General features: G+C 36.1%; 1 non-coding gene across 1 annotated transcript; it reads right to left on the reverse strand.

The window, feature by feature from the left end:
- Positions 1 to 6,702: 6,702 nt before the first annotated feature.
- On the reverse strand, positions 6,703 to 6,806 carry LOC124897322. Its single transcript, XR_007054044.1, has one exon. It is a non-coding gene; the product is annotated as a small nucleolar RNA R71 (small nucleolar RNA).
- Positions 6,807 to 144,179: the final 137,373 nt, after the last annotated feature.

Genomic DNA, 144,179 nt, shown 5'->3' on the forward strand with positions numbered 1-144,179 from the left:
CGTCCAGCTATACCAAACCAAACCATAGACCATAAACCCAAGAGAATACCAAAACATAACATGAAAATTAAACCCAAATATAATAGGATGAAACATTAAGAAATCATGTCTGATGATGCCAGCCTTAATATCAATACCAATGCAAAGGTTGACACCTCTATCAATCCTACCCATACTAACCCCCAGAAGTACCACAAAGCCTCTATTCAAACGAGTAAACAAATCTAGTAGGGACATATCCCCAACCATGGCCAAAACCAATATCCAAAATAAAATAAAAGTGTCTAAATAAATCCATAGCATGAAATGATGCCTTCCAAAAGGATAGAAGCTCACTACTTAAGTCCAAATGCTGACACTGAATTTGTGTGCTAAACAGAAAGAGTAAAATAGTCAGTTCCTGTATAGAGTGGGTATACAACCTCTAGTAGATAGGGTTAGAGAGTGACCACTAGCATGAATCTTAAGATAAGGATAAAATAATGCCAGTCATAAAATCAAGTAAAACTATCCATAATGTATATAACCATACATATATAAGTGCTGGAAAAGGGAACTGAGTTTAGCATGCACTTAAAACCTTTACCTGGGCTGTGTAGCTTTGCCATCCTAACTACCTACGGGCCATATAGGTTTAACTCTAGCTACTGAAAGGGCACTAGTGTATATAGCCGCACGACCAGAGAACGTCTCATAGGATGACTAAAATATCCCCCAAAATAAAATATGAAACACGCACATAGTCATCAAGACCCCTCATATTGACAAATATGATTTTTCAATTTTGTTCCCCTTGGGACCACCATCTTCCATGGCTTAGTGATGTTGGGTGTATTTATGTATTATAGCGCTACTATTCTAGCCTATTTAGCCTTATTTTGAGGATGATTCATGTGATTAATAGTTTGAGAATGATATAAATAAGCATTTATTTGTCCAATAATGTGTTTACAATGTTTAATGGTGGTTTCACATGATTTTTGATTCAATTTGAGCATTTAGAGTTCAACCGAGAAAACTAGTGCAAGTAGCTTGAGCTAGGTCTTTTTCTAGTATATTGTGTTGGGTTATAATGTGTTTTAATGAGTTAATAAGGTTGTTATTATGTATTTATATGTGAAAAAGCATATTTATAATGTTTAAGGGTCAATTGTATCAAGAAAAGAGTCAAAACAATAAGTTAAAGCTCAATATGAATTTAGCCTATGCTTAGCTCGTGTTTCTAGTTTATCATTGAGGATGTTGTGTTGTTTTGAGCTCTAAATTATTATTTTTAATGCTATATAATGCTTGTTTAATGGACTATGATGATATATGAAGGATTTAGAAGCTTCAAATCAAGTGGAAACAACTCAAAAAGTCTTGGAATGGATCACAGAAGCAAAACACACAACTGATGCCAATTTGGACACCTGAAAAGTATTGGGAGAGTGAGGGCATGTGCGATCGTATATGGATGCATGATACATATCAATGGATTCAGAAGGCACCCAAAATAGGGAGCCAACATGATTTATACTTTTGGACGTCTTGGGACAAGAGGAGTTTCTCTACACATTATTTAGGTTTTATCATTCTTTAATTTAGTTTCTTTAGGGTTTTTATCATCAATCCAAGGGAATGGATGATGAATATTTCCATTAAAGGCTTAAACTCCTTTTTCACGGTTAAGGTAAAGATCATGACTAATTTTATTTTGAATTAAGTTTATTGATTTGCTTATCATTATTGGTTGATTGTTTATTCTTATTTTAACTATTTTAAGGATTATCTACCCTTAGAATACATTAATTGTTGACCTTATGATCTTGTAAGAGAGAATAGGAAGATAGAACAAGGTAATAAAAAAGGTAAGGTTCGTAGTCTTTTATAAAATAAGGATTTCAAATTAGCATCTAGGACAGAGATGTACCTAGAAGCCTTACTTGAATCATATGTAGGATAATATTTGTAAAGAACTTAAGTGAACTATTACATCCCCGGTCAATAATATAGTTGTAAGGTTCAACTTAGGCAAATGATTAGATGTTGGGAAATCGTGATAATGCAATCAACCCTATGAATCAACAACCAAGATAAGCAAGTTAATAAATGAAGTTCCACAATGTAGTATGATCGTTCGTAAGCATTATCCCTAGACTACTGTCCATAGATTGTCCTAAGTCATTACTTTTTTGCATTAGTTTAGTTTAGTTTTAATGTACAACTTTAAAACTCTATTTTCTCCTCTCCTCAAATGGTTAAACTAGAATTGGATAGGCGGCGAACACAACTCCCTAAGAGATCGATACTTAGGATTTCTTGAAGCCACTTTACTACTTGATAAGACTATGTACACTTGCGTGTACGCTTACGCACTGTCAAGTTTTTGGCATCGTTGCTGGGGACATGTAATTAGGCAACTTTCTTATTTTTAGTTTTTCTATATTGAGTTGTAAATAGTTTTTCTTTAGTTTTTTAATTTTATTTTGTTTCTCTTTTTATCATATTTCTTGATATGGAAGCCTGGGATAGATAGTTTTCAAGTGATGACGAATCCATATGGTGTATGGTTTATGGTCAAAGTGGTCCTTCTGAAGATATGTGTGTTGTTAACCTCGATTTAATAATATTTGTGGGCTATGCTGAAAGGCAAAATTACATAAACTGCTGTAATCAGTCATAAATTCAATCATGGAATAACCAACAACAGTTTCAGTACCAGCAACTAAACATATAGGCCACAACTCAAATGAGTAAAATAAAAAAGATGCTAAAACAAAATTTAGCATCTCAAGTATAGCTCTTGGTAGACATGAAGCACTATCGGGAGACTTTAGAGAAATTGGATAATAAGATGGAGGTAGATGAAGAGCTGACTTCTCAACCTATTGTAGATGAAGTTGCGGATAATTCAAGGAAGTATGAGTACTTGGAAACTAAAATTGTTGAACATATTGAGAAGATACCACTGCCATCATGTGTACAATGGCTAAGCAAAGAAAAATAAAAGGAGGATATTAGCTAAATTATGGATCAAACAAAAGAATCACAACTACTCGATTGTCATCTTTATCTTGAGACTGAAATTGAGAAGGTGAATAAAAGTGAGTATGTAGTAGATAGTGTAAATTTTAAAATAGGATTGGTTGGGCCTCACTCGAAGTATTTTTCTGCATTATGTTTAGATGATATCTTGTTTGTGGAATCATTTGAAATAGTGAAAGAGTGTGAAGATGAGGAACAAGAATCCTATATTCTTGATTTTACACCAGATAGGCAATATAAAAACACACCTCACGTCAAGGCCGAGTGGTTTACCATGCATATTCAATTACTCGGTTCCTTAATCTTTGTACCACCTTCTTATGAGCGAAGCAAAAATATGGATGTGAAGTTGGGGGTGAAATTCATATCCTCAAGGTGGAGGAAAAAGTTGAATTGGGTCATGTTGAGACACTAAATTAGGCGCTTCTTGGGAGGCAACCCAAGCTAAGGTATGTCTTTTTTAGTTTTTTTTTTTTTTTTGATTTCATGTAGTTTTTGTTTTTGGTTGAGTCACAGGTTAATGAGAAGTCTGAGTACCATAAACTTGATCTTGAAGCATGGCAAAGAACGAGTATGGGCTTCCTGCAGATATCCTTTATGTGTTAAGATGATACTAGCTAGGATTAGAGGCCTTAGGGAGTATTTCTATCTCTTACTTTTAAAATCACTTTAGGGACAAAGTAGAGTTTTAAGTGTGGGGTGGGAAAATTCCTAAATTTTGGCTCAATTTTTAAAAAAATTATGTAAGATATTCTTGTTGGTGCTATTTTTTATTACATAATGCAAGTGTTTTGTTTGGTAAAAGTATGTTGATTACGAGAATTTCTACTTTTTAGACTCCTAGGCTCATGTTTGTGACTCTTGTATTTGTGGCTTAAATGTGAATTCATGCTATTATTCGTTGGGAGTCTATGATGGTCCTATTGAGTTAAGCATATGCCATTTGTGTGTAAGGTTTTTTGTATATTCCTTATTGCATATGATGTCTAGAACTTACCCAGTGTGTGTGTGAAGTGAGATAAAGAATGTGAGTTTAGGAGATGATATAGGCATTTTTTGATAGCCTTGTTTTATACCTTCTATTTGTTCTACCCTTTATACATTATCCTAGTTAACCCCATTGAACTTTTATCTTATTTTTTTTAGTAGCCTCATATCTAGCCTAATTCCCTTCTTTGATAGACCATAATTTGATCCAAAAAGCTCTTAAGTGCTTTAATAAAAAAACAAATTGAGTTAGTATGGAGTTTGAGAAATAAGAAGAAAAAGGTGAATTTAATGCCCCAAGGTAATAGTTATTGGTGTTGATAATTGATGTGTGGTGTGTGGGTGTGACATAATTGATTCTAGAATAATTGCCATGGTTGAGAAAAAAGAAAAAAATTGATTCTTGTGGTAATAAACTATATGATCTTGGGCATATTTATATGTTCAAAGCACCAATATGCACCCAAATTTGGACTTGTTTCGAGAACTTTGATGTAAATTCTTAAGTCTATTTCATCTTCAATTTTGTTTCATGCCTAATGAATATGATTAATGCTTTTAGGAAAAAATCTTGAAGAATTGGACGCGATAGGATATAGCGATGATATGGAATGATTGAAGGAATAAAAGGTATTGGAATATAGCTCAAAAAGGCAAGCTGGAAGTTAGAAATTCCCATTTGTAGAAACTCCGTGTCATGCTGACAAATAAAATGGCATTGGTTGAATTCCAATGAAGAAGCGCAATTATGGCGCATCGCGGAGAGGTTAAAATTCCCATTTGGAAAAATCCAATGTTGGTTCGTAATTATGGCGTATTGCAGAGAACAGGAAAGTCACAGTTGTCACTTTCCAGTATAGGTTTCCGATTTCACCGCGTTGTGGTGTAGGTCCAATTGGTAAATTATGTGACCTAGAAGTTTAGTTCATTACGGAGAAGGATATTTCACAATTGTCTAAATCCAATGTCTTACCGTGATAGTGGCGTATCGCGGTGAGGGTGTATTTCACAATTTCACTGAATAGTTGAATTCCGCGATTGCCTAGAGTTTGATAAGAAATCGCATTGGAGGGCATGGCGCGATGTGCCAACTGTTAAAATCGAAATGATTTTTTATATTTTATCCCAGCTATAAAAGAAAAAATCTAGGATAATTTGGTGAACTTTTGGCAAGCATAGGAGTGGCAGAAAAGCACAAAGTTCTCTCTTTTAGGGTTCTTAGACATTCTTTTCAACTTCTTTACTTGAAGATTTATTCTTGGTATGATTAATTACTTATTTTGGATGTTGAATTCAAACATGAGTGGCTAAATACCCTTGTTCTGCGGTTGAGGCCAAGAACATGATTACTCTTTCATATTCTTTAGAGTAGTTTCATTTTTATTATCATCTGGGTTGTTGTTAATTTCTTAAGGTTACTATTTTGATGAGTGGCCACAATTAGAATAAATTTCTATTTCTATGTGAATTCAGGAGGAGAATCATAGGATTGAATAAAGAAATTAAGGAGCAAGGTTCTTACCCTTTTTATGGAATAAGGGGTTTGAATTAGCATCTAGGGTAGGGATATACCTAGAAGCCTTGTTTGGTTCAATTGCAAGAAGATAACTTTATGAATCTAGAAGAATAGTTGTATATCTACGGGAGTTGTAGCAGTAATATTCAATAGATAGAAGATTTAAGGTCGGGAGACCATGATTGTAGCATAAACCTTGCGAATCAACAACCCGATAACCAATTAGACTTCTATAAGATTAGAGATTTATAAGATTGTTCTAAAAGCCTCAACCCTAGAATTTTCATCATTACTGTTTACAACCGTTGTTTGCTTCGCTCAAGTCACTAATTGTTATTTTTTGTTTAATAATTTACATTTTCATTCTCAATTTCACAATCATCTTGACACGCTACAACACTTAATACTCATTGTCTAAAACTAAAAGTTAGTTGAATTTCTAATTTCTTAGTCCTCGTGGGAACGATATCTAATTGTATAAATTACTATATTACTTGTAAGTTAAAGTGCACTTTCGTGTGCGTTTGAGTCACAATAATTGTTTGGCGTCATTGTCGGGGACTAGTATAATTAGTAAATTGCTAAATTTTTGGTTTTTGATATTAAGTTTAAGTGTTAACAACTTGATCTTAGCGGCTAAATTTTTGCAGGTTTAGCTGAATAAAGGACTAGAGAGATAAAGAATTGGTAGAGTCTTTTGCAGAACCAGAATAGATCTTTCAACAAAGGCGAAGAATGGCTGAAAAAAGAAATGAACCAATCGATCCAAATGCCGAAAATGTCCCACCACTAGTTTTTCCAGTTGTTCCTGCTCAACCAGCTGCTAGACTTGTTCGTGAAGTGGCAATCCCACTCACGAACCATGTGACAAACAGTATTAGCAAGCTCAAACCAGGTGGTTAATTTGAATTGAAGAAGACTATGGTGGAATTGTTGAATTCAGCGGGGCAATTCCATGGCTTTTCAAACAAAGATCCGTAGAAGCACATGCAGACCTTCCTGGAAATAAGCGATACTTACATTCATGAAGAGGTTAGTTCTGATTATGTCAGATTTACACTCTTTCTTTTCTCTTTAATGGGGGATATGCTGAGCCACCACTCTCCATCACTTCATGGGAATATCTAGCACGGAAGTTTTTTATTCTATTCTTTCCATCCAAGAAGATCGCACGCTTGAGGAGTGAGATCTTGAGTTTTAGACAGAAAGGAGAGAATCTCTACCAAGCTTGGGAGAGATTTAAGGTTATGCTCAGAAATTTCCCTCACCATCATCAGTCCAATGATGTTCTTGTTCATATTTTCATTGAGGGATTGGAGCCACACACGAAGATTCTCCTGGATTCAACAGTAGGGGGACAGGCTCTTAAGAAGACATATGAAAAATTGTACACACTGCTGAATCAGATTTCACAAGGGAATCCTGACTAGTATGTTGTTTAAATAAGTACACCTATGAAGGTTGCAGGGGTATTGGAGGTAGACTAGTTCACTACATTACAAGCACAAACTATAGCCATGCAAAATCATATGATTACTCAGCTTAATAACATAAAGTTGGAAGTTACACAAATAGTAGCCACAGCTAATGTAGTCCAAATGGTGAATTCTTAGTGTGAGGTTTATAGAAGTGGTGAGCATGTAGCAAACACTTGTATGGCTAATCCAGATTCTATCAACTACATGGAAAATGCAAATTATCAACGACAGCAGAATTTTGGTAACACATATAATCCCAATTGGTGATACTATCCTAATTTTTCATGGGGTGGAAATCAGGCGTAAAATGAAAACTAGTTCAAGGGATCAGTGCAACCAAATTAATAGCTAGCTCAGAATAATTAGGTAACTACTCAAGCTAGCAATATGGAGGAGTTAATGAAGCAGTTTATGGATCAACAAGCACAGTTTTCAGCAAAAATAAAGACTCTATAGGCACAGTTTACAGCAAAGTTAAAGAGTCAACAATTGCTTACTAGAAATCTAGAGTTGAAACTAGGTCAAATTGTAGGAGCACAGAATACAAGACCTGGAGGATCATTACCTAGCGATACAGAGGTAAATCTTAAGTAGGTAAATGCGATTACAATAAGGAGTGGGTTGCAAACCAAGGAGATAGTGTAGGAGCAAGTTAGTCCAATAGTCACTGATGATGGTTCTAAAGACCATACAGAGAAAGAAGTTAAGGAAAAAATGTCAATTTATGAAATTTATGTGGATAAGAAGACTCTCCCCTTACCCTTTCCTCAAAGTACAAGAAAGCATCAAGAGGAGGCAAGTTACAAGAAGTTCTTATATATTTTAAAGCAAGTTCATGTAAATTTACCAATTGTTGACATTCTGTAGAGTGTACCACAATATGTGAAATACTGAAAGGACATAGTTGCAAATAAGAACCGGTTGACTAAATATGCTATAGTTTCACTTACTGAGGAGTGCACTTCTAACATTCTAAATAAATTTCCCATGAAGCTAAAGGATCCAGGTAGTTTTATTTTATAGATTACTATTAGACAGACCATTAGTGCACGTGGATTGCGTGATTTAGGGGCTAGCATCAAGCTTATGCCCATATCATGGTACCGGAAGATAGGTTTTGGGAGTCCCAAACCCACTACTATTGTTTTGTAATTGGCAGATAGGTCCCTTGCTAGGCCTGATGGTAGTATAAAAAATGTCTTGGTGCAAGTGAGATCCTTAATCTTTTTGGTAGATTTTGTAATTCTTGACTTCGAAGTTGGTCCTGTTGTTCCATTTATTTTGGGACAACCTTTCTTAGAAATAGGAAAATCATTAATTAATGTGGTGGCAGGGAAAATGATAATGAGAGTGCATGATAAAGTGGAGGTTTTTGATGTGTACAAAATGCTAAAATTGCCAGCTATATATGAGGATTTGTTAGCTATATCATTTATTAATCTTGAGTCTAATCATATGCTATTATTGACAGATGATCCCTTAGATATGTAGAAGCATTGGTATTAGTCCAAGTCATGAATTTAGCACTCATTAAAACAAGAAAATTTACTTTTGAGCCATTGAATAGACCGATTGGTCCATCCCTAAACGCTTCAATTCATGAAGCTCCAAAATTAGAGCTTAAGGTTCTTCCCCCTCACTTGAAATATGTTTACCTTGGTGATAATGATACCTTGCCTATTATTTTATCTACAGGATTATCTGGTATACAGGTACAGAAAGCAATGATAGTGTTGAAAAGGAGGAAGAATGTGATCAGGTGGCAAATGTCTGACATTACAGGAATAAATCCAACTTTTTGCATGCACAAAATACACATGGAGAAAGTTTTCAAGCCAAGAGTGTAGCAACAACGCAGGTTAAATCCGGTGATGAAAGATGTAGTGTAGAAAGAGGTCTTTAAGTGGCTTGATAATGCGATTATTTATCTAATTTCAGATAGCAAATGGGTGAGCCCAATACATTGTGTCCCAAAGAAAGGTGGGATGACCGTGGTTACTACTGAAGCAAATAAGTTAATACCCACTTGTATGGTGATTGGATGGAGAATTTGTATCAACTATCAGATGCTAAATGAAGCCATAAGGAAGGATCACTATCCTATTTCTTTCATTGATCAGATGCAGGATAGGTTGGCAGGGTAGGAGTATTACTATTTTCTTGATGGATACTCAGGCTATAATCAAATAACCATTGATCCTGAGGATTAATAGAAGATGAATTTTACTTACCTATATGGTACCTATGCCCTTAGATGTATGCCCTTTTACCTCTGCAATGCGCCTGCGACATTTCAGAGATGTATGATGTCCATCTTCTACGACATGATGGAAGAATTTGTCGAGGTATTCATGAATGATTTCTCTGTTTATGGTGATTCTTTTAATAAATGATTGTAAAATTTAGATCGAGTCCTAGCTCGATATAAAGAGACAAATTTGGTGCTGAACTGGGAAAAGTGCCACTTTTAGGTAAAGGAAGGAATCATCCTAGGAAACAAAGTGTCATGCAAAGGACTTGAGGTACATCAGGCTAAAATTGAAGTGATTGAAAAGTTGCCATATCCAGTCACAGTGAAACAAGTATGAAGCTTCTTGAAGCACAATGTGCAAACTGTTAAAAAAAAGAGGCCAAGTTCTATTTTGGTGCAGATTGTAAAAAAGCATTTAAGAAGATTAAAAAGAAACTGATTAAATCTCCTATTCTGATCTCTCCAAATTGGGAGTTGCCATTTGAATTGATGTGTGATGCTAGTGATGTGGTTTTAGAAACTATTTTATGGCTTGATGTGTGAGCAGATGCTAATATATTTGAGGCTTTTAACTGAGAATAATTGCAAGTTCTTAAGCAACTTTTGTCATTTTTGATTATTTTATCTTTGATTTTACAGTAGAAGCTAAGATGCTAGAGAACCAATAAGGATGGAAGCAAAAAAGTTGAAATATGAAGCAAAAAGAAGAGAAGTATGGATGTCGACATTCCTAATAAGTTGTCAACCCTATGATAAGTTATCAGCTTTATCATCAGCCTTAGATAGAGAATGGACCTCATCTAAAAGTTATGACACCATTTTGTGATAGGCCATCATAATGGTGATAATTTATCAGGAATGTCGTCATACTTAGGCAGGACATGAGAATTGGAGAAAAAGTATGATGACATTTATGATAAGACATCGCAGTCCTAATAAGCCTTCAGAAGTTGCCGTCAACCTAAGACAGGACTAGTGCAGTTTTAAATAAGACCTGACGACATTCTTGATAAGTGGTCAGGATCCTGATAAGGCGTCACCAAAAGTCATTGTCTATTCTGAGAAAAAGCTGTAATCTTGATTTTGTTTCCATAATTAGGGTGAACTATTTAAAGACTTGTTTAGGGTTTTTCTAGGGGGATTAGTGACATTAGTCGACACATTGAGTTTTGACAATACTTTTGATATTTTCTCTCTAAATTTCTTGGCTTGAAAAAGCAAATCCTTTGAAGAGATTATTATCATTATTCTGGGATTTTACTTTGTAATTTAATCAGAGAATCTCTAGTTTCTATTCATCTTGTGGTAAATATATCTTTCAAAGCATAAATTTATCTAGTTGCTTCGATTATTACATCATGAGCAGCTAAATTCCTTTAACCTGAATTATGGGATCTAGGGTTAGGTCTTGATAAGGTGCTGAGTGTTCAGGATTTGAAAGGCGGTAGGACTTCTTGATAATTCTGATGTTTTAATTATTGTCTGTTGGTTGCAAATAGTAGACACACCTACTTTGATTTTCTAGAGAAAGAAATGAAATATAGTAGGAAGTGAATTATCAACAGGGACTCAGAAATACTTCATTTCATAATCAACATTGTAATAAGGTTGGTTAACTTGAGGTAAAATCTGGGCAATGAATAGAAATTTCCTAACTCCGAGAGGATTAGGTAATTAAATACTTAAGTATGTCGAGAGACATTTAAGCATAACTTCGATAAAGATAACTTGTTGTCCTACCTACCATGAGAATCTTGAACCACTAGTAGCATCTGTCAAGTACCAAAACCCCTAGTGAACATAATTCTAGTTTTTCATAAACTCTTGATTATGAACACTATAACTAAAGTGACCAACAATTATTGGCTAATCTCCAAAACCCTCATTTTATCTTTTCATGCCAGTTGTTTGAATTCAACTTGTAGCTATAGTTTTAAATTAGTTTAATCGCCACTTATATTGTTCGCTATGGATTCGACCCCGACTCCAAAAGTTGGGTAAATATATTGACAATGACCACCTTGTACTAAATTGACATGTGAGTTGATTGTTATAAAAAATATCTCCTTTGTTGGGGAATAATTTATCGTATTGAGTTTGTTTGAAATTTTAGCCTACTTGTTTGAATTCAAACTTGTAAATATTTGTCTTTAGTTTTCTTTTATTTCTTGTGTTAGGTAGATTTTTATCTTGGTTTACTTATTACTATAGCATCGTGGTTTGAAATCTTATCTTTATGATCCATGTCCATATTGTGATGGACCTCACTTTTGGCAAGATTATAGATATGTTCCCCGAAAAGAGATATGTGCACCATCTCCGTCCTACTGGGAGTATTATTGTTCTTTATGTGGTGGTCAAGATGGAAATTATTGTGATTGCCCAAATGCCGCCTCCCCCAGGTATGCTAACCTAAATTGTAGTTCTTCTTATGATTTTGATAGGTCTTATGGTCAAGAACAGGAAGAACGAAGCACCGAAAAGAGTGGCATTGAAGATGTACTTCAACTAATGTTGGAGTGTGTGGACATAACAAATGATATCATACGTGATACACATTAAGACATAAGGGTAAATAATGAGGAAAGAAGAATGATAGAGGATATAAATATAGAGGTCAATCATTCAAAGCACTTTTCCACATTATGTTTAGATGATATCTTATATGTGGAATCATTTAACGTAATGGACGAGTGTAAAGATGAGGAGCAAGAATACGATGTTGATGATGAGCTTGATGTTGAGCAACCCTTGATGATTCCCAACTAACCAAACCATTTATGAATGAAGATGCAAAAGACGAGGAAATGGTACTAGAGTCAAAAGAAGAAATCAAGCACAATCCTTATGAAGACTCTAGTCCAATTTGAGGTAAAAATACTAATAGGGATGCTACTCTAAAATTAAGAGTTAGTCCTCATTCGAACCACTTTTCAACATTATGATTGGTGGATGTGATTAAAGTCGAATCACCCAATCAAATAATGAATTTTGAAAATAAGGATGAAGATTCTTACATTTTGGAGTTTGTCCTTCCAAAAGGGTATACTACAACCCCAATCTTGAAAGCCAAGAAGCTTAAAGATCGATGTCCATTTAGTGGCTGTTTAAGATTCTCACCGTTGCCAAATAAGCCCATATGAAAGTTCAATAAAAAATTGGGCAAGTCATTCAAGTCTTCAAAATGGCGCGATAGAACATTCTTTATTATGCCCTCATGTTTGCCCAATGCGCCTAGAAGATGTATTGATAAAAAGTTGGGTCGATGTTTCAAATCCTTCAAGTGGAGACATAAATAATTATCAACAAGGTATCTTGATGAAGTCTGAGTAGTCAAGATAACTGAGTCGTGCCGCGACACTAAATTAGGCGATTATTTGGAGGCAACCTAAGGTATTTTGTTATTTGTATTCGTATTATATGATTGACATCCGATCTTCTCACCCGTGGTGCCATAGGTATGTTTCTAACTCTCTTGTTTTGGTTTGATGCATTGGGGACATTGCATGATTTTAAGTTGACTGTGAGGCTAGTTGTGGGTGTTGATGTCCTCTATGGGTTTTTGTTGTCATGCTTTTTTTCCCCAGAGTCTTGTTTATAGTAGAGACGATATGTTTAGGCGTATTGTGTTTTATTTTGTGATGTGTTGTAGTTAACTGGGAGAAAAATAAGTATCTATGGTAGTTGACATATTTTTATTGATTTTGAAACACCTCTCCAATGGTCTATTTTATAACAGTGTGATATGAATTTATGTATGATCACTGTGTATCTTGTTATGGTATTAGTACTAGGGACATCATAATCACTACTAACAATTATATGAACCGAATGGGTAGTAGCTTGTGATGTACCTTTGTGTCGTATGTGTGAGATACTACCTAGTTCTCATTGTGTATTAAAGCCAGAACTTGCCTGGTTGGTCTTGCCTTGGTTGTAGGATAGCGGTTAGGAAAGGATCATAGGCCATTGTTGATATTAGTCCACTTTTTGCCTAAATGACCTTCCATGTGTGCATACTATCCCTTGATCCTGATTTTGAGCCTCAACGCCTATTTTTTTATCATACCTATCATCTTACCATTTGTATCACAATGAACCTGTTTGGGCCTTGGTCCTTCTTGGATACTGTGCACCTTGACTTATGTAAATGGCCTAAGTTGAGGGCGGCTATCATAGGGGTGTTGATGTAAAATGAGTAGGAAGAAAGGTAGAGTAAAAGAAAAGGATAAAAAGTTGGGTATTGTAGAAAAGAGCAAGAAAAAGAAAAGTTGAGAAAAAGGAAAAGAAAGTGATTGCAGAAAAGAACGCACCCATCCTGAATAAGTGAGATAAAAAAGAGAGAAAAGCAGAAAAGGCTAATGAGTGAAACCCCAAAAATCTAGTGTAGTGTCAAGGAGGCTTAGTCGCTTTAAATACCATCGAGTATCATACTAGTGCCTAGCCTACATACAAGCCTAAGAGAAGTCCTATAGTGATCCTAGATGACCTATCTGAAGATCTGGGTAATGAAAATAAGGGCAAGCCTATGGTACTTGGCATACACTGATTGGAACTTCGTTCTGAGAGTGAGTGTTTTGATTGTCCCCATGATTATATATATAATTCCTGATATGAGATGAGGGGGATTTCTTTGCTATGAGGATACACGGGTTACATTGCTAGTTACTAACTTGTTCGAGTAGTGTAATACTGGTCTATGCATGGTTGTTATAACTGAATTAATGTCATATCTTGATTTATTTGAGTCACATTATTGATCTTCACTGATATACACAGTTGAGGTTAAAGTGATTGAACTTGGAGAAGGTAATGTGTTTTGAGCTAAAATTAATGGTTGACCGCCATAGGTATCTTATATTTCTTTTGGCTAAGCATTATAGTAAGTGTTGTGTAGTTTCTTGAGGAAAAGCAATTGTTTTAAGTTGAGGGTGTTGATGTGTGAGCAGATGCTAACACATTTGAAGCTTTTAACTAAGAATAATTGCAAGGTCTTACGCAACTTTTATCATTTTTGATTGTTTTATCTTTGATTTCACAGTAGAAGCTAAGATGCTAGAGAACCAACAAGGATGGAAGGAAAAGAGTTAAAATCTGAAGCAAAAAGAAGAGAAGTGTGCCTAAAGACATTCCTAATAAGTCGTCATCCCTGTGATAAGCTATCAGCTTCATCATCAGCCTTGGACAAAGAATGGACCTCAGCTAAAAGTTGTGACGACATTTTATGATAGGCCGTCATAATGGTGATAAGTTGTCAGGAATGCTGTCACACTTAGACAGGAAATGAGAATTAGAACAAAGGTCTGACGACATTTTTGATAAGTCGTCACAGTCCTGATAAGCCGTCAGAAGTTTTCGTCAACCTAAGACAGGACTAGTGCAAATTTGTAAAAGACCTGATAACATTTTTGATAAGTCGCCAGGATCTTGATAAGGCATTACCAATAGTCAACGTCTATTCTGAGAAAAAGCTGTAACCTTGATTTTGTTTCCATAATTGGGGTGAACTATTTAAAGCCTTCTTTGGGGTTTTTCTAGGGGGATTGGAGACATTGGTCGACACATTGAGTTTTGACAATACTTTTGATATTTTCTCTCTAAATTTCTTGGCTTGAAAAAGAAATTCCTTTGAAGAGATTATCATCATTATTTTGGGATTTTCCTTTGTGATTTAATCGGAGAATCTCTAGTTTCTATTCATCTTGTGGTAAGTATATCTTTCAAAGCATGAATTTATCTAGTTGCTTCGATTATTACGTTATGAGCGGCTAAATTCCTTTAACCTAAATTATGGGATCTAGGGTTAGATCTTGATAAGGTATTGAGTGTTCAAGATTCAAAATGCGGTAGGACTTCTTGATAATTCTGATGTTTTAATTTTTGTCTGTTGGTTGCAAATAATAGACACACCTACTTTGATTTGCTAGAGAAAGAAATCAAATATAGTAGGAAGTGAATTATTAACAGGGACTTAGAAATACTTTATTTCATAATCAGCGTTGTAACAAGGTTGGTTAACTTGAGGTAAAATCTAGGCAATGAATAAAAATTTCCTAAGTCCGAGAGGATTAGGTAATTAAATACTTAAGTGTGTCGAGAGACATTTAAGCATAACTTCGATAAATATAACTTGTTGTCCTACCTTCCGTGAGAATCTTGAACCACTAGTAGCATCTGTCAAGTACCAAAACCCCTAGTGAACATAATTCTGGTTTTTCATAAACTCTTGGTTACGAACACTGTAACTAAAGTGACCAACAATTATTGGCTAATCTCCAAAACCCCCCATTTTATCTTTTCTTGCCAGTTGTTTGAATTCAACTCTTAGATATAGTTTCAAATTAGTTTAATTGCCACTTATATTGTTCCCTGTGGATTCGATCCCGACTCCAAAAATTGGGTAAATATATTGATGATGACCGCCTTGCACTAAATTAACGTGTAAGTTGAGCGTTATCACGAAAAAGAAAAAATAAGGTATTTTGCTCTATTTATTATGCTAGTAAAGTCTTGAATGATGCCCAAATTAATTATATAGTCACTAAAAAGAAGATGCTAGCGGAGGTGTATGCATTTGATAAATCAGAGCGTATTTGGTGGGCACAAAAGTTATTGTTCACACTGACCATGCATCCATCAAATATCTCTTCAATAAAAAGGATGCAAAGCTTAGATTAATTCTGTAGATTTTACTATTGCAAGAGTTTGACTTAGAGGTTCGTGATTGTAAAGGAGCAGAAAATCAAGTAGCAGACTATTTGTCAAGGTTAGAAACTCATGATCATGTTGTTGATGATTGTCTCTGCATTTGGGAAGAGTTATCAGATGAAAAATTATCGTCTACAAAAGAGTGTGAAGTTCCTTGGTATGCAGACATTGTAAATTTGTTTGCAAGTAGAATTTATCCTTATGAAAGTACAATTCAACATAGGAAGAAACTACTTCATGATTCTCGTGCTTTTATTTGGGAAGAGCCCAATCTTTTCAAGTAGGGTCCGGATGGTATTATACGAAGATGTGTTCCGAAAGCTGAATTTGGACAAGTACTACAAAAGTGTCACCCATCCCCTTATGGTGGCCATCATGGGGGTGAAATAACTGGAAGTGTTACAATCTAATTTTGCTGGCCTAAGTTGTTTAGGGATGCAATTGCTTTCATTAAGAATTGTGATCAATGTCAAAGGTTGGGTACCATATCAAGACGTCATGAGATGCCCCTCAACAATATTGTAGAAGTGAAGTATTTGATGTTTGGGGGATTGATTTCATAGGACCATTCCCACCCTCCAATGGTAATTTATACATCCTTGTGGCAGTTGATTATGTCTCTAAATAGGTGGAAGCTATAGCTTGTCCAACTAATGATGCGAGATTAGTACTGAACTTTGTGAAAAAGAACATATTTTCCAAATTTGGCACTACAAGAGCTATAATTAGTGATGAAGGTATGTACTTTATTAACACTTGGTTCAAGAATCTTTTAGCTAAATATGGTGTTAGGCATAAGGTGGCCATTGCGTATCATCCATAAATAAGTGGACAATTTGAGGTCTCTAACCAAGAGATTAAGCAAATACTACAGAAGACAGTTAATGGGCAATGAAATGATTGGGCCGAGAAGTTAGATAATGCATTATGGGCATACCAAACAACGTATAAGATGCCTATTGGTACATCCCCATATTTTTTAGTTTACGGGAAAGCATGTCATTTACTTGTTGAGCTTAAGCATCAAGCTTATTGGGCTGTTAAAAAGTTAAATCTTAAGATAAAAGCTGCAGGAGAAAAGAGTTTGTTAGAGCTCAATAAACTAGATGAATTTTGCCTCAATACTTACGAGAATGCAAAGCTTTACAAGGAGAAAACCAAGAGATGGCACGATAGACAGATTTAAGATAGAGTGTTTGAACCCGGACAACTTGTTTTGCTATTTAATTCCAAATTAAAGTTGTTTTCGAGAAAATTGTGGTCTAAGTGGTCTGGACCTTTTCCAGTGGTGCGAATAACACCTCATGGAGTTGTGGAGTTGTAGAATAAATAGAAGACAGAGAAGTTTCTGGTGAATGGACAGCGTGTAAAGCATTATTGGGTGGATTATCCAAATAAGCACAATGAATCTATCACCTTTGCTGATGAGTAGAACTGAGCTCAGTCGTGCCACGATGTAAACTAAGGTTCTATGTGGGAGGCAACCCATAATTGTAATATAATAGGTAGTTTATTTTTAGTTGTAAAATAAAAATATAAAAAAAATACAAAAAGGATGAGTTGTGCCACAACCAAAACTAAGGCGCTGAGTGAGAGGCAACCCACTTTTTTTACAATATTTGGTGTTTTTGTTTGAGATGTTGGGATTTGCAGAGCAAAAATAAGAAGATGACCACATTTAAGGAAAGCAATCAGGTTTGCAAAATGATGTGTGTAACTTAGAATCCCCTTCAGGTAAGAAAAGAGCTGAAAAATAAACTGGAAATTTGAGTTGTGAAAGTGGCGCGTCGTGGAGCTGAGTGGATTAACAATTGTCAAATTCCAGTCAGGGTCCTCAATTCTTTCATGGCGCGGAGATAGGTAATTTGACAATTATCAAATTCTAATGGATTAGCGTGATATCCATGCATCGCGCCATCTGGCAAATTGACAATTATTCAATTCCAGTGACTTGACACGATACCACAGTGTTGCGGTGGATGGTAAATTGGCAATTAGCATATTCTAGTGACTCGATGCGATACCACCGTGTGGCGGTGGGGCGAAAATTGTACATAAACTTTTTAAGTTTCCCTAACCCAACCTGCCTCCTCTATAAATATAACCTAAACCCTAATTCTCTCACTTTCCCCCTTCCCCGCCGCCTCTGAACCCTTTAACTAAATTCGCTCAAAATTAACCTAAAGATTTCCATTTTTGTCCTCAACAACTAAGGTATGTGCTTCACTTACTTAAATTTTTCTTTCGTTATATTGAGATTTTGTATATTTTTGAGAATTATTTGGTTTTGGGTGTCTTTGTACACTATAGAATCGTGTGCTCTAATTTTTCTTAAGATTCTTGTGATTCTTTCATCATATTCTTTACAATCTGATGCTGATTCAATAAATTGGTGAGATGATACCTGAATAATCAATTACTGGGTATATTCATGTGTTGATTGGGATATGTTAGTGCTTTGGTGCGTAAGTTGTGAAAAATATATATCTGCATGGGTGTTACCAATAATAAGTATGAATTAATGAGGTTTAGGAAATAGCGGTAGCTCGATTTTGAGTTCTTAGGGTGAAATTTGGTTGATTACACTTGATGTTTTGATTACGGATATACATTTTCTAATTTTGCTAATCATGTGATTCACATTATTGTGTAATGGGGGGCTGGTTCTTGTGTTTTCAAATTTTTTTCTGATTTCTCTTGCATTGGAGCACCTTAACTTTGGAAATGTCGGTAATGTTCGTTGATTCAGTCAAATTTTATGTGAACACCCCTATACATGCAATGCTTCGTCAAATCAGTAATGTTCATAGTATTTTCCTTAGTAAGTTAATTTGAATAGCTGTGAAAATATTTTATGTCGAGGTATTGACTATTGACTTAAGTTTATAGGTGTTAATTCCGCTGTTTGTCCCATCCTTGCTTAGACTTAATTAGATCTCGACGTCATGTTTGGGCTGCAACTGATTTTATTACCTTGTAGTAGGTACAAAGGTGGGACTAGGGCATAAGTTATGTGTGAAGAGGCCAGGATTATGGTAAGCTATGATGTATTTCCATAGGGACTATAGGGTAATGGTTTCAGATTAGGTGGTACCATAACACTAATCCAGGTTCATTTACATGTAAATGAAATAGTAGGTGTAAAGTGTATATGTATCATCTTGGTTTGCTTTTGCTTATCTGATAGTTATAATTAAGAGCAATATGACATGCTTAAATGTGCTAATGATGTTACAAAATGGGAAGTCTGAGTACCTTGTATTTTGATGCATGTGCCCCAGCTATTGACTAAGTGTGGGGTTGTTATTTACCCCTATTCCATACTTAGTTTAAGCTAGTCCTATTTATATATCACCTACTTAATTATTTGTTGCATCTGTTTTTTGATACAGGTATTATGGAGCCCCAAACAATCAAAGAAAAGGAAAAGGCCAGTACTTCTGCACCGACAAGGAATAAGAGTAGGCCATCTGAAAGTCAACTCACTAGGATACCCCAGTCTCCACTACTTCAGCATGGGTAGGTCCAAAAATTTGGATCCAAAGCTGTTAACAAGGCTGGGAAGCAGTTGTACTCCAAGCATACGGAGTCCAAGTATATTTATAAGGTGTTTATTGATCGTGCAAGTTTACTGAGGGAATGCCCATCCATGGTGTGAAAGATTGAGGCAATAAATATGAATTTCATCTTCCATCAGCCTACTGAGTGCAATTTGCACTTAGTTCATGAGTTTTACGCCAACTGGGACCCAAGTGACCCTGATTATGAGTTAAAGATTCATGGTAAGGTAATTCGTTTCACTGCTGCAGATATTAATTAGTTGTTGGGTATACCAGAGGCAAACCTAAAATTCTTGAGGCAGTTTATTATCACTCCCCTGTATGCTCACATCAGGCATCTGTTGTGTGGGGTACGTTCCTCAGCTCGTTCGACTAGCGTGTCACTATCTTAGATTCTTTTTTCTTTATGCTCAGATGAACAAGGAGGCAAGGATGTGGGGTCGTATTATCTATTCTTTCTTGATTCAAGGCGAGCATATGAAGAAGGTTACTAGGGATCGATTATGTTTGATTTATGTGACCTCGAAGTTTAGTGCATCGCGGAGGAAGGATATTTCAAAATTGTATAAATCCAGTGGCTCACCGCGATATCGTGGTGAGAGAGTATTTCACAATTTCACTAAATAGTTGAATTTTGCGATTGCGCAGATTTTGATAGGAAATAGCATTGGAGGGAATGGCACGACGTGCCGTCTGGTAAAATTGGGAAGATTTTCTATATTTTATCCCAACTATAAAAGGAAAAATCCATGATAATTTGGGGAACTTTTAGAAAGCATAGGAGAGGTGGAAAAGCACAAAGTTCTCTCTTTTAGGGTTCTTAGACATTCTTTTCAACTTCTTTACTTGAAGATTTATTCTTGGTATGATTAATTACTTATTTTGGATGTTGAATTCAAACATGAGTGGCTAAATACCCATGTTCTGAGGTTGAGGCCAAGAACATAATTACTTTTTGATATTCTTTATAGTAGTTTCTTCTTTATTATCATCAGGGTTGTTCTTAATTTCTTGAGCTTACTATTTTGATGAGTGGCCACCATTAGAATAAATTTATATTTCTATGTGAATCTAGGAGGAGCATCAAAGGATAGAACGAACAAATTAAGGAGCAAGGTTCTTACTCTTTTTATGGAATAAAAGGTTCGAATTAGCATCTAGGATAGGGATATACCTAGAAGCTTTGTTTGGTTCAATTGCAAGAAGATAACTTTATGAATCTAGTAGAATAGTTATATCTTTACGGGAGTTGTAGCTGCAATATTCAATAGATAGAAGATTTGAGGTCGGTAGACCACGATTGTAGCGCAAACCTTCTGAATCAACAACCCGATAACCAATTAGACTGCTATAAGAATAGAGATTTGTAAGATTGTTTGAAGAGCCTCAACCCTAGAATTCTCATCATTACTGTTTACAACCGTTTCTTGCTTTGCTCTTGTCACTAATTGTTATTTTCTCTTTAATAATTTTCATTCTTAATTTCACAAACATCTTGACATGCTACAACACTTATTACTCATTGTCTAAAACTAAAAGTTTTTTGAATTTCTAATTGCTTAGTCCTCTTGGGAACTATATCTAATTGTCTATATCACTATATTACTTGTACGATCATGTGTACTTGCGTGTGCATCTGAGTCGCAACACTATATGCCTACCAAGTGTTTGTGAAAATACTTAAAAGATATGGGCAAAAACAAAAGATATGGGTGGATGAAAAAGTGTAATTTGGTTGTTAGAGATTTGTTTTAAATGTATGATGTAGTGTATTAAAGCGCTTAGAGAGGTTAGTCACTATTCCTGGCCAAAATAGTTCTTACCCGTCCCTTAGCCTACATTACAACCTGAAAAAGACCTATTTGATCCTAGGTTCATCATTCGAATATTAGTAGAGCATGACACTAAAGACAAGCCTAGGGTTCATTATGTGTAATTTGTGAATTCTTTGTGAGAGTAAGTGTAACTTGATTTGTATGCCCATTATGACAATTGCTTCATTGTGAGTGTTTATGGGTAACTCTCTTATTGTGAGGGCACATGTTTGATGAATGTGGGTGATTTGTATGATGTCTTATATTGAGCAATATGCATGAGTTTTCCATGAATTGAGTAAATTCTTGAGGCTAGGATGTTTTGGAAGTAGGATTCTTGAGCTTTTAATTGTGTATAACATGCTTAGTGTTGTAAATATGCATTTCATGTAGTCATTGTAGTGCTAGCTTGAATTTTTTTCATGCATTAGAAGTGTGGAATCTTTCCATCTCATGATGCTTTTAGTTAATATTTGTTCAAGGAAGAATAAGGCTTTAAGTGTGGGGTGGTGATGTTGGGTGTATTTATGCATTCTAGCGCTACTATTCTAGCCTATTTAGCCTTGTTTTGAGGATGATGCATGTGAATAATGGTTTCAGAATGATATAAATGAGCATTTATGTGTCCAAGAATGTGTTTACAATGTTTAATGGTGGTTTCACATAAGTTTTGATTCAATTTGAGCATTTAGAGTTCTACCGAGAAAACTAGTGTAACTAGCTTGAGCTAAGTGTTTTTCTAGTCTATTGTGTTGGGTTAATAGGAAGATCAAACACTAACCACCATATGAGTTCCTGCAATGACTCATACCAAACCCTTACAACCCACACCTCCAAGTCGTACCTATTCCAGTGACCAAAACCATTCAACTAACTATTACTGATATGCATACAACAGAACCATACCATTCATACCCCAGCATACTGCTCATACCCATGAGTCATATTTAGTCCAAAGAAGGGATTTCCAATAAATTTTCTAAGGGTCAAAGCCCAGGATGTTTCACAGATAGATAAAAAGATCAACAATCATCCCAAGACTCAGTAATGCTGATACAAAAGCTACTATAAATGAACCATAATATCTGAATAGTCAAATACAATCTATCTTAAAAATGAAAGACTGAGCATAGATAAGTATAAGAAAAAAGGATAAATCTGACTCTAAGAGCTCACCCAATCTTTGAAATCAACCCTGTGCGAGCATCACGTCAACGGCAACAACTAGTACTTGGATGTGCACCAAAAAGGTAGAGAAGTGTAGTATAAGTACCAAAACCATGGGTATTCAGTAGGCATCATCATCATCTTACTGAGCTAAATCATGATATAAGTATAATATGATAAAAGATAAAATAAGCTAAGTCAAGGTAAAAGGGGAAACCCTAGAAATACTCTCCAGCACTGCTGAGCATAAGTAAATAAATATGGAAAAGTAACAAAAAGATCACACTATTATAACTACTAAATTGGCTCCCATAGGCCAATAAGTGCAAAACAATAAATAACCCAATGCAGGCCCCCATAAACTTGGGGGTACAATCAAGGAATATAAATAACCCAATAACCATAAGTTACCAATTATCATACCATAACCAAGAATCCATCCAAACCATAGCATCCAAGTAAATAACTCCTAATGTTGGACTTGAATCAAAATTCAATAGCATCATCATCATTAACTTCAACTGTCGGACTTGAATCGAAGCTCATATATCAATATTATTATCAATTGCCGGACTTGAATTGGAAATCATATATCAATATCATCATTAATTTTTGGACTTGAACCAGAACTCTATATTATTTTCATCATCAGTAGACCATATAAATAAACCATAATGATAAGCCATACCACTAAATTACAATAATTACCCACCGAGCCTTACTTGAGATTGGCACTAACTCTTAACTACAAAACTAGCATCATCAATAAGCATTGAATCTCCTTAAGGTCCTAATAAAGTCATTAATAAGGGTATATCATACGTAAATAAGTCTATAAAAGCTAACATAAGAATTGGCCTAAGGTGGGTTAGAGGGGCCCACTTCTAATCCTAAATATCTATTTTAGGTAAATTGTACCTCGAACTAGGCTAATGTATCTAAATTCTTTTCTAGATGTTAAATAAGTCATAATTTGCTCTAAGATAACAATTCTCCCTAAAACATGAGCAACTAACTCAATTACGCCTAAATTATGGTTTTAAGATATCCTAAATAGTCCAATAAACCCAAATATTTTCAATCATACATCAAACACCTAAATCTCATCCCATATCTAGCATAATATCATAATCATTCTATGAAATAAATCAATCTATGAAGAGGGTAAACCTAGCCTACTTGGATGCCAAATAAAAGTAAAAAGAATCCATTAAACCACTGATTTCCCTTTCTGAGAAGTGTCCATAAGATGCCACGCCATCAAAATCATTATCTACTCATCATAACAAGAACAATGATATCCATATTACACTATTGTGCTTTGGATCCAAAATTATGTAAAAATCTCACATAGGGACCATATATGAAATCGCACTTTCAAAGCCAACAGAATGTCCCTCTATGTTCAAGGAACATTAATCCTTAAAAATGGGTGAATTCCAAGCTCTAATGGTGATACAAAAAAACCATTAAGATTCTAGGAATTTTAGAAAAAAAAGAAAGATTCTATCAAGAAATTAATAGAAGCTCACCATAAATTTGATGAAGAAACACGTAAATTAACTTTACCTAAGCTCCAAAATCACCCACAAAGGATTCTCTCAAGTTTTTCAACTTTTAAGGGTTCAATTTTTAAGGAATGGATGAAAAAGGGAAAAATTAGGCTAAGTGGGGTATTTATACCCCTCCAGGTATGCGGATGCCACTTAAGAGGATGCTGGGCCGCTTTAGCGGTAGGCCTAAAGTGGTACCTTTCTGATATGGTAGGCTTCTATGGTGTTCGGTTAGTGCTAAAGATACTAGCAATTTAGAGACCAACTAGACACTAAAGCGGCACTTGCCGAATTGGTCAGGGCCACTAAAGCACCCAAAAGGCTGCTAAAATGCCCTCCGCTAAAGCGCCAAAGGCCGTTTTAATAGTCACACCAGTTTTTATTGCATTAGTTGGAGACTTGAAATATTTTTGAGTTTTTGTCAATACCTTTGAATTCATCCAAAATCACGTATACGCAAATAAATATTCTACTATCATGGCCCAAATTCTGAGTCATGATGGAACTTACCATATCCCATTGTAGGTAAGCCGATACCGTAACCCAAAGCTAATGCAATAGGCTACCTCAGTAGAAATATCTAAAATGGACCCTATATATGAATACAATATAAACAATAGCATTTCAGAACTAAAGACAACAGATATTCAATGCCAATAACACGACCTAATAGTATTAGTATAATAGCGTCTAGACTTAATGATAGAATTTACAACTCCAAGTCTTAAATATCTTAAATAATCTCCTACATTTGTTTTGGAAATAAAAGACAAATAAAGATAAAGGGGCAAAAGTGCAACTCAAACTCCAAGAGCTTACTCTATCTCCAGATAAACAACACAGCAGGAACCAGTTCAATGACAGCAACTAGAACCTGTGTATTCACCAAAAAGATACAGAAGTGTAGTATGAGTACCAAAGTTGGTACTCAGTAAGCATCATCAGCCGACTGAGATGAATTATAATATAAGGAAAATATAAGGTAAGACAATAACCTTAAAACAAAGTATAGGATTAAACCTAAATCTTCTTTGATATCACTATAACAATAACTATACTAATAAGGCAATAGCGCGACACACTATATCAATATACCCCAGCATCACCATACCAACTAAGTATCATTTCAGAAGCGTAAAGTCATATGGATGATAACAAGGCATTTATGAATCATAAACAACATCAACTATTCTTAGAATAGAAGCAAAAGAACTTACCTCGATGTCCTATACTGTTGGGAAGTACACAAAAGAATGCAACACAAATAACTAATCAGGGCATCCCATACGACCAGAGAGTGCACCAAAAGATCAACCAATAACACAATAAAGCACAACTACTCCACAAATACTGAAGATGAGAGTAGCACAACCCCGCCATGGCTTATTACCGAGATCCACGTCTAATATCCATATCGTAATGTAATCATAACGAAACCAATATGGTTATAGCATAATCATATAATTATGCATCCTCTAAATTGCCAATAAACTCCATGTGAGTTCTAAACTAGTTAACCTTTATTTTTGTAAGCCACTACTTACAAGTCTTATAGTTACTAGCCGTTCAATAGATAAAAGCTAAAAGTTACCACTACTATCAATTATGCGTCTATCACAATGCCATTTTCTAGGTATTCATCATGCAATACTAAGCCCATCATTAAGGACTAGTTTCCATATTTTAGGAAAGTAAGGTACACCAACTAATTTACTAGACTTCTAGTATTCAAGTCATAGTCATTTATTAGAAATAACTGGTTGTCATATAAGCCACTTTACTAGGCAAAATTCCATAACATAACTATTATTCCAAATCGAATCGATTTGCTAGGTAAGACATTTGTCCTACACAAGGTTTGATATACCAATTAGCCTTAACTCATTAATAGACATAAGTTACTTTTAGTTACCAATTAGGGTCAACAAGGATCACATCTCTTATTTAGTGAATAGGGATAAGGAATAAATAACCATTTACCAAAGAAGACATCATGTCCCAAGTACATAAGCGGTTTGGCCCCACACGGCCTAACCGCACAAGTATCAATGCATTTACATAAATTTGCCCCACACGGCATCATAACATCTTTACCTCTTCCAGATTCACCAGGTATCAACATAACATCAATAAATCCTCTAGGTTCACCAGGTATCATTATAACATCATTACCTCTTTTGGATTTACTAGACATCAATAATACATCAACATATCCTCTGGATTCACCAGGCAACATTGTAACATCAACATATCCTCTGAATTTACCGGAAAGCATCACACATCAACATATCCTCCGGATTTACCAAAAAACATCATACATCATTACCTCTTAAAGATTCACCAAGTATTATCATCACATTAACACATCTTTCGGATTCACTGGGCATGACCATGCCATTTCATATTTCTCAAGGAAACAACATAGATAAACGTACATAGCCAAATCAATAAGCAAATACAAGCCCATAATAATAGGGTAATAAGGATGTAAGATAACATGTATCACCCTACCTAACTATTAAGCATTACCAGATAACATGAGCATGAGTATTCATATGGTATATACATAATCATCACTTTCATAAATCTATCCATATCATGACTACAAGATAATCTATAAAGTATACATATTAACTAACCATTAGACACATGTATAATCCAAAAATTAGGGTTTAACCATTAATAGTCTCCACGACATAATTTAGACACTCACCTAGTATCTAGGCCTCTAAAGAATTTCATAGTTCAAGCTTAAGGTTGGTTAAGTCCCACTCCTATATTCCAAGAATTCCAAAGTCCACCATCACAAGGCTACATCTACTCGGATTAGGCTAAGTTATCTAAATCACATCATAAGGGCTTATCAATCTTTGCTAAGCCTGTCGGGGAAAACTTCTTTAAGTATTCCTTCAAAGTAAATCCAACATCAAGGTCATTTCCTAACTAAGCACAAGCAAGGTCAACATAATCCTAAGGTTAGGGAGTAACACCATTCTCATCGATTAGAGCAACTAGAGTATTATCATACTATTCATGAAACTACAAGTAGACTATCCAAGGTTCTAAGATAAGGGTCAAGCATATCACCTTGCAAATTCAATAACTTATACGAACCAACTAATCCCAATTATCACCATTCAATAATTTCTTATATAAACCCCGCCCAATCTCACAAGATATCAATAATTATACTACAATCAAGCTCAATCTAACTTCAAGTAAGCCTAACCTACCTTGAGTCCAAGCAACTCACAAACTAATAAGTGTTTTCTTTCCTTTTGTTGAAGCTCCTTTCTCCACGAGCAAAGCTATCAATAATATAATCTAAGCATTACAACAAGATTAACAATAACCATTATGGAACCATTGTGTTTTGGGTTCAAGATAACACAAAAACCCCAAGTGGGTTTCACCTTTGGAAAATGAGTTTCCAAAACCAACCCATTGTTCAACTACCTTTAGAGAGACATAACTCTCAAGCAATTTGAGTCAATTAATAAAATTTTAGGCTACACTTAAGCCTCAATGATTTAGGGGCTTTGAGTCAAGAAGTCATGAAATCAATACTAAACGAGAAGAGATTTTACCTTAGATTGTAGAAAGAGTCAATTTCACAAGTTGTTTAAGCTCCAATTAACCCACAAGACTCACTTAGAAAGTTTTACAATCCATTAAGGTTTAAGGTTTAAGAAGGAGGAACAAAACACCAAAATCTCATCCAAAACAACACTTAAATAGGCTTTGCTCAGACCTCAGGTAGCACAATCACGCCCTCTGCCTAGCCACGATCGCAGCACCATGGTTGTACCTTTACCATCACAGTCACGATATCTTGGTCAACACTAGGTTCGACTAAAGCTTGGAACTTGGTTTTAACCTTCGGTCAATGCCTCGAGATTCATCCGAGGTCCGTTTCAAACAAATAAGATACGCAACCCTATACCTTTTTACATTCTGGATGCATTGGCAAAGTTGAATTTTGTATATAAGGCTGTTTTAGCAAATTTTTAGTGTAGTGTTCAATTAGGACCAACAAAGACTTCCTATTGATAAAGTGGTTTGAGGAACCAAATAAACCACTAGGTAATCAAACTATCGATCCCCGCAAGTCACTAATGACTTGGGACGGCTATATAAAAGCTCTATCAGCGGAAATAGGCAAGAAGATGGATAACGACCTGAAGGGTCATTATATCTACCCAATCAAATTAGATATTTTAGACCTAATGGTATAGTTAAAGTTCTTATCCGAGGTTGTTTCAATGAAAAGTGGGTCCCACACCTACTTGCCATTTTACTCTACTTTTGGTTAATAGTTCAAAATGAGTTTAGGAGCCTCAGGACCCCAACCAAGGGTCCTCCTAACCTAAAATTGATGTTTCAAAGCTGTTGGAACTGTCAAAATTGGCATATGAGGTCATTTGACTGAAGTTTTTGTCCAGTAGCCAATTTGAACCACCAAAGGCTTTAAATGGGGAATTGTCTCTAAACACCAAACAAAATGCCGGTAATCAAACTATTAGTTCCATCAAGTAATTAACGACTTGGGAAAGCTATATAAAAGATCTAAATGGCAAAAATGAGTGGCAATACAGAAATTACATGAAGGGTCAATACACTATGTTTCTTTATATGTCCTAAATCATACTAACATTCCACATTTCAAAACTACTCACACTCTTATATTGTCTATTCGTGCTATCCTTTTTATAATTTTTCATTCGTCAATGTTCTTTAGGAATCTTATTCTTTTCTAAATCTAGAACTACAAATGGATGGATTCTTATAAAACCAGAGATATGTAGTCTACTTAAAACTAAAGTCTCGGCCATACAATTTTTAAACCACTTTTTATTGCTTCAATTCTAATAAAATATTCTCTTGGTCGGAAAAAATTATTTTGTTGCTTCAATTCCAATAAAACATTCTCTTGGTCGGAAAAAATTAACTTCTATGTCAACTTTTGTTGCTGGATAATTCATTATCATTACTGAGCAACAAAGGAGCAACTATTGACACCCAATGTTGACCTCCAAATATTGTTCCCAGGCTGCTATTTTATAAAATATATTAGTATTGGATATTAATATTTCTTACTTATTATTTTAGCATCAGATAAGCTTTGACATGTCACATTCATGATTATGAAGAATGTAATTTGATTTCAACATTTAACTTTATATCTTTATTTAGTATATATAATTTATTAATTAAAATATATCATTTTTTACATTATTTTATCAACATTTATTAAATTATTATATTTTATTTTCTTTTGTAAATACACTCTTAATTTACAAATATATTGTCTACTATTATTTTTTATTATTATTATTTTCATATTATTTTTACTATTATTATTTGACTTTTTCATATAAATAATACATATTTTAATTTATTTCGATGATATTTTACACGAGTTTAGTATTGACTATTGTCGTATATTAATTGTACATTATGTATTAGATTACTATCTAAATCAATTTAATTTCTCAATCTATAAAATGCTAGTCATTTTTGTTCTTAACCTATGTCAATTTTAGCTAAGGTTAATCTTATTTGACCCACCAAATAGATGTGCTATGATTTCATAGCACTTTCACTGCTTAAAACAAGAAAATATGCATGTACTCAAGGCTATTTTGTTGGTTTTGATCTAGTTTTGAAGTGATTTTGTAGGGAAATAGGTTTTGGGAGCTAATCAAATAAAGAAGAAATTGAAAGTTGAAAAATTACTTAGGGTACCTATGCCCAATAGGTGCCACCTAAGGGGCATAGGTAGAGGCGCAGGTCATATATAGTTGAGTTCCAGAGAGTTTGAAGCCCTAGAAGTGGTCTTCTACCTACGTGGAGCCACCTACGGCCCATAAGTGGCAACATAGGTGGCCACTGACTGATGTTTTCCTCTTTTATTTAAGATTTAATTTCTACTATTTCCTCATAATTTATAAATACCATTTTGACATTTTTTTTAGTTAGTTTAAATTAAGGAATGCCCTTGGGGGCAAGTTTACGCTCTCTTATTACTTGCAAACATATATTCAATTATGAGATCAAATTTTGATCTTGAAATTATTGTGTTCTTGGTTTTTGGTTGCTTATTCAATTTGATACTCTAGGTTTTATTCTTCTATTATTACAATATTAATTCTATATTTTCTTTATCGAATTTCATGATTGTGTGGAAACATTGTACGACTAAATGTCTTAGCTAGGGTTGTGAAAACCTTGGTGGATTTACAAAGTAGGGGAAGTGCAACATTATCTCAAACCGATATTCTTGCATGTATTATGATCATCTTCAGTTTAACAAATTTCTTAACAGTTGCAAGAGTTAGGATCTCACCTTATATTCACTACTTGCTTCACAAGAGGGTTGAGATTAGGAAAAAAATGACTAAAGTAATTTGAAGTTAATTATCAATATAGGCTAATCATCTTCATCTACTTAAACTTATTATCTTCATCTAATTAACTAGAGAATCAAAAAGTAATAGTTAATCTGGGATCTAGGATAAGGGTTAGTAAAGAGACACTCTGAGACTCAAAAGGTAAAGAGTGAGATTTACTAAGACATTCACAAGACGGTTCAATAAAGCATGATAAACCTATGGAGTTGAGAAACCAGGGGGAACACAGTCATACTGTTCATTTCAGACTGATTACAACCAAAGCATTCCATATCTTGCTACTTTTCACACATTACAACTACAATCCCCCTATTTAATTTTCTGTACTTCCTGTTGATTTTAGCAAACTTGAGAGGTAGTTCCACATATTCCCTGTGGGTTTGACCCAAACCTAGTTGTGTTACTATAATTTCTATCTATCACTTTATCTTTAATTAGAGGTGTAGATTTGGGTAATATCAAAATTTTTGCACCTCTATCAAGGAATACGATCGTGGATATCGATTATAGTTGTTAAATTTTTTGGATTTTATTTTTTTCATATTTGTCTACTCTTTTGGATGTGACATTTTTACAATAAGAAGTGTGAGTGATGATGACTTCTTATTTACTGATCCTTATCCTTTTGATATAATGCAACATTGTATGAGTGTGATAAATATATTGTGGTAGCATAGTGAGAGCATGCTAGACATGTTGATGCTTCTAGAAAAAGAAAAAAAAGTTCAATAAAATAGTTGATTGGTTTGTCTTTGAGATTCACAACTTAAAAACAGACTTAGGTGCAAAGGTTGACGTATGTAACACCCAACAATTTAGGTATAAGTTGTGTGAGGATAAAAAATATCTTATCAAATTGAGGAGCTCTAATTGGAGGAGTCAACACTTGATCACACTTTTATGGATGTTGTCATTATTTAGAAGAGCACGCTAGAGTTATATGAGGATGTAAATAAAATGTAATTCATGAGTTGGGATGTATTTGACCTCATTCTAAGAATTTTTCCACATTATGTTTGGATAGTGAGATGTTAATCGAGCCATCTGAGCCTATGGATAAGTGTTAAAAAGAGGAAGATTATGTCAATATTCTTGAATTTGTCGTGCCGAAACCAAAAAACTACACTCCTCACTTAAGGGCCAAGACTTGCAACATGCCACATTTATTGCATGATTCCTTTATTTTTATACCACCTCCCCTTGGGAATAGTAGAAAATTATATAAACACACTTAGGGGTGCAATTAATATGTTCAAAGTGGAAATGAAAATTGAAGACCACTTCATTGGATACCCTAATGAAGTTTGAATAATCAAGGTACCTGCGTTATGCTACGACATTAACTTTGGTGTTGCATGGGAGGAAACCCATGGGATTTTTTTTAAAGACTGAGTAACCAACATAGCCACATCCTTCCGTGATGCTAAATCAACCGCTGATTGGGAGGCAACCTAAGGTATTGTTTATTTTTGCATTTGTGTTTGTGCTAGAGTGATTGACGTCAGATTCTTCCACTCATAGTGTTGCGGGTATATTCCTAACTCTTTTTTTTTGTAACGATCTAATACATTGGGGACAATGCGTGTTTATAAGTTGGGGGGGGGGGGGGCTACTTGAGGGTCTAGATATCCTCTTGGGGTTTTTGTTGCCATGTCTCTTTTCCCCAGAGTTTTTTTCCTAGTAAAGCCGACATGTTTAGGTCATATTATGTTTTATTTCATGTTGTTTTGTGTTGTTTATATTTAACAAGGAGAAAAATAAATATCTAAGGCAGTTGATGGGTTTTGATTGGGCTTAAAGTGCTTTTGAGAAAAAATAATTCCTCTTTGAAAAATTAGTTTTAGAACTATGTGATGTATATATATATGTGACCATTGTGAAAATTGTTATGTAATTAGAATTAGGGACATAACAATCATAGCTAACAATTATATGAACCAGATAGGGAGTAGCTTGTGATGCAATCCTGTGCCATATGTGTGTGTAATAATACTTAGTTCCCCTTGTGTGTTGAATCCAAAATTTGACCGATTAGTCTTTTCTAGGTTGTAGGATCGTCGGTTAGGAAAGGATCATAGGTAATTTTTGAAATAAGTCCACTTTTATCCTAAATGACCTTTAAAATATGAATAAGTATCCCTTGATCCCTATTTTGAGCCTGTATTGACTATTTTTCTTGTTTTACTATTCACCTTCCCATTTTTGTTATAATGAATATGTTTTGTTCCTGGTCCTCCTTCAACATTGTGCACATCAACTCAGGAAAATTGCCTAAGTTAAGGATGGCTATCATAGTGGTTCATAATGTGAAGTGGGTATAAAGAAGGGTAAATAAGATAAAAAAAAGTAGGGCTGGGTGTGATAAAAAAGAAAAAAAATGAATAAAAGAAACCACACCCAACCTGAATGAGCAATAAAAGAATAAGAAGGGAGAAATAAGGGTGGAATAAAAGAAAATTGGTTAATAAGTGAACCCCATATGTAAGTGTAGTGCCAAGGAGGCATAGTCACTAAATTCCCATATATACCATTATAGCCCCCAAGCCTACACTACAAGCCAAGTAAATTCCTATAGTGATCCTAACCTGACTGTCTGAAAGCTAAGGTAAAAAAATAAGGGCAAGCCTATGGTATTATGTGTATATTGATTGGAACATTTTTGTGAGTATGAGTGTCTCTTGATCATCCCTTTGTTGACTTGCATGATTTCATATGATTTATTAGGATTTCTTTGATGTGAGGATGCATGGGTTGTGTTTCTAGATGCTTACTTCTTTAGGTAGTGTAACTTGTACATATGAATGGTTGTCTGTTTCTAATGTAATATGATATCCTGTTTCCTTTGTGTCACATTGTTGTGCTTCATAGATACAAACAGTTGGTTTTAAAGTGCTAAAATAGGAGGGAGTAATGTTTGAACTTAAAGTTGATGATTAACTGTTGTAGATAGCTTAGATTTCTCCTGGTTAAGCGTCATTGTGTTGTTTTGTTGTGCTTTGTTACGTAAGGACATGCAAACATTCTAAGATTAGGGTATTGATGTGCTATGATTTCATAGCACTTTCGACGCTTAAAACTAGAAAATATGCATGTACTTAAGGCTATTTTGTTGGGTTTGATGTGTTTTTGAAATAATTTTATAGGAAAATAGGTTCTGAGAGCTAATCGAAAGAAAAAAAAGTCAAAAGCTAAAATGTCACTACCTACTTAGGGTACCTACACCTCATAGGCACCACCTAAGGGGTGTAGGTAGGGGCGTAGGTGACGGAAATTTTACTATCTAGAGAGTTTGAAGCCCCAAAAGTTGTCTGCTACCTACGTGGGGCAACCTATGACCCGTAAGTAGCATCGTAGGTGGCCATCGACTTAGGTTTTCCTTTTTTATTTAGGATTTGGTTTCTAGGGTTTCCATGTAATCTATAAGTACCCTTTTGACATTCTTAGTTAGTGTAAGCTAAGGAATTCCCTTTGAGGAAAGTTTACGCACTCTTATTTCTTACAAATATATATTTGATTTCGAGATTCAATATTGGTCTTGGGATTCTTATGTTCTTAGTTTTTGGTTGATTATTCAATTTGAGACTCTGGTTTTTATTCACCTATTATTGTAATATTGATTCTAAGGTTTCTTTATCGAATTCCATGGATTTTCATTCAACAATGAGCAGTTAAATCCCTTAGCAAGGGTTGTGGGAACTCTGGCGGATTAACAAAGTAAGAAAAGTGAAACATTATCTCAAACTGATATTCTTACATATATTGTGATCATCTTTAGTTTAATAGATTTCATAATGGTTGAAAACATTAGGATCCCGCCTTATATTCACTACTTGCTTCAAAAGAGAGGTAAAGATTAGGAAAAGAATATCAGAACAGTAATTTAAAGTTAATTATCAATATAGGCTAATCATCTTCATCTGCTTTAGCTAATTATCTTCATCTAATTAACTAGAGAATCAAAAGGTAATAGTTAATCTGGGATCTAGGATAAGGGTTAGTAAAGCAACACCCTGAGATTCAAATGGTAAAGTGTGAGATTCACTAAGATGTTCACAAGACAGTTAGTGATACATAACTTATCAAAATCTGTATGCAAGATATTGGGTTATCTCAATAGAGCCCGATAAACCTACGGAGTTGAGAAGCAAGGGGGAACACAGTCCTTGTATTCATTTCAGATTGATTACAACCAAAGCATTCCACTTTTTGTTACTTTTCACAAACTGTAACTATTATCCCCCCATTTACTTTTTTGTACTACCTATTGATTTTAGCAAACTTGAGAGATCATTCCACGTATTTCATGTGGGTTTGACCTTAACCTAGTTGGGTTACTATATTTTGTATCGACCGCTTTATCTTCAGTTGAAGGTGTAGCTTTGGGCGATATCAAAAATTTTGTTCCCCCTGGCTTTTCAACTCCATAAATTTATCTTGCTTCATAGAACTAACCCAATATCTTACATGTAAAATCTGATAAGGTATGTATCACCAACCTATCTCTTAATTTTAATCTCGTTCATCTATTATTTTAATCTACCAATCCAAAGCCAAACTAGATACTAACTTTCTTTTCTTTTAACTACATACAACACAAAAATAAAACCCTATTCCCATTTTCTCTATAAATTTGCCGTCTCTCCCTATTTTTTTCTTTTTCCCAGCTTCCCTCTCAACAGCCATAGCCACTGCACCACTCAAACCAGCCAATGCAGTTGGTCATCATCGACCAGTGATTCTTCTAAATCCCCTTACCAGTTTGTTTCTGCCAACTCTGACCATAGAAAAATTGCCATTTCTAAAATCGTGCCGCCAGCCACAACTATCTAATGAAGCTTCTCCTATCGCTGCTCCACTTGCCTTACATAGGCCCTTCTCAGACAGTGAGCACAACATCGCTATCTCAGAATATCCAGTAGTCTCGCCTTCACGAAGAAATCCATCGCCACCTCTCATCAGCCAAAATCCAGCCACTATCCGCCCAACACCATGCTGCCTCCCATCAACTGAGCCAGTACCATCAACTAGAAATTTCTTCTTCCTTAATCATAGTTTGATCATTTTGAAATTGCTCAATAATTCTAGCATGTCTTCATTTTCTTTAATTGTCTTCATTGTGGTACTTGACTAATTATTATACATTTTGATTAAATAGTTAGTTGTGAGATTATGGTAATTAATAGGATTACATGTTTTCAAATTATGTGTTATTTTCATATTTGTAATAAATTTCATGATCTTATAGTCCCTTTACCTTATTTGACCTAGGCAGATCTTTTTTTAGTTATGGTATATTGTAATTTGGCCATTTTTGGTTAATATTTTAACCCTCTTTAATTTAAATATCTTACTTTCTTATTTATGGAAAACCCAATACTCCATGTCAATATATTTTGATTTGGGCAGATTTATTTATGTATTTTTTGTAAAAATTGGATTTCTTTCATTTTGAAAAGGTTCGGCCATCTATTTAAGGAACAAGAATAATTCTAATTGATTTTGAGAATATTATATTTTTCTTTATTTTTGTGAACCCTTTACTACATAAATCAACCTTCTCTTCTCTTAACACTCATCTTCATCATCCTCTCCTACTCTCTATACAAAAGAATGGAATACTCTTCTCTATACATAAAATATCTCTTTGGCTTTTGGTCTTAAGACTCAGCTCCTACTATTATCATAGGTTTTCACTTTGGAATGTAGGTGTTCTTGTTTTTGTTTTATTACTTTCACTTATAACCAGTTAGTTCCCTTTAACGATACATTAGCTTTTTTTATATTATTCTATGTGATTGAGATTTTGTTTCAATTTGCGTACTTTCAATGCTTGATGACATCAGCCTTCTACTTATTTTTGTGCATTCATGTGACTTATTGGGTGTTCATTCTATTTTCTTTTGGCGGTGGGACATGTTTTCTTCCTCTATTTGCAATTAAATATTTTTCTCTACGTAAATGTTGTTGTATGTGAATTCAAAATGACCTTTGCACATCTCATAACCTCTTTGACATTATCTTTCCTGGGATCCTTGAAACCCTTAGGATCTTGACAACACCAAGGGCTAGTTATTGGTTGTCAATGGTAAGTCATGGATTTGGAAAATATTTTGGTGTATTTGCTCATGTTCATAGGTGGGAGGTAAAGAAAAGTTGCCAAGGAATTTATTTAAGGGTTGTCCCACTAGTGTGCCATGGTTTTATGGAACTTACGATGCTTAAACTTGGAGAATATGTACGTACTTAAGGCTAAATTGTTGGATTTAATGTGTTTTGGATTGATTTGCTGGAAACTAGGTGTTGGAAGCTAACCGAAAGAAAAGGAATGAAAAGCTGAAAAGTGACCACCTACCTAGGAACTTACGCCCGTAGGTACCACCTACTGGGCGTAGGTAGTGGCATAGGTGTCAAAAATTGAAATTCAGAGAGAAATTTTGAGGCACCACCTACGACCACCCACCTTCTGGCTGTAAGTACCATCTACGCCCCGTAGGTGGCTGTCCGCTCATTTTTCTTGGATCATTTTGGATTAATTTCCTAGGGTTTCCGTGCAACCTATATATATTCCTATAATGCTTTTGCCATTATTATGTACATTTACTCAAGTTTTTTTCTTTTGCTTAGGATTTGATTTCTAGGGTTTCCATAAAATCTATAACTACCTTTTTGACACTTTTTAGTTAGTTTTAGACAAGGATTGACGTTGGGGACAAGTTTACGCACTCTTATTACTTACAAACATATATTTGATTTTAAAATTCGATTTTGATCTTGGGACTCTTGTGTTCTTAGTTTTTGGTTGATTATTCAATTTGAGACTCTGGGTTTTATTCATCTATTATTCCAGTATTGATTTTATGTTTTCTTCATTGAATTTCGTGGATTATCTTACAGCAATGAGCGGATAAATCTCTTAGCTAGGGTTGTGCGAACCCTAGAAGATTAACAAAGTAAGGGAAGTGCAACGTTGTCTCGAATCAGTATTCTTGTATGTATAGTGATCATCTTTAGTTTATTAGATTTATTAACGGTTCCCAACGTTAGGATCCCACCTTATATTCTTTACTTGCTTCACAAGAGAGGTAAATATTAGGAAAAGAAAATCACAACAGTAATTTGAATTTAATTATCGATATATGATAATCATCTTCATCTACTGAAGCTAATTATCTTCATCTAATTCACTAGAGACTCAAAAGGTAATGGTTAACCTAGGATCGAGGATAAGGGTTAGTAAAGCAACACTTTGAGATTCAAAAGGTAAAGAGTGAGATTCACTAAGATATTCACAAGACGGTTAGTGATACATAACTTATCAAATTTTTCATGAAACATATTGGGTTATTTCAACAGAGCACGATAAACCTACGGAGTTGAGAAACCAGGGGGAACATAGTCCTAGTGTTCATTTCATGTTAATTCAAGATAGGGGAAACCTATTATTTCACTATGATGAGTGGCTAAATCCCTTAGCTAGGGTTGTAGGAACCCTAGCAGATTAACAAAGTAGGGGAAGAGTAACATTATCTCAAACTAATATTCTTTCATAAATTGTGCTCATATTCAGTTTAATAGACATCTTAGTTGTTGCAAATGTTAGGATCCCACCTATATTCACTACTTGTTTAACAAAAGAGCTCTAAATAAGGAAAAAAAGATCATAATAGTAATTTAGAGTTAATTGTCAAAATAAGCTAATCATATTCATCCACTTAAGACAATTGACTTCATCTAATTACTTAGAGTCTCAAAAGGTAATAGTTACACTAGTATCCAGGGCAAGCATTAGTAATGCGACACTCTGTGACTCATAAGGTAAAAATTCATACTTTCCAATGAGACCACAAGACAGTTGGTGATACATAAATTGTTAGATTCTGAATGTAAGGTATTAGAATATTTCGACAGTGCACAATAAATCTATGGAGTTTGAAGCTAATAGGAACATTAGCCTAGTATTCATATTAGATTTCTTATAACCAAAATCATTCCACAGCTAGTTACTTTTCAAAATTTACTACTATAATCTCTTCATTTACTTTTCTACACATCCCTGTGATTTCATGAAAGCTCAAGAGATATATTTTGCCTATTCCCTGTGGTATCGACCCCAACCTAGTTGGGTTACTATATTTTGACATTGATATCTTTATCCTTCTAAGGAGGTGTACTTTTGGGAGACATCAAAATTTTGGCATTATTGCCAGGGAAAAAGATTGCGGATTGATTGATTGAAGTTGTTGAGGTTTTTGGGTTTTATAATCTTATATTTTGATAATCTTTTAGATATGACATATTTATAATAAAAAGGATGGAGTAATTATGAATCTTTATTTATTGATCCTTAGCCTTTTTGATAGAATGCATTATTGTAGGAGCGTGACTGATATATTGCTGGAGCATAATGAGAGAATTCTAGGCATGCTAATGCTCCTGGCAAAAGAAAAAAAGGATTTCAGTCAAAAGGTTGATAGGTTTGGCTTTGATATTCACAACATATAAGTAGAATTGAATACAAAGGTTGATGCATGTAATGCCCAATAATTTAGTTATGAGTTGTGTGAGGCTGAAAAATTCTCATAAGCCAAATTGATAAGCTAAAATTGGATGAGTCAACACTTGATCATACTTTTGTAGATGTTGTCACTATTGAGATGAGCACACTTGAGTTATGTGAGGATGAAAAGGATAGTGAAATTCATTAGTTGAGACTTATTGGACCTCATTTGAATCACTTTTCTACATTAAATTTTGATAGTACTATATTAGTCGAGTCATCCGAGCCCATGGAAAAGTTGAAGAAGGAGGAAAAAGATGTCCATATTCTTGAATTTAGTGATCTAGAATCAAAGAATTACATTTCTCACTCAAGATCCAAGAGTTGTAACATGCCACATCTATTTCTTGGTTTCTTTATTTTTACACCACACCTCTAGAGAACAATAGGAAATCAAAGGAAAAATTAGGGGTGCAATTTATAAGTTCAAAGTAGAAAGAGAAAATTGGAAGCCAAATCTTTGGGCTACCTTGATGAAGTTTGAGTAATAAAGGTACCCGTGGGCTTGTTGGTGAAGTCTGAGTAACCAATATAGCTCCATCATGTTGCGATGCTAAATCAGGTGTTACTTAGGAGGCAATCCAAGGTATTCTGCTATTTGTACATTTATTTGGATTATTGTGATTGACGTCAGATTTGCATACCTAAGGTGCCACATGTATATCTAGATGCCCAATGAAATGGGGACAATGCATATGTATTTGATGGGGGTAAGGCTGCTTGTGGGTCTAGATGACCTCTTGGGGTTTTTGTTGCCATATCTCTTTACCTCGAAGTCTTGTTCTTAGTAGAGACAACATTTTTAAGACGTATTGTGCTTTGTTTCAAATTGTGTTGTGTTTTTGTGTTTAACTAGGAGAAAAATAAGTATATAAGGTAGTTGATGTACTTTGTTTTTTAATTTTGAGAAAAATAATGCCCCTCCAAAAATTTATTTGAACTATGTGATGTGTATATATGTGTGACCATTGTGAATCTCGTTATGGCATTAGAGTTAGGGACATAATAATTATAGCTAACATTTGTATGAACCGAATAGGTAGTAGTTTGTGATGCAGCCATATTTTATGTATATGTGAGATACTACTTTGTTCCCTTTGAGCATTGAATTCAAAACTTCCTTGGTTAGTCTCGCCTAGCTTGTAGAATTGTTGGTTAGGAAAGGATCAAATGTCATTCTTGAAATAACTCAACTTTTAGCATAAATGACCTTCCAAATATGACTAAGTATCCCTTGATCCCTGTTTTTAGCCAGTATAGCCTATTTTTCTTATTTCACCTTACACCTTCCCATTTGTGTTACAATGAACCTTTTTTAGCCCTGGTCCTCCATGGACATTGTGCACCTCAACTAAGGCAAATTTCCTAATTTGAGGGTGGCTATGTCACGACCCAATTTACGAGTCATGATGGCACCTAATAAGTCCCGCTAGTAGGTAAGTCGAGTCATAACCCAGAGCTAATTGCAATAGGTTAACTTGGTGGGAAAATGCCAAGATAGGCAGAATTCAACAACATATCATGTATTCTAACCAGTAAATATAGATAGATAAGGGTAAATCTACAATACAGAATCTATCCCATGACCTGGTAGAGCTAGTACAAGAGCATCTAGTAATGATAAAACAACCCAAGTGTCTAAAATAGTCAACAACCTTTGTCTCAAAATAAAAGACTGAACATAAAAGATAGAAGAAAATGGGCAACTCTGACTCCAAGAGCTCACCCTATCTCCGAAAAATCAATAGAGCACGAATGTCGATCAACGATGGCAACTAGTACTCGGATCTGCCCTAAAAAGGTACAAAAGTATAGTATGAGTACCAAAACCATGGGTACTCAGTAGGCATCATCGGCCAACTGAGCTAATTCATGATATAATTATGATAAAATGTGAGTTAACATATCTAAGTCAAGGTAGAGACGAACCTCAATCAAGTGTAATACTATTGGGCATTAATAGGTAAATAAACCAAAATAATAGCGTAACATAAGGCATCAATACACGCAATTATAACTACAAATATACACCAACTAATGCGGAAAAGTAAATAACCCATCGCAAGCTACCATAAGCCTAGAAGATACACACAAGATAGTATAAACCACAGCCGTCATTTACCAATTTTCTATATTCCACTAAAATACCCTCACATCATGCCACATTATAGCCATTTCCTCATTTTTAGACTAAGTCAAATTACTATTTCCAATCTCACACCCTGATATTGTCATATAATAATAAGTATATCATCATAGCATAATATGCATATCCAGACTCGAACTGGTATATATAATCAATAGCTGGACTTGAACCGGTATTTATAATCAATAGATGGACTTGAACTAGCAAATAAAATCAATAGCTGGACTTGAACTAGTAAATAAAATGAATGTCATAATCATCATCCAGACTCGAACTGGTGAATATCATCAATATCATAACCATCCTCCAGACTCAAACCGGTAAATATAAATATATATTAATATAATCAATAGCATAAGTAATAGCAAAATAAATAGTCATAAACCTTCAGATCAACCAACATAACTATCAAGTGTCAAAGTTTCTCAATATTACCTCAATAAGCCTATCCAAGAATCTAACAAGTATATAAAGTTATATAAACTAACATGTGTCATAGCCTAAGGTGGGTCAAGGGCCCACTCCTAATCCCTAAAGTTTCATTTTAAGCAAATTCTACCGAACTAGGCTTAAGGTATCAAAATTCACTTTTAGATGTGAAACAAGCCTCAATTATCCCTAAGCTAGTAAATTCACCTAAAATATGAACAACTAGGTCGATTATGCCTAAATTATGATTTTAGATTAGCCTAAATGATCCTACTAACCTAAGCATTTCAAATCATCATACCAACACCTAATACCCATCCCGAATCTAACATAATATCATCAAAACACTATGAACTAGCTCCTAAAAAGGGGTAAAACGTAGCCTACCTAGACGCCGAAGAAAGCTCAAAGATCCACTAAATCACCACGTTTCCCTTTTAAGAAGCTTCCTCTAGATGCCAAGCTCAAATTCGAATGAAAATTGCATAATCAATCAATGTCTAAGTTTCCAAATCACCCACGAGCTTTAATTTTAAGCTACCTTACTATTTAAGGTTTTAGCTCTATTAGAATGGATGAAGAATGGGCATAATTGTGCAAAGTTGGACTATTTATACCCATACCAGGCGATTGAGTCTTGATATCATGACCTAATATTCGCGATCATGATATATTGGTTTGTCCAAGTGAATCATAATCGTGATACTTAGCCCTACGATCGTGGCTCTGATACCCTACTGTAGGAAGTTGTAATCACGACCCAAAATGTCGCTATTGTGATTCAACAAAAACAACTAAGCCTTGGTAAGTTTCTAAGTCTCCGCCAACCCTTCAAGATTCATCCGAAAGCCCCATATAAACAAACTATGTAACCATACCAAATTTGATATTTCAAAATCAATGGTGCAGTTGAAATTTCCATCTGAGGTTATTTTGATTTATGGATCCCACGCCCTAGTGCGCAACAACCTAACATATCTAGCAAAAATGAGCATCGACTCCTTCACAAAGGTCAACCGCTCATCTAACTGGACTGAGTCCCATATAAGCATATGAGGTGGATCATGGATGTAGCACCATAACATAGAAAGATAGAAAACTGAATGGACAACAACAAAATCTGGAGATAAAGCTAACTCGTAATCCACCTCACCAACTGTGTGGAGAATCTCAAAAGGTCTAATATATCTGGGACTGAGATTTCCCTTTCTCTCAAATCTCTTTACACCCTTCATGGAAGACTCACGGAGGAATACCCAATTACCAACTCCAAATCTCAAGGCACGAATACAACAGTTTGCATAGGCCTTATGCTTAATCTGAGCTACTCTCAACTTATCCTAAATCACCCTGACTCTATCTAACGGCTCATAAAGCAAATTACTACCACGGGGTCGAACCTTGAAAGTCTCAAACCACCCAATAGAGAACGATATCTCCTACCATACAAAGCCTCAAATGGCACCATCTCAGTACTTAAATGATAACTGTTTTTATATACAAACTCTGCCAAGGCCAAGTGTTTCTCCCAATGGCCTCCGAAATCCATAACACAGACTCGGAGCATATCCACAAGCACATGACTAGTCCACTCAAACTAGCCATCTATTTGAGGATTGAAGGTTGTACTAAGATCCACCGAAGTACCCAAATCTTCCTAACAAGATCTCCAAAATCTAGAAGTGAACACTAATCCTCAATCCAAAATAATCGATATGGGAACACTATGCAAGAAAACTATCTCACGCACATAGATGCAAGCTAAGCTCTCAGCACTGAAGGATATCTGAATAGGAATGAAATGCAGTGACTTGGTGAACTACTCCAAGATGACCCAAATACCATCAGACCCACGGAAGGTATGAGGCAAACCACTAACAAAGTCCATAGTAATTGATAACGCTCAACTTACACGTCAAATTAAGTGTAAGGCGATTATTGTCAATATAATTACCCAACTTTGAGTCGGGGTTGAATCCATGAGGAACAATATGAGTGGTGATTAAATAAGTTCAAAATTAAGGTTACTTGCTAAATTCAAATATATTATACAAATATTTTGGGGGATTTTGAATGTTTCCAAAAGTGTAAGGCAATTCTTGGGCTTCTAAAAGACTAATTCGAGACTAAGACTAATTAGAGCATAATCAATTAGGAACATATATTAGAGCTATGATTTACTATAGGCAACTAGTGTATGGGTGCATGAAAATCAACTTCAAATCTTAGATAAGACATGCTTGGATAGGCTCAGTTAGGGATTTCGATACTATTCTTTCAACAAAGCATAAAACTATCACCCGCGAATTATTTTAAATGCCTCATGGGTGTGATCAACCAATCATCACAAAGCCTCTATTGGGCACCCCTATTTCTAGGATGATGCCCAAGATATAGCAATTCCACAATTTAAACTTATTTCAAAGACAATAAAAAGGGAACTATTTTCTATTTTATTGTTCATAAATGCTCATGTCACCTACATCCCTCTTTCAAGGATGATTTAGGATCTAGACTACCCACATCCCTCTTTTAAGAATGATATGGGGTTTAGGGAAATTGAGGCTTTCACTAACAAATTCTATTTTATAATCAAATATTTGTGAAACCTAATAACATTAACTAAGAATTAAAGATAATAATCACAACTCTTACACACTTGCATCTATTCAAACATAACCCAAAGAGGAAGAACTAGCAACTCATAAAGATAATAAACAAAAATATACCAAAATCTCCATCAGTTTGATTCATGAAAAATAAAGAGAATGCAAACCACACTTAAAATTCTAATGAATCTTCAATGGAAATTTGCTAATCCTTCGCTTAGGAGTTACTCTAATGTAATCTTAGCTCTAGGTTAGTAAAAATTTTTGCTCCAAGCTGCCAAGAGATGAGATAAAAAGTATAGATTAAAGATAGGATCAAGATGGTGAAAAATGAGCTAAAAACCCTTATTTAAGCCCAAATTCCATATTTTTCAAATATGACAAAAATACCCTTAAAACTTTTTTGCTCTACTGCGATCGCCACCTCTTTACCGCGTTCTCAATCCCACTATCATGATAGTCTTATCGCAATCACCCTCCGATTGACTTATTGACTAGTCGCGATTGCGACCCTCAGGATGCGATAGCGGTAACTGATGGTCGATTATCAGGCTTGATTTTTAGCACTTGGATCTTTTCTTTCACATTTAACCTCTTTTTGACTTGAATTACTTGATCATCTTCCCTTTTCATCTTTTGATACACAAATAAGCATTAAGTAAGAGATTAACATAAAATTAATGGAAAAGCATGGTAATTTAGGATTAAAAGATGCTAGAAAATCCTCAAATTGACGACTTATCAATAACCCCAAACTTAAACTAATGCTTGTCCTCAAGCAACTAAGAACAATTCAATGAGATAGGATATTCAACTCAAATTCACCCAAAAGAAAGCTATAGTAAAAGAACAAGCTAACAAAGCTCTATAAAGACTTTCAAACATGTCATGGCAACAAGTGAACCAAAATTTTTCAATAAGCACATCTTTATGAAGCAAGGATGCAAGTTTGTATCACATGAACCTTCCAAATCAACAAAGCATCTTAAGTGAAGACACAAAATCTTCAAAGATTCTCTCAATCTTCACAATGCAACTTACTTAACATATTTACCCAAATCAAGAGTAATACTTCACCTTCTACCCCAAAGTATCAATGTCGCACGCAAGAAAGAGTTAGCTCCACACATAAAAAAGACATTGAAATTTCTAAAGAATCTCAAATAATGAAAGAATTCACACTTACTCTCGCAAAGAAAATCAAGTTCAATGAGTACTACCATAGGCTTACCTTTTGTGTTTTTTGCCACTAATGTAGACTTACCTAGTTTGGAATCACCAAGGTATTGCAGGTCAAGATGAAGGCTTAAGGTGTGGAAAGGAATATACATGGATAAAGTGACTAAAATACCTCCTTCAATACAATTCCTCAACCCCTTATACCCCAAATTTTCAAACTATCCATCTTATTCTCCTTCAAATTATTTCTCATATTTCCCTACCTTTTTTATTATCATTTACAAAACAATTCAAAGCCACTATTTTCTTTCTTTATTTTTTTCAAGAGACTTTCTAACTTTAAGCACTTCTTAGCCCCCGTATTTGCCTCTTTTCTCTTCATATTCTATGGTATAGGCTATACAACTTTACCATTAAGTATGTCTCTTGTCTCTTAAGAACATGAATTGTGGCTAATCTTAGCACATCACATTAATCCCCCCAAAACTTATAGTTTTAACCACCATTATATTATTCTCCCAACTACACAAACCCCCAAACTTAGGCTTTCTCCTATATTTTATTATTTTGAATCATTTGATGCATCAAAGGAGATTAAGTGCCAAAAGGAATATTTTAAAAAGGGTTAGGTGTTTTAGAAAGGTTATCGTTACAAAAAGAAAGAAAAATGGACAAAATAGCTTAAAGGGGCTAACTACGGAACGATGTTAAGGTGGGAATTTGGCTACGTGAAGGATCAAAAATGGACTCGGGTCATTCTCCAAACCAAGCTTGTCTAGAATTTCACTTTGAACACACTCAGGGCAAGTTCTACACTACACTTATGTACAAGAATTATTCAAAAATCTCACCACACATGGCATTGTACTCATAGAGCAAAAGGTTACTCATAGAGCAAAAGGTTAATCTCCCAATCAATTTGAGCAATATGAGCTTAATAAGTTACTCCAAGTCAACGGCTCATCCTTGCAAAGAGATCCAAAATTTGAATTTAATAGTCTCATTCAAAAAAAAACATCCTTGATCAATTTCAAAAACAAAATTTTATATTTTTTGTTTTTTTCTCAAAATTATTTCATTTCTTGAATTATTTTTGAACTTTTTCCTCCACCTAAACAATTAAAGAAAAACTCAGCTGAATGAAAGACAACATTATCATTACACTTCATCTGATTCTTTCCTCGCAACTTCACATATTGTCCATTTCTCTAAAAAATACTCATGGCACCAATAGAAACACAAATGACCCTATACCTATAAGAATGGCGGCACCCAATATATCATAGGGCAAGGCAAGCATCATGTCTCTCAAGTTACTTAGACTTCACCCGGAGATGCTATGATAAGCACACAAATTGATCACACCATGGACACAACATTCATCAATAACTTCAACCAAAAACTACCCGTTATTCCACTTTTAAGACCAATTGGATTCAAAGCTATACTCTAAAAATGATCACAAAAAGACCCAATAAAGCTTACATTAACCTTTACAAGCATATAAGGTATTTCTCTCTTATTGGCATTTTAACAAACATGTGATGTGCATGAAAACTAAGAGCTTGAATAGATAAAATAACAACACATATGAGAAAGCCCAATGCACCAATTTATCACTAAACATACCACTTATAATCATACTAACCAAATTAAATCACCAACCACTCAATTAACCAAACAAACCTCAAGTGGGTGTTTTATCAATCACACGGTGTGCACTAGTGTATGGAACAAGAATTTTGCAATTTAGCATTTGAGACAAGGCACACATTCAAAATTATTCATCGCAACATCCACATTCTTCCAAATTAAGATCAAATGAATTAAATTCAAACCAAAAGAAGCCATGGAATACGATCATCATTTGTATTTTAAAGATCATACCTTGTAAGCTTACTAAAGAGAGGAAAGTGATGAAAAAAGTCCAATATACTTATCCGGGGTTTCATTCTTGAGGTACCCATCCCAAATTGTTCTATCACCTACAAACACCCAAAAATAAGCTAAAAATTGAACTAAAAATATTAGAATACATCAAAAAAAAAATCCCTGATTTGCCTCCCAAGATGTGCCTTAGTTAAAGTTGTGGCACAACATCTTTTGACTATCATTTATGTCTCCATTTAGAAGATTTCAATCAACAACCCAACTTTAGATTAATACATCTTTGAGGTACTTTGGGCAAAGGTGGGGCCACAATGAAATACTATTTTCCCACTTTGAAAACCTGAACCTTTTACGCAACTTCACATCAAACTTCCTAATAGGCTCATTGGGTATTGATAAGAACATCAAGAATTCACTTGTTATAAATCGCATTTTGCATTTATTATTCTTCAAGTGACGGGCTTGATTTCGGCCTTTTTGAATGACAAACTCCAAACTATAGAGATTTTCCTCCTCCTCTCAAAAATTCATCATTTTATTAGGTGGTTCGACTTTCATCACGTACACCAAGAATAATGTTGAAAAGTGGTTTGAGTGAGGTCTTTTTCCTAATTTTGGAGTTTCTTTCTTCTCGACATTCTTAATCCAAAATGTACTAGATCCTTCACAAATGATTTGTTTGGCTTTTTTCGGCTTTAGTGCCATTTCCTCAATCTTGGCATCAGCTATCATATTTGGTTTGGTTGGTTGGGAAACTATTGAGGGTTATTCACTATCAAAGATCACCATTCATGGCATAGCTTGACATCTTTTACTTATTCTCCTCATTTTGAAGATTGGGTGTATTCATGGTACTTCAAAGATTGGCGCTCCTACCCACTTCTTCTTTTTTTTAACTCTTATTTCCAAAAGCCTCCATGTATTGATACATGTCATGCACGTCCTCCTCTAATATAGTTGCCCAATCCAACAGAGTTAAAAGCCTTGCTTTAAAACTATTTTACCCGATATGTTGTTCTTCCTTTATCACATCATGAGACCTATAAAACTAATAAGAAGAACTAGCATTTAGGTTAGTATAACAAGGTGAGGGGGCATTTTGACAATCACTCCAATGTCCATACCGACCACCTCACAAAGAAAAATTATACTCCTAATAGGATCGAGATGGTGTACACATCTCTTCTCGGGAAGTATATCTATAATCTCTCCAAAAGTGGGGTCCTACACAATATGGACATGGATCATCAAGATAGGATTTCCAACTACCAAAATCATATTTTTCCCAAGATGCCATAGTGATACAAAAACAAAAATAAAAATCTACCTAACACAAGAAACAAAAGAAAATCACAACCAAATATTTACAAGTTTGAATCCAAGCATGTAAGCTAAAATTCCAAACTAACTCAATACGTCAAATTGTTCCCCGGCAATGGTGCCATTTTTTATAAGGCTCGACTTACACGTCAATTTAAGTGCAGCGCAGTCATTGTCAATATAATTACCCAACTTTGAGTTGGGATCGAATCCACAAGGAACAATGTGAGTAGAAATAAGTTCAAAATTAAGGTTACTTGCTGAATTCAAATATATTATACAAATCTTTTGGGGGGTTTTAAATGTTTACAAAAGTGTAAGACAATTCTTGGGCCTCTAAAGGACTAATTTGAGACTAAGAATAATTAGAGCGTAATCAATTAGGAATGGATCTTGGGTCTATGCTTTACTAGAGGCAACTAGTGTGTGGGTACATGAAAATCAACTTCAAAGCTTAGCTAAGGCATGCTTGGGTAGGCTCGGTTAGGGATTACGATACTAGTCTTTCAACAAAGCATCAAACTGTCACCCACGGATTCTTTTGAATACCTCTTGGGTGTGACCAACTAATCATCACAAAGCCTCAATTGGGCATCCCTATTTCTAGGATGATGCCCAAGATATAACAATTCCACAATTTATCCTTATTTCTAAGACAATAAAAAGGGAATAACTATTACCTATCTTATTATTCAGAAATGCTCATGTCACCTACATCTCTCTTTCAATGATGATGTAGGATCTAGACTACCCACATCCCTCTTTCAAGGATGATGTAAGGTTTAGAGAACTTTCACCAACAAATTCTATTTTATAATCAAACCTCTGTGAAACCCAACAACATTAGCTAAGAATTAAAGATAATAATCACAACCCATACACACTTGCACCCTATTCAAACATAACCCCAAGAGGAAGAACTAGCAACTCATAAAGATAATAAACAAAAATATACCAAAATCTTCATCAATTTGATTCATGAAAAATAAAGAGAATTCAAACTACACTTTAAATTCCAATAAATCTTCAATGAAAATTTGCTAATCCTTCACTTAGGAGTTACTCTAATATAATCTTAACTCAAGGTTAGTACAAATTTTTTCTCCAAGCTCCAAGATATGAGATAAAAAGTAAAGATGAAAGATAGGATCAAGACAGTGAAAAATGAGCTAAAAACCCTTATTTGAGCCCCAATTACATATTTTCCAAATATTACAAAAAGGCCCTTGAAACTTTTCTGTTGTACCGCGATTGCCACCTCTTCACTACGTTCGCGACTCCTTTGATCGCGATAGTCATATCATAATCACCCTTTGGTTGACTTATTGACTTGTAGCAATCGTGACCATCAGGACACGATTGTGGTAACTGAGGGTTGGTTATTAGGCTTGATTTCTAGTATATGGCTCTTTTCTTTCACATTTAACCTCTTATTAACTTGAATGTCTAGATCATCTTCCCTTTTGATAATGCTCAACTCACTTCCATGATTAAGGAGTGAGGTGGTCATTGTCAAACAACCCAACTAGAGTTGGACTCAAATCCACAAGGAGTGAATTATAGGCTTCAAAAATTATGGGTGTCCTAGTTACTACAAGTTTACCTGAAATGATAATAAATAAGGCATGTAAAATAAAATGGGTTAATTTTGATTTAGAGATGGTTCATCAACTAACAAAGCACGGATATAACACTTTCGATTTAAGATTGAGAATAGAGAGTGTTTTGGGATAATGTCTACCTAAAGGTAATATATATGGGTAAATAATGGTTTGGCATGAGTTTTAGTTATTGATCAAAGGATAGGCTAGGTCGAAAGTCACTGTTGTCAATCTTTCAATAAAACTACAATGATTTGACCCATTGTCTCTTTCGAGCAACTAACAAGTGTGCAATTTATAATAACCTAACACCTCAATCAAGCATACCTATTTCCAGGATGATGCTCTTGACATGGCTTACACTCCCATCACACTTATTTCTAAGATTACAAAAGTTAGTAAACCATAGACTCAATTGTCCACTATTACTTTGTCTCTCTATAACCCTCTTTCAAGGATGTTATGGGTTACCTCAAGTTCACCTTAGTCCCTCTTTCAAGGATGGCAAATGGCTTCTGGAGTTTGGGGTTTTCACCTATCAAACCCATTTGGAGATTTTGGATTTTTACCCATCAAATTCAAACTAATAAGCTCAAGTAATTGTAGAATCCATAGTCAACAACTAAAAATCATGAAAAGACAAATACATCCACACACAATTATACTTTATTTCAACATAATCCCAAGACTAAATAACTTAGCTACTCATGGAGAAAGTAAAGATAAGTACACCACGAGGATTACCCAAAACATTCATTCTTCACAAAATTACTAAGAAATTAAGCCTCCAAGAGTAGTTACACACTTTCCCAATTAGGGTTTCTTCTTCTCAAATCAAAATTAGTTATGAGGTAAGCAATACCCAAAGAAGAAAGGGTTTTTGCTTCTATATGATTTGAGATTCGTCTAAGTGCTTTTACAGATCTTTCCCTGGGCATATTCCCATTGAACCGTGATCGCGCATAACTATCTGTGATCACGTTGTGCTGACTGACCGCAACCACAGATTGAGGACCGCGATCACGATAACTTTGGTTGATGTAGTCCAGGTCTTCAGTTGCACTCTTCTTTGCTCCCTTTTTATCATTTTCAGCTCCAATCCACATCTTTTGATCTCCTCAACTCTATGCCTGCAAAGAGTGGATATTAGAGCATTTTATCACCAATATGTCTCGTTCATTTATTCAAAACAAGGTAATGTTCACAAATGTTTAGTAAGAATGAATGGAAAAATTACCTCTCATCAACACCCCCCAACTTAAGACCTTTCTTGTCCTCAAGAAACACTACCCCTTATTACGAGTCAATTTCATATGTATGCCTTTATTCTATCACTCAATGATCATGATAACTCAAACTTGATTACTACCACCAAAAGCTTTTCACACATGGGTAAATAGGCATTTGACGACTCCTCTCATCATAAAATAAAATAGCGAAGGATGCAATAGACTTTAGGGAGCAACCATGTTACAACTACTAATACTCTAAAAATGACTCACATGTTGACTGCAATCATGTTATACCTCCATTTACCTTATTGTATGAAAGATGATAAAATTACCCACCTCAACTAGTTCACATGCCTCTTCACGAGAAAGGAAAAAAATTCGCATACCTAGTTATCAATCATGCAACAAGGAATTTTAAGTGCAACTACTCACTCTCTCTCAAGAAATCTCCATGTTAACAAGTACCATGTCATAAGCTTGCCCCTATTTTTAATCACCACTACAATGACTACACTTGATTAGGAATCATAAAAGAAATTTATGAGCTTGTAATATAGGTTTAAGGTAGGGTAGGACATTATCTTTGGACAATAAGGCTAAACCCTTTGTAATACCCCGTAAGAACCTAAAAATTTAGCTAAGTATTGGAGACTTAGTTTTATTTTTGGCCTCTTAAATTTGATGATTTTTAAATTGACCTTTCTGACCCCGAGACATAAATTTTTGAGTTGATTCTTGTTCAAGGGTGTAAGTAGCATGTCTCGGGTGAGTTTAAGATTTTTCGGACGAAGTTTGGACCATGTTTGGAATTCCAAAATAGCAGCTCACCGCGATTGCACCACGTCATGGTAGCTATAGCAGTGGAAGCCTTGGGCATCGCAATGAGAGCCCAAACGGCGTTCCAGCTGTGAATTTTAATTTCCAAATGCAATTTAGTCTTTTTCTACTGCCCTCATATCATGAAAACATGAGATTAAACAGCTAAAAGGGTATATTTTGCCCATATTCTGTAATGCCCCAAAATCGGATCCCGAGACATCATACGGTGCCTAATATCACAAGCGACCCCAAGCTAACCCTTCATCTGGCATAACCCAAAGCAACTGAATAAAATACATAAAATAGAAGGAATAATGCAGAAAAAATCCATAACTTAGTCTGACCAACATGAAAGTAAATTTACATGGTCACAATTCTACTCATATATATATACAAATCTGAAAATGAATACATTGACTACTAGTGACTGTCTATGAAGCCTCTACTAGTATTGACCAAAGATAGTCAGGTCATGACTCCCAACTACCCCTACTCAATACGACTGAATACAGAAATACAATACACCTTAAATCTGAACAACTCCAGTCCCTGAATCAAAAGGACTAATCACCTGCCGATCGAGAGTTACGACCCAGCTAAACATGATATGTGCGCTACAGCTTGTACCTATATTTTGGTAAGAATGTAGCCCATGGAAATATGTGGGTCAGGACTTTGAAATGTACTGAGTATGTGGGGGTGCATGCAACAATATAAATAGTATAATTAATTTCATGAAAACATGCATACGAACAATGATGACTCACTTGGCTTAAGTTATATCAAATCATACTTTTCGTAATTTCATATTAAACAGTTCATATGATAAAATCTCGTAATCCATGTAAATCATTATAAATAATAAATTATGATAATTCATCCTAAATCATCATAAATTATCATATCGTAAAAAATCATCATATGTAATTATAAATCATCATAAATGACCATAAAACATCATAAACATCTCAACTATTGACTCAAATCTCGAAGTGACTTGGTAATTCAAGAAAGTTAATCTTATAGACACGGGAGTTTCCTATAACCGACAACCCCACATGAGCTACGTAGAATACCAACGTTTGAAACCCCCGTTGGCGAGAGCTTCATACTCTTTGCCAGGGAGTACGACCTTAAAACTGCAATAATCACAATCGTGCTCTCTGGCCAATAATATCATTATCAAACTACCCTATGGTGGCACATAGGTTTGGGAAAATACCAAATTTCCCTCTCGGTGCTAAGTACTACTCCCTGAAAAGCTTAGAACACATTAGGAAATCCACCACAACATCACAAAGGTCTATCATAAAGACCAAATCAAATCACTTTCTCATTTATCAAATCATATCAATTTGTGGATTCCTAACTCAACACATTTTAGCTCAAAACATTTTAATCTTCCTCAACATCAAAAGGGTATCAATGCATTGCACCATAACCGACTCGACATTTGGACAAGGATATGAAGACTCAATACGTAATATTTTCAACAATTTAACTCATCATAACCATCCAGAAAATACCCAGACTCATCGTAACTTCGATATCAATATACCCAATAATTCAAATCGTCATAAATAAGGTCAAAATTTGGCACATGGCTCGAAAACACTTGGAAATACCAATAATTCATTCTTGAACTTAAAACGTGGATACATGTTCAAAATATATCAATTCTTAATAGAAACACCAAGAATCCCAATATTAAATCTCAATTCATAGAACGAAAATAGTCAAATACTCATGTGATTCAAAACTTACAATTTAAATCTTTATAAGTTCATAATCAAATTATTTAGACATAATTCAACTTACAGAACCATAAGAATCCATTAAATAATCATAATTGGCAAGCTTGAACAATTTACATATATACATAATCAAAATCTCATGGTAGGATATCTTGGAAATAAATTCATTTGCCAAACTCATAATAATCCATAATAAAAATTAAAGATACGGGCACAAGAACGGAAGAATTATTCTTATTCAAACCCCACATACCTTAACATTAAAGATTTGAATAAATTCTTGCCTCGAAACACTATTCACGAAATTGATTGGTGCATCTCGAAGAGCTCGGAACGGGGACTTCATTTTTTGAAAATAATAGACTTTGATGCCCAAAATCAGTTTTTATGCTTATTTCCACGAAATGGGGCAAGGGTGAAATAATTGAATTGCCCCTAAGGAAATTGAAAAATGGCAGAAAAATTCTGCGTACCTTGGCCACGAAAAACTGAATAACTCCTCGTTCGGGTATTGGATTTTTGCAAAATTTATATCATTGGAAATCTAACTCAAAGATCTTTAATTTTATGTATGGTAGGCCACTCAGTTCATCATATATAAGGAGTTATGATCGACCAAACTTTACCCAAATCAAATTCGTCCCTCAGTTACTGATTTGACATGCTGAAATAAATTGATCATAACTTATTACTCTGATGTTGGAATGGGGTGAAAACAATTGCATTGAAAAGAAGACTCAAAGAGCTTTCGTTTGATATAGAGAAGATCTCCCAGTTCCTTATATTCAGGAAGTTATGATCGTTTGAAGTTGGCCCTGAAATGCTGAAAATTTCTGGAGCATGCTAATCGCATGGTACCACTGTTTTGGGCACCCAAACGTGCCCTTATGCTACTCCAAAAATTCTGAAACTCACTCGGGATGTATTACAACCTTTCCCCATAGCAATGCAACTTGAAAATCAAAAAACGGATGTCGGAAAGGTCGTTGAATAAATAACCGAAGATCAGAGGTCTAAATGAGAAAGTTTCAATGCTTAGCAAATTTATTTTTTTGAGTGCTAAGCTTCTCTTGGCAAGATAAAAAGGCTTTAACGACTCGACACATTTGGGAGCGAAGTATTTAATGGAAAAAACTCGGGGTATCACATCATCTCCCCCTTGGAAACATTCATCCCTGAATGTCGCTCGTTAGGTTAGGAAGGCAAGGAAAATTGAGGATACGCAACTAAAATAGCTTGATGACCAAGTTTATAATTTTCTAAGCTTTGGAGTACTTTCCGATGCATAAGCTCATGATAATCACAACGACATAGTTGAGTCTATTACTAAAAGAGTTGGATGAAGGAAAAATTGTTAACTTCGATTTAAATCTGCATTCATAAAGAAAGAGATGAAAGATCTAGGATATGAAAACTCAGAATATCACAATATCTCCCTCTTGGGATCGGTTCTCCCCGAATATTACTAATTGATACACGGGACACTTTAAGATCGACCTATGGCTTAATACTTGGGTCGGGAACAAAAGCAAAGGCTAAATAGAATTTGGTAACTCGCTTCGACGAAAATAAATCATTCTTGAAATGGTTATGCTCAAGAAACTTCATGTAGTGAGATTGGACTACATCGGAAGATGGAAGAAATATATGAAACCATCGGAATAACTATCAAGTTGAATTTCTAGGTGTACGGACCGAATCAAGACATGCTCTCATTCAATTAGGACATGATTCAAAATCTTTCCAAGGAACTTTCAACGCTACTAGGAAGCAATTGGGTTTGGGATATGGTCCGAACAATATATATATATATATATATATATATATATATATATATATTGAAATAAGGATTTATAACTCGACCCCAAATTTAAGTACGGAGCATAGGTCGATCAGTCTTACATCAAAATAAAAGTACTAGACCCCATGCAGTACAACTTACTTTCAAGCATATCAATACGCTTCGCACACCCTTTCTCCGCAATACTATTTTCCCCAAATACCAAACTTACTTGATTCAATTCATAATTCTCACAAGGCATTTGCAATCTTGTCTATTCAAATCTAACTAAGCCAAACTCTCCCTCCTCATTTTCAAGCTTAATTTGGAGTCACCGATTCCTCCACCTAACACCATAACATAGCACCATTTTGAATTATAAATTTACACACATTCATATTGTTACAATCCCTCATCTAACAAACAATTCTTATTGCCACTCAATCAACTCTAATCCACTTAATTCTCACCATTTTCAACCATCATATTCATATCAACAAGTCTTGAAGCTTAGGGAACTATTCATAGGCATATACGCAATTCAACTTATACCAAGGCCAAGGCTTGCAACTAATATCCTCAGACAGGAGATATATTCACAATACATGAGTGCTATGCAAGATCAATTTACAAGAGCTTTTAGCTTAGACTTCTAAATCAACATAGACACCAAAACTTATCGATAATATAAACTTTAATCTCCGTCCATATACACATATGATGTTCAAGCCTATCTTTATAATTACGTATACACCCCTAATCAACACCCATAAACCACCTTTTTCAAATTCTACAATCCTTTATTAAGACTACTTCCAGGCACTATTCTTAAGAAAACACTCATTAACTTTCCAATTAACTAAGCCATGCACAAGACTTCACTTCAATAATTCCCCACCTACAAACCTAGATAAACCATCACACAACCACTTTCACAAACACGAAATGCTTCAAATAACCATGACATCCGTAAAAAGCCTAGCCTCAAGCTTACTCCACACTTCTGACCTTAGCTAAAATGAACATGCCACAATCTTTATCAACAAAAATCCGCTCACTCTCTCCCATCGTCACCACTGTTCATCCACACTCCCTCAACAAATGAAAAGTTATGAAAGGGTAGAATATGAAGGGATATTGTGTATGACTTGGTACGGTTATTGAGGGTAGAGAAGTAGGGCATCAAATGTATGAATTCAACCAGAATCAAAATTAAAGATTAAGGACACCCAGGACATAAATTGAATCTTATTGGTCACTAGGGGTGTTGCCGGTGGACTGAACTTAAACATACAATAAAACTTAAGCACATGCATTATGAACCGCGCAACTTGAGTTTGGAGTTTATAGCTTATGGAATGTCAATTTCGCCTGCTAGAAAAATTGGGGCTCCATATTTCGATAGTTAAGAGAATACATGATTTCCCATGATATGCATGAACATGTATTATGATCGGGGGAATGAAACATAAGGCATGAGAAAATATCGAAGTCATTGAAATGGCTGGGGTAAAATAGGATCAACACCACTACTTCTCACCACCAACTTGCAACCCACTGATACACCTACCTGAATCCCGCAATCTTAACTTAGTTAATTTTTTTTCTACTATCTTCCCCTTAGACTTAAGACAACAGTCCGAGTCAACGAATTACCATACAAGATCTAGTCCACGACATTCGCTTTACTCCAGGTCCCCAGATATACCCATATACAAGATCCATAACTTAACCCGCATAACTACACCCGCAAGCGCAAAACCCATTCTTAACATAACTCTCAAATACCCACCAACTTAGATAATTTCAAAAGTTATCATACAATAATTTATGCACTCCGCAGCTTAGATTCTAGCACTTACCATGGATACATCAAACCTTCGCTAAACCATACTAACTTCTTCGTGCTTTACTAATATCACATCTCAAACTAACACCCTCGTCAACCTCTAATGCCCAAGTTAACTCACAATTACATCGTATACCACATATCCTCATTCATACTTACTCGATCAAGGATAACACTAACCGTTTAACATTTAATAACTTAAAAAAAAATCCCCATAACACCTTGAGCATACTACTACCTCAACACATTATATCGTACTTGATCACAAACAAATAGACTTAAGCTCCCGTACATACGGTTCAAACCTACTAAATCTCCTCTCTATTACTAACGTCATAGCAATTCAATCATTAAATTCATTTTTCTCATTACCCGCTATACAAACTTAACAACTCGCTCTGACTATAATTAACAACAATCTCAACAACCATTTCCATCTATCAAACACCCCAAACATACTAGTCCATCAAAACCTCATAACGACAATAATTATCCATAATTCCATGGCCTATACCATAATAATTTATTAACACCGCCTTCCACCATATTTCTAACCAATGTAAGAACAACAGAGTAAACAGCCAGCTACGAGTGAATTGAAATAGACCTCACACGGCTTCACTAGACTTTGGTTTTGTATTTTGAAAAAGGAAATAAATATCAAAACAATTATGCTAGTGAATCGAACTAATCCCTATACGGCTTCACTAGACTTCAAGTTTTCATCAAAAGATGATCAGAAAATATTTTTAAGAAATAAAAGCCTGGTACACCATAATCAAGGATCCGAGAATATGCATCTCGCTTTACCTCAACTGAATGACTCAAGAGGGATGAGGGTACATCTTGAAAGCTATGGAACCTTTGCTAGTAAGCCCAGGAATATAATTAAGAGAGGAAATTGGAACTAGATAATCACCCTGTCTCAATATTAGTACACGGATAAGCAAAATATGAAATCATATTAGGAATTCTAGGGAGAAATTCAAAAACACTTCCGATATAGGCTTAATACACAACCTTTAAGAACGTACATATGACACCTCAATTTTTCGAAACTCAAGAGTACTAATGAAATCATTTTTTTTCTAGCTCACTTACAAGCCCGTAATATCAGAGGAGATTATCTAAGAAAGCACCATCTATAAGGATTTATGCTTGACAATATCCAGTATTTTAGAACAAGGATAAAGGGCCCAATTTATGCAATATATGAACCCGTATGAATTTCTTAAGGAACCTTTCCACAGCACAATCTATGACTTGAAAGAAAGGGAATATTTTCCTAAAAGCCTCGTAGCCTCTCAAAGAAAAGTACAGACATCTCCGTACCGGTCCGCAAGACTCTACTAGACATGGCTTCATAGACACCCTAGGACACTTGAACTCTGTACTCTGATACCAAGCTTGTAATGCCCCAAAATCAGATCCCGAGACGTCACACGATGCTTAAGGTCACAAGTGACCCCAAGCTAACCCTTCATCTAGCATAACCCAAAGTAACTGAATAAAATACATAAAATAGAAGGAATAATGCAGAAACAACCCATAACTTAGTCTGACCAACATGAAAGTAAATTTACACAATCATAATTCTACTCATATATATACAAATCTAAAACTGAATACACTGTCTATGAAGCCTCTACTAGCATTAACCAAAGATAGCCGAGTCATGACTCCCAACTACCCCTACTCAATACGACTGAATACAAAAAATACAATATACCTCAAATCTGAACAACTCAAGTCCCTGAATCAAAAGAACTAATCACCTGTCGATCGAGAGCTGCGACCCAGCTGAACATGATATGTGCGCTGTAGCTTGTACCTACATTTTGGTAAGAATATAGCCCATTGAAATATGTGGGTTAGCACTTTGAAATATACTGAGTATATAGGGGTGCATGCAACAATATAAATAGTATAATCAATTTCATGAAAACATGCATAAGAACAATGATGACTCACTTGGCTTGAGTTATATGAAATCATATTTTTTGTAATTTCATATTAAATAGTTCATATGATAAAATCTCGTAATCCACGTAAGTCATTATAAATCATAAATTATGATAAATCATCCTAAATCATCATAAATTATCATATCGCAAAAAATCATCATATGTAATTATAAATCATCATAAATGACCATAAAACATCATAAACATCTTAAATCTTTGACTCAAATCTCGGAGTGACTCGGTAATTCAAGAAACTTAATCTTAGGAACACGGGAGTTTCCTATAACTGACAACCCCGCGTGAGCTACGTGGAATACCAACGTTTGAAACCCCCGTTGGTGGGAGCGTCATACTCTTTGCCAGGGAGTACGACCTTAAAACTGCAATAATCACAATTGGGCTCTCTGGCCAATAATATCATCATCAAACAACCCTACGGTAGCACATAGGTCTGGAGAAATACCAAATTTCACTCTCGGTGCTAAGTAATACTCCCCGACAAGCTCAGAACGTGTTAGGAAATCCACCACAACATCACAAGGGTCTATCATAAAGACCAAATCATATCTCTTTCTCATTTATCAAATCATATCAATTTGTGGATTCCTAACTCAACATATTTTAGCTTAAAATATTTTAATCTTCCTCAACATCAACAAGGTATCATTGCATTGAACCATAACTGACTCGACATTTGGACAAGGATATGAAGACTCAATACGTAATATTTTCAATAATTTAACTCATCAAAACCATCCGAAAAATACCCAGACTCATTGCAACTTCGATATCAGTATACCCAATAACTCAAATCGTTATAAGGAAGCTCAAAATTTGACACATGGCTCGAAAACACTTAGAAATACCAATAATTCATTCTTAAACTTAAAACGTGGATACATGTTCAAAATATATCAATTATTGATAGAAACACCAAGAATCTCAATATTAAATCTCAATTCATAGAACGAAAATAGTCAAATACTCATGTGATTCAAAACTTACAATTCAAATCTTTATAAGTTCATAATCGAATTATTTAGACATAATTCAACTTACAGAACCATATGAATCCATTTAATAATCATAATTGGCAAGCCTAAACAATTTACATATATACATAATCAAAATCTCATGGTATGATATCTTGGAAATAAATTCATTTACCAAACTCATAATAATCCATAACAAAAATTAAAGATACGAGCACAAGAACGGAAGAATTATTCTTGTTCAAATCCCACATACCTTAAAATTAAAGATTGGAATGAATTCTTGCCTCAGAACACTATTCACAAAATTGATTGGTGCATCTCGAAGAGCTCGGAACGGGGACTTCATTTATCGGATTAATTTGGAATTTCCATGGTGGAATTGGAAGATTTAGGAAGGGGAATTTAGAGGTTTAGGGTTTCTTTCTTGGAATTTCTTTTTGAAAATAACAAACTTTGATGCCCAAAATCATTTTTTATGTATTTCCACGAAATGGTGCAAGGGTGAAATGACTGGATTACCCCTAAGGAAATTGAAAAATGGCAGAAAATCCTGCATACCTTGGCCACGAAAAACTAAATAACTCCTCGTTCGGGTATTGGATTTTTGCGAAATGTATATCATTGGAAAGATAACTCAAAGATATTTAATTTTATATATGGTAGTCCAACCATTTCATCATATATAAGGATTTATGGTCGACCGAAGTTGACCCAAATTAAATCCATCCCTCTGTTACTGATTTGACATGCTGAAATAAATTGATTGTAACTTATTACTCTGATGTTGGAATGGGGTGAAACCAATTGCATTGGAAAGAAGACTCAAAGAGATTTTGTTTGATATATAGCAAATCTCCCAGTTCCTTATATTCAGGAAGTGATGATCATTTGAAGTTGGCCCTGAAATGCTGAAAATTTCTGAAGCATGCTAATCGCATGGTGCCACTGTTTTGGGCACCCAAACGTGCCCTTATGGTACTCCACAAATTCTGAAACTCACTCGGGATGTATTACGACCTTTCTCCATTTCAACACAACTTGAAAATTAAAAAACAGATGTCGTAAAGGTCCTCAAATAAATACCCAAAGATCAAAGATCTAAATGAGAAAGTTTCAACACTTAGCAAATTTATTTTTTTGAGTGCCAAGCTTCTCTTGGCAAGATAAAAAGGCTTTAACGACTCGACACTTTTGGGAGCAAAATATTTAACGGTAAAAACTCGGGGTATCACACATTCCCCAATTTCATTCGACAAAAAACCCTAAACTCTCTAACTATTTATCAGGCTAAACCTTTTCCCCATAAAACAAAGATCAAGAATTGGCGTTTTCAAGCTAAGAAAATTCAAGCTTGTGATATTCTTTAGGATTTAACCCTTAGAGGTATGTTAGATGTTCATCCATGGGCCTTTTTCACCCATGGAGTTCAAGAATCCATCGTTTATATTTTAAATTATGAAATTACATGTTTATAATGATTTATCTCCATGAAGCTTTTATGAATTTTGATTATACATGATGTTTACAATCTATTTTCGTTAAAAGCAGCCCATACATGTTTGAAGTAAGAAATTTCATTGTTAAATACCTAAGTATGGTTTTAGTATTGGAATTATGTTATTCCCACATATTTCACTCATTCCCATGCTTAAGTCCTTGAATTTCTTACCATATAAATTTCAAGTTAAGATTATAAATTCTTTTAAGTGGAATACATTATAGAATGTTTTAAATATGGTGGTTTCGTATCATGTTCATGAGAATTAAGAATAAATCATTAGTTTATGATCTTGTCATGTGATCGTGCTATCTCATCATGTTTAAAGGTATTCCCATGATTAATTTCTTGTCTCCTATGTGTTTGATGAAATGCTTAAGTGAATAATTGTGAAAAATGATTTCTCTTCCATGGTTTCAAAGCTTTCATGTGTCCCTATTGTTATACTGATCGAGTCTAGGGGATTATGAATACCCAAAATTTAGCTGTTTACCTAGTTTTTAGTATCTCCAGAATGATTCCAGTCATACCATGAGCAATATCATTCAGTTAGTTAATATGGTCAGTTGTGGGTTTAGTTAAGCTTAGTTCTGTCCAACACTCAGTGTCAATTTAGTTGGGAGTAGGATTTAGCACCGAGCGAACCTTGGGATGAGGACTCACCATTTAGTTGGGACTGGGTCCTTAGACGGAATCCTTAAGTTCTAGAACTACGTAAGCATCGTAGGTTATGAGATGTCACACGCCCGTTTAGGACTGACACTCTCACGGATCACCCGCCAATTTAGGATTGATCTCAGGGGTCACCGCTAGATTAGGACTGACTCTACAGCCATTGTTTGTACTCATGGAATGACACTAGCACCTTTCCAACTGGAGTCATAGGTTGGACCTCAATCAGTTTAGTCTGGGGAATGTCAGTCAGATGATACCTCCCATAGTTTCAGTTTTAGTATTCAGATCAAAACTCAATTCAAGTTTGCTAGACCATAGCATATATTTTATCAGTTATTCAATTATCAGATTTTAGTATTTTAGCTTACAAAGTATTTTAGAATCATATTATATGCTTGGTCATGCATTCTTAGATTTTACAGCATTCACGCATGCATATCCAATTATCTTATGTTATTCAGTCAGATGATATTCATACACATGAGCTCATGTATATTAGCCTAACCTCATATAGAATACCAGTACATTCAAAGTAATGACTACACACTTAATTCTTGAGCTATGATGTATCATATCATAGGTTCGGACACTCAGGTTACCGACCACACTTAGATATTTCAGTGCACCAACAACAGCTGTAGTGGTTAGTCCTTATATTTTGAGGGATGATTATGTTTATTTTAGTACTTCAGTAAAGTAGTCAGTCAGAGTTAGTTGGGGACATGGCCCATCAACTCTATAGTTATTCAGTTAGAGGTTTTCAGTCACTTTCAGATAGTTATCCAACTTTCAGTTGATTCTTAGTCTTTACGTTATTACTTTTAGACAGATGTTTCAGATTTAAGAGTCATTAATGTATTAGTATTATAAAACCTTATGGTATATTCAGTTATTTTGCATATATGTATCTTTTATTAGCAATGCCGTTCAATACTCATAGCAGGTCCCAGCTCAAGGGTCAGCTTGTGGTCACTTGTAACTATAAGCACCGTGTGGCGTCTAGGGTGTACTTGTAACGACCCAATTTTTTCTGGAACCAAAATGTCACACGGTGCTCATGATCCCAAAGAACCACAAGCTAGCCCTCTATTGATATCAATACCTGAGCACTGCATAATATAAATAATAAATGTTGAAACTAGCCATAAGGTTCAAAATATCTATAAATACTCAAAACAAAAAACTGAATACTGATACATCTGTTCGAAAATCCTCTAAACTGTCTGAACTGTGGAGTTGATGGGACATGCCCCCAAATAACTCCGTCTACTAAAAATAAACTAAGCCTAATGCGATAATCAAAAAAAATAAGGATCATCCTCGAATGAAGAGGACTCACTGCTACGTCTACTGCTGCTGACAAGGACTAAGCTACTAGGGATACTCTAGATCTTGTGCCTCTGAACCTATGGTGTCAAATAAAACACCATAGCATAAATACGTCAGTACAGGAATGTACCAAGTATGAAAATGAGGTAAGGCTAAATGCAAGGGCTTATGCTTGAACAATTACTTAACTGAATAACCATGAGAGTATTGAATGATTCATGAATACATAAATCATAACTGAAATCATCGTGACTCAAAATACTACAACTCAAGTACTGCTTTACTAACATCTGAACTCACTACTAATACTGAGATACTGAACAACTAAATCTTCTACTATTGATAACTGAGTACTGAAGTTGAGATCAATTTTATCAGCGAGTGATCTCAAAAACTGATGATACTGAAATTGATTAACTGAATCTACTCATATCAATGACTGAAATCTGAACTTACTACTCTTGACTGACTGAATCTGAGATCAAACCTCTCTAATGAATGATCCCTGAATCTACTATCAATGATAAGAAATTATTATGTCTGGGATCAAACCTATCTAGCAGAAGATCTCTAAATCTGATAATGAGAATACCCGATGGAATATGAGATTAAGATTAAGCCTATCTAACGAGTGATCTCTGGATCTGATAATGAGATTACTCAACTAAATCTGAGACTTAGATCAAGCCTATCTAACAGGTGATCTATGGATATGATAATGAGATTACTCAACTGAATCTGAGACTGAGATCAAGCCTATCTAATGGGTGATCTCTGGATCTGAGAATAAGATTACTCAACTGAATCTGAGACTGAGATCAAGCCTATCTAATGGGTGATATATGGATCTGATAATGATATTACTCAACTAAATCTGAGACTGAGATTAAGTCTATCTAATGGGCGGTCTCTAGATCTTATAATGAGATTACTCAACTAAATCTGAGACTGAGATCAAGCCTATCTAATGGGTGATCTCTAGATCTGATAATATTGATACTAAATAACTTTATGTAAGACCATGTCTATCTAGTGGATGGTCCATGAATCAATGGAACTATCTGAGTTTCTTACTGGTATAGGTGACTGTATCTAACAGTCCTAATTTCTGAGTTCTACTCTAAAGACTAATACTGAAACTGCAACTGTAGGAGTGCTTACTTAACCGACATACCTCGAATTTGAATTATTTGGGTCTAACCAATAACCCCAGCTAGAAGGGTATCAATACCGTGGAATGGGTAAAGACCTTTCTGGTCAAGCCTCTATAACGGGTGACCCTCACAAGAAGTCAAGCCTAAGATAATATAATAGTCAAGCCTTTTTCTAATGGGTGACTCCTGCATCCTGCGCTGGCTATACTGTTCTGGAGTTCAGGGATTTCTCCTAACGACTCTGGCTCTCTAACAGGGAGCCTCCATCCCTGCACTCACTCGGTTCTAGCTCTTACTTCCAACTAAAAGACTCTGAACTGATTCTCAACTAAACTTAAACTGAGTCTAATACTGATCATGTTTCTCGACTGATCTGACTGAGTTATGCTAAATTGACATGAACACATCACTAAGCAAGCAACTTGAAGAGGATTTATCATGAACATCACATGAATATCACATACTAGGGTCAAAGCTTGAAAACCTTGTAAACAAATATAAATCAAAACTCAATAATAGCATGGACATCAATTTCAACTCATATAAATCATGAAAACTCATAAACATAAGATTTTTGAAATTTAGAAAAGGATTCTTGAGCTTCTTGGATGAAAAGGACCTAAGAATCAACATCTTCATACCTTAGGAAACTCTTTCTTGAAGACTCTTAGAGAGATTCTTGATTTCTTAATTTCTCTTGATTTTTCTTGAAAAATAAAGAAGGGTTTTAGTTTTATAGAAACACTAGTTTTTGATGTTAAAGATGAAGAATGAAATTGTGAGCCTTGATCGAATATAAATAGGGTTGAAAAGAGTGGAAAAAGGACCAAAAAGCCCTTTTAAAATTAAGTTAAAAAAAATGCTGAACGGGAGCTCGACGGTCGAAGCGACGATCCGTCGCTTAGTCTGATAGTCTATCGGATCGTCTGTCGCACATCGGTCAGCAAAATAATATACTGCCTCGATGCGACAATCTCAGCAATGGTCTTTTGCAGCCTTGATGGTCTATCGAATCATCCGTCGCACGTTGGCCAGGATGAGGTCACACTACCTCAGTGGCTATGTTCCCAGCGACGGTTCGTCGTCCTTGCCATTGCACTTGGGACAAGAAAGGGATTCACTACCTTGGTTGTGATGGGATGGGTGATGGTTTATCACAAGCTCGACGGTCTGTCAACCCGGCCGTCGTACCTGGGCGGTTCCAATTACTTTCAGTAAAACGGTCATAACTTCCTCGTTCGATGTCGGATTTTGACAAAATTAGTATCGATTGAAAGCTTATTCAATGCTCTACATGAAAAAAGTCGATATTAGGGAAATTCTACACAATTCAAAATATTTATCACTTGGAAAGACACTTCTCAGTCTTTTAGGATCGGACTTAAATTGACACGCTCTAAGTCTCAGACTATGAGAGAATTTTGCGGGGTCTTACAATATATCCCCCTTGGAAATATTCGTCCTCAAATTTTTCTTTATAGGCTAGGAATACTGATCAACTAAACTTACTTAAGGAACAAGAACATCTCTAAACATGACTATGCAACTGGAACCACTGATACTCTAAGTTCTCATACTGGACATGCATATTGATGCGTGGGATACTCAACTGAAGCTACTCATAAACTGAATTCTCATAATAGACATGCATATCTGATGCATGGACTTATAACTGAGTTGATCTCATGAATGCATGACTGAATACACTAAAAAACTAAACTCTCTCTACTGAACATACACATCTAATGCATGAATGTCTGACTGAACTGACTTTCGAAAGCATGATTGGCTATGCAATAACAACTGATGTTAACTTCTTAAGGAGAGTCTGAACATGCAACTGAATGAGTGTAAGGACATGATAGCATCACAATATCATAGGGTATATCCCCATTGGGACTCTATGTCCCTCTAAACACACTTCACTGAAATACTGGGGCGGTGCATGGGGCACCTACAAACTGGGTCATGATTGACCGACTGAGATCTAAAACTAATGCATGACTCATGCTGACATATAAGCTTAAAATGGGAGTAAGGGATCTAACAAAGCATATCATAAAGATGAAGGACTCATAACATACCCGAATCTATATAGGGAACTTTTTCGGATCATGGTGGGTCTGAAGCACATAGAGTCTATTCTGACGCTGACCACTATTGGCACCTGAAGGGGCACTCTGCTGTTGAAACTCTCTACCCCTCTGATCTAGAAATATACATTCTCATATTCTATGGCCTAGATTACCATACCCAAAGCAGATATCACTACGGGCTCTACACATACCTAGGTGGCTCTTGCCACACTTTCCAAAAAGCGGATAGGTACGAACACCACTAGCACTACTCTAGGCTTTGGGGTCTGGCGCCCCACTATTACTAACACCTCCGAACTCTGGTGTGGGTACACTAGCTGAGGATGGAGCTGGCACTAAAAATCTCTGGCTATGATGAGGACGACTACCACCTTGGGATCCTGCCTGAGAGAAACTATAACTACCCGTTCTGGTTTTCTTACTCACTCTCTCTCTTTCTTTTGTCTTATCTGCCTCAATATACTGCACATGCATTATCAGTCTAGCAAGGTCCATATCTCTATTGAGCATAGCAGCTATACACTCTTTCAATACCAACCCAGACATACCAGTCATAAACTTATGCATAGTCGATCTAGGGTCAGCTATCAAGTTAGGGGCATACTTAGCTAACTGGTTAAACTTAAGACAATACTCTTTCACTATCACGAAGCCTTGCTTTAGGTTCATGAACTCTTCTACATTTGCTTCCCAAAACTCTAGCGGGAAAAACTTATATAGAAAGGCATCCTAAAACTCCTTCCAAGTTATGGGAGATGCATCCTCCCCTCTACTCTTCTTCCATATCACTACCCAATCATAAGCAAAATCCTTCAGCCCATAGGATGCTAACTCTACACTCTCTTCCTCAGAAATATGCATAATTTGGGTGATCTTCCTTACCTCCTCTAGATAAAGCTGCGGGTCCTCACCTGCTACTGACCCAAGGAATTTTAGCGGGCTCATTCTTATAAACTCTCTAATTCTAGCTGTGGTTGAACCCCCATCTTGATGAGGTGGGGCCACATCCTGATGGTTACCCTGAAGATTAGTCACAGCTTGGGCTAGCGCCTAAAAAACTACCTGAAACTCTGTATGTGACACATTCTCATTCTCAGGATCTACTAGGCTAGGGTGGCTGGTCAGCAACCCTAAAGGCATTATCTCTGTGAGAAGGAACACTCTATAGAAGGAAGAAAGAAGTGTATTAGAATAATGATCAACTTGAGTTGACACTCACTCACACAATATGAATACTGAAAAAAGGGAAACTGCTCCTAAAATATCTTATAGCCTCTTGTATATAAATGTTGCACGCAACATACCCATGCATAACTCTACTAGATACAGCTTTTCAGACTCCCTAGGACACTATTGAACCTTAGGCTCTGATACTAAGTTTGTAACAACCTAATTTTATTTTGGAATCGGAATGTCACACAGTGCTCAAGATCTCGAAGAACCACAAGCTAACCCTTTACTAATATCTATACCTTAGAACTGCATAATATAAATAATAAATGAAGAAACTGGCCATAAGGTTCAAAACATCTAAAAATACTCAAAACTGAATATTGTTACATCTGTCTAAAAAGACTCTAAACTGTTTGAACTGTGGAGTTGATGGGACATGCCCCCAACTAACTCCCTCTACTGAAAATAAACTAAGTGTGATATGATAATAAAAAAAATAAGGATCATCCTCGAATAAAGAAGACTCACTACTACGTCTACTATTGCTGACAGGGACTGAGCTGCTAGCGGTACTCTAGATCTCATGCCTTTGAACCTATGGTGTCAAATAAAACACCATAGAGCAAATGCATCAGAATAGGAATGTACCCAGTATGAAGATGACGTAAGGCTAAATGCAAGGGCTTATGCATGAACAACTACTTAACTGAATAACCATGAGAGTACTGAATAAGAACACATGCATGAATGCATAAATCATAACTAAAATCATCGTGACTCAAAAAACTGCAACTCGAGTACTACATTACTAACATCTGAACTCACTACTAATACTTATATACTTAACAACTGAATCTTCTGATATTGATAACTAAATACTTAAGTTGAGATCAGTCTTATCTAGCGAGTGATCTTAAAAACTGAAGATACTGAAACTGATAAACTGAATCTACTCATATCAATGATTGAAAGCTGAGCTTACAACTCTCGACTGACTGAATCTGAGATCAAACTCTCCAATGGATGATCCTTGAATCTTCTATCAATGATAAGAAATGATTATGTCCGAGATCAAACCTATATAGCATAAGATCTCTAAATCTGATAATGAGAATACCCAACTGATTATGAGACTGATATCAAGCCTATCTAAGGGATGATCTCTAGATTTGATAATGAGATTACACAACTAAATCTAAAACTGATATCAATCCTATATAATAGGTGATCTCTGGATCTGATAATAAGATTACTCAACTAAATATAAGATTGAGATCAAGCCTATCTAACAGGTGCTCTCTAGATCTGATAATGAGATTACTCAACTGAATCTGAGACTGATATCAAGCCTATCTAATGGGTGATATATGGATCTAATAATGATATTACTCAACTAAATCTGAGACAAAGATCAAGATGATCTAACGGGCGGTCTCTAGATCTTATAATGAGATTACTCAACTAAATCTGAGACTGAGATCAAGCCTACCTAACGGGTGATCTCTAGATCTGATAATGAGATTGCTCAACTGAATTTAAGACTGAGATCAAGCCTATCTAATGGGTGATCTCTGGATATGATAATGAGATTACTCAACTGAATCTGAGACTGAGATCAAGCCTATCTAATGGGTGATCTCTAGATTTGATAATGAGATAACTCAACTGAATTTGATACTGAGATCAAGCCTATCTAACGGGTGATCTCTGGATCTAATAATACAGATACTAAATAACTTTATGTAAGACTATGTCTATATAGTAGGTGGTCCATGAATCAATGGAACTATCTGAGTTCCTTACAATTATAGGTGACTGTATCTAACAGTCCTAATTTTTGAGTTCTACTCTGATGACTGATACTGAAACTATAACTGTGGGAGTGCTCACCTAACCGACATACACCAAATCTGAACTGGTGGGGTTCAAACTATAATCCTAACTGGAAGGGTTTCAATACCGTGCCATGGGTAAAGACCTCTCTGGTCAATCCTCTCTATTGGGTGACCCTCACAGGAAGTAAAGCCTAAGGCAATATAATAGTCAAGCCTTTTTATAATGGGTGGCAAGCCTTTTTCTAATGGGTGACTCCTGCATATTGCGCTGGCTACGCAGTTCTAGAGTTCAGGTATTGCTCCTAATGACTCTGCCTCTTTAATGGGGAGCCGCCATCCCTACACTCGCTCGATGCTTGCTCCTACTCCCAACTAAAAGACTCTGAACTGATTCTCAATTGAACTTAAACTGAGTCAAATCTGATACTGATCATATTTCTGAACTGATCTGACTGAGTGATGCTCAATTTACTAGGTTTCGTTTCTGATGGAATACTACTGAAATTCATCATCTGACTAAATGATACTGAGCTAAGGATAGATTACTCGAATACTACTAAGGACTAAACTAAACACTTGATTACTACTAAATTTGAGCTAAGTACTGAACTGAGGCTAGAATACTAGTGACACTGAGATTACTGAGATTACTTGGATTTCTTATGTTATGTATCTATCTTACAGTACGGAGTTCTATAATCACTGAGTTCTGAGAATTGTGGCTTCACTGAGATTATCGAGAAAACTGACACTGGCTCTCGACTATAGCTAATTTTTCGGGTATAAATACCTCTAGGACTCGATGACATAAAAGTAAAACATATCCATTCTTGAATAATCAATATCATGCACATTCATTCACCATCACCATCACTAAAGTATCTCTTCAAGTATTTAGAAATCATAAACATGTGATAGTATAGGCAGACATGCTATTGGCTCATATTCCATTCAACAAGGTCTTACATCAAACACTCAGTATGTATTAAAGTCTTAGCATTTATTGAAGAGAATATAATTGGGGAATTTCATGAAATCATATCACAATTCATTCATTAAGGCTTTTCAATAAACACTTGGCATGCATGGGCTTGCATACAATTGGGGATTTCTAGTAACCATGCTATAATGGCTCTAATTTCTTCATATAAGCATTTTATCAAACATATGGGGAGCATGCTCTATCTATTCAGCAATTTCTACACTTAATTGACATGAACACATCACTTAGCAAGAAACTTGAAGTAGATTTATCATGAATGTCACATGAATATCACATACTAGGGTCAAAGCTTGAAAACCTTGTAAACAAACATAAAGCAAAACTCAATAAAAGCATGGACATCAATTTCAACTCACATGAATCATGAAAACTCATAAACACAAGATCTTTAAAATTTAAAAAAGGATTCTTGAGCTTCTTGGATGAAAGTAACCCAAGAATCAACATCTGCATACCTTAGGAAATGTTTTCTTGAAGGCTCTTGGAGAGATTCTTGATTTCTTGATTTTTCTTGAAGAAGAAAAAAGGTTTTTAATTTTATAGAAACCCTAGTTTTTTTATGTTAAAGATGAATAATGAAATTATAAACCTTGATCGGATATAAATAGGGGCTCAAAAGAGTGGGAAAAGGACCAAAAATCCCTTTTAAAATTGAGTTAAAAAAATGCTGAACAGGGGCTGCGATGGTCGAAGCGATGGTCCATCGCTTAGTCTGATGGTCTATCGGATTGTCCATGCACATAGGTCAAAAAATAATATACTTCCTCGATGCAACGGTCTTAGCGATGGTCTGTCGCAGCCTTGATGGTCCATCAGATCATCCGTCGTATGTTAGCTAGGATGAAATCACACTACCTCAGCGGCGATGGTCCATTGTAGACTTGACAGTCCATCATCTTAGCCATCGCACTTAGGCCAAGAAAGGGATTCACTTTCTTAGTTATGATGGGCTAGGATATGATCCATCGCAAGCTCAACGGTCCATCAACCCGGCCATTGTACCTGGGCAGTTCCGACTGCTTTCAGTAAAACGGCCATAACTTCCTCATTCGATGTTGGATTTTGACGAAATTGGTATTGATAGAAAGATTATTCAATGATATACATGAAAAAGAGTTGATATTAGGAAAATTTTACATGGTTCATAATATTTCTCACTTGTGAAGACACTTCTCACCCTTTTAAGATCGGATTGACACTTCACTTGACACACCCTAAGGCTCAGACTACGAGAGAATTTTGCGGGGTCTTACAGTACTCTCAGGTCATTAAAAATTTTGTATCAAAGCCTAAGGTTTTAAAGTATCCTATAGAGTTTGAAAGACCTATTAAGTAGAGTCTTGTGCATGAAAGTGAAGTGCGCCACACTTATGGGCAGGAGGCTACAAGACATTTTAGGAAAAGTTTTGCTTTTTTTAGTATTCATGTCATACAAATGAGCATGAGCTTAATTTAAACTCTCTTTCTAATTCAATCTTATTCCCATTTACAGAATATGCCTCCCAGAAAAACTAATGAAAGGAGAAATGGGAATCAGCCCATACCTCTACCTGCTCAGGAAGATCCCCTGAATGACCATGTTTGTCATGCTAAATTTAGAGTTGCTTTCACTACTCTAGCTCACTCAGTAACAGCTTAAAATAATCAGCAGGCTGCTATCCCAGCCAATCCAATGGTTGATACCACAGTAGTTAGTACTCAGGATTTTACTTGAATGAACCCTCCATTGTTTTCGAAATCCAAGTCTTATGAGGATCTACAGAATTTCCTCGACATGGTTCAGAAAGTACCTAACATTATGGGTGTGACTTCTAGTAAGAGTGAAGGAGATTTTTACTAATTTGAAGCAGGGTAACATGAGTGTGAGGGAGTATTCCCTTAAGTTTACCTAGTTGGCTAGGTATGCTCCTAATGTGGTGTCTGATAACAGGTATCTAATGAGTAAGTTTATTTCTGGTGTACCTAATAGTGTAGTCAAGGAGTGTAGGACTGCTATGTTGATTAAGAAGATGGACTTGTTGAGGCTCATGGTTCATGCTCAAAAGATTGAGGAGGAGAAATCTAAGGGGAAGGAAAGAGAAAAGAAGAGGTCTAGGATAGGTAGCTTTAATTTTTTTCTCAGCCAAGGTCAGAGGGTGGTAGTCATTTTTAGTTCAGTCAAAAGTTTTCAGCCTCAGCTTTATCTTTAGGTAGTGCGCCAGTACCAAAGTTTAGAATGATAGTCGAGATGAGACATCAGGATCCAAGACCCAGAATAGTGGGAACAGTAATTGTGCCCATACACTTTGTGGAGAATGTGGTAAAAATCACCTAGGTATGTGTAGAGCTGGAAGTGATGTGTGTTTTAGGTGTGGTAAGCCAGGCTACAAATTTTAGGAGTGTCCAGTAATAGATCAAAGGGGAAAGGATTTGCGTCAGTAGGGTTAGTCCAACCATCCTCCAGTTCCATTCGATTACCTAACTTAGCAGGGCGCCACTAGTGGTCAACATCAGAATAGACTTTATGCACTCCAGTCCTGACATGATCTAGAAAGTTCTCTTAATTCGATTCAAGGTATGTCATAGGCCTATCATATTCTGGTGTATGTTTTAGTTGACCCTAAAACTTCACCTCTTCTTCGTAACCCCTATTTAGCTATCGAGTTTAGTGTTAGTCCTGAAACCCTAGTAGAGCCCTTTTCAGTGTCTACCTTAGTGGGTAAATCTATCCTGACCAGACGAGTATGGAAAAACTATCTGATTTCAGTATCCTAGAAAATCACTTCAATTGATTTCATAAAAAGAGTCATTCAGTTTCAATTTCTGAATGAATCAATCATTGAATGAAGAGGTAGTACCTCATTATTTGGGATTCAGACGTGTTTTAAAATTCTTTCTCAGAATCCTATGATAGCATATGATCTATAATTAGAGGTATGAAACCCAGAGTTTAGTAACAGTAGTAGAGTTGGGATGGTGTTATCTGAATTTGAGCAGATTATATTTCATTGGGCTAGTTGGTTGAAAGGTGAATTAGTAGGCTTGAAGTAGTGTATCCAAGAATTAAGGTTTGTTGATTCGAAAAATATGTTATAGATGTGATATTTGTAGGCTATAATAAAAGTAGTATGTTTATTAAAGATTTAGAGATATCCATGTTATGTGTTAAAATATAAGTTTGTATCTTTGAAGGTTGAGCTAATAGAAAGAGGAGTTGAAAATTCTAAGTTAGTCAATTTTAAGTTGTTACATGATGATCGTTAGGGCTATATATGGCTAGGAGTTGTATCTCAGAAGAAATTACCAGCAATAAGTTTTACGTTATCGGGCATAATTATTTAGGGTGAGTTTACCAGTTATGCATAGTATTATTCCCCAAATTCCAGAGAAAAGTGGTGGCATATCAGTTTAGAGATGTTGATTAAGTGGTTCCCAGATTTAGAGTGATGACTTTAAGCTAAGGGGGGATGATAGAACAAGTAACCAAGTTAGGCTCTTTGGTTCTAATAGTGATGCCATCGTGTTGTGGAACAACACTTGAGGGGAAAATGCCCAATCCATTCTTATCTTAGTGCAAGGTTTTCAGTCATCATGATATCTATTCATGCCTTACATGTTAGCTCTATGATCATAGTTCATGTTCATGCACATCAAAGAAAATTTTGTATACTTCCAGTCCCGAGTAGAAGGAGTTCCAGTTTACCCAGTAGTAAGAACCATGTTCCAAAAATTTATGAACTCCAAAATCATTTCACGCAGCTCATGACTCAAGTACTTATACTTTACAATATGTTCAGTTCCAGTACTCAGGCTACACTCTCAATGATCAGCGAAATTTAGATTTTTGTTATGTATATCCTCATATTTGATTTCTTGATGAATTCATATCATTGATACTCTATTCCTAGGCCTCAGTTTTAGATTCCAAATATTTAGTCGTGATTCAGTTCATAAGATTCATGAGCATCATATCATTTTTTTCTTAGTATTTCAGTCAAGCCAGTATCATTCGGGGGACGAACTATCCCAAGGGGGAGATGTTGTAACACCTTCGAGTTTTCATGTACTAAATCTCTTGACTGTTCTTCACGAAACCAGATCTATCCTAAGGCAGTGGTTACTCATAAGTTGACCCTCTCATTTCTATCTTAGTCATATACTAACCTTCATGTCATTGCATGCATTCACGAATCAGTTCTCAGACTCAATCATCTCATGTAATTATGTTTACAGTTATGCATGTTCAGTATGTAATCTCAATACCTTCGGTACTCTCAGCTTAGTCAGTCTCATTCGAAGACAAATGTTCCCAAAGAGGATATATTTTAATACCCCCATACTTTTCTTAGTTCAATTTAGCTTTTAGTATATGCGCAAGAGGCTTAGAACCTGAAAAATTAGATAAGTGTTGGAGACTTAGTTTTATTTTTGGCCTCTTAACTTTGATGATTTTTAAAATTGAACTTCCCAACCCCGAGACATATGTTTTTAAGTTAATTCTTGTTCAAGGGTGTAAGTACCATGTCTCGGGTGAGTTTCAAATTTTATGGATGAGGTTTGGACCATATTTGGGTTTCAAAAATAGACGCTCACCGCGATTACAACATGCTACGGGGGTTATAGTGGTGGAAGCCTTGGCGCATTGCGGCGAGAGCCCAAATGTCATTCCAATTGTGAATTTTAATTTACAGGGGTAATTTAGTCTTTTTCTACCATCCCCAAATCGTGAAAGCACGGGATTAAACAGTTGAAGGGCATATTTTGCCCACATTCCCCAATTTCATTCAACAAGAAACCCTAAACTCTCTAATTATTCATCAAGCTAAACCTTCTCCCCATCCAAAAAAGATCAAGAATTGGGGTTTCCAAGCCAAGAACATTCAAGCTTATGATATTCTTTAGGATTTAACCCTTAGAGGTATGTTAGAAGTTCATCCATGGGCCCTTTTCACCCATGGAGTCCAAGAATCCATCTTTTATGCTTTAAAATACAAAATAACATGTTTATAATGATTTATCTCCATGAAGTTTTTAGGAATTTTTATTATACATGATGTTTACAATCTATTTTCATTGAAAGTAGCTTTTACACGTTTGAAGCATGAAATTTCATTGTTAAAGCCCTAAGTATGGCTTTAGTATTGCAATTATCCTATTCCCACATGTTTCACTCATTCCCATGATTAAGACCACGAATTTCTTACCATTTAAATTTCAAGTAAAGATTATAAATAGTTTCAAGTGGAATGTATTATAGAATATTTTAAATATGGTGGTTTCCATTCATATTCATTAGAATTCAGAATAAATCCTTAGTGTATGATCTTGTCATGTGATCATTCTATTTCATCATGTTTAAAGGTATTCCCATGTTTAAATTAATGTCTCTTATGTGTTTGATGAAATGCGTATGTGAATAATTATGAATAATGATTTCCCTTCCCTGGTTTCGAGGATTTCATGTGTCCCTATTGTTATAGTGATCGAGTCCTGGGGGTTATGAATACCCAAAATTTAATTATTTACCTAGTTTTTAGTATCTATAGAATGCTTTCAGTCATACCATGAGCAATATCATTCAGTTAGTTAAGACGGTCAGTTGTGGGTTCAGTTAAACTTAGTTCCATATAGTAATCAGTGTCAGTTCAGTTAGGAGTAGGATTCAGCATCGAGCAAACCTAGGGATGGGGCTCACCCAAAAGTTAGGACTAGGTCCTTATAATCAATCCGTAAGTTCCAGAAATACGTAGCCAAAGTTGGTTATGAGATGTTACCCTTCAGTTTAGGAATGACACTCTCAGGGATCACCCGCCAGTTTAGAACTGATCTTAGGGGTCACCCGCTAGATAAGGTCTGACTCCGTAGCCATTGTTAGTACCCGTGGCACAGTACTAGAACCCCTCCAATAGGGGTCACAGGTTGGACCTCGATCAGGGCAATTTGGGGTATGTCGGTTAGATGATACCTTCAATAATTTTAGTATTCAGTTCAGAACTCAGTTCAATTATTCTAGACCATAGCATACAGTTTATCAGTTATTTAGTTATCAAATTTCAGTATTTCAGTTTATAGACTATTTTAGAATCATGTTACATTTTTGGTCATGCATTATCAGATTTTACAGCATTCATGTATGCATATCCAGTTATCTTATGCTATTCATTCAGTCATTTCTTATTCATACACATGAGCCCATGTATATCAGCCTAACCTAATCTAGCATACCAGTACATTAAAAATACTAACCGCATATTTATTTCTTGTGCTATGATGTATCATTCATAGGTTCGGATGTTCAGGTTCTCGACCGCACTTAGATATTTCAGCATATTAGTAGCAGTAGCAATGATGAGTGCTCATATTTCTAGGGAAGATTATGTTTATTTTTGTACTTTAGTACGTTAGTTAGTCAGAGTTAGTTGGGTACATGTCCCATCAACTCCACAGTCATTCAGTTAGAGGCTTTCAGACACTTTCATATAGTTATCCATCTTTCAATTGATTGTCAGTCTTTACGTTATTACTTTCAGATAGTTGTTTCAGATTTAAGATTTTAGTAATGTCTTAGTATTATAAAACCTTATGGTACATTCAGTTATTCCGCATATGGGTATCTTCTATTAGCAGTTTTGCTTAGTGCTCACAGCAGGTACCAGCTCATGGGTTAGTTTGTGGTCACTTGTGACTGTAAGTACCGTGTGGCATCCTGGGTGTACTCCCAAGGCATTAGACCCTCATCCAACTTCTACATCATAATCCATTTATGTATTGCTCTTTGGGCCACTTCTTATTCCTTTACTAATTTGCCTACTTTTTCCCTTTTTCTTTACGTACATGCTCTTCGCCTCTTTTTGCATGCATTTAAAATTTATGCATTTCATTCTTTCAATGGATTTTCTCTTTCTTCAAAGCAAAATTCTTACTTGCTTAAGCTTGTATGCACCTTCTAAAGACTTTATGGCTCAATTATACTTATTTTTATTTCCATTACCCCCAACATAGGCCTTTAGCCTCAATTTGTATTCTTAAGTTCAAAAGAGGATGAATACAAAGGTCACGGCTTCTAATGCATTTGCCAAAGAAAATTCCAAAGGCTCAAAGAGGGTCAGTAAGGGTAACGCCTCTGTATTGGTAGGCTCTTTAGGTTAAAGTGGGCTTCCAAAATCACAAGATGGCCTATGGTCATTTTACCAACTAAGCATAATCAAAATTTATCTTTGAAAGACTAATGGGGTAAGTTCTAGATAGTACAAGTACACATGAGGTGAAGACAATTAACCTTACACACATGGCATGCAAATGTCATCAAGGGGGTTCAATTATTCTACCCGTTCTATACATAGATGGAGTATCCACTATTTTTCCAAAGTTAACTTTCAGAGTCATAGAAAGAGGGAAAAATTTCATCACAAATTTGCTCAGGTCCATGCCTTTGAATTTTTGCAAAATTTTTGGAGGGGGAGGGGAGCGGGGGTTGTTTGTTTTTGTATCCACACCACACATAATTTGATAATCATGGAAAACATCCAAGATATTGTCTCACATTACAACTTATAGTACGGTTAACCCACCATATGGTTACTCAGACTTCACCAATGGATATTAATGCAATCTCAATCATCAATGCTCCAGGTACTCAGTCTTCCCTTGCATCCTATGGCCTCGGTGCCAAGGGTACTCAGACTTTCTTGCACCCATGGTTCGAAACCCTATCATAACATAAAATTTCATCTACTAAAACTAAAATAAAGTGACAAATTCAGAACAAAATAGCTAATCCATGCAAATGTGGGCACCATCAGAGTGCCCGAATATTATAACCTAAATAAAAATAAAGATAAAAATTATCCAAAAGAGTAGAAAATTATGTAGAAATATCAATAATACAGGCCCAAATTAGACAAATAAAAATAAGGAGACACCCCTAACTGATAAGGTAGCAGTGTCCCCATTGCATAAATAATCAAAAGTAAAAGAGATAAGGGTGTTCCCTGAAACCACATCAAGGGCTGCTATCACTGTCGGGCTCTACATCATCACCATCTTTCTTAAGATTAGACCACTCAGCTGAGGCCTCATTATCATTGTCTATCCAAGAATATGGAAGTCTATCTCAGGGGCCTTAGGACCTTCCATAGGCCCTTCACGCCCTTCCACATCCTGATAAAGAATTCGTCCCTCTTTTTTTCCCTTGTAACCATTTTTTAATGCACGATCTAGAGTTCTAAATGTGACTTCTCCAAAGAAGAGTAGGACTTTTAAATTTTATCAATAGTAGCTTCTTGCTTCTTTTTATCCTCCTTGTACTTCTCATAATTGGTACATGACATATAAGAATGATGAGTTGTGGAAGGCTCTCCCGGTCCTTGGGGCAAACTAAACACAATCTCATTGATGGTTGTAATATTTACTCCAATCTCCTCAAGAGGTCCTGTGGTACAAGTCGATCTTTATTTTCTTGCTTTTGCCAGGTGTGCGCTCACCTCTAATCTCTAAGGGTTAAATGGGGGCATTAGGGAGAACCCATGTATCACTAGCATATTCTTCCACCCCAACTCTTTTGCAAAGCTTTGTAATCAAGGAAGGGAAGAATAGATGCATACCGCGTTGGTTGTTAAAATGATCTATTTCATTAACCACGAGTTGACAAAAATTAAGAGGGATGGATTTTAGGACCATACTAGTACGCAATTAAAGGTCTACTGTTATGTGGGTGCAAGAAGAAACTAAGCTACAAATGATATGCAACCATATTTGAGCCTCGAAAGTGAAGTCATTCATGAAAATATTGCTTTTAATCTTGGTCCATGAGACATCCTTTTTGGGGCATAGTCGTTGTGCCAACCTACTCCCTAATTTAAACCCCTTCACTTTAAATTCACTTATGTCAGCATGCTTGAGCCCATAAACATCATTGATTTGTTTAGCCCCAACTTTAACCGGATTTCCCTGAATCTTGACAATCACATTGAGTGAGTTCAAAAAAGAGACTTCACTGATGTTTGCATTAAATTTACGGACCCATTGCTCATTTGCAATGCATGGATTTAGAGCAAAGAACCGCTACCCTATGGCTTCAAATTTGTCATGAAGTGCCGATAATTTCTCTGACACATTTTCCAAGCAAATTCCTCTCTCAGAGAGTAGCTTCATCCTTAAAAGATCACTGGAGTAATGAGTATAGCACTCGGGTGCCATGAATAGGATGTGATCATACTTATTCGTGAAGGCATCCTGAAATTACTAAGCACACATTATATCTTTTGATGACATTTTAGTCATGCAAGTTGTGTTATATTGATCACTAGAGTTCATTGGACTAGGTGTTTGGTATTTCTTGACTAAAAATTAGAAGTGCAAGATTTTTGGCATGGCAAGAAACTATTCTCAGTTATCGTGATTGCAAGTTAGGACCGTATTCGAGTTTCCGTGATCACAGTCTATGACCGAGATTGCAATACCTGAGGGTGGTTTCGATGTCAGCGCTGCATATTCAGATTTCTTTCAATTTTAGGTTACTAGCATATTCTACAATATGGGTGCATATGAAGATCATTTGAACAATGCTAACATGTGGATGGATATGCCCTTTAGAAAACAAATATCATTAGTGAAAGTTAATTTGGGAAAATTATCAAACACTTGGTGTGCACATTTCATTTGTTTACATTTTCCAAACATACTTGGGTACTCAAGGGTTCCCACTTGTATGCATACCTTGTTCAAGTAGCCAACATCTCACCAATATCAAATAAGACAACACAGAAATCATAACAATCAAAATTTTAGGCCATGTTTTAATTTTGCATTCTAGGTCCTATTCTCATAAATAAAAGCACAGATTCATGACCCTTACTGGAGTTGTGATGCAGGAAGGATGCAAGAATGCTATTTGAGAGTGCACAAACATGGCCAGAAAACAGCCCAAATTATAGAGTACAATATTGAAAGGGAGTGCGAGGGAAATAAGGGAAACTAGGGGTTAAATGACTGAAGTGTCCACAACCGCGGCCAAAGGACTGTGATCGCAGACACCCGCACGACCGTGATCGTGCTTGGGAATCACGATCGTGGTAACTGAGAGCAATTTTGCTCCCCTGTTTTCCCTTGTTCAGCATTTTAGTCACTTTTGACACATTTCTTCCCTGTTCAATTTTTCCAATGCAATCCATAGTGCCACAAATGCATGGGTTATTCATATGCAAAATATAACATCTACCCTAAAAAAATAACAAAAAGGATACGAGCCACTCTTGTGGAATTTGTGTGTTGCCTCCCACTTAGCGCCTTAGTTATCGTCGTGGCACGACATTATTCTTCCTTCTTTCTCATGGTGAAACTTCAAACCCTTCAATATTTATCTTTCTATCTTCAGCATCTACCACGGATACTACTTGAAGTTCCACAGTTTGTTTTTTTTACTTGTAAATTTTGAAAGAGACTTCATCCTCTTGCACCCTAAACTTTATCTCCCCCATCTCTAGATCAACAATAGCTCTCCCAGTGGCTAAGAAAGGGCGGCCAAGGATAATAGGTACCTCTTTATCTATTTCACAATCTAATACCATAAAGTTCGCTGGGAGTGTATAAACTTGTCCACTTTGACAACAACATCAAACAAAATTCCCACGGGTCTTTTGATAGACTGGTCCACCATGAGAAGTCTTATAGAGGTAAGGTATGGGTATCCAATCCGATCTTCTTGTAGATGAAAAAAGGCATTAGGTTGATGCTTGCACCAAGGTTACATAGAGCTCTTGGAAATTCATGTGTCTCAATTGTGCAAGGGATGGTGAATGCTCCAAGGTCATCCTTCTTTTTTGCAACCTTGCTATCCATGATAGAACTACACCCATGGGTCACCACAATGATTTCAACTTCAATAATCTTCTTTTTAGCCATCAACTTTTCATTAACTTAGAGTATCCCGAGATCTCTTGGATTGCCTCAAGCAAAGGGATATTTATCGATAGGTTGCTAAGTTTTTCCATGCATTTCCTAAATTTTTCACCTTTCTCTATTTTATGCAATCATTGAGGGAATGGGGGAGGAAATTGGATGGTTGGCCCTGCATTACTATGTGGATTTCTAACATCTACCACTTCTTTATCACTTTTCTCAATTTCTTTCTCATCATTTTCTTCTTTTCTTTGGGGCATCACTTTCTTTGCTTTATCCTTGAGTAACTTCTTACTCACTTCTCCTCTAAAGGGCTAATCAATTACATTCCCACTCCTTGTGAAAATTTCTAGAAATTGGGCATCATTTTTTAGATTAGCAATCGTGTCACTAGGGAGTCCATCTTTAGGCCTAGAATTTAGTTGCATGGATATTTTCCCGACTTTGGTTTCTAGTTTCTTAATAGAAGCTGAGTGGGACATCACGGTTAAAGAAATTTGAGAAAAATCACCTTCCAACTCACGGACCATTTTGTCTGTTCCTTCTACTCAATTTAAGATCTTTATCAATACATCCTCTATCTTGAATTTTTCAAGGTCATCGATATATGAATCTTTGGCTTTGTCCCAATCATGAGGAAGAACATAATAGTCAGAGGCACATCCCCGATCCCTCCAATTTCTATCCCTCTTATGTTCCATCCAAACTTGATTCCCACCTTACCTTTGATAGGCGAAGTGGGAACCCCCCGAGTAGTTAGCCAAATAGCAAATTTTCACATCCAACTTTTTTTCCTCTTCATCATCTTCATAAGATTTTTATGCTATGGCGTTGACCTCTTTCACGGGTGCGCCCATAACATGCTTTGTCAAGAGTTTGAGTTGGGTTATCATTTTCACCATGTTCTTCTTTTTTTCTTCATTTCGCTTTCTTTGTTCATTATCGACCATGGAAGTGGTAGAAGGAATCATGGGAGCTTCGGTTTCTCAGGTATGCCAACCCCGATTTTGCTTAGACACTTCTCCAATCAATAGAAAGGCCATGTGGTGGTGCAACTTCACTAGGGAACCACCTTCCGCATTATCTATCACTATTTTGTTTAATGGATTAAGGGAATAGTAGAAGATCTCGAGAAGCATTTTCTCTGGGACTTCATGTTTTGGGCATTAAGAAAGCTTACCGTTAAACCACTCTCAAGCTTCAAACAACAGTTCTTCATTCATTTGCCAAAAATTTACAATCTTATCCCGATTTCTAAGCATTTTTTATGGCAGTAATTATCTATGAAGAAACACCTTAGTAAGCTCAACCCAAGATGTAATTGAGTCGGGTGGAAGTGAGCAGATCCATGAAACCTCCTCGCCCGTTAATAAGAATGGGGAAAGGGAAAACCAAATGGACACTTGAGTAATGTGTGCTATATTAAACGGTGCACACACTTCTACAAAATTCTTGAAATGGTCATTTAACTCCTCAAAGGATTGACTTCTTTACAATCCTTTTATTTGTAACATGTAAAGCATGACACTAATCACATAGAAGACTCTGTTCCTATTAGTCGGTGGGATGTGGATCGCGCTTTTTTCCCCGCTTCATTTAGTAGGACCTCATCATCTAAAGGGGAATCAAAGGGGCCCATGTTGCCTGCACTATCACTCATTTTTCCGTTAACATTCTAATCACCTAAAATAGAAATTAAAAATAAGAAATAAAGTAAATGATATCACTCTGGGTATTCCCAAGTAAGAATCACACCGCACAAGTAAAATCTATATATCACTCCTCAAGTTCTGAAAATGCTCAACTCACTCCCATGATTTAGGGGTAAGGCAGTTGTTGTCAAAGAACCCAACTAGAGTTGGGGTCAAATCCACAAGGAGGGAATTATAGGTTTCAAAAGTTATGCGTTTCCTAGTTACTACAAGTTTACCCAAAATGATAATAAATAAGGCATGCAAAATAAAATGGGGGGGGGGATTTTGATTTGGAGATGGTTCGTCAACTAACAAAGCATAGACATAACACTTTTTATTTAAGATTGGAAATAGAAAGGGTCTTGGGATTATGTCTTCTTAAAGGTAATATGTGTGGGTAAATGATGGTTTGGCATGAGTTTTAGTTATTAATCAAAGAATAGCCTAGGTTTAAAGTCATTGTGGTCAATCTTTCAATAAAACTACAATGATTTCACCCATTGGCTCTTTCGAACACCTAACAAGTGTGCAATTTGTAATCATCCAACACCTCAATCAAGAATCCCCATTTCTAGGATAATGCTCTTAACATGGCTTACACTTCCATCACACTTATTTATAAGATTGTAAAAGGTAGTAAACCATAGACTCAATTGTCCACCAATAATTTGTCCCCCTATAACCCTCTTTCAAGGATGTTATGGGTTACCTCAAGTTCACCTCAGTCTCTCTTTCAAGGATGACAAAGGGTTTTTATAGTTTCGAGTTTTCACCCATCAAATCAATTTGGAGATTTAGGATTTTCACCCATCAAATTCCAACTAATAAGCTCAAGCAATGGTGGAATCCATAGTCAACAATGACAAATCATGCAAACACAACAACACCCACACACAATTACCCTTTAATTCAACATAATCCCAAGAGTAAATTACTTATCTACTCATGAAGAATATAAAGAGAAGTATACCATAAGGATTACCCAAAACATTCATTCTTCACAAAATCACTAAGAAATAAGCCTCCAAGAGTAGTTACACACTTTCCCAATTAGGGTTTTTTCTTCTCAAATCAAAATTAGTTATGAGGTAAGCAATACCCAAGAAGAGAGTGTTTTTTCTTATATAGGATTAAGGATTCATCAAAGTGTTTTTACAGATCTTTCCCTGGACATATTCCAACCGTGATCACACATAACTATCCATGACCACATCCATACAATCGCAGTTATGTGTAGCGACCGTATTATGCTAACTATTTTGATTGATTGCAACTATGGATTGAGGACCACGATTGTGGTAACTGAGGATGATGTAGTCCAGGTCTTTAGTTGCACTCTTCTTTACTCCATTTTTATCATTTTCATATCTAATCCACATCTTTTGATCTCCTTAACTCTTTGCCTGTAAATAGTGGATATTAGAGCATTTTATCACAAATATATCTCATTCATTTATTCAAAATAAGGTAATATGCATAAATGTTTAGTGATAATGAGTGGAAAAATCACCTCTCATCACTTTTTCATATTTTCCTACACAAATGAGCATTAAATAAGAGATTAACATAAAAACAAAGAGATTAACATAAAAACAATGGAAAAGCATGGTAATTTAGGCTTAAAAGGTGCTAGAAAATCCTCAAATTGACAACTTATCAGCACCCCCAAACTTTAACTAATGTTTGTCCTGAATAAACTAAGAACAATTCAATGAGATAGGGTATTCAACTCAAATCCACACAAAATAAAGCTATACTAAAGGAACAAGCTAACAAAATTCTAAAAAGACTTTCAAACGTGTCATGGAAATAAGTAAACTAAAATTTTTGAATAAGAACATCTTTATGAAGCAAAGATGCAAGTTTGTATCACATGAACCTTCCAAATCAATAAAGAATATTAAGAGAAGACACAAAATCTTCAAGATTGTCTCAATCTTCACAGTGCAACTTACTTTACCCATTTACCCAAATCGAGAGTAAGACTTCACCCTCTACCCCAAAGTATCGATGCCGCTCACAAGCAAGAGTTAGCTCCACACATAAAAATGACATTGAAATTTCTAAAGGAGCTCAAATAATGAAATAATTCACACTCACTCTCAAAAATAAAATCAAGTACAATGAGTAGTACCATAGGCTTGCCCTATGTGTTTTTCACCACTAATGTAGACTTACCTAGTTTGGAATCACCAAGGTCTTGCAGGTCAAGATAAAGGTTTATGGTGCAGGAAGGAATATACATGGATCAATTTACTAAAATACCTCTTTCAATGCAATTCCTCAACCCCTTCTACCCTAAAATTTTAATACTATCCACCTTTTCTCCTTCAAATAATTTCTCATATTTCCCTACCTATTTTATTATCATTTAAAAAATAATTCAAGGCCACCATATTCTTTCATTATTTTTATGGTTTTTTGAAGAGACTTTCTAACTTTAAGTGCTTCTTAGCCCCCTCATTTTCCTCTTTTCTCTTCGCATTTTATAGGCTAGGCTATACAACTTTACCATTAAGTATGTCTCTTAAGCACATGATTTGACCACCTTACATACACCTTTATTGGCCCATATTAGCACATCATATTAATCCCCTAAACTTGGAGTTTGGACCATCCTTAAATAAATCTCTCAATTACACAAACCCCCCAAACTTAGGCTTTTATCTACATTTCATTATTTTGAATCATTCGATCTGTCAAAAAAGGTTAAGTGCCAAAAGAAAGATTTTAAAGGGGGTTAGGTGTTTTAGCAATGTTATTATTACAAAAATAAAGGAAAATGGGAAAAAGGCCCAAAGGTGATAACTAAGAAACGATGTTAAGGTGGTAATTTGGCTACGTGAAGGGTCAAAAATGGACTCGGGTCATTGTCCAAACCAAGCTTGTCTAGAATTTCATGTTGAACACACTCAGGGCAAGTTCTAGATTACACATATGTACAAGAATTATTCAAAAATCTAACCACACATAGCATCGTACTCATATAGAAAAAGGTTAATCTTTCAACTAATTTGAGCTTAATAAGTTACTTTGGGTCAAGGACTCATCCTTGTAAACAGAGCCAACAATTGAATTTAATTGTCTCATTCAAAAGAAATCTAAAAACATCCTTGATCATTTTCAAAGAGAAAACTATATATTTTTTTGTTTTTTTCTCAAAATTATCTCATTTCTTGCGAATGACATTTTCAAAGTATTTTTGAACTTTTGCCTCTTTCTGAACAATTAAAGAAAAGCTCATGTGAATGAAAGGTAACATTATCATTAAAATTCATGGGATGCTTTCCTCACAACTTCACATATTGTCCATTTATTTCATAAAATACTCATGGCACCAATAGAAACACAAATGACCCTATACCCATAAGAATGGCGTCACCCAATCTATCATAGGGAAATGCAAACATTCATGTCTCTCAGGTTACTTAGATTTCACCCAGAGATGCTATGTTAAGCACATTAATCGATCACACCATGGACATAACATTCATCAACTACTTCAACCAAAAACCACCAGTTATCCCACTTTTTAAACCAATTGGGCTCAAATTTATACTCCTAAATGATCACAAAAATCCCCAAGAAATTTTATATTAACCTTTACAAGCATATAAGGCATTTTAACAAACATGTGGTGTGCTTAAAAAATAAGAGCTTGAACACATAAAATAACAACACATGTGAACAAGCCCAATGCTCTAGTTCATCACCAAACATACCACTTTTAATCATACTAACCAAATTAAATCACCCACTACTCAATTAAGCAAACAAACCTCAAGTGGGTGTTTTATCAAACACATGGTGTGTACTAGTGTATGGAAACAAGAACTTTGTAATTTAGCATTTGAGACATGGAATACATTTAAAAATCTTTATCCCAACAACCACATTCTACTAAATTAAGCTTAAATGAATTAAATTCAAACCAGAAAGGACTATTTAAACATTGGAAGATAAGCTAAGGGCATGTGTGTTCAATTTTAGATGTAGTTGGATGGATCATTTGTCTCTTATCGACTTCACATATAATAACAGTTATCATACTAGTATTGGGATAGCTTTTTTTGTAGCTCATTACAGTAGGATGTATATCTCCCATCGGGTGGTTTGAGGTTGGTGAGTCCAAATTGTTAGGTCTGAACTTAGTTTACCATGCAATGGAGAAGGTAAAGGTGATTTGAGATACACTTAAGATAGCTCAGGGTCACCAAAATTCCTATGTGGATGTGAGGCAAAGAGAGTTAGACTTTGAGGTTGGTGATTAGGTATTCTTAAACGTATCTCCTATGAAGGAAGTGATGAGATCGTGGAAGAAAAGAAAGGCCAGTCCTTATTATTTTGGTCCATACTTAATTTTAGGGAGAGTGGGGAAGGTTTCTTATGAGTTGGATTTGCCTTTGATTTTGGTTTCCTTTCATCTGGTTTTTCATGTTTCTATGTTGAAGATGTGAGTGGGTGACCTTTCTTTAGTGGTACCTATTAAGTGCGTTGGTATTTTGGTTCCTTGTTTTATAAAGAAGTCCCAATGGAGATTTTGGATAGACACGCCAGTCGTTAAGGAATAAAGATGTGGCTTTGGTAAAGGTTCTATGAAGGACCCAAAAGGTTAATAAAGCTACTTAGGAAGTTGAAGAGGATATGAAGTCCAGATATTCGTTCTTTTTCCCCAGACTAGACAATCGAGCTTAAGGTATATGTTTTCCTTATCATCTTAGTTTTTTGACTTAGTTAAAGGAAATTATAGATGTGTTTCTATCTTAAAATCGTGCTAAGGGATTCCTTGACTCATTATTCAGGTATGAATGATCCTATAGGGATAATATATCACCCTATATTATTTGCCTCTTAAAATTTTTTAAGTTTGAAGCTCACCACTTAGACTACAGCTCACCTAACAAGTTGTAAGGTTTCATTATGGGTCATAGAGCTCGATTGTGGGTGACCAGTAAGATTTGCTCATGTTTTTATTGTGAGTACGATTGGGATATCATGAGACTTAATGACTCTTTAGGAGTCATAGGGTACTTTCGGTAGTTAAACCAGTGTAGGTGCCCAATATCACTATTGTGGTTATGACTAGGACCCGATGAGTCATAAGTCCATGTATGAGTTGTATGGTACAACTCATAGGGTCAACAATGGGGATGCCTTAGGATATTTCCCACACTACAAAACTAGGGGATGACTCATAGTTAGTCATTATGAGTCGTAACGTGACCTATAATGACTGGGCGACAAATCTTTAGTGTTTTATTAAGGGTACTTTAGACATTTTCCCCAGTCATGACCCATGACCTTAAAACCCTCTTGGGTCCCTATTATCATCCAAAAAGACATAATCAAATAAACTCTTAAACTCTCTCAAATCCCTAAGTCCTGACCAAGCTAGGGTTTCTCAAGGTTGATCATTTAGAGTTTCCAGGTAGTGATTTTTGTTCATAATTGTGATACTTTCAGGCATGTACCTCTCCTATTACACTTATTTTAATTAAATCATATTTTCAAGTGGTTGTTCATGTGGATTTGAATTTGGGATTTTGATTTGATATTGATACCTGGCTAGCCTGGAGGATATTATGACGATGATATTGATACTCAGCATGGTCAAAGAAGATTATGATAATGATATTGATACTCGAAAAGGCCAGAGAAGATTATGATGATAGTGATTGATACCCAACAAGGTCGGAGGATGACTATGATGATATACCTAAAAAGGATGAAGGATGATTAATTAATGTACCTATGTTTACATCTATTGGTTTGAGTTTGGCTAACCCTATGTATGGTATTTTTACACTTATATATAGATATATATATATATCCATGTAGGTAATATGGATGTAATTTAACATTAGGATGCCTCGATCATAGCCATCTAGTGTTAAATACATTCAAAATTGTGTAGTTAATGTTTAGTGATAACTATGGATTTGTGATGGATAGTGCTTAAGTGATTAATCAAGACTAGTTGGTAAGCATGAACTAGTTATAAAATAAGGATTTACTTAGTGAGTAATATTTGTGATAAATGATGGTTAGTTAAGAAATTTTGGCTATCAAATGGCCATGTGGTAAATAGTTATCTAATAAATGACTATATTATCTGATGGCTAGTAATCTAATGGACTAGTTAATGATACTTATTTAGCTAACAAATAGTAGCTAATGGATTTTGATGATATGTGGCTAATGATGGTAATAGGATGGAATATGGTTATAATATAAATGTTGTTAAATAATGAAAGTTTAGTAAAATTTTTGATTTATGATAAATGTGGGACATAGTTTAATATTGATGAGGTTTGGATATATGTAGGTTAAATTCCTTTGTGATTTTCTTGTGTGTACTCTCTGGTAGTATGGGATACCATGTTGATTTCCTTACTTTATGCACCAATTGCCATACGGGAACCAACTTTGTACTTTTGTTTTCTTGTGGTTATGCTTTATGATGCAATATGGTTTTAAATTGTCTATTGCTTATACACGATGGTGTCGGTATAAGTTGATGCCTTATTCTACACAATTGTTCCAATTTAATTACTTATTATGTACAGTGACGATGGAGATGATTCAGGTCTAATTCTCTACCTTGACTTAGTTAGGATTATTTTGCATTATATTATCTTTATATCATGGCTTAGCTCAGTCAGCCGATGATGCTTTCTAAGTACCCATTTTTTTGGTACTCATACTATACTTTTGTACTTTTTTGGTGTAGATTTGAGTACTAGCTTCCGTCGTTGATTCGAGTTTGTGCGGTGTTAATATTTCGGGGATAAGGTAAGCTCTTGGAGTTTGAATCGCCCATTTTCTTCTATCATTTATATTCAGTTTTTAGTATTCGAGATAGATGTATAGACTATATTTTAAAGTATTTTGGGTTGTATAATTGGCATTAGATGCTCTTGTACTAACTCTACTAGGTTATGCGATTGATATCTTATGATGATTGCTTATCTATTTAGAACACCTTGTTTATATTTATAACTTATGTTCATTTATTTTGGCCTATGTTGGTATTTCTTACTGAAGTAAACCATTGTGTTAGCTCTGAGTCATGGTATTGGCTTACTACCTGGCGAGATATAGTAGGTACCATCATGACTATAAATTAGGTCATGAAAAATTGATATCAGAGCCTAAGTTTCATCGATATTTTGGTATAGGAGAAAGTGTCTAATAGAGTCATGCAGATCGGAAAATTGGCCTTTATTTCCCATCTTTGGGAGACTATAGGACATTCTTAAGAGTTCTTTATTTCTTTCACTCATATCATGCTAAGAGTCTGAGTTAGTTTGTAGAATATTCCCTTGACTTTACTCTTTTATAGATGGTCAGGACACGTGCTACTGCTACATGAGATGAGGGTTCTAAGACTAAGATTAAGGATCCTACTCCTATTTGTAGATTACCTAAAGGTTAAGGACAGTCTCGTGGTGCATCCCCAGCTAGGGGACGGGATAGGCCACCTTCTTAGACCTTACTCCTTCACATGAACCTAAGATTCTTCTACCACATCCAGTGGTGTGCCAGGAACCAACCTAGGCTCCACTAGGTTTTGTTCCCTCTTTATTGCTCAGAGATACGTTGATTCAGCATTTTGGGATTATTGGTGATATGCCATTATATAGTGCATAATCTACTAACCAGAGTGCTATTGAGGTGGGGATGCAGCCTATAGCTGCGGTTCCCCCTGCACCGATATTTGTTAAGCCAAAATTAGCTTAGCCAGTTGTAACTTAGCCTACTATGTCTTCTAGGAAGAAGAAGATATTGGTGAGATTCTTGATGTTAGCTCCAGCTAGGTTTTATGGTTCTCCAAGTGAGGATGCATATAAGTTTTGTATTGCTTATGAGGATAGTTTTTCTAGTTTAGGCCTTGTAAAGACTCGTTTTATGGATTATACCATATTTTAGCAGGACTTGTCTACTCATCATTGGTGGAGAGATTATATGGATTCTAGACCAGCTGGATCCTCCCCCTTATCTTTGATTTAGTTATCCGAGATGTTCTTTAAGAAGTATATGTCGCAGCCTTAGAGATTGATTAAGGGATCAATTCTCTAGATTGGAGTAGGGGTCCATGATAGTTGCTAAGTATGAGGCCCATTTTCATAAGTTTGTTAGGCATGCAACTTCTATTTTTAATGCCAAGTATGAGATAGTTCACTTCTTTAGTAGAGGGTTTACACTCCCCATTTGTATGGCTGCTGAGAGTTTAGTTATTATAGGTAGGACTTTTGTTGAGGTTTTAGATCATGATAGGGTGATGGAGGAGATGCACCATGAGAGTTATAAAGGATGAGATAAAAGGCCTAGGTCCCTAGGTAGATTCAGTGGGAGTCATAGTAATTCCTAATTTAGAAGTGGTAGTTGTTATGTTGGGTATCCTCCCCATCCATCTTTTCAGCCTTAGAGTCAGCCTAGTCGACTAGTTTAGGCATCTCTTCAGACTACTGACGGAGGTAGTCTAGTGCTAGTGGTCTCCCTAGTAAGGGTGGTGATTAGTCTTTGAGAGGTTCATATTTGGGTCATTCTAGACATGGTGGTTATTTTAGGTTAGCTGGATTTGTTAGTTCTGATTTTACTTAGGTTTCCTATTTTACCTGTGGACTTCCTGGTCATTATTTATGAGATTGGCCTAGTTATGGGGTGATAGTTATTTCAGTCTAGGGTGTTTCCCCTATTAAAGTAGTTCATCCCTCGAGTAGAAGTATTTCTCATGGTCATAGGGGTAGTTACCAGGGAACTCGAGGAGATTCTCATAAAGATAAAATAAGAGGTCGGTCAGGTGCCCAACCAGGTAGCAGGCATGGCTAATTGTATACAGTACCTTCTATACTTGAGGATGAGACTATTGATGTTGTAGTTATAGGTATGATTTTGGTGTACCATTAGTCCCCTCTAGCTTTATTTGATCTGGTACCCACTTATTCTAATATATCTGCTTATTATGCACCATGGTTGGAGTTGACTAGTGATTTATTATCTGTGCCTTTGCACGTATCTACTCTTGTGGGTCATTTTTTAGTTTTGGATCGAGTATTTAGATTATGTGTTGTGACAATTAGTGACATTGATACTTATGTCAATTTTATTATTCTTGATATACATGATTTTGATGTGATTCTGGGCATGGACTGGTTATCCCACTATCATGTAGTGATGGATTATTTCCTTAAGACTGTTACCTTAGCCATGCCTGATGTACCCATTGTCGTATGGCAGGGAAAGTTTAGTCATGAGCCAATGGGGATTATCTCTTATGTTCATGCTTGGAGGCTTATTTTGAGGGTTGCGAGTCTAATCTTTCTTATATTTGTGATACTCATATGGAGATTCCATTGCTTGACTCTGTTCCTATTGTTTGTAAGTGTCCTAATGTGTTCCCCACCAACCTGCCTGGTATTCCCCCTGTCCATGAGATTGAGTTTTCTATCGACCTTGAGCTTGGCACCCGACCTATTTCTAATGTACCTTACTATATGGCTCCTACCAAGCTTAAGGAACTAAATTCTCAACTTCAAGATCTTCTTGGTAAGGGTTTTATTAGACTGAGTGTGTCCAAATGGGGAGCTTATATATTGTTTATGAAGAAGAAAGATTATTCTATACGTATGTGCATTGATTATAGGAAGCTTAATAAGGTTGTGGTGAAAAATCATTATCTTATGCCTCGCATTGATTACTTATTTGACTAGCTTTAGGGTGCAGCCATGTTTTCTAAGATCGATTTGAGGTATGGTTACCATCAATTGAGTATTCGATTTGAGGATCCCAAAGATAGATTTTAGGACTCGTTATTGTCATTATAAGTTCTTAGTGATGTCTTTTGGTTTGACTAATAACCCAGCCATATTCATGGATTTGATGAATTGAGTATTCATGCATTATTTAGACCCTTTTTTTGTATTCGAGGAGTAATGAGGTGTAAGCGCAATATTTGATGATCGTGCTCAAGACCTTGAGAGATCATTCCTTTTTTGCCAAGTTCTCTAAGTGCGAGTTTTGTCTTGATTCGATGACTTTCCTTGGCCATGTAGTGTCTAAGAATTATATTACTATATACCCGACCAATATTGAGAAGATTCAGTATTGGGATAGACCTATATCTCCTACTGAGGTTGGTAGCTTTATTGGTTTGGCTGGTTATTATAGATGATTTGTTGAGGGCATTGCTACTATTTTAGCCCCTGTGACTGGGTTGACTCGAAAGAAGGTTTCTTTCTGATTATCTGAGGAGTGTGAGTCATGCTTTGGGAAGCTCAAGGATTTCCTCACTTTAGACTTTATGTTAGCTATTCTTGTTATGGGTTAGGTATTCACCGTGTTTGTGATGTTTTTGGTGTTGGTCTAGGTTGTTTTTTGATGCAGAAAGGTCGTCTTATTAGTTATGCTTCTAGACATCTTAAGGTGCATAAGCGCAACTACCCCACTCATGATTTTAAGTTAGCGGCAGTGTTTTTGCGCTCTAGATTTGGAGGCATTACTCTATAGTGTGCATTATGAGATTTTCACCGATCATCGTAGTTTTCAGCATTTCATGATCCAGTGAGAGCTTAATGCTCGATAGGGTAGGTAGATGTAGTTTCTTAAGGACTATGATTTTTCCATATTCTATCATCCGATTATGGTGAATGTGGTAGCTGATGCCTTGAGTTGCAAGGCAGTGAGTATGGGTAGTTTAGCTTGCATTTCATTTTCTCTGAGGCATTTGGCACAAGACATTTAGTCCTTACCCAATTTCATGGTTTGCCTTGATTTTTTAGTTCCTAGGAGAATTTTGGCTAGTGTGGAGGCAAGGTCCTCACTATTTGAGCAGATTCATGATCGTCAGTATAAGGATGGCAAGCTTTGCTCCCTTCGTGATCTGGTGTCGAGTGATAAGTCCAGGAGACACACTATTAATTCTGAAGGTATTTAGAGGTTTAATGGTCATATTTATATTCCTCAGATAGGTGATTTGATTCAATCAGTTCTGTATGAGGCTCACAGCTCCAGCTATTCCATTCACCCCAGTACAACCAAGATGTATAGAGATTTAAGGCAGTATTATTGGTGGAGCGGTATTAAGAGAGATGTGGTAGACTTTGTATCTCATTCAGATAACCTTCAGTTCTGAGAGATTTGACCATATCTATGTTTGGGATATAGTCTATTTGCATAAGGTGCCTATATTTATTATTTTAGATCATGGCTCTACATTTACTTTGAGGTTTTGTAGAGAATTTCAAGAGGGGTTGGGTACTCAGGTAGATTTGAGTATGGCCTTTGACCCACAGACCGATGGCCAATCTGAGCAAATAATTTAGTTTTTTGAGGATATACTTTTATCCTGTGTTATGTATTTTGGAGGTTTGTGGGATCTGCACCTAGCCTTGGCAGAGTTCTCATATAACAATTGTTAAAATTTGAGTTTTGAGATGGCACCTTTTGAGGTTTTGTATGGTAGAAGATGTCGTTTTTTAGTTGCGTGGTTTGAGATGCCCTGTGGTACAGATTTGCTTCAAGACTTGTTGGGTAGAGCCAGGGTGATTCAGGATAGGATGAGAGCATCCAAGAGTAGGCAGAAGGCCTATGCAGATCGCAGTCTTTATGCGTTAAGATTTAGAGTTGGTGATCGTGTATCGCCCATGAAAGGTGTGATAAGATTTGGGAGAAAAGGTAAGCTTAATCCCCAATATATTGGCCCTTTTGAGACCCTCCGCACAGTTGGAGAGGTAGATTATGAGTTGGATTTACCTCCAAATTTTCCTATTGTTCATCCAGTTTTCCATGTCTCTATGTTGCGCCGGTATATTTGTAACACCACAGATTTTTTTTCTCTAAAAATTTCTTGAGTTTGGAGCTCACTACTCAGACTATGGCTCAATGGATGAGTCAAAAAGTGTTCTTATGGGTCATAGGGCTCGAGTCATGTGGTGACCAATGAGGGTTGCCCATGTTTCTATTATGACTATGATTGGGATGTCATGAGTCGTAGGGTGTTTTTCATAGACAAACTAGTGTAGGTGCCCAATGTCACTATTGTTGTTATGATAGTACTCTATGAGTCATAAGGTTCATGTATGATCAAATGGTATGACTCAGGGGGTCAACAATGGGGATTCCTTAGGACATTGCCCAGACTATGAGTCTAGGGGACGACTAGTAGTCAGTCGCTAAGGGTTGTAAGGTGACCCGTAACTACTGTGTGGCAAATTTTAGTGTTTCATTATGGGTACTTTGAACATTTCCTATTTTCTCCCAATCGTGACCCATGATCTTAAAACCCTTTTGGGACCCCATTGTCATCCAAAAAGACATAATCAAATGCACTCTTAAACTCTCTTAAATCCCTAAGTCAAGAACAAGCTAGGGTTTCTCAAGATTGATTATTTAGAGCTTTCAAGTGGTGATTTCTCTGCATAATTTTTATGCTCTCTAACATGAACATCTCCCCTTAAACTTTTTTTCTTAAAGCACGTGTTTAAATGGTTATTCATATGGATTTTTATTTGGGTTGGAGGTTTTGGAAGGATTGTTACTTGATTTGAATTTCCATGGTTTTAATGCAAGTGTTCATGTTTTATTTATGTATTTTGAAACCCATTGGGGTGCATAGATATGGTGAATAGAGCGGGGGATAAGGAAATCCCCTAATTTGATGATTTTGGTTTGGAATTAGGTTTTGGAAATCGTGTTCCCTAAACCCACCCTCATAATTGGATTTGTAATATGGTTAATCACATGATCTAGTTTATTTCCATAAAATATTGCATTGCATAATTGGTTAAATGAATAAAAAGGGTTTGAAGGCCTTATTGGCTATGTTTATTATTTTAAATCTTGATATAACGAACAAGGGGGTTTGTGGCATTCCCCCATCTTGATTTAATGAACAAAGGGGGTCCTGGCATTCCCTCATCTTGATTTAATCAACAAAAGGGGTCGTGGAATTCCCCCAAGTTGATAGAATTGGCATGGCATATTTATATTCTTCCAAGCGTAATGAGATGAAGATACTGTGGTTCATTCCTTAATGGATAATTCCTTGGTTAAATGAATGGTTTATATGAAGCTTGTTTTAACTGGGCTTAAAAGGGGTTATTTATCTTTCCATGGAAGGTGGAGGTATTGGGGGACCAATACTAGAAACCATTTTGCCCGTGTGGGGGCCTTTATGAACGTGTACATAATTGACACTTCTATTTATATATAAGTGTGAACTATGCACACGGTCATAAAGACCCCCATGCCTATATATATATATATATATATTGGATTGGCTAGGGTCGAGGCATTCCCTAGCTCATCCTTGGATTTTCCTGGTTCATGCGGCTAACATGCACTGGGACCCTTTCAACAGGGTGAGCTGAAACCACATATCCCGTAGGTGCCTTTAGGACGGTTAGACCTACACAGTCCAGGTTAATGATTTTAAATCTCTTGCTCAACCTTATTCCTTAAACCTACATGATTTATATATGTATATATATACATATATATATATATAATTACGTGCATTGGTTTGGAATGACTTTGAATATATTTGATCATGGCATTACTTTATCCCTTCCCTGAGTTACATGCTAGCAGTCACCCTACTAACCATCTTCGGGCGATGTATCCCCATGTGATGTAGAGAACGGAGACACTTTTTCTTTTTCTGAACAGTGATTATGTAATTTTTAGATCGATCGTGAATCAGTTTGAAGCGGTGAGTTTGTATACTTTGAAAAACCCTCAATTCATGATTTGGTTTCACAACATCATAGACTATCTTTCGATTTCTTCTTCGCTATTTTTTAGGGTATGTCCCAACTTGGATTGATGTTTGTTTATTAGAGGCTTGTGGATTACTATAGATTGGGATGGTTGTTAAAGTTCTTAGATTTCTTTACGAGTTAATTGAGTTACTTATCTTGTCATATGTTCATAATTCATTCGCTACTAGTTGTATTGTATTTTGGTTGGATAGGGTACAGGGGGTGTCTCGGGTCCTCAATGGACTTGAGATATCTGTCATAGCCAGTCCCTAGTTTGAGTCGTGACAAAGTTGGTATCAAATCCAAGGTTCTTAGTCATTAGGTGTCCATAAAGTCGTGTCAAGTAGAGTCTCTCTTTTGGGTGTGTAGTGCGCCATAATTATAAGGGAGAGGCTACGGGGTATTTGGGAATATTTCCTATTCTTTTGATCTATTTTTGTGCTATAGAGTCTAAGGTCTTGAATCTCCTCTAATTGTATTTGTTCATATTTCAAATCATGCCTCCCTGAAGACCTGATACTCATATAAACTCCTTTGTCCCACCTGAGGACAATGTGGATTGAACTTATTCTACTTATGGTGAACAAACCCGATCTATGGCCTCTACTCCTGACTACTCATATGGAGTTCCACTGATCCCTACTAGTCCTCCTCAGGATTCCTGGGGTGAAGATCTTCATGCCTCACCGCCCTAAGGAAATATTTCTAATGCTGAATTTCATCAATATATTCATCTGCTAACTCAGTTGGTGACTTCTCAGTCTTGTCATCCTGACCGTGTTGGTTTTATTTCTCAATTTTCTGATGTCACTGGAGTTAGTTTATGAGGTTAACTCCGCCAACCTTTACTGGCTCTAAGTTTAAAGAGGATCCTTAAAGGTTTTTTGATGAAATAGAAAAGATATTCAGGGTGATGCATGATATTGATATGTAGGGTGTGGAGTTTACCATATATCAGTTGAAGGATGTGGCATACCAATGGCATGAGGAGTGGGAGCAGTCGAGGGGTGATGATGTTGAGCAGTCTATGTGGGAGGAATTTTTTAGTGCTTTTCTTGATTGTTTCTTTCCTCAGAAGTTAAGAAAGGCTATTGTTGAGGAGTTTGTGAACCTGAAATAGGGAAGGATAATTGTAAAGGAGTATACTTTGAAGTGCCATCAGTTGTCTCATTACAATCTGGAGTTAGTGTCTAGCATTAGGGAAAGGATGAGGAGTTTTCCTTTAGGACTATCTTAGGACCTGGTACTAGAGTGTAAGGCGGCTATGTTAAATAATAACATGGATATCTCTAGACTGATGGTGTATTGCAGTAGGTTGAAGATGAAAAGAAGAAGCAAGCAGAAATAGGAAAGAGGCAGAATAAAAATTTCAGGTATTCAGACAAGAGTAGAGGCTAGTAGAACAGTGGTAGATATGGTAGGCAGTGGGGCAAGAAAAAGGGTTGGTGAAATTTTAGTTTCTATTCTACAGTTAGTAATTTGTATCCTAAGCCATCTGGGTTCATCGATTTTAGGCTGGCAGTGGGTTTAGGACCCAGAGTGCGCAGACCCAGGCTAGTGGAGCTCAGCCAGTATCCTCATTACAGATTTTGTGGACATATACACCTCAGTTATTATTATGAAGGGAGAAACTTGTGTTTCAAATATGTCCAGCCTATTTATTTTCAGAGAAACTATGCATCACAAAGTGTTGCAACTTGGGCTAATAAGGTTCCAATTTCTAATTCTTTATCTCCTACGCCAACGGGAGCTAATTTTCATATCGGTACTGGTCGGAACCATCTTTATGCTTTTTCTACCCATCAAGAATCTAAGGTAAATCTAATATGGTTGATGATGCTCATATAAGGTTTTCCATGTGTAGCTTACCTCATATAGATGAAGAGAAGTGTGGATTGGTGAAGGGCATTCATAGGTTGCCTAATCCTGGAGTTCATATTTTGAACTCTGAGAACAGAGGTGTGATTGTACAAGAGTTGGTGAATTAATCTCTTGGTGTGGAGGTGAAGGAGAAGCAAGTTTCGGACCCTACCTTGATGTAGATTAAGGATGAGGTGGGTCAGCAAAAAGTCATGGCATTTGAGATTGGTGGAGATGGTATCTTGAGGTACCAAGGTAGTGTGTGTGTGTTTCTGATGTGGATGGGTTGCAGGAAAGATTTTTGATTGAAGCTCACAAGTTGAGTTATATAGTTCATCCGGGCTCGATAAAGATGTATCATAACCTGAAGGAGATTTATTGGTGGGACAGCATGAAGATAAATGTGGCTAACTTCAAGGCTATGTGTATAGTATGTCAGCAAGTGCAGGTATAGTACTTGAGGCCTAGCAACATATTCCAAGAGATTGTGTTACCCATATGGAAGTAGGAGGTGATTAACATGGACTTTATTTCTAGTCTTTCATAATGTCAGAATCAGTAGGATTCAATTTTGGTCATCATGGATAGGATGACTAAGTGTGCCCATTTTTAACCTGTGAGGACTACTTGCACTAAAGAGGATTATGCAAAGTTGTTTATTCTGAGGTTTGTCAAATTGCATGGTGCTCTAATTTCTATTATTTTGGATTGAGGTATGAAGTTCACTTCTTATTTTTGGCATTCATTTCAGTAAGGCTTTGGCACACGGGTGAACCTTAGCACTGCATTCCACCCTCAGATGGATGGACAAGTAGAGAGGACTATTCAGACTTTGAAAGATATGCTAAGGGCATGTGTGATCGATTTTGTAGATAGTTGGGTAGATCATTTGCCTCTCATTGAGTTCGTATATAATAGCTGTTATCACTCTAGTATTAGGATGGCTTATTTCGAATCTCTTTATGGTAGGAGGTGTAGATCTCCCATCAGGTGGTTTGAGGTTGGTGAGACCAAATTGTTTGGTCCGAACTTGGTTCATTGTGCCATGGAAAAGGTGATGGTGATTCGAGATAGACTTAAGACTGCCCAGAGTCGCCAAAAGTCCTATACGAATATGAGGCAAAGAGAGTTAGAGTTTGAGGTTGGTGATTGGGTGTTCTTAAAGGTATATCCTATGAAAGAAGTGATAAGATTGGGGAAGAAAAGAAAGGTTAGCCCCCATTATGTTGGTCCATACTTGATTTTAAGGAGAGTAGGGGAGGTTTCTTATGAGTTGAATTTGCCTTCAAGTTTGGGTTTCGATTATCTAGTTTCTTATGTTTTTGATCCTTCTTTGGTTGTTCGTATTAAGATTATTGGTATTTCCGGTTCCTTGTCTTATAAGTAAGTCTTGGTATAGATTTTGGATAGACAAATCCAACATTTAAAGACTAAGGATTTGACTTCGATAAAGGTTCTATGGAGGAATCAAAAGGTTGAAAAAGATACTTGGGAAGCAGAAGAGGACATGAGTTCCATATATCCGTTCTTGTTCCCCAAAATAGACAATCATGCTTAAGGTATGTGTTTTCCTTATCATCATTGTTTTTTTGACTTTGTTAAAGGAAATTATGGTTGTGTTTCTGTCTTACAATCATGTTAAGGGATGCCTTAACTCATTAATCGGGGATGAATGATCCTAGGGGGTAATGTAACACCCTAGATTATTTTCCTTTGAAACTTTCTTTAGTTTGGATCTCACTACTCAGACTACAGCTCACTGAATGAGTTGTAAGGTCTTCTTATAGGTTGCAGGGCTCGAGTTATAGGTTAACCTTTGAGGCTTACTCCTCTTTCTATTATGACTATGATCGGGATGTCATGAGTTGTAATGACTCTTTATGAGTTGTAGGGTTCTTTCAGTAGTCAAAATAGTGTAGGTGCCCAATGTCACTATTGTTGTTACGACTAGGACCCTATGAGTTGTAAGGTCTGTGTATGAGTTGTATGGTATGACTTATAGGGTCAACAGTGGGGATGCCTCAGGACTATACCCAGACTACGAGTCTAGGGTATGACTCGTAGTCAGTCATTACGAGTCATAAGGTAACCCATAATGATTGGCCGACAAATCTTTAATGCGTTGTTAAGGGTACTTTGGATATTTCCTATTTTCTCCAATCATGACCCACGACCTTAGAACCCTTTTGGAACCCCATTATCATCCAAAAAGACATAATCAAATGCAATCCTAAGCTCTCTCAAATCCTTAAGTCAAGACCAAGCTATGGTTTCTATAGGTTGTTTATTTATAGCTTCCAAGTGGTAATTTCTCTCAATAATTGTGATACTTTAAGTCATGTACCTCTCTTCTTAAACTTGTTTTATATAAAGAATATGTTTAAATGGTTATTCATGTGGATTTGAATATGGATTTTGATTTGATATTGATACCCGGCAAGGTCAGAGGAGATTATGATGATGATATTGATACCTAACAAGGTTGGAGGAGATTATGATGATGATATTGTTACCCGACAAGGCCGGAAGAGATTAGGATAATGATGATTGATACCCGACGAGGCTGGAGGGTGACTATATTAATATACCTGAAAATGATGATGGATGATTTATTGATGTGCCTACGTGTAAATCTACCAATTCAATTCCGTCTAGCCCTATGTATGGCACTTTTATGCTTTTATATATCTATATCTCCATCTGTGTAATATGGATGTAATGTGACATTAAGAAGTCAGTCATAACAATCTAGTGTTAAATACATTTGAAGTGGTGTAGTTAATTATAGTGATAACTACGGATTAGTGATGGATAGTGCTTAAGTGATTAATCAACACTAGTTGGTAAGTGGGAATTAGTTGTAAAATCAAGATTTACTTAGTGAGTAATGTTAGTGATAAATGATGGTTAGTTAAGAAATTTAGGCTATCAAATGGCTATGTGGTGAATAGTTGTCTAATAAATGACTATATTATGTGATGGATAGTAATCTAATGGACTAGTTAATGACCCTTTTTCAGATAAAAAATAATGGCTAATGGATTTTGACGATATGTGGCTAATGATAGTAATAGGACAGAATATGGTTATATGGAAAATATTGGTTACTAATGAAAATCTGGCAAAATATGTGATTGATGATAAATATGGGATATGGTTGAATACTTATGAGGTTTAGATATGTGTTGGTTAAATTTCTTTGTGCTTCTCTTATGTGTGCTCTCTGATAGTATGGGATGTCGTGATGATCTCTTTACCTTATGCACAGTTTGCATATGGGAGCTAACTTTGTACTTGTGTTTGCTTGTGGTTATGCTTTATGATGCATTATGGTTCCGAATTGTCAATTACTTATGCATGATGGTATTGGTATAAGTTGATGCCTTATGCCTTAAATTTATTCCAATTTAATTACTTATTATGTACAGTGATGATGGAGGTGATTTAGGTTTGATTCTATACCTTAACTTAGTTATGATTATCTTGTATTATATCCATTTTATAGTATGGCTTTGCTCAGTTGGACAATCATGCCTACTGAGTACCTGTTGTTTTGGTACTCATACTATACTATTGTACCTTTTTAGTGTAAATTTGAGTACTAGCTGTCGCCGTTGATTTGAGTTTGCATTGTGTTGACATTCTAGAGATAGGGTGCGCTCTTAGAGTTTGAGTCGTGTTTTCCTTCTATCATTTATATTCAGTTTTTAGTATCTTTTGACATCATATGCTCTTGTACTGAATCTGCCAAATCATGGGATTGGTATCTTATGATGATTACTTATCTATTTGGAACACCTTATTTATATTTATAAATTTTGTTCTTCTATTTTGGCTTATGTTGCCATTTTTTATTGAAGTAACCCATTGTGTTAGCTCTAGATTATGGTATAGTCTTACCTACTAGCGGGATATAGTAGGTTCCATCATGATCTGTAAATTAGGTTATGACAAATTGATATCAGAGTCTAGGTTTCATCGGTATTGTTGGTACAAGAGAAAGTGTCTAATAGAGTCCTGCGGATTGGAACATGGACATTTGTTTCCTATTTTTGGGAGGCTATGGGACATGCTTAGGAGTTCTTCGCTTCTTTCACTCATATCGTGCTAAGAGTGTAAGTTGGTTTGTAGAATATTTGCTTGACTTTAATCTTTTGCAAATGGTCAAGACACGTGCTACCGCTACACAAGATGAGGGTTCCAAGATCGAGCATAGGGATCCTACTCCTGTTCATAGATTACCTAGAGATCAAGGACATCCTCGTGGTGCGTCCCTATCTAGGGTCCAGTTTGGGCCACCTTCCCAGACCCTACTCATGCACATGATCCTGAGATTCTTGTGGCACAGCCAGCGGTGGTGTAGGGACCATCCCAGGATCCACCATATTTTGTTCCCTTTTCATTACTCAGAGATGCATTGATTCATCATTTGGGGATTGTTGGTGTGGTGTCGTCTGATGGTACACAGTCTACTAGTCAGAGTGTTATTCAGGAAAGCGCATAACCGGTAGTTACGACTCCTAGAGTTGAGGTTCCCCCTGTGCTGATAGTTGTTTAGCCAATCGCAGCTCATCTAGTTGTGACCTAGTCTGCTATGTCTTTTGAGGAGCAGAAAATATTGGGTACATTCTTGAGTTTGGTTCTGCCTAGGTTTTTTGGTGCTCCATACGAGGATACCTATGAGTTTTGTATTGCTTGTGAAGATAGGCTTTCTAGTTTTGGCCTTCTTGAGACTTATGTTGTAGATTATACCATATTTTAGATAAACTTGTATGCTCGTTATTGGTCGAGACATTATATGGATTCTAGACCAGTTGGATCTTTTCCTTTATCTTGGACTCAGTTCTCTGAGATGTTCATAAAGAAGTATATACCATGCAGCCTTAGAGACCAATTCAGGTATCATTTATCCAGATTGGAGCAGGGATCCATGACAATTGTTGAGTATGAGGCCCATTTTAATGACTTGGTTGGGCATGCAAGTTTATTTTGGACTCCAAGTATGAGAGAGTTCACTACTTTATTAGAGGGTTGAGACTCCCTATTTGTATGGCTACTCAGAGTTTAGTTGTTGTAGGTAGGACTTTTGTAGAGGTTTCAGATCATGCTAAGGTGATTTAGGAGATGTACCGTGAGAGTTGTGAGGGCCGAGATACGAGGCCTACATCCTAGGGCAGACTTACTGGGAGTTGTAGTAGTTCTCGATTCATAGGTGGTAGTTCTCATGTTGGGTATCTTCCGTCTCTATCTTTTCAGCCACAAAGTCATCCTAGTCGACCAGTTCAGGCAGCTTTTTAGACTACTGATAGAGATCAGTCTGGTGTTAGTAGTCACCCTATTAAGGGTAGTGATTTTTCTTTGAGAGGTTCATATTTGGGTCATTCTAGACGTGGTGGTTATTTTGGGTTCGCCAAATTTGTTGGTTCTGGTTCTACTCATGTTTACTATTTTACTTGTGGACTTCCTGGTCATTATTCATGAGATTTCCCTATTTGTGGGGTGTAGTTATTTTATCCCTGGGTGACTCTCCTATAAAAGTAGTTCATCACTCGAGTAAAGATGGCTCTCATGATCGCAGGGTTGGTACCGGGGTTCTTGAGGAGGTTCTAGCCAGGCAAGATGAGAGGTCAGTTAGGTGCCCAGCCAGGTGGAAGGCATGGTCAGTTGTATGCAATACCTACAAGACTTGATGCTAAGACTTTGGATATTGTAGTTATAGGTATAATTTTGGGGTGCCGCAAGTCAGCTCTTTCTTTATCTGATCTAGGATCCACTTATTCTTTTATATGTGCTTATTATGCTCCATGGTTGGAGTTGACTAGTGATTTATTATTTGTGCCTTTGCACGTATCTCCTCCTATGGGTGATTCTTTAGCAGTGGATTGAGTATTTAGATCATGTGTTGTGATAGTTAGTGATGTTGATACTTGTGCCGATCTTATTATTCTAGATATGTGATCTTTGGTGTATTTATATTCCTAAGCACCATAACTTACCCATATTTTAGCTAAGTTTGGAGAACAAAGTTCCTAGTTTATTATGTTTTTACTCCACTTCTATGTAATTGAGCTAACCGATGTGATTAGCATGATTTCAGGTATTAATGAGGTATATGGATACATAAGGGGACTATAAAATGCGGATGGCATATGACACAAGAGAGAGTAGCAGTCTGGACAAAATGTGGTGCCTAAAAACTATGTCCAAGACTAATTTGTCATTTAGAGTTAGTCTAGGGACTTACAAGGAAATTATGAGGGAAAAGTTATTAAAACTACTTGATGCTGAAAAGTCACGTATTATTCATTATTTTGTATTATTTTTGCACTGAGAGTGGCGACTTAGCACTAAGGAAGAAGCGCAACTTCTTCTTCCCCACCAAAAATTGGATTCACTTTTTGGTATGATGAATATTTCTATTGTGATTTCCAATTTACTCATGAGTAGCTAAGTTTATTAGCTAGGGTTATGGGAGCCTTGTAACATACAATCTATTACTTTGGGTTTTTGAATTCATCATGTATTGATCTGCTTATATCAATCCTTTTTCGTTTATCTTGAATTCTCGTGGTTGCAAACATAGAGGATGTGCCTTAAAACTTAACTTGTTCGATAGAAAGGTTGAGGTTCGAAAAAGAGAGTAGTGACAAGAAAATTTCCAACCCCTATTTCATATGTTAATGCCTTAACAGGATTAACTACTTGGAGATTTTGTACTATTTTTGTAAACACTTTTAATTCGAGAGAACTAAAGTGAATTACTCCTTGATGGTTGAAAAACACTAGGATTATGTTATTAAATACAATATGTTTCTCTGTAAGCATGATACATGTATGAATTCGTAAATCCCATAGTTAGAAAGTATTGAAAACTACAAGGTGGACATAACCCTAGATTGCTATTTCGCTGAAGTTGAATACTGCTACACATATCTCATCTTGTTAAACTGAAACCATTAATTTGTGAACTGTATCAAATTCCCCATTTTTGTTTTACGGAAATGAATGATTAAAAGTCAACTAATCTGTATAGAACATAATTAGCACCATATTTCCTATGGGATTCGACCCCAACCTAGTTGGGTTATATATTTGACAACGATCGCCTGCGCTCTCGTAAGAGAGGTGTAATTTGTGACCCAAATTATGTTAATCTGACCCCAAAAATTTTGCGGTGTGACTTTATTTTATGATTTTCAATAAGGTCTATGGTGGTAGCATAGGAATCGAGCTGATAGGCCTGATCCCGAAGCCCACCACTGACCTCTGTGGGGGCGCGGGGGCACATCCCCCACAGTATGGACCTTTCCCACTGACTAAATTAGGTGATAGAATGGGTGATGTCAAGCTTAATGTTGAAATTACACTATGCAACGCCGAAATTTAACTAGTTTATGCATTGTGCGTCGCCTAGCAGATGGCCTAAGCCCACTGAATCACTTGTGTGTTAAGTTGGGCAGCGCCTAATGTAACTTAAGAGACAAGTTGTGCGGCGCACAATGTAGTTTAAAAGATTCCTTAGAAGGCGCATACCAGAACGCATACGCTCACTAGTCCAATTAGGCGTTTGGTTGGGCGATGCAAAGGGTAACTTACGCATTTAGTTGTGCGACACACACTTATGGTTATGCAATGACTTATGCGGAGCCTAAACTAAAGCATGTGTTCACTGATTCCCTTAGGCACTAAGATTTTCGATGTAGACTTAATCATTAGTATCTATTAGGCGACGCAAACTACTCTAAAATCAACTAAATACCCAAATTTTCTCTTATTTTACCACAAAATCGTGCCTCCAACATACTCTTTGTCCCACAAGCTTCTTCAACACTTTCAAAACCCAAGAATCTCCACTCTCTTTCTTCTATCTTTCATCTTCAAAGTTTTCTTTTCTTAATCCTTAGGTGTTGTACTTTATGTTGTAGTTGTTAATTGGTCTCATAAGGACTATGGATTAATTTCTTTCCATGGCTATGTCAAAGATAGGTTTTGAGAATCTTGGGAAGATAAACATCATTGTTATAGTTGACACCATTGTTTAGTACTTTAATCTTTTGCATATGATTGAATTATTTATGACTAACCTAGTTTAGTTGTGTAGCCATTATTTCACAACTTACTTTATGTTCTTGTTGTTGGTTAAATCATGTAAAAGTGATGGTGTTTTGTGTTTATTGATATGTTGAATCTCTAAGGCATAACTTTGTTCAAAAATTATTTCATTAAAGTAAAATTGGTGGAATTGAAGTGAATTGTATTGTGACTAACGTTGGTACACCATGTCAGAGTGTATGTCGGCAAAGTCTGAGTACCTGACAAGAACACTTATTTGGTTTATACTAACAAATTAAGTATGGGGTGGTGACTTTACCAACCTCAACTTAATTGTAGTTAGTTCATTATGTGTGGCTGACGTGGATGATATGATGAATACAGGAAAAATGGCTTCAATGATAATCTCAATGCAGGTGGCATGAATCCTAATGTGGATGAAGAGTACTACTATCCAGGTTCTTTATCTTGTTATTTGCACTGGGGACAATGCTTAGCCGAAGTGCGGGGTAGTTAGTTACTTTACTACTTGTTTTGTAAGAAAATAGTACCTTTTCCTTAGTATACTTCTGTGATAGGATTAGTTATTTTGTTTATTTTGTTTCTTGTTAGATGTTTGTTTGATTTAGTCATAATTAGGTGCTTTTCTCAATGATGGATGGATGAAGACCATCTTAAGAGAAAATTAGTCAGTTACTTGCATGTAACTGTTCTTGTGGATCACATAACATTATAACATAAGTATGTAATGGATCATTACGTTTGAAATACCTAGGCTCTAGTTGTGACTCTTGTTGTGATTGTTGGTTTTATTTGAATTCATTTAATTGTTGGGTCGAGAATCTATAATTCTCCTAATTGAGTTAACCATATGCCATGAGTGTGTAAAACTATTATATATTCCTTATTGCAACTGATGCTAGAACTTGTCTGGTGTGTGTGCAAAGCGAAATAAAGATTGTGAGTTTAGAAGATGATTTAGGCATTTCTTTCACAGCCATTGTTCATTCCTTCTTTTGACCTTCCTTTGTACATTATCTTAGCTAGCCCCATTGAGCCTGTAGCTTGTTCTTTTGTTAGCCTCATATGTAGCCTAACCCATTCTTTAATAGACTGTAATTTGATCCAAAATATCCTAAGCACTTTAATGTAAAATCAATTTGAGTTAAGAGTTTGACAATAAAGGAAAAAGGTAAAATTGATGCCCTAGGGTCTAGTTATTGGCGTGTGACTTGATGTGGTTGGGAGTAGCGAAAATTGTTGAAAAAGTTTCAAATTTTATCCCAAACATATTACAATGAATCTGTTTTGGCCCTGGTCTTTCTTGGACACTGTGCACCTCAACTAAGGTAAATCGGTTAAGTTGAGAGTGGCTATCATAGGGGTGCATAACGTGAAATGGGTGCAAAAAAAAATATTTGAAAGGGTTCCATACTCCCACCATAGTGTTATTAATTGAGTTTAATGGGATGGGGTGAAAACAAAAGATATGGATAGATGAAAGTGGTGTAAATTAGTTGTTAAAAATTGGTCTTAGTTTTATAATGTAGTGTATTAAAGCGCTTAGGGAAGATAGTCACTATATCTGCCCAAAATAATTCCTACCCATCTTTTAGCCTATATTACAACCCGTAAAAGACCTACTTGATCTTAATATTAGCATTATGATATTCATGGAGAATTACACTAAGGGCAAGCATATGGTTATCAGTTGTAATTTGAAAATTCTTTGTGAGATTGAGCGCAACCCTCTTCTTATATCCATATTATTAGAAATTACATGATTGTGAGTGATTATGGGTAACTTTCTTGTTGTGAGGGCACATGGTTGATGAAGGTTGGGTAATTGCATGAATTTTCCAACTAAATGAGTCTATTCTTGAGGGTAGGTTGTCTCTAGTAATGATCCATGAATTTACTTCTTGTTCATAATTACTGTGTAATCCTATTTGAGCATCTAGTTCTTTTCTTCGTAGGTGTTAAGACTTGTGTAGTATACATAAATAGATAAGTTGTTCGAGGACGAACAAAGCTTTAAGTGTGGGGTGGTGATCTTGGGTGTATTTATACGCCTAAGCACCATAACTTACCCATATTTTCGCTAAGTTTGGAGAATAAAGTGCCTAGTTTCTTATGTTTTTACTCCACTTCGATGTAATTGAGCTAACCAATGTGATTAGCATGATTTCAGGTATTAATGAGGTAGATCGAGACATAAGGGGACTATGGAATGCGGATGGCATATGACACAAGAGAGAGTAGCAGTCTGGACAAAATGTGGTGCCTAAAAACTATGTCCAAGACTAATTTGTCATTTAGAGTTAGTCTAGGGACTTACAAGGAAATTATGAGGGAAAAGTTATTAAAACTACTTGATGCTGAAAATTCACGTATTATTCATTATTTTGTATTATTTTTGCACTGGGAGTGGTGGCTTAGCACTAAGGAAGAAACGCAACTTGTTTTTCTCCACCAAAAATTGGATTCACTTTTTGGTATGATGAATATTTCTATTGTGATTTCCATTTTACTTATGAGTAGCTAAGCTTATTAGTTATGGTTATGGAAGCCTTGTAACATACAATCTATTACTTTGGGTTTTTGAATTCACCATGTATTGATCTGCTTATATCATGCTCTCTTAATTTATCTTGAATTCTCGTGGTTGTAAACATAGAGGATGTACCTTAAAAATCAACTTGTTCGATAGAAAGGTTGAGGTTTGAAAAAGAGAGTAGTGACAAGAAAATAGGATTTTCAACCCCTATTTCATATGTTAATGCCTTAACAGGATTAACTACTTGGAGATTTTGTATTGATTTTGTAAACACTTTTGATTCGAGAGAACTAAAGTGAATTAGTCCTTGATGGTTGAGAAACACTAGGATTATGTTATTAAATACAATATGTTTCTTTGTAAGCATGATACATGTATTAATTCGTAAAGCCCATAGTTAGAAAGTAATGAAAACTACAAGGTGGACATAACCCTAGCTTGCTATTTCTCTGAAGTCGAATACTACTACACATATCTCATCTTGCTAAACTGAAACCATTAATTTGTGAACTGAATTGAGTCCCCCTTTTTGTTTTACAAAAATGAATGATTAAAAGTCAACTAATCTGTATACAACTTAATTAGCACCATATTTCCTATAAGATTCGACCCCAACCTAGTTGGGTTATATATTTGATAACGATCGCTTACGCTCTCGTAAGAGAGGTGCAATTTAGGCATATCAATATGCTGGATTTTAAAGTGATTCTGGGCATTGACTGATTATCTCGCTATCATGTAGTCATGGTTTGTTTTTCCAAGACTGTTACCTTAGCCATGTCTGGCTTACCCATAGTCGTATGGTAGGGAGAGGTTAGTCACGAGCCAACTAGGATTATCTCTTATTTGTGTTAGAAGTCTTATTTTAAGGGGTTGCGACTCTTATCTCACTTATATTTGTGATACTCGTGTAGAGATTTCATTGCTTGACTTTGTACCTGTTGTTTGTTAGTTTCCTGATATGTTCCCTACTGACCTAACTAATTTTCCCCCTGTCCATAAGATTGAGTTTGCTATCGACCTCAAGCTTTGTACCCAGCCTAATTCTATGGAACCTTACCATATTGCTTCTACCGAGCTTACGGAGTTGAATTCTCAACTTTAGGTTCCTCTTGGTAAGGGTTTTATTAGAGCGAGTGTGTCCCTGTGTGAAGTTTCTATATTGTTTGTGACTAATAAATATGGTTCTATGCATATGTGCATTGATTATTGGCATCTTAATAAGGTAATGGTAAAGAACCATTATCCAATGCCTCGCATAGATGACTTATTTGACCAACTTCAGGGTGATTCCATTTTCTCTAAGATTGATTTAAGGTTTGGTTACCATCAGTTGAGGATTCAGGCTGAGGATGTCCCGAAGACAGCTTTTAGGACATGTTATGGTCATTATGAGTTCTTAGTGATATATTTTGGGTTTACTAATGCCCCAGCCGCATTCATGGATTTGGTGAACCGAGTATTCAGGCCTTATTTGGACTACTTTGTGATTGTATTCATTCATGTGTATTCGAGGAGTAGTACGGAGAAAGAACAATATTTAAGGATCGTTCTCCAGACCTTGAAAGATCATTTGATTTTTTCCAAGTTCTCCAAGTGTGAGTTTTGGCTTAAGTCAGTGACATTCCATAGTTATTTAGTGTATAAGGATGGTATTATAGTAGACCAGCCAAGATTACGGTGATTTGTGATTGGGCTATACCTGCATCTCCGACTAAGGTTCGTAGCTTTATTTGTTTGATTGGTTATTGTACATAATTTGTTGAGGGTTTTGCTACTATTTCAGCCACTATTACTACGTTAAATTGGAAGGAGGTTCCTTTTGAATGGTCTGAGGAGTGTGAGTCATGCTTAGGAAGCTTAAAAATTTCCTCACTTTAGCCCTCGTGTAAGCTTTTCAAGTTGAAGGTGAGGGATTCACCATATTTTGTTATGCTTGTGGTATTGGTGTAGGTTGTGTTTTAATGCAGAGGGGTGATGCCATTGCTTATGTTTATGGATAGCTTAAGGTGCATGAACGCAACTACCCCACTCACGATTTGGGGTTAGCAGCAGTAGTTTTTGCGCTCAAGACTTTGAGGCATTATCTCAATGGTGTGCATTGTGAGATTTTCACCGATTATTACAATCTTCAGCACCTCATGACCCAGCAAGAGCTTAATGCTCGATAGGGTTGATGGATAGAGTTGCTTAAGGACTATGATATTTCCATTTTGTATTATTTGGGTAAGGAGAATATAGTAGTTGATGCCTTGAGTTACAAGGCAGTAAGTATGGGTAATTCGGCATCCATTTCAGTTTCTCAAAGGCCTTTGGTATGGGACATTTAGTCCTTATCCAATTTGATGGTTCGCCTTGATATTTTAGATCCTAAAAGGATTTTGGCTAGTGTGGTGGTGAGGTCCTTACTATTTGACCAGATTCATGATCGTCGGTATGAGGATAGAGCGATGTATGAGGATGGCAAGCCTCGCTTCCTTCGTGATCAGGTGTCAAATGGCAAGTCCAGGAGGTACACTATTAATTGTAAGGGTATTTTAAGGTTTGATGGTCTTATTTGTGTTCCTCAGATAGGTGACTTGATTCAGTCGATTCTATATGAGGCTCACAGCTCCAGATATTCTATTCACCCTGGTATAACTAGGATGTATAAATATTTGAGGCAGCATTATTGGTGGAGCGGGATGAAGAGAGGTATGGCAGACTTTGTAGCTTATTGCCTATGTTGTTAGCAGGTAAAGACCAAACATCAGCGTCTTGGTGATTTGACCTAGAGGTTTCCATTCTCAAGTAGAAGTTGCAATAGATTACTATAGGCTGCATTAGTGGGTTGCCTCACACTTCCTGGGGTTACAATTGTATTTAGGTGATTTTGGATCGTTTGACCAAGTCAGCACACTTCATTCCTATTCAGATGACCTTTAGTGCTGATAGATTAGCCCATATCTATGTTTGGGTGATAGATCATTTGCATAGGGTGGCTATTATTATTATTTCAAACTGTGGCTCTATTTTTACTTTGAGATTTTGGAGAGCATTTCAGAAGGAGTTGGGTATTCAGGTAGATTTGTGTGCAGCCTTTCACCCACAGATCGATGGTCAGTCTGAAGCAGACTATTCAAGTTATCAAGAATATGCTCCAAGCTTGTGTTATGAATTTTGTAGGCCAGTGGGATCAGCACTTAGCCTTGGCAAAGTTCGCATATAACAACAGTTATCATTCGAGTAATGAGATGGCATCTTTTCAGGCTTTGTATAGTAGGATATGTTGTTCTCTGATTGGGTGGTTTTAGACTTTCGAGGTAGAGTCAGGGTTATTCAGGATAGGCTAAGTGTATCCAAGAGTAGGCAGAAGCCTATGTAGATCATAGGCTTTGTGCCTTATGATTTGGAGTTAGTGATCATGTATTCCTCTGTGCATCGTCTATGAAGGGTGTGATGAGATTTAGGAGAAAGGGTAAGCTCAGTCCTCGATATATTATCCCCTTTGAGATCCTCAGCATAGTTGGCGAGGTAGCTTATGAGTTAGCTTTACCTCCAGATTTTTCTGTTGTTCATCCAGTTTTCCATCTCTCTATGTTACGGCGGTATATTTGTAACATGCTATACTTTTTGGCGTAGAAAATTTCTTAATTTTGGAGCTCACTGCTCAGAATATAGCTCAACTAACGAGACATAAGGTCTCCTTATGGGTCACAAGGCTCTAGTCATAAGGTAACCAGTAAGGGTTGCTCATTTTTCTATAGTGACTGCGATAGTTATGTCATGAGTCCTAATGATGCTTTATAAGTCATAAGGTGTTTTCCATAGTCAAACTAGTGTACATACCTAATGTCATTGTTGTGGTTATGACTAGGACCCTACGAGTTGTAAGGTCTGTGTACGAGTCGTATGGTACGAGTCATAGGTTAAATAGTGGGGATGCCTTAGGACACTTCCAGACTACGTATCTAGGGGATGAATCGTAGTCAGCCGTTACGAGTCATATGATGACCCCTAATGACGGTGCGGCAAATCTTTAGTGTTTTATTAAGGGTACTTTGGACATTTCCTATTTTCCCTAATCATGACCTACGACCTTAAAACCCTTTTGGGACCCCATTGTCATCCAAAAAGACATAATTAAATGCACTCTTACTCTCTCAAATGCCTAAGTCAAGACCAAACTAGGGTTTTTCAAGGTTGATTATTTAGAGCTTTCAAATGGTGATTTCTCTCCATAATAGTGTTACTTTTAGGCAGGAGCCTCCCCCCTTAAACCTATTTTACTTAAAGCATGTGTTTAAATGGTTATTCATATGGATTTAAATATAGATTTTGATTTGGGTTAGGAGTTTTGGAAGGATTGTTACTGGATTTTAATTTCTATGGTTTTAATGCAAGTGTTCTTGTTTTATTTATGTATTTCTAAACTCGTTGGGGTGCATGGGTATGGTGAATGGAATGGAGGATAAGGTATTCCCCTAATTTGATGATTTTGTTTTGGAATTTGGTTTTAAACATTGGGTTCCCTAAACCCACTCGCATAATTGGATTTGGAATATGGTTAATCACATGAGCTGGTTTACTTTCCTAAAATATTGCATTGCATAAATGGTTAAATGGATAAAAATGGTTTTAAAGGCCTTGTTGGCTATGTTTTTTATTTTAAATCTTGATTTAATGAACAAAAGGGGTCGTGGCATTCCCCCATCTTGATTTATTAAAAAAAAGGGTCGTGGCATTCCCTCATCTTGATTTATTAAATAAAAGGGGTCGTGACATCCCCCCATCTTGATTAAATCAACAAAGGGGGTTGTGGTATTTCCCCGAGTTAATGGAATTGTTATGGCATAATTTTAATTTGGCCAGCATAATGGCTTGACGATACCTGTGGTTAATGCCTTAATGGATAATTCCTTGGTTTAATGGATGGGTTCTATAAAACTTGTTTTAATTGGGCTTAAAGGGGGTTATGTAGCTCATTATGGGAGGTGGAGGTCCCAGGGGGACTGATACTGGAAACTACATTTGCCTACGTAGGGGTCTTTATGACTGTTTGCATAGTTCACACTTATTTATATATATATATTTTGGATTGGCTAGGGTCGAGTCATTCCCTTGTTCATCTTTGGATTTTCATAGTTCGTATGGTTAACATGCACTGGAACTCTTTTAGCTGGGGGAGCTGAACCCATAAAGCCCATGGGTGCCCTTAGGATGGTTAAAGCTACACAGTCTATGTTAATGGTTGTAAATCTCATGTTAAACCTTATTCCCTATCTCGGCATGTTATATATATAGATATATATATATGTATATATATATATATGAATATACATATATATGTATATACATGTATATATACATACATACATATATATATGCATATATATATAATTGTGTGCATTGGTTTGGAATGATTTTAAACTTATTTGATCATGGCATTACTTTCTCCCTTCGCTGAGTTACATCCTTGTACTCACCCCACTAAACATCTCTGAACGTTGTATCCATATGCGATGTAGGGAATGGAGACACTTCTACTTTTCCTGCATAGTGATTAGGTGATTTCTAAATCGATCGTGAGTTAGTTTGAAGTGGTGGGTTTCTATGATGACCCTCATTCCATGTTTTGGTTTCACTACATCATAGACTATCTTTTGGTTTCTTTTTGGCTATTTTTGGTGGCATGTCCCGACTTAGATTGATATTGGTTTCTTAGAGGCTTGTTGATTACTGTAGATCGGGATGGTTGTTAGAGGTCTTAGATTTCTTTATGGGTTAGTTTAATTACTAACCTTTTTATATGTTCAGAATTTATCCATTGCTAGTTGTATTGTATTCCAGTTGGCTAGGTTACAGAGGGTGGTCTTCGATCCTCGGTCGACTAGATATACCCATCACAGCCTGGCCCTGGTTCGATTCAAGATAATATTCCTTATTCGTCCCATGTGCTTAGTTGGAACTCAGTCTAGTTGGATAAGAATTTGACTTTTGTGGAGGAGCATGTGCTTATTTTAGCTAGTGATGTGAGACGGCTGCGTTCTTGGGAGATTCCTATAGTTAAGCTCCAGCGGAGGCACCGACTAGTGGAGGAGGCCACATAGGAGATCAAGAGTGATATGCAGGCCCAGTATCCTCACCTGTTCGAGACTTCAGGTATATCCTCATCTTTATCATTTGGGGACAAGAGTTTCTTTAGTAGTGGATATTGTAATGACCCTTCAGGCCATTTTCCATATTTCTTCTTATTTACAGCATTAGAGATTTTCCATAGCTGCCCCATGTCATTTATGACTTGCTAAGACTAATAGTTTGATTACCAGGTAGTTCATTTGGTTTTTAGATCTAATTTCCTATTTTATAGTATTTGTTAGTTTAAAATGGCCATCGAGAAAAAACTTTAGTAAAACAATCTCAGATGTGAATTCCAACTGCGCCAGCAGCTCCGAAATATTGAATTTAGGCTAGGTAGACCTTTGGTTCAGGTGCTAATGCACCCGAGCTTATTTTGACCTTTAGGTCAGAAAGTTGAAAATTAGAAGTTTGGGTATGGGACCCACATTTGGTCTAAATTACCTCAAATAAAAAATCTAACTTCGCCAACACGTTCAGAACGTCAAATTTAGTGTGGTTACATAGTTCATTTTCATATATCGGATTTTGGATGAATCCAGAGGCATCATTTGAACTTGGAATATTTTCCAAGTTTCTTGTGCAATGGCGATCACGCAAGGATCATGATATCACACTACGACGATCGCAGCAATACCCAAGGAGATTGCAGTCCATGGTGTGTGATAGCGTGTAACGCCCCAAATTTGGTACCCAAAATGCTACATGGTGCTCATGACCCCGAAGGACCACAAGCTAACCTATGACTGATCTCTATACCTGTATACTGCATAATATACTGTGTAAATGCGGAAATAAAGTCTGAAAGGCCATAAGGCTCAAAATTGTAACATAACTGATAAAACATATTATCTGGATAGGGTACGAAATACCCAAAACAACTGAAATAAACTGTTTGAACATACTGTAGTTTGAAAGCCTCTAAAACTGAACTGTCTGAATAAGGAGTTGATGGTACATGTCCCCAACTAACTCCAACTACTGAAATAAACTAAGTAATGACATAATAAAGTAATGATCATGACCTCGAAGGATGAGGACTCACTGCTAACTTTGACTGCTGAAATTGGATTGCTACTGATGCTCTGGAGCTCGTGCTTCTGAACCTATGGTATAAAACACCATAGCACAAATATATCAGTACAATTGAATGTACTGGTATGCAAGTGAAGTAGGATGAATGCAAGGGTTTATATGCATGAACTATGATAATCGACTGTATAACATGAACGTGAGAATACATGTATGAATAAATTACTGTAACTAAATTCGTGATGATATTGACAACTAAGTCTGAATACTGATAACATGAGTACTGATAACTTATACTGAGCGACTGTATCTGACAGTCTAGGTTCTGATAGAACTAGCTGAGTTCCATACTATTTTGAACTGACTATATTTGATAGTCTTAAATTCTGTAGAACTATCTAAGTTCTATTACTGTGACTGAGATTGAAATTGTAATTGTGGGAAGTAGTTATGTAACTGATATGCCCCAAATAATGCATTATAGCTGATTTGGGGTCCAATCTGTAACTCCAATTGAAAGGGTGTCAATACCGCGCCACTAGTAAGGATGAGCTATGGGTAACCCTCATCTGACAGTGTCCCCAAAAAAGAATGGCGGGGCCCTTATCTGACAGTGCTTATCCACCTCATCAACCCTTATCTGACAGTGTTGATGTCTTAACCTATGTTGGCTACATAGTTCTAGAACGCAAGGATTGTTCCTAAGAATCACACCCTCACTTAACAGTGTGTGTTCCTATCCTTGGGTTCACTCGGTGCTAATTCCTACTCCCATCTGAATAGACACTGATCATGGTTGACTGAACTAGACTAAACTGAATTACTGGAGTTTCGCTGACTGATGGAATGCTACTGAGATTACTGAATTACTGAGCTTTCCTAAGTCACATGACTGACTGAGTTCTATGGATCGTGGCTTGACTAAGGATATCGTGAACACATGACACTGGCTCTAGGCACACAGCTATATTTTTGGGTACAAGTACCCCCAGGACTCGATTGAAGGAAACTGACAAGGCATGACATTCTTGAATACATGACCAATATCAATAATCCATAGTATAATAAGTTGGGGATTTTATGAAGTACAAGCTCTAAAGCACCACAATGGCTACACATATATCCATAATTCATTGACTACGACATTTCATCAAAAACTTGACATGCATGAACTTGTTCATAAATGGGGATTTCATATTATCATACTAGTATGGCACTTTTCCTTCACATAGGCATTTAATCAAACACATGGGGAGCATACTTCGGTTATACCATAATCAATGCATCTAATTGTCATGGTTGCATGAATAAATTTACAAATTTGAAAGTTTTATCATGATTATTATGCAAATCATCATATACTAGGGCCAATCATTGGAATATGTAATTTAAAACATGAATCAAAACCCCATAACATCATGAACATGAATTTCAATTCAATTTAGATCATGAACATTCATAAATACACAAATCTTGGATTTTGAAAAGAGATTCTTGAGCTTCATGGGTGAAAGGGACCCATAAATCAACACATGGCATACCTGGGTTGTGAGTTTCTTGAAGTTCTTGGAGTTGAAGAACTTGAATTTCTTAGTTTCTTGAAGGAGGATTTGGATCTTGTTCTTGGGGATTGATCTTAGAGAGAAAACCCTAATTTGATGTTGTAGATGGATAATGAACTTATGAGTCTATGTCAGATATTATTAGGTACTAGAAAGGGTGGTAAAAGATCGAAAAGCCCATTTTAGAAATGACTTAAAATAACTAAATGAAATATGTGATGGTCCATCACTGGGTCGACGGTCTGTCGGTCCTGACCATCACAACTAGGCAGAATAGGGGTTCACTGCCTCTCCTATGATGGCTTAGGCGATGGTCCGTCGCTAGCTCGATGGTCCATCAGCCTGAGCCATCACTCTTTGGCAGAAGGTGGTATGACTTCCTTCGCTGTGACGGTATGGGCTACAGTCCGGCGCTAGCTCGACGGTCCGTCGGCCCTCATCGTCGCACCTGGGCAGTTTTGACTGCTTTCTGTAAAACGTCCATAACGTATTACTTCGATACCAGATTTCGACGAAATTAGTATCGTTGGAAAGATAATTAAATTTCCCATATGATGAAAAGTGAAAATATTGAAAGTATTATGCGTATAAAAGTGGATTCATCTTTAGAACAAGTCTTTAATATTTTTGGAATAAATTCAAGCTAGGTAGAAGTATGAGGTATTACAATATCTCCCCCATGGGAACATTCATCCTCGAATGAAACTGATTGAGATAGGAGAAAGGATAAGCTAAAGTACTTACTAAACATAAACAATTGAAACATGACTTCATGACTGACATGACTGATAATTGAATACATATATATCATACTGAACATGCATATCTAATGTATATGTAACTGATTCATGAATGCATGACTAAGTGTTCTGATGAACTGAGTTTCTCTGAACGAGAATGCATAGCTGATGCATAATTATATGACTGAACTGATACGTGAATGCATGACTGAATATGCAATGGTATACAATACCATGTTTATAAAGGAATTCTGAACATGAACTAAATAAGCTTAAGGAGAACTGTTACCTTGAGCTAGATCTGAGTTGGCGGGGAAAAGGTGAGGATACTTGGTTCGCATATCTACTTCTGCTTCCCAAGTATCTCCCTCAACGAACTGATTCTACCAAAGAACTTTGACTAGAGGGACTTCTTTGTTCCTCAGTCTACGCGTCTGGTAGTAAAGAATTTCGACTGGAATCTCTTCATAAGAGAGGTTGTTCTAAACATCTATGCTCTGGATAGGGATTACAACTGCTGGTTCACTTATGAACTTCTTGTGTAGAGAGACATGGAAGACTGGATGAACTGAGGCTACATCTGAAGGCAATTTGAGCTCATAGGCTACCTTCCCAAAATGACTAAGAATTTTGAAGGGACAGACATATCGGGGACTGAACTTTCCCTTCTTCCCAATCTCGTACTCGAGATTCTTTTTACGCATATCTGCATAAGACTTCTGTTGGCTCTGAGCAACCCAGAGTCTTTCTCTGATCAATTGGACTTTTTCTAAGGCATCGAATACTAAGTCAAGCCCTATAACTAAGGCCACACTAACTTGAAACCAACCGACTGGAGATCTGCATCTCCTACCATAAAGAGCTTCAAATAGAGCCAACTTAATACTAGAATGATAGCTATTATCGTATGCAAACTCAATCAAGGGCAAGTGGTCATCCCAGATACCCTTGAAATCAATTTTACATTCCCTTAGCACATCTTTTAACGTCTGAATAGTCCTTTTTTCTTGACCATCTATCTGAGGATAAAAGGCGGTACTAAGATGAACTTGGGCACCAAGACCCTTTTGGAATACTTTCCAGAAATGATAGGTGAAGTGGGTACCTCTGTCTGAGATAATGGATAATGGAACTCCATGCAATCTGACCAACTTCTGATGTAGAGTTTGGCATAATCCTCAGCTGAATAAGAGGTATGGACTAGAAAAAATGAGCTAATTTTGTCATCCTATCTACAATGACCCAAACTTAATCATGCTGATGACACGTACGAGGCAAACCCATCACAAAGTCCATGTTCACTTCTTCCCACTTCCAAGTAGGAATACTGAACTCCTGCATGGACCCACTGGGCTTTTGATGCTCTATCTTAACCTGCTGACATGTAGAGAATTTAGCCACAAACACTGCAATATCTCTCTTCATCCCACTCTATCAATAGATTTCCCAGAAGTTGAGGTACATATTTACAGCCCTAGATGAATAGAATAGCACACACCATGAGCTTCTACAAGAATTTGCTGCCTTAAGTCATCTACACCTGGAACACACAGACGACCCTGACACGCAAAATACCATTTCCCTCTTGGGAGAAAACCTCTACTTTCTGATCCTTGACTAACTCTTTCAACTTGACTAGACAGGGATCTCTATCTTGCTTTTCTTTTACCTCAGAAACTAGAGATAATTTAGAACTACTCTGAACCTATATGTCACCCTCCTCTGTATCGACTAAGCGAACATTTAATCTAGCAAGTTGATAAATTCCCTGAGCTAACTTCTTCTACTGTCCTCAACATGAGCAACACTACCCATAGATAGTCTACTGAAAGCGTCGACCATAATGTTAGCCTTGCCTGGATGATAAAGGACACTCATGTCATAATCTTTCAAGAGCTCTAACCACCTTCTCTAACAAAGATTGAGATCTTTCTGAGAAAAGACATACTGAAGGCTCTTATGATCTGTGAACACATCTACATGAACCCCATATAGATAATGCCTCCAAATCTTCAAGGAAAATACTACATGTGCTAACTTAAGATCATGAGTAGGATCATTTTTCTCATGAGGTTTAAGCTATCTGGAGGTATAGGCTATGACCTTACCATGCTGCATGAGGAAATAACCCAAACCAACTCTGAATGCATCACAATACACCACTAACCCATCTGGACCATCTGGAAGAGCTAAGACTGGAGCTGAGGTGAGTCAAGTTTTCAACTCCTGAAAACTCTTCTATCAAGATTCTGACCATTAAAACTTGCCTTTATTCTGAGTCAATCTAGACATAGGGGATGCAGTAGAAGAAAATCCCTCAACAAACCATTTGTAATAACCATCCAAACCCAAGAAACTCCTGATATCTGATGGAGAGATAGGTTTGGGCCAGTTTTTTACCGTTTTAATCTTCTGAGGATCTACTCTAATGTCATCACTGGAAACTATATGACCAAGGAATGCGATTGGACTTAGCCGAAATTCGCACTTACTAAATTTGGCAAACAGTTGATGATCTGTGAGGGCCCAAAGTACAATTCTGAGATGATTTGTATAATCACGCTAACTGCGAGAATAAACAAGGATATCATCTATGAAGACTATGATGAACATGTCCAAGTACTGCTTGAACACACGATTCATCAAGTCCATGAAAGCTATTAGGGCATTATTAATACCAGAGGATATGACTAAGAATTCGAAATGACCATACCGAGTACGGATGGTTGTTTTCAGAATGTCATACTCTTTGATTCTGAGCTGATGGTAGCCTGATCTAAGGTCTATTTTAGAGAAATAACTGGCACCCTGAAGTTGGTCAAACAAGTCATCAATTCGAGAAAGTGGATACTTGTACTTGACCATGACTTTATTGAGTTGACGATAATCAATACACATTCTGAGAGAATCATTTTTCTTACACATGCATAAAACTGGTACACCCCGCAGGGACACAGTGGGCCTAATGAACCCCTTATCTAAGAGATCCTTCAACTACTCTTTCAATTCTCTGAGTTTTGCTAGTTCCATTCGGTATAGAGGAATAGATATAGGCTGATTATCTGGAAAAAGATCAATGTCGGAGTCTATTTCCCTTTCAGGAGGAATCCCTGGAAGATCTTCGAGAAAGACGTCTGAATATTCACTTACTACTAGGACTGATTCAAGTTTGGGAGTCTCAAAACTAGTATCCTTAATATGAACAAGATGATAGACACACCCCTTAGATATTATTTTTTGTGCCCGAAGATAGGAAATAAGATGACCTCTGAACGTTGAAGTACTACCCCTCCACTCTAGGATGGGTTTATTCAGAAACTAGAACTAGACTATTCTATTTCTGCAATCGACTGTGGCATAGAAGAAATAAATCCAATCCATGTTGAGAATGACATCAAAATTAGTCATTTCTAATTCGACTAAATCTGCTGAAGTGACTTTCTGAGCTACTATAACCAGACAGTTCCTATATACCCATTGGGCTATGATAGTTTTACCCACTGGGTAGAGATTGAGAAGGGCTCTGCTAGAATTTTGGGATTGACTCCAAAATTAACTGTTATGTAAGGAGTAACAAAAGACAGGGAAGCACCTGGATCTAGCAAAGCATAATTATGCACATGAAAGATCTATAATGTACCAGTAACTACATAAGAAGAATTTTCCTGATCTTACCGGGATTGGAGAGCATAAAGTTAATTTCGGTGTTGCCCACTAGTAGCACTGGAGGTGGCACCCTGCTGGTTCGGGCGATCGGACTGGGCTAAGAAATGGTTATGCTAACCCTGATAGCTTAACTGGGACAATTTCTAAATCTGTGGTCTAACTTGCCACATTTGAAATAGACATTGCTACCAGCTCTGCAAGCACCCTTGTGGTTCTTACCATAAGTCTCACAAAGGGAATTAGTTCAGGCATTGTTGACACTGCCTTGAGACATAGAGCCTGGAGCCTTATCTCTGTTGCCATCCCTGAACTTAGGAGCTAGAGCACAGCTGAAGAAGGAGCTAGAATGGATGACTTAGGACATAATTTAGAATGATTCTCTCCTTCTGATTTGGGATGAGCAAAGCTGAAACTACCTATCCTTACTCTCTTATTCTACTTCTCTCTAATCTTAATCTTTTGCTCTTTTATTTGTTGAGCATGGGTCATAAGCCTGGCTAAAATTATGTCACGATTCAACATCGCAGACCTACACTCGTTGACCACACTATCATTCACCCTAGAAACAAACTTACTTATCTTTCCCATGCTATCTGTACCCACATGAGGGGCATATCTAGCTAATTGAGTAAACTTTATAGAATACTCTTTCACCGTCATGTTTCCCTACCTGAGGTTGATAAATTCTAACACCTTAGCCTCTCTCAGCTCTTGGGGAAAAAATCTATCTAAGAACGCGGTGACAAACTCCTCTCACTCTAAAGGCCCTGCATCATCTGGCCTTTCTGACTTCCACTATTTAAACCAAGTATGAGCAATATCTAGCAACTGATGTGTAGCTAGATCAGAACTCTCACTAGAAATAACCCCCATGATGTCTATAACCTTCTAAACCTGATCAATGAATTCCTAAGGGTCCTCATCTGACTTAGACAAGAGAAAGGATGGAGGATTTATTCGAGTGAAGTCACAAATCCTGGTTGCAGCTGAATTGGCCACTGGGCTGGCCAGATCGACAGCTGTTCATTCATTCTACGCAGCAACTTACTGAGCAAGAGTAGTGAATGCAGGTCTAAACTCTGCATGAGAAACATGTTCGCCCAAAGGTTTTTTGGGCTAAGGGGCTGACTGATTCCCGTTTTTTCTTTTAGGAGGCATGTTCTGTATAAGAAAAGGGGAGAAATGGGTTTGACTGAGAGTTAACTTGAGATTATGCTCACTGGCATGACATGAATACTAAAAGAAGGAAAATTGTTCCTAAAACATCTTATAGCCTCCTGCACATAAATGTGGCGTGCAACACACCTATACACAAGACTCTACTAGATGCAGCTTTCAGACTTCCTAGGACACTATTGAACCTTAGGCTCTAATACCAAGTTTGTAACACCCCAAATTTGGTACTCAAAATGCTATACGGTGCTCATAACCTTGAAGGACCACAAGCTAATCCATGACTGATATCTATACCTTTAAACTGCATAATATACTGTATAAATAGGAAAACAAATGTTGAAAGGCCATAAGGTTCAAAACAGTAACATAACTAATAAAACATAACATCTAGATAGCGTATGAAATACTCAAAACAATAGAAATAAACTATTTGAACATACTGTAGTCTAAAAGCTTCTAAAATTGAACTGTCTGAATAAGGATTTGATGGAACATGTCCCTAACTAACTCCAACTACTGAAATAAACTAAGTAATGACATAATAAAGTAATGATCATATCCTCAAAGGATGAGGACTTACTGCTAACTCTGACTGCTGAGACTGGAATGCTACTGATGCTCTGGAGCTCGTACTTCTGAACCTATGGTATAAAACACCATAGCACAAATGAGTTAGTACGATTGAATATACTAGTATGCATGTGAGGTAGGCTGAATGCAAGGGTTTAGATACATGAACTATACTAATCGACTGTATAACATAAACATGAGAATACATGTATGAATAAATGACTGTAACTGAATTCGTGATGATACTAACTTTTGAGTCTGAATACTGATAACATGAGTACTGATAACTTATATTGAGTGACTGTATTTGACAGTCTAGGTTCTGATGAAACTAGCTGAGTTTCATACTATTTTGAGTTGACTATATTTGACAGTCTTGAATTCTGTAGAACTATCTAAGTTCAATTACTGAGACAGAGACTGAAACTGTAATTATGGGAAGTAGTCATGCAACTAATAAGCCCCAAATAATGCATTATAGCTGAGTTGGGGTCCAATTTGTAACCCCAAATGGAAGGGTGTCGATACCGCGTAACTAGTAAGGACAAGCTATGGGTAATCCTCATCTGACAGTATCCCCAAATAAGAATAGTGGGGCCGTCATCTGACAGTGCTTATCCACCTCATCAACCCTTATCTGATGTTTTGATATCTCAACCTATGTTGGCTATATAGTTTTGGAATACAAGGATTGTTTTTAAGAATCACACCCTCACCTGACAGTGTGTGTTCCCATCCTTGGATTCACTCAGTGCTAATTCCTACTCCCATCAGAATAGACAGTGATCATGATTGACTAAACTAAACTAAACTAAATTCATGGAGTTCCTCTGACTCATGGAATGCTACTGAGATTACTGAATTACTGAGCTTTCCTGATTCACATAACTGACTGAGTTCTATGGATCGTGGCTTGACTAAGGATATTGTGAACACATGACACTGGCTCTAGGCACACAGCTATATTTTTTGGTACAAGTACCCCCAGGACTCGATATAAGAAAACTGATAAGGCATGAAATTCTTGAATACATGACCAACATCAACAATCCATAATATAATAAGTTGGGGATTTCATGAAGTACAAACTCTAAAGCACCATAATGGCTACACGTATATCCATAATTCATTGACTAAGATATTTCATCAAATACTTGACATGCATGAACTTGTACATAAATGGGGATTTCATATTATCGTACTAGTATGGCACTTTTCCTTTACATAGACATTTAATCAAACACTTGGGGAGCATACTTCAATCATACCCTAATCAATGCATCTAATTGTCATGGTTGCATGAATAAATTTACAAATTTAAAGGTTTTATCATGATTATTATGCAAGTCATCATATACTAGGGTCAATCATTGGAATATGTAATTTAAAACATGAATCAAAACCCCACAACATCATGAACATGAATTTCAATTCAATGTAGATCATGAACATTCATAAATACACAAATCTTGAATTTTGAAAAAAGATTCTTGAGCTTCATGGGTGAAAGGGACCAATGAATCAACACATGACATACCTGGATTGTGAGTTTCTTGAATTTCTTGAAGTTCTTGTACATAAAGAACTTGAATTTCTTAGTTTCTTGAAGGAGGATTTGGATCTTGTTCTTCGGGATTAATCTTAGAGAGAAAACCCTAATTTGATATTGTACATGGATAATGAACTTATGAGTCTATGTCTGATATTATTAGGTATTAGAAAGGGTGGTAAAAGACCAAAAAACCCCTTTTAAAAAAGACTTAAAATAACTTAACCAAATATGAGATGGTGGGTGCGACGGTTCATCACTGGGTCGATAGTCCATTGGTCCCAACCATCACACTTGGGAAGAATAGGGGTTCACTGCCTCTCCTACCTCGGTCCATCGCTAGCTCAATGGTCCATCGGCCTGAGCCATCGCTCTTTAGTAGAAGGTGGTCTCACTACCTCCGCTGCGATGGTTTGGGCGACGGTTTATCGCTAGGTTGATGGTCCATCGGCCCTCATCGTCATACCTGAGCAGTTTTGACTGCTTTCTGTAAGGCGTCCATATCTTTTTACTCCGATACCAGATTTGGACAAAATTGGTATCGTTTGAAAGTTCATTCAATTTTTCACATGATGAAAAGTGAAAATCTTTAAAATACCACACGTATAAAAGTGGATTCATCTTTAGAACCAGTATTTAACATTTTTGGGATGAATTCAAGCTAGGTAGAAGTATAGGTTATTACATAGAGGCATCTCTTTTCTTGGGATGAGTATTTAAAGGCCCTTTAGGCTGCATTTTGGGTACTTTTCACTCTTCCTTGAGACCAAAAAACACTAAAAAGGGTGTGCTAAACTCAAATTAAGTCTTGGGTGCCTCTTGGGAGCATAGTTAACTTATATTTTCATGATTAACATTGGATTTGAGGTAGGAATCCTTCCATTTCATGCTTGAATTTCTTGAATTCTTGACCAAAACCCCAACTAGCTTGAGGTTATATTTTAATCCAAATAAGCTTAGCTTCACCTATTTTTTTAGGGTTATGATTCCTTGATGGTGTATGAACATCAGTTTGACCTCAAAAATGTGTTTTCCATTAGTAGGACCTACTTGGAGTTTTTGGTGTCATTTTTAAACCCGAAGCATAATGGTGCAATATGGGTATCGGTGTTCTCGTTATAATGTGTAGATTGTGTTTTTGTTCGATTGGCACCTTGAAGAAGCTCACCAAATGCCTAGGAAATGCTCCCTTGGAAGCATGTTGGCTAATTAAGTAAAAATATATTATGGTGACGACACTAGAAGTGATGTACATGATTTATTGACTAAATTATTGTTAATGATATGAGTTTCTATGGATGAAGCTATGAACTAAGCCCATGACTATGTTATTATATAATTCATTGATTAGGACATTGTTTCAGGAATTGAGCTATGCTATTTCTCGTGATATACTTTATTGAGTAATTAAGCTAGCGATCATGCTAGCAATCCCTCTTATTGCTACAATTGTGAATCATGATGTTAATGATTCTAGAGGGGATGTTTATAGACTACAAATGAAGCTATGTTACTAATTATGCTATAAATCTGATGATAGTTCGTAATACTCATGTTATATAATGAACAATGAGTTATGGAGGTATGTTCTTCCTTGTTTCTCTTTATGTACATTCACTTTAGCTCTCGTGGGGCTGGTCATTTACTTTATCCTTAGTGGGGCTTGTCATTTACTTTAACAATCGTATGGATTGTGTTGGAACCCTGGGGGGAACTACACAGTAAGGGACCAGGTCCCTTATAGTCATTCACAAGCGATTGAATAGAAAAGTAACTGTGAGGTACAAAAAAGCAAGGCAGTGCAGGAAAGTGAAGACACAAGATTTTTACATGGAAACCCAGGAAGGGAAAAAACATGACTTGCCCTTACTAGCTCCTAGGAAATTCATTATAATCAACCTCTTGATTACAGTTTAGATTTTAACCTACCTTTAGGCTCCTTTCGCTAGTAGTAACTCTACTACAAGCTCATCTTGATAACTCTACCAAGGACTCTCTCTACTGATTAACTCTAATCAGCAACAAGCTTACGTAACTATACCTAAGAAGCTCTCTCAATAAGAAAACACTATGCTTATAACATGAGTAGTTCTTCTACAAATCAGCACTCAAGAACATTTTCAATTTAAGGTCACATAAACAGCTAAGAACTTGAATAGTTCTGGAACTGGGTTTTTGTTGCCTCACTTCACTCTTTGGAATTTCAAAAAACCATTTATTGAAGAGGCATATCTTCCTTTTATAGTTGAGTAATGATTAAGGCTGAAATATCACTGGACCAGTTGTCCAAGTCAGTACAAAATAGCACCTGCAAGTTTGTTACACAAGAGAAAAAAGTTGTAAAGATGACGCGTGCCAGTTATACTGTGCCTTGCACATCCAAGGACCTAGTCCCTTGCAATTCAGCTGCTCATCATCAAAACTACATATAGCAATTTTACCCCTTTTGTTGATGACAAACCAAACTATATAATTTGAGCATCAGTGTATATTCATCACATTTAATCAGTATGATTAGCACCTAAAGATGAATGTTCCCCCATCATCATGCTTCCTCCATCATGCAACACAAGGACCTGGTCCCTTGTTGTCATCTTGCAGAAAAAATCTCTGAGCACTACTTTGCACATTTGCACACTTCCCACTATCAATATGCGTCCATCATTTTATTCATTTATTCAACATTTATTCCCTCTGTCAGGGTGCCATTAAAGTCTATAATTCAATTCTTGGTCATGCCTGATCCCTACTATATGAACTCCATTAAAGTCTGTAACTCAATTCCTGGTCCTGCCTGATCCCTAATACATGAACTCAGTATCCCCCCTTTTGGCATCATCAAAAAGGATTAACAGTAAACCAAGAGTAATAGTAAGCACAAGTTAGTTAACTCATGGCCGCTAGGGAAACACTAATATGAACAACATCTTTAATACAGAACCAGATAAAGAGCACAAAAGCAAGAACACATTCATATATCATTTTAGTGCAATAATTGCATATCAAGTTCCACAAAAAAGACCATAGAAGTTGGAGAAAAGTGAAGGATTGTGAGAGAAGGTTTGGATACATGGGTCATCTAAGTACGAAAGCCTCATCTTTAGTTTATCACTATTATGATTTTAGACCAGCAATCATCAATTTCTACTTTTAATAGCATTTGTCTTTTGTTTATTTTTTTCCAAGCTCTGTTAGGCTTATCATCATGACTTTTTCTTCTTGGGATCAGGCCCCTCAAAAATTTGGTGCCTTTTAATAGAAGGGTTTTTTTAATTTTAGGCTGAGTAAGTAAAGAAAAGGATTTATCTTTGGATCATTTGGATGTCTGAGTTCAGCAGGGTTTGTGGGGTTAATGTAAAGTTAAAATTGATTTCAAATTTACCTTAGACAATTTTTACGAACATGGGGAGAGAAAATGTGTCCTTCTCTAATAGAACAAGAAAAACAACATGCACATCTATGATACTAACCAAGAGATGGGATGAGGTCCCTCTCTTTCTTTGAGTAATTTCTCACATTTATGCATACTTCATCTATTTTCTTCTAAGGTTGTTCCCATGGGTGTATACCTACAAAGGTATGATACTGAGTTAAACTAACAATTATCTACTTTACCAAGAATACCTATCTCCTGATCATAGCTAATTTTGTGGAGAACTATTGAGTCATATAGTAGATTAGGTCATTTTGATCAGGCCTAACCACGGCCTGTTCTAAACAAATTGTTCCTTGTGAAGTTCCTTAGTTAATATATATGTTATCTGATCCTCAGTCTTGTAGAACTTCATAAAAATTGTCCTTTTATCAACATTATCTCTTAGAAATTGATGCCTCACATCAATGTGCTTAGTCCTTTTATGCTGCACCGAATTCTTGGCCATTAGAGCGCTTTTGTTGTCACACATTAGAGGGATGGTATTTGAGATAATACAAAAAATTTTCAATTATTGTTTGATCAATAGAAGTTGTGCACAACAAGAAGCTGCAGCAACATATCCAGCCTCAGCAGTAGATAGAGCACCTGAATTTTGTTTCTTCAAACGCCAGGAAACTAAGGATGAGCTAAGAAATATGTCATTCCTGAAATGTTTTTTCTATCTACTAAATATCTAGCATAGTCAGCATCAGCATAGCCCACTAAGTCAAAACTGTCTCCTAATGGATAGTATAAGACCTAGTCCCTTGTCCTTTTTAGATACCTAAGAATTCTTTTTACAACTTTCAGATGGGACTCCTTTGGTCATGCATGAAATCTAGCACACATTTCTACACTAAAACCAATGTTAGGACTACTTGCAGTGAGATATAACAAGGATAAAATAATCCTTTTATTCACTAAAGGACCTAACTCATCATTGTCTATTTTTTAGCTGGTACCAATTGGGGTGTTAATTGGCTTGGTATCTCCCATGTTATACTTCTTTAGTAGCTTTGAGATGTACTTCTCCTGACAAATCATTATCCCTTGAGAAGTTTCCTTAATCTGGAGACCTAGAAAGAAGCTCAATTCATCCATCATACTCATTTCAAATTCACTTCCCATTAGTTTAGAAAATTCTTCACATAGGGATTCAGAAGTAGCTCCAAATAATATGTCATCAACATATATCTAAACAATCAATAGACTGCTACCTCTGGTCTTTAATAATAGAGTATTGTCTATTTTATTCCTCTTTTGAAGCCATTTTCCAAGAGAAACTTTGAAAGTCTCTTATACCAAGCCCTTGATTCTTGCTTTAACCTATAAAGAGATTTGTCCAATTTAAGTACATGATGATGAAAATATGTATCTTCAAAACCTAGGGGCTGTTTGACATATACTTCTTTCAAATTTCCATTCAGGAAGGCACTTTTGACATCCATCAAAAATAGTTTGAATCCCATGTATGCAGAAAATACAAGAATTTTGATTGTCTCTATTCTTACTATAGGGATAAAGGTCTCATCATAGTCAATCCCTTATTCCTGTTTATAACCCTGAATAACCAACCTTGTTTTGTTTATGTTGATAGTTCCATCTCTATCTTGCTTATTTCTGTACACCCATTTGGTCCCAATAATTATTCTGTCAACAGGCCTGGGGACCAGATGCCAGACTTTTCTTCTTTCAAATTGATGTAGTTTTTCTTTCATTACATTAATCCAACCAGCATCTTTCAGGGCCTCTTTTACATTCTAAGGCTCAATTTGGGATAAGAAGGCTAAGAATGCCATAGTATTCTTGGCTAGAGCTCTTTTTTGGACTTACAAGATGTAGTCAAGTTATCAAGGGGGTGATAGGACTTGTGTCTCCTATTTTACCTTCTGAGATTGATACCATTGGGACTAGGTCCCTGTGAATTCTGACTGGCTTTCTCTCGTTGTTCTTTTAGTGGAACTTGTGGCTGAGATCCTGTATCATCATTACTATCATCACTCTTATATGCATCATTGATCCCTCGATCATCATCTTCAATAACAATATCCCTTTGAATAAGAATGAGTTCTTCTTCTTCTGAGCTTTTACCATCTTTAGTATTTATTTGACTTCTTGACTCGTTAAAGATCCTCGGGTACTAGATACAACCATTGATTTGAGTTTGCATAATGTTCATATTCTAGAGATAGGGTGAGCTCTTAGAGTCTGAGCCGCCCATTTCCTTCTATCATTTATATTCTGTCTTTAGTATTCGAGACAAATATAGAGTATATTCTGAAGTCTTTTGGGTTGTATTACAAACATAGCTTCATCACTCATGGAATCAAATTTTTCCAATTTTCTAGGCTCCTTTTACTAGTAGTAACTCTACTACAAGCTCATCTTAGTAACTCTACTAAGGACTCTCTCAACTGATTAACTCTAATCAGCAATAAGTTTAAGTAGCGCTACCTAAGAAGCTTTCTCAATAAGAAAACACAACTCTTATAATATCAGTAGTTCTTTTACAAATCAGCACTAAAGAATAGTTTTAATTTAAGCTTACATAAACAGCTAAGAACTTGAGTAGTTTTGGAACAAGGTTTTGGATGCCTCACTTCACTCTTTGGAATTGCAAAAAGCATTTGATAAAAATGTGTCTCTTCCTTTTTATAGCAAAGTGATGATTAGGGATGAAAGATCATTGGAATAGCTATCCAAGTCAGTAAAAAATAGCACCTACAAGTTTGTTACACAAGAGGACAAGACTGTGCAGATGATGCATGCCAGCTGTATTACACCTTGCACGTCCAGGGACCTAGTCCCTTGAATGTTAGTTATTCATCATAAAAACTACATATAGCATCTTGTCATTTACTTTTTCCCTTATGGGGCTAGTCCTTTATTATTGATATCGAATTGCCTATTGTGATGATATTGATACCCAGCAAGGCTGGAGGAGATTATGATAATGACATTGATACCTAGAGGAGACTACGATGATGATATTGATACCCCAAAAAGTTGGAGGAGATTATAAGGATGATGATTGATATCAGGAAAAGTCGAAGGGTGACTATAATGATATACCCAACAAGGCTGAAGGATGATTAATTAATGTGCCTACGTATATATTTACCAATTCGAGCCCGGCTAGCCCTTTGTATGGCGCTTTTATACTTGTAGACATATATATATCCATGTGTGTAATATAGATTTAATGTGACATTAGAATGCTGGTTGTATCCCACTAGTGTTAAATACATACAAAGTGGCGTAGTTAATGAGTATGATAACTAAGGATTAGTGATGGATAGTGCTTAAGTGATTAATCAAGACTAGTTGGTAAGCGAGAACTAGTTGTAAGATGAGGATTAACTTAGTGAGTAATGTTAGTGATAAATGATGGTTAGTTAACAAATGTTGGCTATCAAATGGCTATATGGTGAATAGTTATTCAATAAATGACTAAGTTATATGAAGGCTAGTAATCTAATGGTCTAGTTAAAGATCCTTGTTTATATAACAAATAGTAGATAATGGATTTTGATAATATGTGGCTAATGATAATAATAAGATGGAATATGTTTATATGGTTAATGTTGGTACTAATGAAAGTTTGGCTAAATGTCTGGTTAATGATAAACATGGGATATAGTTGAATACTGATGAGGTTTGGATATGTGTTAGTTAAATTCCTTTATGCTTCTCTTGTATGTACTCTCTGGTAGTATGGGATATCATGATAAGTTTTTTACTTTACGCACCAGTTGGAGTACGGGATCCAACTTTGTACTTGTGATTGCTTGTGGTTATGCTTTATGATGTATTATTATTATGAATTGTCTATTACTTATGCACGATCGTATTTTGTATAATTTGATGCCTTCCTGTTTAATTACTTATTATGTACAATGATGATGGAGATAATCCAGGTCCTATTCTATACCTTGACTTAGTTATGATTATCTTGCATTTTATCATTTTTATATCATGCCTTCGCTCAGTCGATCGATGATGCCTAATAAGTACCCATTGTTTTAGTACTTATACTACACTTTTGTACCTTTATGGTGAAGATTTGGATACTAGATACCGCCATTGATTTGAGTTCGCATGGTGTTTATATTCTGGAGATAGGGTGAGCTCTTAGAGTCTGAGCTGCCCATTTCCTTCTATCATTTATATTCTGACTTTAGTATTCGAGACAAATATCGAGTATATTCTAAAGTGTTTTGGATTGTATTATGGACATTAGATGATCTTGTACTGACTCTACAAGGTCATGGGATTGGTATCTTATGATGATTGCGTATCTATTTGGAACACCTTGTTTATTTTAATAACTTGTGTTCATTTATTTTGGCCTATGTTGGCATTTCTTACCGAAGTAACCCATTGCCTTTGCTCCAGGTTATACTATTGGCTTACCTATTAGCAGAATATAGTAGGTGCCATCATGACCTGTAAATTAGGTCATGACATCATCATACCAACACCTAAAACCCATCCTAAATCTAACACGATGTCATAATAATATTATGAACTAGCTCAATCTAACAAAGGATAAAACCTAGACTACCTGGATGCCGAATAAAGAACAAAGATATGCTAAATCACTACTTATACTATCCAAGAAGCCTCTGCAAGATACCAAGCTGAAATTCAAAGGAAAATCACATAATCAATCAATATCTAGTCTCCCAAATCACCCACGAGCTCTAATTTTCAGCAACCTCACTATTTAGGGCTTTTAGCTCTCTTGGAATGGATGAAGAATGTGCAAAATCATGCAAAGAGGGTCTATTTATACACATACCAGGCGCTCGGGTCTCTCTATGACAACTCAATATTTGCAATCACGGTTTGGGGTTTTTCAAGTGAACCACAATCTTGATGCTTAGCCTCACAATTGCAGCTCTGCTACCCTGCTCAAGGGAGTCACGATCGTGACCCAAAATGTTGCTATCACGATGCACCAGATACAGCTGAGACTTGGGAAATTTTTAAGTCTTTACCAACCTCTCGAGATTCATCCAAAAGTTTGTATACGCAAACGAACTATATAACCATACCAAATTTGGTGTTCTATACTTAGTGGCACCGGTTGAAATTTCCATCCTAGGTTATTTCGATGAAATGTAGGTCTTTCCAACTTCTTAAATTTCCGACCAATAGGTCAAAATAAGCTCGAGTGCCTCAATACCCAAACCAATAGTCCTTCTAGCCTAATATTCTAGAGCTGCGGGAATAGTCAAAATTTGCATTTGGGGTTGTTTGACTGAAGTTTTTGTTTGGTGGCTATTTGGAACCAGCGTAGACTTCAAAATAGTAAAATGCTTCTAAAAAAAATGAACTTCTCGATAACCAAGTTGTCAGTCCCAACAAGTTATAAATGACTTAAGACAACTATAGAGAAGCTTTAATGGCAAAGATAAGTGGAAATATAAAAAATGAACTGAAGGGTCATTACAGGCTATCATAGGGGTAAATAAGAGAAAATAAAGTTGGACTGGGTGTGGTAGAAAAAGCAAAAAGAAAAGAAAAAGTTGAAAAAGAAAAAAATATAAAGAATAAGAGAAACCTCACCTAACATAAAAGTACAATAAAAGAGAGAATAAGAGTGAAATAATAGAAAGATGGTTCATAAGTGGACCCTAAAGTAAGTGTAGTGCCAAGGAGGCTTAGTCACTAAAATGTCCATATGAACCATACCATCCCTCAATTACAAGCCGAGTAAAGTCCTATAGTGATCCTAACCCAACTTTCTGAAAGCTATGGTATTTGATGTACATTGTTGGAACTTCTCTTGTGAGTGCAAGTGTCTCTTGATATGTCCCTGCATTAACATGCTTTCTTTTATTGAGTGATAGGGACTTCTTTGATGTTAGGGCACATAGGTTGTGTTACTTGTTGCTTACTTGTTTGGGTAGTATAACTTGTACATATGCATGATTATTTATTGTAAATATAATGCCATAACTTGATTCCCTTATGTCACATTTTTGTGCATCATAGATATACATAGTTGATTTTGGAAAGTCAAAATAGTAAGGGTGGTGTTTTTGACCTAAATTTGAGGTTGACTGCCATAGGTATCTTAGGTTTCTCTTGGTTAAGCATTGTTATGTTGTTTTGTTGTGTGTTTGTTGTTTGAGGACATGCAATATTGTAAGTTGAGGATCTTAATGTGCCATGGTTTTATGGCTCTTACGATGCTTAAACTTGGAGAATATGCATGTACATAAGGCTATTTTGTTGGATTTGATGTGTTTTTGGAGTGATTTTGCAGGAAACTAAGTATTGGAAGCTAATCAAAAGAAAATGGAACGAAAATATGAAAAGTGACCACCTACATAGGCACTTATGCCCCAAAGGTACCATTTACAGGGCGTAGATAGTGGCGTATATGTTAAAAACTAAAATTCAGAGAGAGAAAATTTGGGGCATACAAGTGAAATGGCTGCCTTATCTTTCGATGATATCCTTTAAAGTCACTACGTAAAGAATCAAGCTTTGGTCGTATGGAGGGAACGGGATCATGCTTGGATGGGTCGTTATGAGCATGCCATTGGACAAACTGAGTGTGGAAGATTGCTTGGACCCTTGAAGACTTGAGGACTCTTGGGTTGGACCATACTTTGTTGGTCCACGATTTTGGCTCCCTTCATTAAGGAAATTTTGGTCACTTAGCCTTAAGGGCATTTTGAACAATTCATAGTATTTTCCAATACACCAAGGCCACCCCTTGGCGATTAAGGGCGTCTTGGCCATTTTTCCATGTAATAAGCTATGCTATATATAGTCTCTTTTTGGTCTTTTCTTACTAGCTTTTGAATGATGAAATATTGAAACATTGAAAGTCCTCTCTTTGATAGTAGAACACCTTAGTATAGTCTTAGTTAAGGCTTGGAAAATCTATTGTAGTTTAGGGCTTGGAAAAGCCAATATTGACATTTGCTTAGACATGGTAGTTCTTAAGGTGAGTTGATTCCCTTAGCGGTTACCGTAAGAAGATCGGTGTTTGACTATTGCGACTTTGAGGGTCTCTTCGTTCAATACACGTGTTGGTTCTCATTTCTTCATAAGATCTTATGTCATCTTTCCTATCCCTTATCTTATTTTACTTTGTATGTTTGTATCTTGTCTTCTTTACCTCGTGTATTTGCATTGCTACCGTGACTTGTCTCTATCTTGCTCTCGATTTCTCCTTGTGTTGTGGACTATTTTAGCACTTTGTAGATCATTCCCGTATCATTTGGTATCAGAGCAAGGATTGATTTTGTTCTAACAAAATCAATCTTGGGCTTGTTAGTTGATAAAAAAAAAGAAATCTGTCCCATTTTTGTGTTTGAGCTGAAATTTGAGACTTAAATTTAGGAGATTTTAGTGTGTTTTGTTTGTTTCTAGTGTCAGGTTCTTGTTCCCTAACACTAAGTGCGTCTAGATCTTGGATTTGAGCTTAATCCAGGTGGTTCTGAGTTGTTCACCATTGTTGAGTTTAAGGTTGAAGAAACCAGTAAGGCGAAGCTTGAAATTGGAAGGGTTGTTGTTGATATTGTGGCTTGAAAAATGCATGGTTGTGTTATGGATTTTAACGTGAGCAAAAGGAATCAAAAATCCTTCAATTTGGAGTTTATTTGGTTTAGTTTCAATCTTTTGAGTGTTCTTGTTGTTCTTCATGTTCATTATTTATTGTTGAACAAAAACATTCAATAGGTGTGGTTTGATCTTAAAGAGTGGAGAAAAGAGTGTAGTCTTTTGTTAGTCTTCAAACATATCCCAAAGAACATACAAAAAAAGAAAGGGGACAATAGGACTTTCAAAAAGACTCATTACTAAAAGAGAGTAAGGGCACATACCAAGACAAACAAAAGAGGAAAGGAGACAAAGGCTTTCAAAAAGGTGTCTTGCCAAAAAAGTGCAAGGAAAGTCAAAGTCTTTTGAATTTTGAAAAAGGCTCTAAGTCTTGTGCTTTCCCTCCTTTAGCTGATTTTTCACTCTCCCAAATTAAAAATTTGACCAATTCAAATTGCAAACTGCCACATCACCAAACTGCTAGGTCATCTAAGTGCCACATCATCAACGTTCCAAAAAAATCTTGAAGCTCAAATTTCAGATTTTAAAGATTATTTTCTTTGTTTTGTTAGTTTTATTTCTTGATTCTAGTACTAATTAGCAACTAGTAATCACCTACTAGATTGTGAATTAGTTTTTGAATCCGTTTTTATCATGTCTTCGTTATTTGTGTGCGTTTCTCATTTTTAATTCGTCGTAACTTTTTGTTTCAAGTTTGTAAGTAGAATTTTCTATCTTGTGTCTTGAGTCGATCAAACGAGAATCTATTCCAACCGCTAAGTAGAATTGATATCTTATTGACTACCGGAGTATAAGCAACTTTCAATATTCGCCACTCAAATTGTGAGGATCACAAAAATGAGTGTCGACGAGTGTTGGTGAAGAGCTTTTACTACTAATCTTGTTTGTTTTCTTTTGTTTGTTGTTGTCATTTTTTTTTGTTGGGTACCATGGCTGCCCATAATTTCAAGGCCACGTGTTATCGCATCAATAACGATCTTAAATATATGCAACGGTACATTGAAATTATACGCCAATTGTTACCTAAGATTTTCCTTCAAAATCTAATTCCTCTTATCCAAACAACTTGCGATAAGAGCTTTCCAAGGGAAGTTGCTGCCCAAGTTCGTGAAGGACCTTCACACCAAGGTAAATATGAACATACTAATGAACTTCAAGGTAAAATAGCTAACTCTTACACTTTTGTGCATGTGAATGATGATCGTGTGGCTAATCAGCCATAAAGTGTAATTAGTAGCTTACCTACATGTGAGTATATTAATTCTTTCCCATTTGTGGATGATTAACATATTGTGCGAGTGGATACACTAGTTGATCCTATAGATGACCGAATTGACTCTTTTTGTAAGTTTGATTTGTGTCCACCTAGTGTTGCAGCTATTATGTTGAATGGAAGTACATCATCGTGTGAAAATCGTGTTGACTAACTTGTGTGTAAAACTTGCCCACCACTTGAGGTTATATGTGATGTGATTAATGAATCTCAAGTGAGTGAAGAATTTGAAAATGTTGGTCAAGGAAATAGGAGTGAACCCGAGAGCTCTTCTTGGGGTAATCTTGTGCTTGAAACCTCCTTGAAACTCAATATTGATCTTTTAGAGAGTGAGGAACTTGCTTGTTCCAAATCTGCCCGTGGGTTGGATAATGCATTCTTTAGGTATAATGTCTTGTTTGAAAATGATACAAAACACTCCTACGGAGCCTAGTGGTGAATATGATGGTATAGCTTACCTTGGAGGCTATAGCCTATATACTAACCCACTATTGTGTGACAACCTTCCTCCTAAAGATGGAAATCTCTTCTTGGAAGATGAGAGTACTCTTAAGGGCAAGGAATATGTGGTCTTGGAAGCTACTCCTTCTTCTATTTTGTATGACTTTATTGTTGAGAGTCCTCAAGGTCATGGTTGGGAAACTAGTAGTGAGTACACACATGAGGGCACCCTAGTAGAAGTCAATTTGAGTGATACCTTTATCTACTCTGTACTTCTTTTAGATTATATGTATGTTATTGTAGAGAGAGTGTCGTTTAGATTTGGAGGAGACCACGGGAAAGGGAAGTATTGTCTAAACCCATGTCTATGGCCACTCTTCCCGTTTGACCCCGGTGTCAAATGTATAAAAGGTAATGTTGGTGCACCCAACTTGTTTCTTGGTCTATACGACAAGCAAAGCATAGCTCTTGATGAATCTCATAACCAAATCCTTTGTACATCTTTCATTGAGTTTTTAATATTCCTTTCAAAGGATCCATGGTTATACTCTAAATATGTGCCGCCTTGGCGTGAAGATGTTTATTATTGTGCTAATCCTAACCCTCATCCGATGAGGATGTTGTGTTTGTTTGTACTTTCTCTATTTTGCAAGGTACGGATTCAAGGTCGAATCCTTTTCAAGAAGGAGGGATGATACAAGTGAAATGGCCGCCTTAGCTTTCGATGATATCCTTCAAAGTCACTACATAAAGAATCAAGCTTTGGTCATATGGAGGGAATGGAATCATGCTTGGAGGGGTCGTTATGAGCATGTCATTGGACAAACCCGAGTGTGGAAGATTCGTTGGACCCTTGAAGACTTGAGGACTTTTGGGTTGGACCACACTTTGTTGGTTCATGGTTTTGGCTCCCTTCATTAAGGGAATTTTGGTCACTTAGCCTTAAGGGCATTTTGAACAATTCATAGTGTTTTACAACACACCAAGTCCACCCCTTGGTCATTAAGGGTGTCTTGGTCATTTTGTCATGTAATAAGCTACGCTATATATAGTCTCTTTTTGGTTTTTTCTTACTAGCTTTTGAATGATGAAATATTGAAACATTGAAAGTCCTCTCTTTGAGAGTATAACACCTTATTATAGTCTTAGTTAGGGCTTGGAAAAGCTATTGTAGTTTAGGGCTTGGAAAAGCCAATATTGACATTTGCCTAGAAATGGTGGTTCTTAAGGTGAGTTGATTCCCTTAGCGGTCACCGTAAGAAGATTGGTGTTTGATTATTGCGACTTTGAGGGTCTCTTCATTCAATTCACATGTTGGTTCTCATTGCTTCGTAAGATCTTATGTCATCTTGCCTATCCCTTATCTTATTTCACTTGTATGTTTGTATCTTGTCTTCTTTATCTCGTGTATTTGTGTTGTTACCGTGACTTATCTCTATCTTGCTCTCGGTTTCTCCTTGTGTTGTGGACTATTTTAGCACTTCGTAGATCATTCCCGTATCAGGGCACCACCTACGGCTTCCCACCGATTGGCCGTAGGTTCCACTTACTCCCCGTAGGTGGGTCCATAGGTGGCCGTCGACTCACTTTTTCTGGATCATTTTGGATTGATTTCCTAGGGTTTTCATATAATATATATATATATATATATATATATATATATTCCTATGATGTTTTTAGTCATTATTATATACGTTTACTCAAGTTTTCCTCATTTGTTTATGATTTGATTTCTGGGGTTTTCATAAATACCCATTTTATGATTTTAGTGCTACAGAGGTTAGTTTAGGCCTTTTGAGGCTAATATATCCCCTTTGAGGCTAATGTATGCCCTTTGGGACTGAGTTTATGAACTTTTATTACTTATAAACATATATTTGATTCTTAGATTTGATTTTGATCTTGGGATTGCTTTGTTCTTGTTTTTGGTTGAATTATTAATCTGAGACTTTGGGTTTTCATCATAAATTATTGTGATGTTGATTTAATGCTTTCAATTATGAATTTCATTGATTGTTTCACAAAGATGAGCAGCTAAATGCCTTAGCTAGGATTGTGGGAACCCTGGCGTATTAACAAAGTAGGGGAAGTGCAACGTTGTCTCAAACTGATATTCTTGCAAGTATTGTGATCATCTTCAGTATAATAGACGTCTTAGCGGTTGCAAATGTTAAGATCCCTTCTATATTCACTACTTGCTTCACAAGAGAGGTAGAGAGTAGGAAAAGAAGATCACAATAATAATTTGGAGTTAATTGCTGAAATAAAGCTAATAATCTACATCTACTTAAAATAATCATCTTTATCTAATTAACTAGAGACTCAAAAGGTAATAGTTAAACTGGGATCCAAGGAAAGATTAGTAACGCGACACTCTGAGACTCACAAGGCAAAGAGGAAAATTTACGAATGAGTCCACGAGACAGTTGGTGATACATAACTTGTCATATTTTGCATGCAAGGTATTGGAATAGTTCGATAGTGTACGATAAATCTACGGAGTTAGAAGCCAGGAGGAACACAAGTCTAGTGTTCATCTTAGATTGTTTACAACGAAAAGCATTCCACAGCTCGTTACTTTTCACAAATTACAACTACAATTCCCCCATTTACTTTTCTGTACTGCCCATTGATTTAAACAAGTGCGAAAGATAGTTCATATATTCCCTGTGGGTTTGACCCCAACCTGAGTCGGGTTACTATATTTTGCATCGACCGCTTTATCTTCTATTTGAGGTGTAGCTTTGGGCGATATCACCCACTTAGCCCTTTTTCTTCTTTTTCTTATTCATTCATTTTTTATCTATAATAATTGTTGTATAAACTCTATGACTATAATAAAATTACAAACCTTCTTACGGGGCCAGGGATTATGTGACTTAAACGTTTTTCGCAATTATTTCTATCACCTAGGTAACTTGCTTTAGGATTGCTAATTAAAGTCCAACCTGTTAACTAATTATTCTATAACCTAGAAATTATGTTTTAGGAATAAGAATTAATTTTAACCTATTTAAAACCAATGTTGAGCATGTGCATTAATTTTTAGTACTTTAATTAATTTTCGCACATTTTAATCAATTTTCGCATATTTAACAAATTCTGCATTTCTAAAATAATTTTCTACAATGTCAAAAAGTAAATTATGCACTTTTAAAGTAAATTATGCGCTTTCTCAAATGAATTTCTTTTCACTATTAAATAGTTTTCTGTACTATTTAAATTTTTTTTGCAGTTTAAATTATTTTTGCTGCACAATTTAAATAATTTTTCTGTATAGTTAAAATAATTTCTGCACAACTTAAGTAATTTTCTGCACTATTATATTAATTTCTGCACAGTTTAAGTAATTTTTAATACTATCCAATTAATTTATTGCACAGTTTCATTAATTTCTGCACATTCTAATGAAATTTTTGCACATCTTTATTCAGTTTCCTGTATATTTTAATAAGTTTTCTACACCACTTTTGAAATAAACTGTTAGTTGATTTAATCATTTTGATATTAATGATTATTTTTCATTTCGGTATCATGCCTATAGGTTAAATTATATATATATAATCATTAATTATTTTAGCTTGCTTAGTGCTAAACCAACTCTTAATTAATCAAGTTATTTAAAATTATTATGTGTTATTTGTTCAAGTATTGTTTCCTTTGTCTGACGTGAACCTTGAGTCTAATTAGGTAGCCTAAATTTTCTTTTGTCTAGACCCAAATTCAAAATAGTAAGTCCAATACCTCTTGGACATAAGTTGGAATGGGTAGCCATTTTAGGGAACGCTAGTTTATCATTTCTTCTAGAACGCCTTTAAGTTTAATAAGCAAAACTAGGTGGGGTGAGTAGATAGATCAAAAATTATGAAAGTTATTCCAAGAAGAATTCGATAATGTGACATTCAATATTGTCATCCGTAACAAACCAAGGTAGGTTAAACATAAATCCTTTGTCTTAATCTTTTAATTTATTTTCTCTTTTTCTTTACCTTGTATGTTTAATTCTTTGGGGTAGCTAATGTTTATTAATTAAATAAATTTTTTTGTTATATTAATTGTGTCACTTTTGTCTCCTTGCTTCTCTGATTTATATCTTTCTTTTTATTTTTTATCACCTAGATAATTGATAACCTGAAAAATAATTAAGATATATGTATTGCTTATTTATCACTTATTTATTAAGTTAACAAAAAATAATCGACCTTTTATTTATCATATAGAATCCCCACATAATATACAAATTCAGTCGGGACCCATATTTGTGGACTTCAAAAGGTGTCTAACACTTCTTTTCGAGGTAATTTGAACTCTTACATAATTTTTGGTGACGTACACTAATTAAAAAGGTTCTCAATTAGCCTAGAATGGTTCCTAATGCACCTTAATTCATTAGATGATAACTCTTCACTCTTTAATCATCCTAAAAAGAGTTATCACGTCAAGTTTCACTTTTCATGAGAAAAATAGGGTTCAATAATGGGATGATACACAAGATGAATTTGAAGTGGAAAGACAACCATGATGTGAGGAACTTAAAGCTAAATGGATGGAGCAAACATGGACAAAATCTAGAAATTCTGAGCACAAGGGTGTGCCACACCCTCTAGCCTTCGAGATAAGGGCGTGCCACACCCTTGGACACAAATCAAAATGACAAATTCTAATGAGCATTTGTGATAAGGATGTGCCACACCCTTATCGCACCAATTCATTAGTGTGGCACGCCCATGGTTTCAAAATGGGCTTTTGATCAAACTATAAATAGGACACTCCTATGTTGTTGTCCACACCTTGGACAACTTTTGCGGCTGAAAATATCCTTGAGGAGGCTTTTTTAAGGGTTCTAAATCTTTTTTTAGCTTAATTTTGGTTTTTATATATGAATTTCAATCTTATGA

This window comes from Capsicum annuum, chromosome 3 (assembly GCF_002878395.1).
Source record: "Capsicum annuum cultivar UCD-10X-F1 chromosome 3, UCD10Xv1.1, whole genome shotgun sequence".
In the NCBI taxonomy this organism is placed as follows: domain Eukaryota; kingdom Viridiplantae; phylum Streptophyta; class Magnoliopsida; order Solanales; family Solanaceae; genus Capsicum; species Capsicum annuum.